At 43.6% G+C, this 140,415-nt stretch overlaps 1 protein-coding gene across 3 annotated transcripts; it reads left to right on the plus strand.

The window, feature by feature from the left end:
- Positions 1 to 37,475: 37,475 nt before the first annotated feature.
- On the plus strand, positions 37,476 to 102,399 carry LOC126106776 (uncharacterized). 3 transcript variants are annotated; one of them, XM_049913154.1, is made up of 2 exons: positions 37,476 to 37,578; positions 100,343 to 102,399. In XM_049913154.1, the coding sequence occupies exon 2, from the start codon at positions 100,350 to 100,352 to the stop codon at positions 100,878 to 100,880; it is 531 nt and encodes a 176-aa protein (XP_049769111.1). In that variant the 5' UTR covers positions 37,476 to 37,578; positions 100,343 to 100,349; the 3' UTR covers positions 100,881 to 102,399. The 3 variants fall into 3 exon arrangements, with proteins under 3 accessions (XP_049769111.1, XP_049769110.1, XP_049769109.1); XM_049913153.1 differs by lacking the exon at positions 37,476 to 37,578 and adding an exon at positions 61,470 to 61,603; XM_049913152.1 differs by lacking the exon at positions 37,476 to 37,578 and adding an exon at positions 69,515 to 69,648.
- The last annotated feature ends 38,016 nt before the right edge of the window (positions 102,400 to 140,415 follow it).

Consider the following 140,415-nt stretch of genomic DNA (forward strand, 5'->3'; position numbering starts at 1 on the left):
AAGTTCTAGGGGACTGATGACCACAGATGTTGAGTCCCATAGTTCTCAGAGCCATTTTTGAACAATATAAAAATTTTATTAAAGAACAAAAAAAAAAAAAATGTGGAGACTGTACACTTTCCGTGAGCGAAGCCGAAAGCGCTATGCTAATTGCATTACAAAACACAAAACTGTATCACCACATTTCTTATTGACAACATTGCTTTCGGTCCAACATCATACACTATTCGGGTATCAAGGACAGGTCAGTTATGCATTCTCCCGGTCGCAGTACCAATAGAGTGTCAAACATATAGACTGAGACAGTCTCTAGGTTACAGTTGGTATTGCAACTGAAAGAATGCATAGCTGAGTTGCTTCTGAGGCACGAAGATGGTCTGATGCTGGATCCAATTTGATGTTTTCAGTAAAAAATTGTGGTATAGCTGCGTTTTTTATAATTCAGTTTATAACCTCCATAAAAGCTGTTCAACACCGCCTACAGAAAATATTTCTGTCTGTATGGTGTTAGCCATATGGGATATTTAAACTGCTGTCAGGTAGCAAAAAACTTGCGTGTGTTTTTGATAGTATGGGCGATTATTTACCCATACATGCTATAAAAATGTGTGTGCGTGTGTGTGGGTTTTTCGTATGTCCTCCTCAACCTATGGACCGATTTCAATCAAACTAATACATATACCTCACTGCCAGACGTCAATTGTCGTGTGGGTAAGAACCACATACTTATCAAAGGGATGGGGGCGGGTGTGAAAAACAAGCGTAGTCCGCGACTCATGTGTTCCCAGAATTCATTCATCTTGTATTTGAGAATGACAGCGACTAGCAACAAACTTTACACATAATTTCAAAAATTTCAAATCTTTACGAAATCCTTTTCTCTCTGAGAACTCTTGCTAAGTAATGAAACGAAAATGTTTATGGCTTTGTACTTTTTCGCTGCTCACGCAGTAAATGTACTGCATGAGGCATGAGGTATTACTTCTTTACTACTAATTGCATTCTCGAGACATTTTACAGACAGTATGCACATATATCACTGAACAAAAGTGCAAAATTACATCATTATGCGACAGATAATTCAGTAGACGTGGACTCATAAGCAGTGAGACGCTTGAAAAACTGCCGCATCATGCATGATGGGTGAATTTATTACCTCTTTGCGACTAACTCCGTTCGCTATAAATTTCTCAGACAGTATCCACATGTGCCGCTGAAAGTACCTACACAACATTACACAGTTCCGGAGATGTGAGGTCATAAACAGTGCGATGCGTGAAAAACCGCCACATCGCACTTGGCTTTTAATTTATTACTTCGTTAATACTACCTCCATTGGGAACACATTTTGCAGACAGTATCCACACATGCCGCAGAATGTAGCTACATAATTATATCATTCTACTAGACACAGTTCAGGAGATATGACGTCACAAACACAAAGCACAAGGCGAGACGCTTCGTGGCACGGGCGTGGACGCACAGCTATGAACAATTACCTGGGTAACGCCGTGCTTCTTCGCTAATTTTCCATAAAATAGATCAGAGAATATGTAGTAAATTTTACTATAAGTACTCAATAAAGTACAGCAAACTTTTAGAGCCGTTAAATACTCCTTTTGAAGAATATGTTACAGGTAGAACTAGGGATTACGAGTGGTATACGCGTTTCAAAGCAGGGCCTGAGGACGTGGAAGATGGCGAGCGACCTGCACCCCCCGGCACATCACCAGCCGATGAAATCTTGCAAAATGTGAAGGAAACCGTAATGCACGGCCGTTTGAAAACGGTGAGAGAAGTCCCTTAAACGGCTTTAGTTTTACACTCCTGGAAATGGAAAAAAGAACACATTGACACCGGTGTGTCAGACCCACCATACTTGCTCCGGACACTGCGAGAGGGCTGTACAAGCAATGATCACACGCACGGCACAGCGGACACACCAGGAACCGCGGTGTTGGCCGTCGAATGGCGCTAGCTGCGCAGCATTTGTGCACCGCCGCCGTCAGTGTCAGCCAGTTTGCCGTGGCATACGGAGCTCCATCGCAGTCTTTAACACTGGTAGCATGCCGCGACAGCGTGGACGTGAACCGTATGTGCAGTTGACGGACTTTCAGCGAGGGCGTATAGTGGGCACGCGGGAGGCCGGGTGGACGTACCGCCGAATTGCTCAACAAGTGGGGCGTGAGGTCTCCACAGTACATCGATGTTGTCGCCAGTGGTCGGCGGAAGGTGCACGTGCCCGTCGACCTGGGACCGGACCGCAGCGACGCACGGATGCACGCCAAGACCGTAGGATCCTACGCAGTGCCGTAGGGGACCGCACCGCCACTTCCCAGCAAATTAGGGACACTGTTGCTCCTGGGGTATCGGCGAGGACCATTCGCAACCGCCTCCATGAAGCTGGGCTACGGTCCCGCACACCGTTAGGCCGTCTTCCGCTCACGCCCCAACATCGTGCAGCCCGCCTCCAGTGGTGTCGCGACAGGCGTGAATGGAGGGACGAATGGAGACGTGTCGTCTTCAGCGATGAGAGTCGCTTCTGCCTTGGTGCCAATGATGGTCGTATGCGTGTTTGGCGCCGTGCAGGTGAGCGCCACAATCAGGACTGCATACGACCGAGGCACACAGGGCCAACACCCGGCATCATGGTGTGGGGAGCGATCTCCTACACTGGCCGTACACCACTGGTGATCGTCGAGGGGACACTGAATAGTGCACGGTACATCCAAACCGTCATCGAACCCATCGTTCTACCATTCCTAGACCGGCAAGGGAACTTGCTGTTCCAACAGGACAATGCACGTCCGCATGTATCCCGTGCCACCCAACGTGCTCTAGAAGGTGTAAGTCAACTACCCTGGCCAGCAAGATCTCCGGATCTGTCCCCCATTGAGCATGTTTGGGACTGGATGAAGCGTCGTCTCACGCGGTCTGCACGTCCAGCACGAACGCTGGTCCAACTGAGGCGCCAGGTGGAAATGGCATTGCAAGCCGTTCCACAGGACTACATCCAGCATCTCTACGATCGTCTCCATGGGAGAATAGCAGCCTGCATTGCTGTGAAAGGTGGATATACACTGTACTAGTGCCGACATTGTGCATGCTCTGTTGCCTGTGTCTATGTGCCTGTGGTTCTGTCAGTGTGATCATGTGATGTATCTGACCCCAGGAATGTGTCAATAAAGTTTCCCCTTCCTGGGACAATGAATTCACGGTGTTCTTATTTCAATTTCCAGGAGTGTATAAACATAGATGTGATTAAAATCGCATCGTTGGAGACGGTCAAAAATCAAGTTCGAAAAGTTTTCGGGGATTCGAAAAGGGGTTGGCATATGTGTGAAATATCTATTGAAGACTATTTTGAAAGGGATAAGATTCATGCAGAGATAAAAAACTTCCTCTCTACAAAGCAAAAACTTTCGATTTTCCTTAACATATGCCGTACGCTATACAATACTGTAATTGCATTTAGGTACTATGTTGAGCTGATACTGTTACACTATGTGATCAAAAGTATCCGAACACCCCCAAAAACACACGTTTTTCATATTAGGTGCATTGTGCTAGGTACTCCATATCAGCGACCTCAGTAATCATAAGAAAATGGTCCAAATGGCTCTGAGCACTATCGGACTTAACATCTGAGGTCATCAGTCCTAGAATTTAGAACTACTTAAACCTAACTAACCTAAGAACATCACACACATCCATGCCCGAGGCAGGATTCGAACCTGCGACCGTAGCGGTCGCGCGGTTCCAGACTGAAGCGCCTAGAACCGCTCGGCTACACCGGCCGGCAGTCATTAGACATCGGGAGAGAGCAGAATGGGGCGCTCCGCGGAACTCACGGACTTCGAACGTGGTCAGGTGATTGGGTGTCACTTGTGTCATACGTCTGTACGCGAGATTTCAACACTCCTAAACTTCAGTAGGTCCACTGTTTCCTATGTGATAGTGACGTGGAAACGTAAAGGGACTCGTACAGCACAAAAGCGTGCAGGCCGACCTCGTCTGTTGACTGAGAGAGACTGTCGACAGTTGAAGAAGGTCGTAATGTGTAATAGGCAGACATCTATCCAGACCATCACACAGGAGTTCCAAACTGCCTCAGGATCCACTGCAAGTACTATGACAGTCAGGCGGGAGGTGAGAATACTTGGATTTCATGGTCGAGCGGCTGCTCATAAGCCACACATCACGCCGGTAAATGCCAAACGATGCCTTGTTTGGTGTAAGGAGCGTAAAAATTGGACGATTGAACAGTGTAAAAACGTTGTAGGGAGTGACGAATCAAGATACACAATTTGGCGAGCGGATGGCAGGATGTGGGTATGGCGAATTCCCTGTGAACGTCATCTGCCAGCATGTGTAGTGGCAACAGTAAAATTCGGAGAAGGTAGTGTTGTCTTGTGGCCGTGTTTTTCATGGAGGGGTCTTGCACCCCTTGTTGTTTTGCGTGGCACTATCACTGCACAGGCCTACATTGATGTTTTAAGCACCTTCTTGCTTCCCACTGTTGAAGAGCAGCTTGGGAATGGCGGTTGCATCTTTCAACACCTGTTCATAAAGCACGGCCTGTGGCGTAGTGGTTGCACGACAATAACATCACTGTAATGAACTGGCCTGCACAGAGTCCTGACCTGAATCCAATAGAACACCTTTTGGATGTTTTGAAACGCCGACTTTGTGCCAGGGCTCACCGACCAACATCGATACCTCTCCTCAGTGCAGCACTCCGTGAAGAATGGGCTGCCATTCCCCAAGAAAGCTTCCAGCACCTGATTGAACGTATGCCTGCGAGAGGGGAAGCTGTCATTAAGGGTAAGGGTGGACCAACACCGTATTGAATTTCAGCATTACCGATGGCGGGTGCCACGAACTTGTAAGTCATTTTCAGCCAGGTGTCCGGATGCTTTTGATCACATAGTGTATGAATGCTATGAGGCAGGCGTGGCTCGTAGTCAAAGGTGCTCAGATGGGGCAGCAACGAAAGTTATGTGAAAGCATATTTTTTCAACATTATAGGTGTACACTGCCTGAGAAAGAAAGTGAAGTACTTGGAAGTCACGATGGGATGTCTGTGTAACTTCGTATACCTTGTGCAACTTCGCATACGTAAACACCGTCGGCGCGTATGTACGAGTTCTGTCCAAAAAATTCCGGAACTTTGTCCGCAAAATTTTTCTACGCTTACCTTTTACTTATTGTACATGGTCTTCGAAATATACTCCTCCACAACTGATAGAGCGCTCGCAATTCCTTTTCCACTTCCTGGAGAAGTCTTAGTACGCCTCTCACTCGATTCACTCTCACGCTGTCAATTCAACTCTGGGTGTTAAAATTATGAACAGCTTCAGTTGGAAAGACCACATAGATAATACTGTGGGGAAGGCGGGCCAAAGGTTGCGTTTCATTGGCAGGACACTTAGAAGATGCAACAAGTCCACTAAAGAGACAGCTTACACTACACTCGTTCGTCCTCTGTTAGAATATTGCTGCGCTGTGTGGGGTCCTTACCAGGTGGGATTGACGGAGGACATCGAAAGGGCGCAAAAAAGGGCAGCTCGTTTTGTATTATCACGTAATAGGGGAGAGAGTGTGGGAGATATGGTACGCGAATTGCGATGGAAGTCATTACAGCAAAGACGTTTTTCGTCGCGGCGAGATCTATTTACGAAAGTTCCGTCACCAACTTTCTCTTCCGAATGCGAAAATATTTTGTTGAGCCCAACCTACATAGGTAGGAATGATCATCAAAATAAAATAAGAGAAATCAGAGCTCGAACAGAAAGGTTTAGGTGTTCGTTTTTCCCGCGCGCTGTTCGGGAGTGGAATGGTAGAGAGAGAGTATGATTGTGGTTCGATGAACCCTCTGCCAAGCACTTAAATGTGAATTGCAGAGATGTAGATGTAGATGTAGATGACGCGTACCACCATCTGCGAATTTTCTTTTATCTCGTCTATTCCTGCAAATCTTCGTCCTTTCAACGAGGTTTTCAACTTTGGAAATGAAAAAAGTCCACAGATGCCAGGTGTTGAGAGTACAGAGGATGAGGCAGCCCAGTGACTTTGTTCTTTGTGCAATAGCGACGCACCAGCTGGGATGAATGTGCGGGTGCGCTATCGTGATGCAAGAGCCATAAATTGTCTCGCCACATTTCATGCCGTTCCCTTCTCACATTCTCTCGCAGATGCCGCAACATGTCTCGACACTACGATCGATTAACAGTTTGTAGCTGTGGCACGAATTCGTGAGAAACTATTCCTTCAAAATCAAAGAACACTTGGGCAGAACACTACACACCTCACCTGACGAGCCTTTTTTTTTAATCTTGGAGAACGTTTCCTGACCCATTGTGAAGACTGAATCTTGGTGTCAACATCATAAGCGTTGACCCACGTCTCAGCACCAATTAAGGAACTTTTCTTTCTCATCTGCGCGATTCAATTGCTCTTCACGCATTGCGAGGACAAGGTCTTTCTGGTCCTGACTCATGAAACGTGGGATGAACTCGGCGGCAACGTGATTCATTCCAAGATGCTGTGTCAGGATTTCGTGACACGATCCAGTTGAAATGTTACATTTTCTACCATCCCTCCGACAGCCAGTCTTCGATTGGCACGCACAATTCCTCACATGGGCGTCGTCGGTAGACGTCCAAGGGCGTCCTAATAGAGGGTCGTCTTTAACTTCCGTCCGGCCACTTGTGTCATACGGCTTGAACGCTCATCACCGTAGGCTTCTTGCATCATATGGTGTCTCTGTAAGGGTTTTCTTGGGTTTGGCTCTGAGCACTATGGGACTCAACTTCTCAGGTCATCAGTCCCCTAGAACTTAGAACTACTTAAACCTAACTAACCAAAGGACATCAAACACCTACATGCCTGAGGCAGGATTCGAACCTGCGACCGTAGCGGTCGCACGGTTCCGGACTATAGCGCCTAGAACCGCTGGGCCATCCCCGCCGGCCTTTCTTGGGTTTCACGCAAAATTTAATGCAGATGCACGCCGGCCCCTTTGACGACCGAGCGGTTCTAGGTGCTTCAGTCCGGAACCGCGCTGCTGCTACGGTCGCAGGTTCGAATCCTGCTTTAGACATGGATTTGTGTGATGTCCTTAGGTTAGTTAGGTTTAAGTAGTTCAAGTCTAGGGGACTGATGAAAAAATGGTTCAAATGGCTCTGAGCACTATTGGACTCAACTTCTCAGGTCATCAGTCCCCTAGAACTTAGAACTACTTAAACCTAACTAACCAAAGGACATCAAACACCTACATGCCCGAGGCAGGATTCGAACCTGTGACCGTAGCAGTCATGCGGTTCCGGACCGCGCGCCTAGAACCGCGAGACACCGCGGCCGGCGGGACTGATGACCTCAGATGTTAAGTCCCATAGTGCTTAGAGCCATTTGAGCAGACGCATTGCTCCTCGAACTCTGCCATCTCGAAATTTGCAGACTGCGCGACACAATGTTCTACTCAATACAGCGCTGAACAATAACTAACAGACATACAACAATGAAAGTTCTAGCAGTTTCACATTAAACACGGGCGTGTGCAGGGATCTGACCACATTTCGCTGCGAAATTACGATTGTTCCGGACTTTTTTTGAACAGACCTCGTATAAGGGGACGCAGACAGCGCCAGATATTTACTGATGACTTTGAAGGACAAGGAGATGTCGCAGACTGATGTGAGGCTTCGTTGTCAGGAGCGTCGTCAGAGTCTAGCAGCAGCCGGTATGGGAAATTACCGTCCCATGCCTATACTGACTCTAACAACACAAACGGCTGGTTTTGGAGCGTCTGATGACCTCACCCCACAGGAAAAATAATTATCAAAATCTGAACTGTGAAGTTACCCGAAATTCTAGTTGGAAAACCAAACTATTTGTTGTACTTCTCAATTGGTCACAATCCCACTTCTTTTATGAACTGAAAAACCTAATGTTTACGAGAAACTGCTCTGAAAATAACCCGAGTCAACAAAATTGTGTATATAGGCCTACTCTCTGAAACTTCAAAAACATCACAGACAATATCTGACAGAATTTAGAGAAGGCGACAAAATTACGTGAATCACATACAGTACTGTTAATAATTGCATGAACACTGGGGGGATTCACCATACATCTACCCACTTCTGTGTATAACCAGCATCTCTCAATACTACGACTCGTGGCAATACAAAATCAAAGCGTTTAATACTGTGTAAACATTCCCCACGTGTATTTACAACTGACATATATGATTCGCGCTCATGACATGAAATGCACCAATGGTAAAATAGTAGCTTTTATGTCATTGGTAGGATTTCAGGCAATTATGACGGTCGCCGTAATTTACGCGCGCATCCGTATTTCGCGACAAAATACTCTTATTAGTCACTATCACATTGCTGTACTCATAACGATACACAAAATCAACTAAAATAACGCGGCTGCAGTAATTTTGACATGCAAGGAGAAAGAGTTGTAATGAAAGGAAGAAGTTAACATTCACTGGTGTTTCAACATTGACTACCGTGCAACTATTAGTTCAGTAATGGTACTTTTATTTTCGATGGCAGAAAGCAAACAAACAAGCAGAGAATTGATTTGAATAGAGTCCATAATTCTAATACTTTTAATATAGAAAGAAAGTTTTTAGATCAGGGGATAACGTTCGGTGAAACATCTTAACTTTTCGTTGCACACGAAGCGTTGCGCTGGGCAGCACGACGTCGGCGGGTTACTTACAAGGGAACCTCCCCATCGCACCCCCCTCAGATTTAGTTGTAAGTTGGCACAGTGGATAGGCTTTGAAAAACTGAACACAGATCAATCGAGAAAACAGGAAGAAGTTGTGTGGAACTATGAAAAAAATAAGAAAAATATACAAACTGAGTAGTCCATCCGCAAAATAAGCAACATCAAGGACAATGTGAGTTAAAGAGCGCCGTGGTCTCGTGGTTAGCGTGAGCAGCTGCGGAACGAGAGGTCCTTGATTCAAGTCTTCCCTCGAGCGAAAAGTTTAATTTTTTATTTTCAGACAATTATCAAAGTTCAGGCACTCACACATAATCATCTTCGCTCTCCAAAATTCCAGGCCATGTTCAGATTTGCTTGGGCATATGCAGGATTTGACTGTCTACACACGGAAAAATTTGAAAACGTTAAAAACATATGTTTTGACAGAGCACAGGGAAAACTGTGCGACTGGGAAACTGTTGCATTCATTTGTTGCAGTTTATGTGACAAAATCTTATGTTTTCATCACTTTTTTGGGAGTGATTATCACATCCACAAGAAAACCTAAATCGGGCAAGGTAGAAGAATCTTTTTACCCATTCGCCAAGTGTACAAGTTAGGTGGGTCGACAACATATTCCTGTCATGTGACGCACATGCCGTCACCAGTGCCGTATAGAATATATCAGACGTGTTTTCCTGTGGAGGAATCGGTTCCCATTGGAGAGGCACGTCCTTTCGTCTACTAATCGCACGGTTTTGCGGTGCGGTCGAAAATCACAGACACTAAACTTATGACAGTGAACAGTGACGTCAATGAACGAACGGACAGATCATAACTTTGCGAGAATAAAAAAAGTAAAATTTTTACTCGAGGGAAGACTTGAACCAAGGGCCTCTCGTTTCTCAACTGCTCACGCTAACCACGAAACCACGGCGCTCATGAGCCCGAATTACCCTTGATGTTGCCTATCTTGCGCATGGACTACTCAGTTTGTATATTTTGCTTATTTTTTCATAGTTCCACGCAACTTCTACCTGTTTTCTCGATTGATCTGTGTTCGATTTTTCAAGGCCTATCTACTGTGCCAACTTATTACTAAATCTGAGGGGGGTGCGATGGGGAGGTTCCCTTGTAAGTTGTGTGCAGGACACAGGCAGTTCCGCTTGTTAATCTTCTCCGGCGAAACGCGAACAAAGTTTCTGCACAGCTGTATCAGTAATCCAGTGTCGAACAACACACCACGAGATGCTGGTATGCGACCGTTGTCGACATGTCCCCTCTTGCAAAGCACATTACGTAGACAGCGTTCGTTTACATACTTCGTGCACTGTCCGTGACGCTTTCGTCCATAACTACACAGTTCGTCACATTCATAGAGGCGTAGCCACCAACACACAGTTCATAGAATTCTTTTTTTACGTGATTCATACTGTAAACAATATCCACTTTGTTCTCGCAGTTCAAACTTCTGTAACGTCATTGCAAGTCAGATATACTACGCAGTTCATTAAAGTCTCCACTTTCGCAGCTTGATAGAACACGAATGACAACAGTTCCACCACCCGAATATCAGTGCCAGCAAACCACTATTCGTGTCGGTCACAGCAAAGTCTCGTTTCCTGCACTTCCACAGTCTAGTTTATTTGCCCCTAAAGTCAGCTGGCGATGGCATTACGTACCGCAGTGGTAAAACGAATTGACATTCTCATAGTTCGGTGTCACTGTCCATACAATTCCGCGTGCTTTCCATAAAAACATAGTTTTGTGTTAGCAGAAGAGCCAACACCGTGTTACAAGTGGAGGCCGAAATGCACGCGTTTTAGCTCACGCAGGCTGGCGTGAGGACGGAGGAACTATACTGACGTGAGGTCTGGAACATGACAAGGAATAAACATTCAGAAAGCGTACGTAATTTGTTTGATAATTTTAATCCATTAATGATGAACTTCGCTCTTGACGGTACACGATTCACAATATTATCTGTTCGGAATACATTCTTGAAGATAGTAATTATAGTAACTGAATATGGTGCCTTGCTAGGTCGTAGCAAATGACGTAGCTGAAGGCTATGCTCAACTGTCGTCTCGGCACATGAGATCGTATGTAGACAGTGAACCATCGCTAGCAAAGTCGGCTGTACAACTGTGGCGAGTGCTAGGGAGTCTAGACTAGACTAGACCTGTCGTGTGGCGGCGCTCGGTCTGCAATCATTGACAGTGGCGACACGGGGGTCCGACGTATTCTAAGGGCCGATTTAAAGACTACCACCTAGCAAGTGTGGTGTCTGGCGGTGACACCACACATAGTATCATTGTCCTACCTTCGATTCACTTTTTTTCTCTAGGGTCGATAATAATTTGCGAGGCGGGACCGAAAGATCACTGAAAAATCTTCGGCGGTGCACATGCGGTGTAGCTCAGGTAGTTTTTGTAGGCCAGTTTTGGGGTAGTTTCCCGACCTCACACACCACAACTATCCACTACCAAATTGTTCATCTCGACTTCCTCTACATCACTGTGGCCGTTCTAAACAGTTTGCATCTTATATAGCCGGCCGCTGTGGCCGAGCGGTTCTAGGCGCTTCAGTCCGGAACCGCGCTGCTGCTACGGTCGCATGTTCGAATCCCGCTTCGGGCATGGATGTGTGTGATGTCTTCAGGTTAGTTAGGTTTAAGTAGTTCTAAGTCTAGGGGACTGATGACCTCAGATGTTAAGTTCCATAGTGCTCAGAGCCATTTGAATCATTTTTGAAACTCATCATCCGGTAAAGTGACACGTCGGAAGAAAAAAATGTCGGGTACGGCATTTCTGCCATACACCCCCAGAATGGCAGACAGAATTGGCCTATAGTGAGAAAACACAGCCTAAAGCCTATATACAAACCGATCAAGAAAGAAACAGGCAGAACATGTGAGGGACAATGTTTATCAAGATATTATTGTCGTGCCAGAGAGGTCACTTTCTGGGCGTTGTTGATATATTCCTCGCGCACTGCGGCTGCATACTTACTTCTTTAATGGTGGGAAGCCACGAAAGTATAAGCCTGTGGCCGCCATATCTATTGAAGCTACTTTCGTTCTTCCCTTCTACAAATGTTTGTCTCCTTGCCCAGCATACGTACGTTATTGAAATCAGTGTCTCGGCCGCAGTTCTCGCCGTGTTCCACTGTAGCAGATCACACACTCTGTTCTAATATCGTGTGGGGTCACTGCTCTTTAATAGGTTATCTTACTGTCTTCCCGTTTTACCTACATACTCTCTACCACAATCGCACGCCACTTTACACAGGGTATACAATTTCTGTCACACACTTGTAGCGGTTGTAGAGGGAACTCAGGACATCAGGTTTCACGTAGGAAGCCGTGTCCAGTATCGTCATCCAACGTGGCTGTCGAGTCTCAAAGTTACAGGCACCGGCGCGTGTAAATTCCGTGCTAATGTTACAAACTTTCCAGGATGATGGAAAAGAATAAATGTATCAGTTTCAGGTAAGGGTCCCCGTACCGGAAATGGACGAGTCGAAAGTTATAACTGAAAATCGTTCTGATACCTCTGTCAGTGCAATAAATGGACTGGTACTGTTGTTGAACTTGCAGAAGTGGTAGTATGAACCAAAATTTTAAAAAAATGTCTAGTAAATATAGGCTCTAAAATGCATGCCTAAAGAGTTGTGAGCACTTGTTCAAATGGCTCTGAGCACTATGGGACTTAACATCTGAGGTCATCAGTCTCCTAGAACTTAGAACTACTTAAATCTAACTAACCTAAGGACATCACACACATCCATGCCTGAGGTAGGATTCGAACCTACGACCGTAGCGGTCGCGCTGTTTCCGGCCTGGAGCGTCTAGAACCGCTCGGCCACACCGGTCGGCATAAGCGTAGCAACTACTCGCAATCACACTTGAACAAAACTAACCGCGGTTTTGAAAGTGCGTTGTTTACAGACGCAGAAACAAAAGAATACTGACCGTTGCATTCCGAGGATAGTCAACACACTCGGGAGTAAAAAACAAAAATCCCTAACGTACAATGTAGGGAATATAAAGATCTAAAATATATGCAGAAAAGTGGGTGACATAAAAGTGGGCGTGGCACATAAACATGCGTGGTAGGAAAATGCTCTTTAAATGCTCGAAAAAAACTTTTTCAGCAAAATCCTTTTGAGAATACTTAAATATAACCTTAATCTATCGAAATATGATGGAAACCGAAAATCGATTTTTTCGACCTGAACCATGGTGTGGTCGTCCCCTTAAGACTGTTGTGCTCTGCAGCTTGGTCTTTCCTTATTATATTGTTCTGAGGTTCCCACTTTTTCGAGGAGGGAGGTCTCTTTTCTAGTGACATCCCAAAACTGCTGGCAGTTGTAGTCAGAGTTACTTTTTATTTTCATCACACTTTCCACTGTCTCTGCTGAAAGCCTACTTTTTCAGACGACCAATAGGTTGAGATAGCACTGAACACTCTTTCACAATCTGCATTTGCTCCTGGAATAGCGAAAATGAACTCCACGAGCCTTTCAAATTCTTCATTTAAACCACAACCAGCCTTTACACAGCATTTTTCTGAAGAACAATTATTTGTTCTCCAGGATTCCAAATATTCTTCAGTTACTCACTTTATGGTGCGGTACATATAAAAAATAATGTTTTCGTCACCATGGTATTGAGTTATTCTTTCGTACAGTTCAAAGCATGTCCGCCTCGATAGCTGAGTGGTATGTATGAAGGCTGGTTGTCGTCTGACGACACGGTAGTTCAGCGTGTTCGGTCAGAGGGCTAGCTACCGTCTGTAGTAAAAAACTGAGTGAACGGATCAACGAAGAACCTGAACGGGTGTCATCGGACGTCCGCCCCGAACTAATTCAACGAACAATATTAACAAAATGAGATCACAAAAAATGTGGTCAGAACGGCCGAATGCTGTGGGGCCCGGTTTCGATTCCCGGCTGGGCCGGAGATTTTCTCCGCTCAGGGACTGGGTGTTGTGTTGTCTTCATAATCATCTCATCTCATCTCCATCGACACACAAGTCGTCTAAGTGGCGTCAACTCAAGACTTGCACCAGGCGACCGGTCTACGCGACGGGGGGCCAGAACCACACGACATTTCATTTCATTTCAAAGCATGATTTAAATTCTTCGTACGTTATAACGTAATTTAACAGCAGCTTCCTTAGTTCAAGCTCATCTGTAATAAATCGTCTAGACCAATTTTTTTACTATAGGATACATGCGTAGTAAAATGCCCTGACAGTTTCCTGAATCTTTGTTTAGAACACCATTCTCTGGTAATATGATCTGCAGTGTCATTACTGTAAGTCGAATAAATGCATACACTTCCCTGTCTTCTAACTTCTGAAGTAGATTGTTATATTCTGCTGCTACTTCAGTTGCAGTAATATCTTCCCTCTGTTCTTGTAAGAAAATTACTGAACAAATTAAGTTGTGCGTGAACAAACAGAAACCACAGTTCACTAATTTGCTGTTCAAGGAACTTTTCTAAAGTTATTGGGGAGTCCGTACTACTTAAAGAATAGTTCTTTAATGATTCAAACAATTTGAGGATACGCTCCACTACTGGAAAGAGAGAGACCCAACGAGTCTTCGCACGCTGCAGCACTTGCTGTTACTGGATTCCAATGAAGTCACAAAATTCTTTCAGCCTATTGACACGTACCGTGTAAACATCAAAGTGATGGCATATCTTGTAACAGTTATTGTTTGTCAACAGGTAACATCTTTGCGATTGCAGATTCCACTGCATTATGAATAATATCTGCAGCTCACCGCCAACTGTCAGTATCTCCTTCTTAAATGTGTTTTACAGTATAGAGTGTACATTGTTACATTGACCTGTATTTGCCAGAGAGCCAAAATTGACAGGTGCATTATCTGCAACATAACCAATAATTCTTTTTTTCCAGCATGTAACACCTTAACACAGATTGAACATGTTCTGCAACAGTCTCAGTAGTCTCGTTTGGAAGAATGCAAACTCGCAGAAGCCTTGTATGTACGAGGTGCATTCAAGTTCTAAGGCCTCCGATTTTTTTTTCTAATTAACTACTCACCCGAAATCGATGAAACTGGCGTTACTTCTCGACGTAATCGCCCTGCAGACGTACACATTTTTCACAACGCTGACGCCATTATTCCATGGCAGCGGCAAAGGATTCTTTAGGAGTCTGTTTTGACCACTGGAAAATCGCGGAGGCAATATTAGCACGTCTGGTGAATGTGCGGCCACGGAGAGTGTCTTTCATTGTTGGATAAAGCCAAAAGTCACTAGGAGCCAGGTCAGGTGAGTGATGATGTCCTCCTCGCCGTGTCCGGCGACAGCGACTCCGTCAGTCTTCTCTGTCCTTGTTGTGGTAGGCTCGGATGTGGCTCGCGAATCCGAATTGCGCTTTGAATATCCTGTTGCATGAAGCACAGTGAAGTTGACCAGCAGAGTTGTAAGTATACGTGTAGACAGGCTTGAGCTGAGATTTTCGGAGCTCTCTTTTAGCATCCAGGTTCATTAGACGCTTTTGCTCGAATTGTTCGATGCTCTTATGTACAGTTGATCGCCACTCCGATCGGCGCAATGCTAGCTCCTCCCAACGGTTGCTTGGAATGCCACAGGCTGCAAGGTGGCGTTTAATGGTGTCTTTATATCGCAGGTGTTGACCACCTTTCCTCCTCTTCCCGCACGAGAGCTGCGAGTAGAACACCGCTTTAGGTAGCCTACTGTCATCCGTGCGTACTATGTGACCACACCATCTCAGTTGATGTTTCATTATTAAAGCTTCAATACCAGCCAGTTTCACGCGGCGCAAAATCTCCGTGTTTGGGACACGGTCTTCGCATTTGATGCTCAGAATTGCTCTCAGACATCGAAGATGAAATTTATCTAGCTTCTTACTGTCAGCTTTGTAACAGCACCAGGTTTCCGAGAGATGTTGAAGACACTTTAGTCTTTGCTTGTGTCGAGACTAATTTGATTACTACAGGCTTTGGTCGCGTCTCTCATAACAACTGCGAAGTAAAGTGAGAAGAGTGTGGGAGCCAGAACACAGCCTTGTTTTACATCACATGCCACGCGAAACTGTTCTGAGAGCTTGTCCTCATGGCGGATTTTTGTCATCATGTTTTCATGAAACTGCCGAATCAAACTGACAATTTTGTCAGGGCACCCAGTTTTCTTTAGTATGATCCAGAGAGCTTCCCGTGGGACACGATCAAAAGCTTTTTCCAGGTCTACAAAGCACATGAACAAAGGCCGATGTTGCTCTAAGCTTTTCTCTTGCATTTATTTGACAACAAATATGGCATCCACTATGCCTCTGTTTGGGCGAAAGCCACACTGGGTCTCTGGTAGCAGTTTTTCTGCGAAGTGTGTTAACCGGGTGTTAATTATGTGGGCAAGGACTTTTCCCGCTGCTGAGAGAAGAGAAATTCCCCTGTGGGAGCTGCAGTCTGATATGTCACCCTTGCCTTTATAGATCTTGGAAATACAAGCATCTTTCCAGTTTTGTGGAATCATTTCATACTCCCAAATCCTTAAGATCAGAGCAAACAATGGTTTCTTGATGTTTGGCCCCCATATTTATATAGCTCTGATGGCAAGTTATCTAATCCTGCTGTTTTGTCATTTTTCAGCTTAGTCAGTGCTGAAATGAATTCATCGTAGGAAGGGGCATCCGCAAGTTGTTCCTCAACTGGCAGGTCTTCAAGTGCTTCTATGTATGGAATATCGGTTGTCTGATAGTCGGGATTAAGAACGTCATTAAAATGTTCCGCCCACCGAGACAGGATGTCACTCTGTTGCGTCAGCCGACAACTTTTATCTTTGTTATAGACTGGTGCTATCTTCCCAACTCTTGGACCAAAGATAGTTTTCAGGGACTCAAAGAGTCTCCCCGTTTGGTGTGTGTCGGCATATAAATGTATTTCATTTGCTTTATTTGCCCACCAACTGTCTTTGAGAGCTTCTGATTTAGTTCTTGCAACAGAAATTCCCTAATCACATGACTTTTTGAGAATAGTACTTGTACAGTCCATACTTCTAAACGATTGACTATGTGCAACATTATGATATGACCACACGAGTTCCATGTGACGGAGTTTCAGCTCCTCTGAACACAGCTGCTTTGGTCTAAAGAACATTTCTAACCTAGTTTTGGAAGCCGAACTTAGTTTTACTTTTAAGTTGTGCAGTAGCGTATTTAAATGCTGTTCAAAAACGTGCTTACCTTTGTTTTGAATTGACAAAATTGTATTGCAGGTGACACATTTTTCCTTATAGTAGTCGTCTTTAATCCGCTTTATGCCAGTGTAGTCACTCACAAAACGATTCTGAAATTTACATTTCTGGCGTGCCATTTCAGTTTTTCCGTTGTTATTGTTGAGCAGCTGTTCACTAGTTGATCATACATCGTCCACAATGAGGTAACAAATGCAAACTAATCGAACAAAGACCCACATTGACTTGTGTGCATGTACAACTCTGCAGGTAAGTGCGCTGACGGCTAGACACTGGTGGGAGCTGCGTTGCACGTTGACGTCTGCTGAATAAACACATCTCCATTCTAACACAGACAGCTTCTCCCTGCAATTAACGGAATGGTCTCATTCTGGGTACACGAAGAGAACTGGAGTACAACACATTTGCCACACTGTACCGCGATACGCCATAAACCGTCATTAGTGCTGCCAACTTTGAACCCAAAGCATTTTCGACTATGCGAAATGAGTAGAGTACAGCTTATATAAATATAGGGAAAGTGTAGAGTACATAGAGAAGAAGATGTCAAAGAGTACTTGTACTCTATTTAGAGTACGTCTGGTCATTCTGCAAGGACATGATTCATACAAAATATGAGTGCATCGTCCTATTCAAGGAATTGAGCGGGCCGTTTCAAAATACGACAAAAGAAAAAAAATGAATACTGTAAGTAATCCAGTCACTTAAAAATGTTTCATCGCACCGTTTTCTAAAATGAGTTTATTCTGAATGGTGTAGTAAGTCTTTCCAGAAATCATGTTTCCTGAAACTGCCAGCTGAAGTTAAAAAGTAATCCGTAGTTAAGTTGTTGACATTATTTGCTGAAATTCCGTCACACTTGAAGCCAATCTATCGCTAAAACGTTTTTAGATGCAAAGGAATTACAGACTCTGACTGCGACTGGGCACTGGTTTAAATCAGTGGGGAAAGTTCGATTGGTGGCAGCCCGAGATTCGAACCCGGGTCCCCTGCTCACTACTCAGATGCATTGCCCTCTGAGCCATCCGGACACAGTGGTCATCGCAGCTGAAGGACTACACTAGCACGCCTCCCGCTATATCCAAATTCTCAGCTTGTACCACACGCTACTAATGTAGCACATTATCTTCATTACTCGCGGCTTTTCGCCGAGTTCGAGCCTGGTGTGCATCCACACTGAAGAGGTCGCTCGCCGTCTCGCCTTAATTTTATATATATGTGGTATGTGTTCTTTCGGCCATTTTCTTTGTGGTACGTTCCTATGGCACCAAACTGCTGAGGTCATCGGTCCGTAGGCTTACACTCCTAAACTTACGCTAAGGACAACAAACAAACCCATGCCCGAGGGAGGACTCGAACCTCCGACGGAGAGAGTCGCGCGAACAGTGGCAAGCCGCCTTAGACGGCGCAGCTTCCCCACGCGGCCTTTCAGTCATGTTCGAATCCCGATACGGCACAAATTTGCAACTTTGCCCATTGATTTAAATCAATGCTCACTCGTAGCCAATGTCTGAAATACACTAAAGCGCCAAAGAAACTGGTATGGGTTGTTGTTGTTGTGGTCTTCAGTCCTGAGACTGGTTTGATGCAGCTATCCATGCTACTCTATCCTGTGCAAGCTTCTTCATCTCCCAGTACCTACTGCAACCTACATCCTTCTGAATCTGCTTAGTGTATTCATCTCTTGGTCTCCCCCTACGATTTTTACCCTCCACGCTGCCCTCCAATACTAAATTGGTGATCCCTTGATGCCTCAGAACATGTCCTACCAGCCGATCCCTTCTTCTGGTCAAGTTGTGCCACAAACTTCTCTTCTCCCCAATTCTATTCAATACTTCCTCATTAGTTATGTGATCTACCCATCTAATCTTCAGCATTCTTCTGTAGCACCACATTTCGAAAGCTTCTATTCTCTTCTTATCCAAACTATTTACCGTCCATGTTTCACTTCCACACATGCCTACACTCCATACAAATACTTTCAGAAATGACTTCCTGACAATTAAATCCAGACTCGATATTAACAAATTTCTCTTCTTCACAAACGCTTTCCTTGCCATTGCCAGTCTACATTTTATATCCTCTCTATTTCGACCATCATCAGTTATTTTGCTCCCCAAATAGCAAAACTCCTTTACTTCTTTAAGTGTCTCATTTCCTAATCTAATACCCTCAACATCACCCGACTTAATTCGACTACATTCCATTATCCTCGTTTTGCTTTTGTTGATGTTCATCTTATATCCTCCCTTCAAGACACTGTCTATTCCGTTCAACTGCTCTTCCAAGTCCTTTGCTGTCTCTGACAGAATTACAGTGTCATCGGCGAACCTCAAAGTTTTTATTTCTTCTCCATGGAATTAAAATACCTACTCCGAATTTTTCTTTTGTTTCCTTTACTGTTTGCTCGATATACAGACTGAATAACGTCTGGGAAAGGCTACAACCCTGTCTTACTCCCTTCCCAACCACTGCTTCCCTTTCATGTCCCTCGACTCTTATAACTGCCATCTGGTTTCTGTACAAATTGTAAATAGCCTTTCGCTCCCTGTATTTTACTCCTGCCACCTTTAGAATTTGAAAGAGAGTATTCCAGTCAACATTGTCAAAAGCTTTCTCTGAGTCTACAAATGCTAGAAATGTAGGTTTGCCTTTCCTTAATCTTTCTTCTAAGATAAGTCGTAAGGTCAGTATTGCCTCACGTGTTCCAGTATTTCTACGGAATCCAAACTGATCTTCCCCGAGGTCGGCTTCTACTAGTTTTTCCATTCGTCTGTAAAGAATTCGTGTTAGTATTCTGCAGCTGTGGCTTATTAAACTGATAGTTCGGTAATTTTCACATCTGTCAACACCTGCTTTCTTTGGGAATGCGTATTCAAATACAATGATGTGTAAACAGGCAGAATAAGGCGCTGCAGTCAACAACGGATGTATAGAACAACAAGTGTCTGGTGGAGTTGTTACATTGGTTACTGCTGCTACAATGGCAGGTTGTCGAGATTTAAATGAGTTCGAACGTGGTGTTATAGTCGGCGGACAAGCGATGGGACACAGCATTTCCGAGGTAGCGATGAAGTGGGGATTGTTCCGTACGACCATTTCACGAGTGTACCGTGAACATCAGGAATCCGATAAAACATCAAACCTCCGACATCGCTGCGGACGGAAAAAGGTCTTGCGAGAACGGGACTACAGACAACTGAAGAGAATCGTTCAACTTGACAGAAACGCAAACCTTCAACAAATCAACAAGTGTCAGCATGCAAACCATTCAACGAAACATCATCGATATGGGCTTTCGGAGCCGAAGGCCCACTCGTGTACCCTTGTTGACTGCACGACACAAAGCTTTATACCTCACCTGGGTCCATCAACACGGCATTGGTCTGTTGATGGCTGGAAACATGTTGCCTGGTCGGACGAGCCTCGTTTCAAATTGTATCGAGCGAATGGACGTGTATGGGTACGGTGACGACTTTATGAACCACGGACTGCATGTCAGCAGGGAACTGATCAAGCTGGTGGAGTCTCTGTAACGGTGTGGGCGGTGTGCAGTTGGAGTGATAGACCCCTGATATGCCTAGATACGACTCTGACACGTGACACGTACGTAAGCACCCTTTACGATCACATGTATCCATTCATGTCCATTGTGCATTCCGACGAACTTGGACAATTCCAGCAGGACAATGCGACAGGCTAAACGGCCAAATTGCTACAGAGTGGCCCCAGGATCACTCTTCTGAGTTTAAACACTTCCGCTGGCCACCAAACTCCCCAGACATGACCATTATTGAGCATATTTGGAATGCCTTGCAGCGTGTTATTCACAAGAGATCTCCACCCCCTCTACTTTCACGGTTGTTTGCTAAGCCCTGAAGGATTCAAGTCCTTCCAGCACTACTTCAGGCATTAGCCGAGTCCATGCCACGTCGTGTTGCGGCACTTGTGCACTTGTGCGCGTCACCGCCAGACACCACACTTGCTAGGTGGTAGCCTTTAAATCGGCCGCGGTCCGTTAGTATATGTCGGACCCGCGTATCGCACTTTCAGTGATTGCAGACCGAGCGCCGCCACACGGCAGGTCTAGTCCAGAGAGACTCTCTAGCACTCGCCCCAGTTGTACAGCCGACTTTGCTAGCGATGGTTCACTGTCTGCATACGCTCTTAATTGCAGAGACTTCAGTTTAGCATAGCCTTCAGCTACGTCATTTGCTACGACCTAGCAAGGCGCCATATTGAGTTACTATATGTCTTCGGAACAGATAATATTGTGAATCATGTACCGTCAAGAGCGACGGTCATCATTAATGGATTAAAGTTAAATATCAAAGTAATTAGTCCGCTTTCTAATTCCTTGCCATGTTCTTCACGTCAGTATAGTTCCTCCCTCCTCACGCCAGCCTGCGTGAGCTAAAACGCGGGCATTTCGGCCTCCACTAGTAACACGGTGTTGGCTCTTCAGCCAACACAACAGTAAGTAAGTATTATACTGAACAAGAGATGTTCAACTGTGGTATCGACTGCGTAGTAGCGTCGCTGCTCAACAGCGACCGATGGTTCAAGGTGTTAAGGGTAATGTGTTAGAGTAGCTTTAGATAGGGAGATGTATGGAGGGTTCAAAATGGTTGCAATGGCTCTGAGCCTTATGGGACTTAACTGCTGAGGTCATCAGTCCCCTATAGCTTAGAACTACTTAAACCTAAGGACATCACACGCATTCATGACCGAGGCAGGATTCGAACCTGCGACCGTAGCGCCTAGAACCATTCGGCCACTTCGGCCGGCTGGTGTATGGACGGCTCTCAAGTGTACAGCCGTGTATCGGATGTGTGCTGGGTATATACCTATTCGCTACGGGCAGTAATAAATTTTTATTGCAAGATACTATGATGTTTGTTAATTGTAAAAGGAATCTCAACAGAATTTGGAAATAATTGCGGTTAGGATAGTTGTTTTGTTACTAATGCATTGCGGGTATTCATATGTGATAATTGAGATAATGTATATCACTCACATCCAATGACTTTGTTAAACTAATTGCTAATGTATAACAGTTTATTGAGTGTGTTATTTGTGAGCATTATTAATTGTCAAAGAGTTAAAATACAAGTCTTAGAGTTTGTGGCGTATTGTTAATTACCGCAAGTCTATACTAGTTCCCAGATCCATGTCATTTTTGAGTAACTATTTTTCTCAAGAAGTTATTCGATTTAATTAAAATGTATGCTAAGCAACAGCCATCCACAATAGCTGTTTGCTAACTTCACAATTTAAAGTACTAACAGAGAGCAGTGCGAAGAGCATTACAATTGCGCAGATAAAGGTAAGAAATTTTGTTAGTTCAGGGATAGCACTGATTAGTCACAGGGTTCATTATTTTCAAATTGATCAAGTTTTGTTTTATTGCCAGGGCCAACTTCAAATCAACAGTGTTCCATCAAGTTCAGTTTTTGTGTTACGTAAATTCATGCAGTTTTGATTTGGTTTAATGTTATTGACAACGTAAATTCATGCAGTTTTGGTTTGGTTTAAAGTTATTGACAACGTAAATTCATGCAGTTTTGGTTTGGTTTAAAGTTAGTGGCAGTTTACATTCCCGCAGCAAAATTAGGTTTACATTCTCGCAGTCAGTAAAGGGCAAAGCGCATGAGCGACGAGATAAAATACACGTTCACGTGCCATTCCCATTCTAACAGTTGTGTTTCAGACCACTCTCAGTTACGCAATTTCAATCATATTTCAAACGTACATGTTTCAGAATATTTTTGCTTTTACAATATCTACAGAAAAATCAGGAATTCAAAATGTTTTTAAAATTCTCCATTTGTTGTTCATTATTCTGAAGGCACATTCTGCATACGCTCGCACTCTGTAAAGACGGTAATTGGAAATTCTCTTTGCAGCTATTGAAATATCCCCTCCATAAGGTCGAAGACAGTGTCTTTGCAGTCCAAAAGCCTCATCCCTCCACAAAAGAAGGTATCTTGGGGCTTCCTTCTGCGGCACATGTAGTTCGTGGAATGTTGATATACTCATTCGAAAGTACTGGAAGAATTTCTAGGGAGCTGTACAGAGTTCTTGAAATGAAACGTGAAACGCCCGCATTCGTTCCTTTTTAAATTAATTGGATGAATCAACTACATTCTGTTTTTTCTTCTTCGTCTTCTTTTTAAACGACGATAAACTAAAGTCCACGCTAGCACCTGTTCACATTACGGCTCGCTGGGATTGCGCTGGAAGAGTGGGAAGGAAGAAAATGACGGAAGTGCCGTGACACGTCGTGCACAATAGCGGCCGGATAAACGTGGAGCAGCCGTGACGGCGTGCCGTGTGCACGGTGCCGCTTAGACGGCTGCCGGACAAACGTGAAACCAGCAACCTAACACAGTGAGAAGTTGGTTCTTCGTCGTTCTAATTAGCACATCTAAAAATGGCTCTGAGCGCTATGGGACTTAACTTCTGAGGTCAACAGTCCCCTAGAACTTAGAGGACTACTTAAACCTAACTAAGGACATCACACACATCCATGCCCGAGGCAGGATCTGAACATGCGACCGTAGCGGTCGCGCGGTTCCAGACTGTAGCGCCTAGAACAGCTCGGCCACTGTTGTGACTTGGCAAGACAGCCAAGCCACTAGGAGAGGAAGTCGAAAGGCACGCGTTTAAGCTCACGCAGGCTGGCGTGAGGTCTGGAAGAGTTAAGGGAAGTTAGACTTTAGCAGAAAAGGTCGTAGCTGTTGGAATACTTAACTTTAATTCATAATTGGTGAACATCGGTCTGACGGTACATGCATCACAAGATAAATAGCAAAAAATAATGGCGCCTTGCTAGGTCGTAGCAAATGACGTAGCTGAAGGCTATGCTAACTATCGTCTCGGCAAATGAGAGCGTATGTAGTCAGTGAACCATCGCTAGCAAAGTCGGCTGTACAACTGGGGCGAGTGCTAGGGAGTCTCTCTAGACTAGACCTGCCATGTGGCGCCGCTCGGTCTGCAATCACTGATCGTGGCGACACGCGGGTCCGACGTATACTAACGGACCGCGGCCGATTTAAAGGCTACCACCTAGCAAGTGTGGTGTCTGGCGGTGACACCACAGCCACTCCGGCGGCAATTAACACAACTGTTAATATTTATTTGAAAGATCAATCGTCTATGGACAAACCATCATAGCCGTTGGCTTTCATTGTTTTGTTTAAGAAATCCAACGCCGATTCCTAGGCGTTATAGTGATTGATGCGGAAGGCACATGAAGATGGAGTGTCGAGCGCTGCTTTCTTCTGGGCTGCATGGTGATGCGAAGTGGAATCACAATACCTATTAGTAGGCTTTCGACGCAGTTTGTGTCCTAAGAAGTTCTGGGATCTATGAAGCTACTCATTACTGTGTAACCATGTAATGAATGTGTCATCCACATAGCAGAGCCGACGAGAAGCCCTTAGTGGCGCATTTCTGGCTGTGTGTTGTTCAAAATATTCCATAAAAATGTCAGCTGCTACTTGTGATGAAGGTGAACCTATAGTAGTACCGTCACATTGTTCAAAAAATTCTCATTCATTTTTAAAATATTTTGATCGCAGAAATAATTCGATCTTGCCATACTCATCTGTAGCAACTTTTTCCCCAACACCTTCCAACAATACCACCACTTGCAAAGTAGATTAGAAATCAGATTAATAATGTTGCTCACGCAGCATGTGTTCGCTTTATCGGGCAACAACAAAACTATTGACTGTGGATGGTATCGTCAGAATCGAAATAATGAGGTCACTGTAAACAAGTCATTAATTTGACACTTATTTTGAATGGGTTCCCACGTAGATTTTGTCGAAGTCGTTATGGCTCATCTGGTTGATTCTAGGGTGATTCCACTTTGGCTGCTAGAAGGTCCGGATCTGTATTTTAGTAATATTTGAAGACCTAACAAATGCTTTTTTCAGGAAATTCTTAATGATCAAACAATCCCAGATCGGAACGATGGCATGATAGAAATAATTTTTGACTTGGTTTTCACGATCCACATTTTCAATAAACTTCTTGTAAATTCACATATACTTTTCTTAATTGTCACATCATCAAGAAAACAGTTTTGTATCATATTCACATATTTAATTTCCACTTTAACCGAACACAAGACTTGACTGTTCTTTTACAAAGCGAAATAACAACATAACTTCTGCAAGGTGAAACAAAGACTGTTCTGTGCGCATTCACGCCAAAACGATTACAAGTAAGTCAAAGATTATGACAGTCTCACAGAAATGAATACACACAAGAACCATATCGATACATCGGAGTACCTATACATTAATAAAACCGAATGTGAATATTGTCACAAAAGTATGTCTTACTTCGCAGAAAAGTAGTTGGATATTACCAATATCGAGAACTGGGGTTGGAGTGCCGTAATGGTAACGTAAATAAAGAACCATTACAACCTCCATTGTGCCTTCCACTGGTATAGTAAAAAATGAATTCATGTCCACGGCTACAAGTACGTCACTAGCATGATATCTACACCTGCATTAAAGGCAATATTATTTTGATAAAAAGATACGCTGTCTTGTTCTGCCTACTTCGCTTATTGTCCAATGAGAAGAGCACAGCATTAGTAGCCGGAAGAACTGTACCCAGTAACCTGATTTCTTCAGAACAAGTGTGGGAAAATTCCCTTTTATTAGTGAAAGCGATACGGGACTTTCGCAGTGTGCAGTTAACTGTGAACGCCAGTAGATCCTGAAAACGATCCCAGCAGAGGGGTCGAAGCATCGATAATGTAGAAGAAATTCGAGAGGAACATAATGCGGCCGAGCGAGCTAGAAGATTATACCTTCAATGTTGAACTTGTACAGAAACCAGACTGCAGCTGTAATAGTCGAAGAATATCAAAAAATGCATTGGTTGAGAAGGTGTAAATACGGGATTTTAACTTGTTACCGACGTTATTCAGTCTCACCATTGAAGCTGTGAAGGAAACGAAGGAAAAGTTTGGGAGAATTGAAGTTCAGGGAAAAAAATAAAAACTTTGAGGTTTGCTGGTGACATTGTAATTCCATCAGAGGCGGCAAAGGAGTCGAAGGATCAGTTGAATGGGATGGATAATGTCTTGAGAAGATACTGTAAGATGAACACAAACAAAAGTAATGCAACGCTAATGGAATGTACTCGCACGCCTGTGAAGAGTGGCTTGAAAAGTTCTCGGAATTAAATGGTTCAACTGGCTCTGAGCACTATGGGACTTAACTTCTGAGGTCATCAGTCCCCTAGAACTTAGAACTACTTTAAAAAATGGCTCTGAGCACTATGGGACTCAACTGCTGAGGTCATTAGTCCCCTAGAACTTAGAACTAGTTAAACCTAACTAACCTAAGGACATCACAAACATCCATGCCCGAGGCAGGATTCGAACCTGCGACCGTAGCGGTCTTGCTGTTCCAGACTGCAGCGCCTTTAACCGCACGGCCACTTCGGCCGGCCTACTTAAACCTAAGGACATCACACACATCCATGCCCGAGGCAGGATTCGAACCTGCGACCGTTGCGGTCGCGCGGTTCCAGACTGTTGCGCCTAGAACCGCTCGGCCATTCTGGCTGGCTCTCGGAATTACCACGTAGCGCTAGCGCCACGAGTTGTTCACGTGATATTCATTGGAGTGTTGCCTGTAAACACGTGCCACGTCAGTGCTCTTGGAAGAGAGCTGTGGCGGTGACGTGGCTCTGTTGTTCCCTCGTAGTGACTTGCGAAGATGGAAAAAAAAATCAAGATTCGAGCAACGAGTAAGTGCTTCGTAAAGAAAGATATGAAAGCAAAGGACATTCATACCGATTTCCTGAATACACTGGGGACGCTGCTCCTTTATATTCAACTATTGCAAAATGGACAAATGATTTTATATTTGGTCGGGAGAGCTTAGATAGGACACATCCTGGGTCATCAAGGAATCGTCAGTTGGGTAATGAAGGGAGTTGTGGAGTGTGAAAATTGTAAATCGAAGCATCAAAGTAGTCTTCGGATTTGATTCTCTTGACGAAGATGAGTGAGTCACAGGCATATATTTAGATATTTAGAAGGCTTTAGGTACTGTATACCACAATATTCTACTAAATAAGCAGGAATCGTTAGGAATAACAGACGTAGACGGCCACTGTGACCGAGCGGTTCTAGGTGCTTCAGTCCGCAACCGCGCTGCTGCTACGGTCGCAGCTTCGAATCCTGTCTCGGGTATGGATGTGTGTGATGTCCCTAGGTTAGTTAGGTTTAAGTAGTTCTAAGTCTAGGAGACTGATGACCTCAGATGTTAAGTCCCATAGTGCTCAGAGCCAGCCGGCCGCGGTGGTCTAGCGGTTCTGGCGCTGCAGTCCGGAACCGCGGGACTGCTACGGTCGCAGGTTCGAATCCTGCCTCGGGCATGGGTGTGTGTGATGTCCTTAGGTTTGTTAGGTTTAAGTAGTTCTAAGTTCTAGGGGACTGATGACCTAAGATGTTGAGTCCCATAGTGCTCAGAGCCATTTTACTGCTTAGAGCCATAACAGATGTAGCAAACGAATAGTACTGATCGTACCTAGCAGATAGGGTGCAAAGGGTAAAGATATTATACCTCAAATAAGACTAAACTTTAAGTGAACACTTACCAGAATGAAAATACATTAATACCTCCCGGTTAGGACGCATACTGTTTCTCATGCATATCAATGACTTTCCTAACACTGTTGCTCTTGGGAAAAGAGTTCTCTTTCTTGATGACGGGGTGTAGTGTGTGCAGCGACTGGGAGTTAGAACTGAATGAACATTGTATCGCTAGCCTTTAAATAACTTCTTTACGAACAGTATTGTTCAGTAGGGATAAACCAAATGCGGCAGTACCGTTTTAAACAAACTGGCCTGGTATTCGAGAGGATGTAGGCTCTAATCTTCAATGGATCATTTTGATTTATGTTTTCTGTAGTTTCCCTAAATCGGTTCAGGCAAATGATGGTACGGTTGCTACTACAAGGCCACGGCCAGCAACACGTCCCAAACTTATCAACCCAGATCCTAAGTATTGAAACATTCCAGTCCGAGTCGCTTCACAATCATCATGCATGCGATACACCTTGTGTTCTGGGCTGCAATTTTGGTAGCTTGCAGCTATGACCTTCTGAATGTACAACTTTTAAACAGTCGCTCTGTCTCAGTGCAGAAAAGAAAGCTGACTATTCACGCTGAGTGTAGACAGTTGTTTCAAAACGTTGCTAGCCCAGCCATTCCTCTCCCTAGCGACACTTGCTTAACCCAGTCCGTACACACCCGTTCAGCAACAATCAAGTTAAAATGTGTGCACCATACTTATTTCTGGTATTTTGTGGGAACTGCCTGGAACTCGGAAACAGCATTTTCATGATATATTTAAATATATGTGTCGTATATGTCTCAATCATAAATGTATGTTAGAAAGTAAGTTTGTAACTGGTGAATTATGTAAGGAAGGTGCTATGCATACATTACTTTCACAAGCTGTAATCTCCACCACATTGTATCAGGTTATAATTCTGGTAATGGAAAAAAATGTAATTGTTACTAATTTATTTAATCAATATTACAGTCTTAGAAATAATGATAATAATAATGTATTTAAAAAATTCGTTTCGTGTCAGAAACACAATGGAACCCATTTATTTTAACCGTCAGAAAATTTCCTTTTACCTCTCAAGTTGTTTTTGCAGTGTAGTAGTAGCACTAATAGTAGTCCTATTCATCTGTGGATCACATTTACAACTGTATTGGACATGTCGTGGTATTACAGTTTACGAATAACAAAAATAACGTAATTGATATGCACAGAAGACATTAACATACTAAACAATACTCGGATAACACAAAGGATAATGAAAAAACTAAGCTTGCATGTCATGGAAGATCATAAACTGGCTATGGCATCGATCTATAATTATATTATGTGTCTCTCTCTCACTTTTATATTAATTTCTATGTGGTGTGCATATTCCTCACATGTAAGCAAACACATGTAGGAGGATCAAAAAGGATCAGGATATAGCAAATCAATTACCGAAACACAGTGTTTCTATTTTAGAGGGAACGGTGACGGTTTATTTATAGGACAAAGTCAAACACGTGGGGCCATCGAAAACATAACTTTACAGCACTTTTATCGATCGGATAGAAATGCAAATTGCAAGTATGAACACATTATTACAAGGAGTTATTGCTTGGAGGTCCCATAGAATATTATTATAATGGAGCTACAAGAGTACAGAGAACGTGGACTGCATCAGAGTACTAAGATTCCAAACAGAGTCACCACAAGAATCATATAATTTATACACATTCGCACCATAACGAAAGTGGGAAATGATTTCTTTTACCCCTACATACTCTTAAAACAAGCAGAGAACGAAAGAAGAGGTCAGGAGCCACCGTTGTTGAAATTACATGCAGTTCAGTCATTTTGTCCAAAAGTGAAAAAAGAATTTAACAGGAGTAATTCTGTACGGATGTTGCGATTCGTTGGATACAGAATTTCAAGGGCTACAAAAACCGTGTGAGCACTATACAAAAGCTATGAGATTATGGACACGTGGTACATGGTAGGTAAAGGCTAGTAGGCTAAACACAAAGGATGATCATTTGGAAACGGCATAAAGTCCACGAGAAATTTCCCACACAACACCGACATTGTTAAGCAAAGAAATTTAACAATAACTTGAGTTTACAATAATTTTTAAGGCACTTAACTCTGAAGACATGATATGATGAGCCGAGTTTACACGAAGAAGGGACTATCAAACTGTTCTCCCACACAAAACTAATTAAAATGCCTTCCTGTCCAAACTGGTATCTAATCAGAACAGATTGCACTCTTTTACAAACTTAAAGTAACATATTCCAAATTTCTCTGCCTCGTGATGACTGGGTGTTGTGTGGTGTCCTTAGGTTAGTTAGGTTTAAGTAGTTCTAAGTTCTAGGGGACTGATGACCATAGATGTTAAGTCCCATAGTGCTCAGAGCCATTTGAACCATTTTTGAACATATTCCAATACGTGAGTCCACACTGGAACAAGGCAGCTAGGAGCCTAGCCGAAACGGTCCCACTTTCAAATTGCGGTGGTGGGGAGAAAGGACCGTTGTCTCTGACTCATCCATATCACGGCAATAATCTGAACCCAGCGTTTATCTATGGGTAAACTACCTCACCGTGTTGTTGACAATAGCTTTAGACAACACATCCTAACTGTGATCGTCCGCAAAAACGTGTCAATTGCAGAACCACTAATGTTTACTCTCTCATGATTAAATATGGAATTGGATAACGGGCAGAAAAGGATGCTTATTGTTCCCAGAATGAGATTTTCACTCTGCAGCGGAGTGTGCGCTGATATGAAACTTCCTGGCAGATTGCAGTTCTGCAAGGTTAGCAGGAGAGCTTCTGTAAAGTTTGGAAGGTAGGAGACGAGGTACTGGCAGAAGTAAAGCTGTGAGGACAGGGCGTGAGTCGTGCTTGGGTAGCTCAGTTGGAGCCGGCATGGCATCTTCAGCGTGTTCGGTCAGAGGGTTAGTCCGCACCGAGCAGATACAACGAACGAAAACGAACAAAAAAAAAAAAAAAAAAAAAAAAAAAAAAAAAAAAAAAAAAAAGAAGTTGGTAGAGCACTTGCCCGCGAATGGAAAAGGTCCCGAGTTCGAATCTCGGTCTGGCACACAGTTTTAATCTGCCAGGAAGTTTCATATCAGCGCACTCTCCGCTGCAGAGTGAAAATCTCATTTTGGAAACATACCGCAGGCTGTGGCTAAGCCATGTCTCCGCAATATCCTTTCTTTCCGGAGTGCTAGTTCTGCAAGGTTAGCAGGAGAGCTTCTGTAAAGTTTGGAAGGTAGAAGACGAGATACTGGCAGAAGTAAAGCTGTGAGGACGGGGCGTGAGTCGTGCTTCGGTAGCTCAGTTGGTAGGTCACTTGCCCGCGAAAGGCAAAGGTCCCGAGTTCAAGTCTCGGTCCGGCACACAGTTTTAATCTGACAGGAAGTTTCATGCTTATTGTTGTTGTGCTGAAGCTGTGAGATCGTGAACACGTGGTGGAATGGTAAGCAAAGGTCACTATGCTAAACACAAAGATGATAATGAAAGTAAATCAACCGATTGGTCCATCCCTTCTCCAGAAGCCAGTGGTAACTCGCGTACAGCAATTTAAAAAGAGAAGCGTTCGAGTCGAGGATAACCGTTTTCATTCCAAAGGCAGTAATGTTGACGAAGGTGGTGATGGGGGGGGGGGGGTACTATAGTCTGATTAAAATTACTTGAAAGTTGACACTTCACTTGTTGGAGCTGATCTTCTCCAATCAGAGCGCCCAACGTCACGCCCAAATCGTTCCCCTTTGCCAAACTGCCACAACAATTGGTCAGTTCACTTCCTATTTCTTGTCCGGCATTCTTTCTTGATTTGTTTGAATTCCCAATCATGAGTCTGGCTCTTTTATTTCGTACTTCATCACACATGATAACCACACCAAAAACAACACACACACACACACACATACACACACACACACACACACACACACACACACACACACACAAAGATGCTAATGAAATATAGACGTTTCATACACAGCAACAACCAACTACCACTGGATACATCCTCATAAGACGCAGTTCAGCGTCACATAGCCTATACAGTTATCATAAACACAGGACAGGCTGCATTAGATGAGCTTCGCACGAAATTGCGTGAAAACATAGTGAACAAAGTAACAACTTCATTCACGTCGCAGCCTAGTGCATGAAGCTGACGTGCAAAATGTCGTAGACTGAAATTTCAGCAAACGTAGCAGCAGTCTTTTTTATTTCTAAATCTAATCAAAAGTGTCTGATTATTGCTTTTGTTCAATTAATTGGTTTAAATGTAAATTTTTATTTCTAATTCAGTACCAAGTCATTTTCATCGTCGTATTGACTTTTTTATTTGCTCTTCTTTTTTCTTCCTATCATTCTTACTTCGTCTGGAAGCTGCCTATAATCTGCATCGAAGTGGCAACGAGGGCTGCTGTTAGGTTGTGCAACGCCGGCAGCTTATCTAGCCGGTGTGAGGATAGTTTCAGGTAACCAGCGATAGCAAGAAATTACAGTCTGCTTTTAGCGCTGGAACTAATTTTTTTCTGTCCAGCGTTTGCTTGTAGACGTTAGCTTTAATAACCGTGAACAAGGTGATCACTATTTTCGTTCCGCCGGAGATTGTTGACCGCCGTTTCCTCGGATACACTGCACATCGCGAGGTTGCAGTTAGGTTAGCAGATGAGGACTACGAAGCGAGAAGTCTGACACAGTTCATTTACTGGCCACTTAAAATAAGCTGTCCACACAGCATCTCGCATTTCCCTCATACACTATGTGATCAAAAGTATCCGGACACACCAAAAGACATACTTTTTCATATTAGGCGCATTGTGATGCCACCTACTACCAGGTACTCCATATCAGCGACCTCAATAGTCATTAGACATCGTGAGAGAGCAGAATGGGGCGCTCGGCGGAACTCACGGACTTCGAACGTGGTCAGGTGATTGGGTGTCACTTGTGTCATACGTCTGTACGCGAGATTTCCACACTCCTAAACATCACTAGGTCCACTGTTTCCGTAGTGAAGCGGAAACGTGAAGGGACATGTACAGCGCAAAAGCGTACGGGCCCACTTCGTCTGTTGACTGACAGTGAAGGCCGTCAGTTGAAGAGGGTCGTAATGTGTAGTAGGCAGACATCTATCCAGACCATCACACAGGAATTACAAACTGCCTCAGGATCCACTGCAAGTACTACGACAATTAGGCGGGAGGTGAGAAAACTTGGATGTCATGGTCGAGCCGCTGTTCATAAGCCACACACTACGCCGGTAAATGCCAAACGACGCTTCGCTTGGTGTAAGGAGCGTAAAAATTGGACGATTCAGCAATAGAAAAACGTAGTGTGAAGTGGTGAATCACGGTGCACAATGTGGCTATCCGATGGTAGGGTGTGGGTATGGCGAATGCCCGGTAAACGTCATCTGCCAGCGTGTGTAGTGCCAACAGTAAAATTCGTATGCGGTGGTGTCATGGTGTTGTCATGTTTTTCATGTAGGGGGCTTGCAGCCCTTGATGGTTTGCATGGCACTATCACAGCACAGACCTACATTAATGTTCTAAGCACCTTCATGCTTCCCACTGTTGAAGAGCAATTCGGGGATGGCGACTGTATCTATCAACACAATCGAGCACCTGTTCATAATGCACGGTCTGTGGTGGAGAGGTCACACGACAATAACATCCCTGTAATGGACTGGCCTGCACAGAGTCCTGGCCTGAATACTACAGAACACCTTTGGGTTATTTTGGATCACCGACTTCGTGCCGCGTCTCACTGACCGACATCGATACCTCTCCTCAGTCAGTGGAGCACTCCGTGAAGAATGGGCTGCCCTTCCCCAAGAAACCTTCCATCACCTCATTGACGTATGCTTGCGAGAGTGGAAGCTGTCATCAAGACTAAGGGTAGGCCAACACCATACTTAATTCCGGGATTACCGATGGAGGGCGCCACGAACTTATAAGTCATTTTCAGCCAGGTGTCCGGATGCTTTTGATCACATAGTGTACATAGCAGCGGCCACTTCAAACATTAAATGTATTCGCAGTTGGGAACAAGGACAACCATCTGCTGTAGAATGGAATGGCGACAATGAAAATTTGTGCCGGCCCGGGACTCCAGCCAGGATTTCCTGCTTATCGCGGGCGGTCGCCTTACCATTCTTTTTTTTTTTTTTTTTTTTGTAAATGTTATTTTGTCCGTTATTGTTCGTTGCATTTGTTCGGAGCCATTCAATATTGATTCATTTACTCCGTTATTTTCTTGCAGAGGACGATTAACCCTCTGACCCAACACGCTGAGCTACCGTGTCAGCAGCCATCATGCTAAACTGTGTAGGAATCACGCCCAGACCCAAGCTTCCATATGTCATGAAACATGCGTCTACGACCTGTACTCGTACATCCATTACGTATATTCCTGTACAGGTCAGAAATTGTACTGGAAAGTCGATTACCTGGTATCGGCACAGAAATAGGATATTGCAGTACCTGTGTTATTCTGATAATAACACAGGCACTGCAGTATCGTACTTCAAACATTTCTCCACTTTACGCATTAACAGCATTTGTGAAGCAACTCGACATGTCTGTCTCCTACAACCGACAGTATCAGGCAGCCGATGTGGCAACTCTGTAGCGACAAGCGACAGGCGTCAACTAACAAGTAATTTTAAACAGTCTATAGCTAATACCCGATTACACAAAGGGGTAATGCTTCTGGAAAGGTTAACAACCACTAGACTATAACAACAGTATGGCAGAGTTTTGTTCCACAATCTAGAATCAAGAATTTTATTCACCATAGATCATTTGACAATGATACTGGCTTCGTCATACAGGATGTACTAGTACATACAGAATAATAAAATAAACAAGTGTCAGTACATAACAGAATACATTTCAAGCATGACAGTGTACCAAATTACACCAGGATATCTTCTGGTTCAAATGGCTCTGAGCACTATGGGACTCAACATCTTAGGTCATAAGTCCCCTAGAACTTAGAACTACTTAAAACTAACTAACCTAAGGACATCACACACACCCATGCCCGAGGCAGGATTCGAACCTGCGACCGTAGCAGTCCCGCGGTTCCGGACTGCAGCGCCAGAACCGCTAGACCACCGCGGCCGCCGGATATCTTCTAACAGTTAATACAATAAGCTATAGTATAATCTAATATAATATACTATTGTACTGTTTATTGTATACACTATGTAATTACACACGATTAACCACAGTACACAATAATATATTTAACTACGGACAAGTTTTAAATGCTAATATCTTCCTCAGGCATCTCACAGAATTCTTTAATGCCATAGAATGGATGATCTGACAGCCAGCTGTACCACTTAATTTAAAAAAAATTATATCCATAGACTGAACATGAATTGGCAGTTTATTGAATATTTTGAGTGGGTTAACTTTGTGGGAATTTCCTGTTCTTGCTAGTCTGTGGTGCAGTATGTCTAAATTACCCTTAGCCCTGGTGTTGTGTTCATGTATTTCCCCTTTGGAAATAAATTCTGAAATTTTATTTTTAATATGGAGTGCAGACACATATATGCATAAATTTATAATTGTGAGTATTCTGAGTTTGGAAAAAAGGTGGGCGACAGTGCTCCCTATGACCGCTTATACATATTATGCATAAGACTTTTTTTTGCAATTTCAAGATGTTCTTGGTGCGAAAGGATTTGCTCCCATATAATCAGACCATATGAAATACACTCCTGGAAATGGAAAAAAGAACACATTGACACCGGTGTGTCAGACCCACCATACTTGCTCCGGACACTGCGAGAGGGCTGTACAAGCAATGATCACACGCACGGCACAGCGGACACACCAGGAACCGCGGTGTTGGCCGTCGAATGGCGCTAGCTGCGCAGCATTTGTGCACCGCCGCCGTCAGTGTCAGCCAGTTTGCCGTGGCATACGGAGCTCCATCGCAGTCTTTAACACTGGTAGCATGCCGCGACAGCGTGGACGTGAATCGTATGTGCAGTTGACGGACTTTGAGCGAGGGCGTATAGTGGGCATGCGGGAGGCCGGGTGGACGTACCGCCGAATTGCTCAACACGTGGGGCGTGAGGTCTCCACAGTACATCGATGTTGTCGCCAGTGGTCGGCGGAAGGTGCACGTGCCCGTCGACCTGGGACCGGACCGCAGCGACGCACGGATGCACGCCAAGACAGTAGGATCCTACGCAGTGCCGTAGGGGACCGCACCGCCACTTCCCAGCAAATTAGGGACACTGTTGCTCCTGGGGTATCGGCGAGGACCATTCGCAACCGTCTCCATGAAGCTGGGCTACGGTCCCGCACACCGTTAGGCCGTCTTCCGCTCACGCCCCAACATCGTGCAGCCCGCCTCCAGTGGTGTCGCGACAGGCGTGAATGGAGGGACGAATGGAGACGTGTCGTCTTCAGCGATGAGAGTCGCTTCTGCCTTGGTGCCAATGATGGTCGTATGCGTGTTTGGCGCAGTGCAGGTGAGCGTCACAATCAGGACTGCATACGACCGAGGCACACAGGGCCAACACCCGGCATCATGGTGTGGGGAGCGATCTCCTACACTGGCCGTACACCACTGGTGATCGTCGAGGGGACACTGAATAGTGCACGGTACATCCAAACCGTCATCGAACCCATCGTTCTACCATTCCTAGACCGGCAAGGGAACTTGCTGTTCCAACAGGACAATGCACGTTCGCATGTATCCCGTGCCACCCAACGTGCTCTAGAAGGTGTAAGTCAACTACCCTGGCCAGCAAGATCTCCGGATCTGTCCCCCATTGAGCATGTTTGGGACTGGATGAAGCGTCGTCTCACGCGGTCTGCACGTCCAGCACGAACGCTGGTCCAACTGAGGCGCCAGGTGGAAATGGCATGGCAAGCCGTTCCACAGGACTACATCCAGCATCTCTACGATCGTCTCCATGGGAGAATAGCAGCCTGCATTGCTGCGAAAGGTGGATATACACTGTACTAGTGCCGACATTGTGCATGCTCTGTTGCCTGTGTCTATGTGCCTGTGGTTCTGTCAGTGTGATCATGTGATGTATCTGACCCCAGGAATGTGTCAATAAAGTTTCCCCTTCCTGGGACAATGAATTCACGGTGTTCTTATTTCAATTTCCAGGAGTGTATGTGTCTGGAATAGCCCAAAGTATGTCACCCTAAGGTACTGTAAGCTCACTACCTCCCTTAGTTTCAAAATAAGGTATGCCACCCGAGATATTTTTTCACATACGTGATTGACATGTTCCTCCCAATAGAGTTTACAGTCAGTTTTACTGACTTATTGCCTACTTAATTTGATGTTCCCATTAAAAGTTGTTGGGTTTTACCAGGATTGCACAGGAGCTTATTGGCTGCAAACCAGTCCAGGGCCTTATCAAGTGTTTCTTTTGTTAGTTTATTCAGATCTGAAATTTTCTGGTGTGTTGTAAGTAGTATTGTATGGCCAGCATAACACACAACAGGGTGCACTATGTTTTTAGGTAAATCATTAACAGCTACAATGAAGAAGAAGGGTCCAAGGATAGACCCTTGTGGTACACCAGTTCTGATTTTCCATTACGCAAGAATTTACATTTCTGACTGAAACAGATTGTTTTCGACTATTTAAATAAGAATTTATCACAGCTAAAGTGCTCCCTCTCACCCCATGAAACTCTAGTTTCCCCAGTAGTACGTCAACATGATGCCGGTGTCGGGGCATCTTCTCAGATTGTACTGGCTGCACAGGTCGGTCCCTGTTGACAATGGCGTACCGCTGCCCAGCAGATACGACGCAACGGCAGCTGATCGCGCCCATCTTATGTGGACACTGAGTAGTCGTCCTATCTTGAGCTGCTGTTAGTGCGTCGCAGCTGCTGTTACTCGACAGGCTGTTTACTGTGTAAGACTGTGCCGTCCACGACTTCCCTCGCAGTCACAGAAATTTTACAGCGAAAACCACCAACGTGTACAGGTAAGAAATTTAGTTTTACTGTGTAGTTTCTGTGTAAACAGTGCAGATGCTTTTTTCCCATCCCACTGGCTCAGTTATTTGTCGGGTCTAGTCCAATCTCGGACTTGCCCTTCAGTTTTTACCCTCTGCAGCTCCGACTAGTGCTGTGAAGATTACTCTGTAATGTCTTAACACATGTCCTATAATCCCAAACCTCATTCTGTCAGTGTTTCGCCACATGGACGTCTCCTCGCCGATGCGAGATCTTCCTCGTTCCTTACCTTGTCGGTTGATCCCGCGTCTCCATGCAAATGCATGTGTGCATGTTTTCGCCAGTTCGGGAGTAAATGTATATTTCGGAGGTTCCATCGATATAAAATGGTTCAAATGGCTCTGAGCAATATGGGACTTAACATCTGAGGTCATCAGTCCCCTAGAACTTAGAACTACTTCAACCTAACTAACCTAAGGAAATCACACACATCCATGCTCGAGACAGGATTCGAACCTGCGACCGTAGTGGTCACGCGGTTCCAGCCTGAAGCGCCTAGAACCGCTCGGCCACACCCGCCGACTCCATCGATATAACTACACCAATTTGGACATTTACAATGTACATTGCTTTTTTTGTGACCTCAGTCATGTATTGCTATAACTTCATGTTAGCATCTTTTATCAACGTTTTTTCATGTGAATTACGCCAAAACTGCGGAACGCGAGGATTTTCGCGAATTTTGTTGCAGTCTATAAACTTCATAGTGAGCTCAAACGCCTTCGGTCGGTACGGTAGATGTCCGTGGAAGTCAGTATCCCGCCTGTTTCAAAATGAATACCGGGATTTTAAGGCATTGCAGCATTTATTATATTCAGCTTACAATTTTAATTAATACACAAAATGAAAGGACAACTGAAAGAGTTATGCTTGTATACCATCCTTGCAAAGGGTAGTGTACGGGGCGACTAAGAGAGACTGAAGGACGTGCTGAGCGAGTGAGACGTTCTTTCACGCGTAGCCCAAGAAACCAGTTCTGAAGGTTACTCGTGAATTAGCAATTCCAGTGACGTCTTTGTGGAGACATAAGGAGACGCTTACAACTGCGCCATCATCGTAGAATGGCATAACGTTATTACACTACTGACCATTAAAATTGCTACACCAGGAAGATGACGTGCTACAGACGCGAAATTTAACCGGCAGGAAGAAGATGCTGTGATATGCAAATGATTAGCGTTTCAGAGCATTCACACAAGGTTGGCGCCGCTGGCGACACCTACAACGCGCTGACATCAGGAAAGTTCCCAACCGATTTCTCATACACAAACAGCAGTTGACCGGCGTTGCCTTGTGAAACGTTGTGATGCCTCGAGTAAGGAGGAGAAATGCGTACCATCACGTTGCCGACTTTGATAAAGGTCGGAATGTAGCCTATCGTGATTGCGGTTTATCGTATCGCGACATTGCTGCTCGCGTTGGTTGAGATCCAATGACTGTTAGCAGAATATGGAATCGGTCGATTCAGGAGGGTAATACGGAACGCCGTACTGGATCCCAACGGCCTCGAATCACTAGCAGTCGAGATGACAGACACCTTATCTGCATGGCTGTAACGGATCGTGCAGCCACGTCTCGATCCCTGAGTCAACAGATGGGGACGTTTGCAAGGCAACAACCACCTTCACGAACAGTTAGACGACGTTTGCAGCAGCATGGACTATCAGCTCGGACACCATGGCTGCGGTTACCCTTGGAGTTGCATCACACACGGGAGCGCCTGCGATGGTGTACTCAACGACGAACCTGGGTGCACGAATGGCAAAATGTCATTCCAGGTTCTGTTTACAGCATCATGATGGTCGCATCCGTGTTTGGCGACATCGCGGTCAACACACATTGGAAGCGTGTATTCGTCATCGCCATACTGGCGTATCACCCGGTGTGATGGTATGGGGTGCCATTGGTTACACGTCTCGGTCACCTCTTGTTCACATTGACGGCACTTTGAACACTGGACGTTACATTTCAGATGTGTTACGACCCGTGGCTCTACCCTTCATTCGATGCCTGCAAAACCCTACTTTGTAGAAGGATAATGCACGACTGCATGTTGCAGGTCCTGTACGGGCCTTTCTGGATACAGAAAGGCCTTTGCCTGCCCTTGCCAGCACACTCTACAGATTTCTCACCAATTGAAAACGTCTGGTTAATGGTGGTCGAACAACTGGCTCGTCACAATACGCCAGTCACTACTCTTGATGAACTGTGGTATCGTGGTGAAGCTGCATGGGCAGCTGTACCTGTACACGCCATCCAAGGTCTGTTTGGCTCAAATGGCTCTGAGCACTATGGGACTTAACATCTGAGGTCATCAGTCCCCTAGAACTTAGAACTACTTAAACGTAACTAAACTAAGGACATCACACACATCCATGCCCGAGGCAGAATTCGAACCTGCGACCGTAGCAGTCGCGCGGCTCTGGACTGAGCGCCTAGAACCGCTAGACCACCGCGGCCGGCAAGGTCTGTTTGACTCAATGCCTAGGCGTATCAAGGCCATTATTACGACCAGAGGTGGTTGTTCTGCGTACTGATTTCTGAGGATCTATGCACCCAAATTGCGTGAAAATGTAATCACATGTCAGTTCTAGTATATGTATTTGTCCAATGAATACCCGTTTATCATCTGCATTTCTTCTGGGTTTAGCAATTTTAATGGCCAGTAGTATATTTACTTTTTACCTAAAATAACGTTGTTGAGAACTACCTTTTAGCGAACTTTATTACTTACAACTTAATTATCAATTTAATGACAAAATCTATAAACCTACTACTTACTAAGCGTATGAAGCAAGTATGGCGACAAAACTACATTATATTTTAAGCATATTTGTTTTTCAAGCAAGGGCCTTTTTGGCGCTGGAACCTTGGGATATTTTCAGACACTATCTGAAGTATTTCTGTACATAACTCGTTACTTTTTTTCTCAAATTCGTTTATTACTGCGTTCCACGAAGTCGACACCTTGATATATGCATACGAAGTTTTTGAAGAATTCTGAATCCAGCTGTGGAGGTTTGGCTTCTGAAGCGACGCAGGATCAGGCTTCGACATACGCAGTGGTACGGAAGATACAAACAGAGCAAATTGCAGTCTGTTCTTGTGGTTGCAATTCAGCTTCGTCTAGGAACATAAACTTTTTTCAACACATAAATAGTTTTCCCCATACAACTTGCATTATGAATCCCTTTGGAGCACGGAAAAACATTATTTGAGACGATTCTTCGGGAACAGAACTGGCAGATAATTAAAAAACTACCAATACAATCGTCTCACATACCTTATGCCTGCAAGGTAAACACAAGAGATATTTTTCCAAAACGTTTTCAATCAAAACACGCGCCTCTCTAAAAGGTATTGTATTTTGTTGTGATGAGGACTAATGATTGAGCAGAAAAGCCATTCGGCGTGAGTTACACGTACAATTTCTTCCGCCCCTTTTCCGTAAAAATTAAACGGCCGAATTATGCGTATAATTAGTAGCTTCAAACTAGTAGTGGATTTTTCTTTTCTTTTATTTCCAAATAAGTTCGTGTGTATCATTCATTTAAGTACATTGATACGTATTTTTTTTATTTATTGATTTTCATATGCTTTCACTCTCGTCTGTTAACCGTCTGTGTTCACCCAGAAGTTCTTTTTCTCAATTAAGTAATGACCAATTCCATGCATGTATCTTGGGGTGCTTTTCAAGGGCTAATTTATCAAAAACGAGTTTCCTTTTTCATTTCTAAAGATCTTCAAAGCAATGACGTGTGCTAATTCGCCAAGGTTTTGAAAAATAAATCTTTCTTTTCTTTTTAATTGAGCACTATGTGATTAAAAGTATCCCGACACCTCCAAAAACATACGTTATTCGTATTACGTGCATTGTGCTGCCACCTGCTGCCAGTTACTCCACATCAGTGACCTCAGTAGTAATTAGACATCGTGAGAAAGCAGAATAGGCCGGCCTCAGTGACCGTGCGGTTCTAGGCGCTACAGTCTGGAGCCGAGCAACCGCTCCGGTCGCAGGTTCGAATCCTGCCTCGGGCATGGATGTGTGTAATGTCCTTAGGTTAGTTAGTTTTAATTAGTTCTAAGTTCTAGGCGACTGATGGAAGTTTAGTCGCATAGTGCTCAGAGCCATTTGAACCAAATTTGAAGAGCAGATTAGGGGGCTCCGCGGAACTCACGGACTTCTAACGTAGTCAGGTGATTGCGTGTCACTTGTGTCATACGTCTACACGCGAGATTTCCACACTCCTGAACTAGGTCCACTGTTTCCGATGTGGTAGTGAAGTGGAAACGTGAAGAGACACGTACACACAAAAGCGTACAGGCCGATCTCGTCTGTTGAAGAGGCTCGTAATGAGTAATAGGCAGACATCTATCCAGCCCATCGCGCAGGAATTCCAAACTGCATCAGGATCCACTTCAAGTACCATGGCAGTTAGGAGGGAGGTGAGAAAACTTGGATTTCATGGCCGAGCGGCTGCTCATAAGCCACCACAACACGCCGGTAAATGCCAAACGACGCCTCTCTTGGTGTAAGGAGCGTAAACACTGGATGATTGAACATTGGAAAAACGTTGTGTGAGTGACGAATCACGGTACAATATGGCGATCCGATGGCAGGGTGTGGGTATGGCGAATGCCCGATGAACGTCATCTGCCAGCGTGTGTAGTGCTTCCAGTGAAATTCGGAGGCGGAGGTGTTATGGTGTGGTCGTGTTTTTCATGGAGGGGGCTTCCACCGCTTGTTGTTTTGCGTGGCACAATCACAGCATCGGCCTACACTGATGTTTTAAGCACCTCCTTGCTTTCCACTGTTGTACACCAATTCGGGGATGGCGATTGCATCTATCAACACGATCGAGCACCTGTTGATAATGCACGGCCTGTATCGGAGTGGTTACACGACTGTAATATCCCTGTAATGGACTGGCTTGCACAGAGACCTGACCTCAATCCTACAGAACACATTTAGTATGTTTTGGAATGCCGACATCATGCGAGGCCTCACCGACCGACATCGATACCTCCCCTCAGTGCAGCACTCCGTGAAGAATGAGCTGCCATTCCCCAAGAAACCTTCCAGCACCTGATTTAACGTCTGTCAGAGTGGAAGCTGTCATCAAGGCTAAGGGTGGGCCAACACTATATTCAGTTCCATCATTACCGATGGAGGGCGGCACGAACTTGTAACTCATTTTCAGCCAGGTGTCCCCAAACATTTGATCACATAGTGTTTTTCGTACAAACGAATTGAAAACCAAGACATTGTACTTGATACGACTACATACTTCACTCGAAAGTGGATGACGATTGAGCTTGTCCGTGCTGGATCGACAAGTATTCTGGAACCCGTACCTCCGGTCAGCTTGTTCTGGGCTCTCTCTGTTTGGCTTGCGGTCGGTGGCCGTTACGTCACACGACTATGTGATGCGTTCTAAGAACACATTCAGCCAAGGAAATCGAAGTAAACAATCTGTCTATTACAAGTAATCAGTGACTTTATCATGCTAATATTTATGCGTACTTGAAATTTTTATCGGAAATTTCTCTAAAATCCATATAGCAGGAAGTGAGATAGAAAAGGATCGGTGAACGAGTAAAAGTGAACGGATCCCAAAACGGAACGTTCATAACTGAACTAGTTCCCAAAGATGAACGTATTTGCGGATCTCTTCTCCATTCTAGATCTATTACCTCCGAAAAATCAGTGGAGGTAATGGGAACCGAAGCCACGTCCTTTCGCACCGATGGCAGCGACGCTAGCCGTTTTTTTTCCTGTCAAAACATTTTTAAGAAAATTAATAGTACTGAAACACATCACAATAACATCACAGTACATAATCATTAAAAAAAATGGCTTTGAGCACTATGGGACTCAACTGCTGAGGTCATTAGTCCCCCTAGAACATAGAACTAGTTAAACCTAACTAACCTAAGGACATCACAAACATCCATGCCCGCGGCAGGATTCTAACCTGCGACCGTAGCTGTCTTGCGGTTCCGGACTGCAGCGCCTTTAACCGCACGGCCACTTCGGCCGGCTCATAATCATTTTATGAATTATTGTGCACGTTGTAAAATATTCACACTTCAGTCTTAAGTAAGGAAAGCTGTGGGAATACGTTTTCTACTTGATTTTCACCCGGTTCTCTGGTTGTAAACCGTAATCATATTTGAATGTATATCCATTGACGAAAAACCATCAAAATATAAAACGAAAACGAATAATTCTTCCTCGTTTTTGTGGGTGTCTGTTGAAACTTATCCTATTTAACTTTCATTTGGTGTTCTTCCTTCCAGTAGTTTTGAGTTAGTCTTTTTTACCTAACCACAAGTTTTAACAAATCTGCGAACTCTTTCTTACATTATTTATTTCCATTACGTAGAGATACTGTGTAGTGACAAACAGCTAAAAATCTTCCTTGCTTGTCAGTGCGTTGTCTGTCCTTTATCCAGGTCACAGTTACACATTTTCTGATTGAGTATGGAACGACATCTGGGTTTAGAACATTCTGCTAATGTGATATCTTTGGGAGCCGTTCTTTCCATATACACTAGCTTATGCCTGACAACTTGCATTTAGAACGATGTTTTCGATCTGAAATTGCAGTACAAATGCATTATTCCACGTATGAATGATGATATGGAATTCATTTTTAGATTGTATGACAAAACATAATGGGCATATGCGTACTGCTTATGAATAAGCACTGGAAAATAGCTTAAGAGATAACTATACAGCCTCCTATGGAAAATATTTTCTTTCGCAAAATTCTTGGAGGCTGTAAATCTACATATCAAGAAAATATTGAACTAATGGTTCAAATGGCTCTGAGCACTATGGGACTTAACTTCTGAGGTCATCAGTCCCATAGAACTTAGAACTACTTAAGCCTAACTAACCTAAGGACATCACACACATCTATGCCCGAGGCAGGATTCAAACCTGCGACCGTAGCGGTCGCACGGTTCCAGACTGTAGAGCGGAGAACCGCTCGGCCACACAAGCTATTGAACTAATGTTTACTCAGTAAACAAAACGCAAGCGAATTCCATCGGCCGTCCGATGGAGATATTGGTTTCAACACATGGACATCATGTAAGGTCTATTTCATTTATGGTCTAACGAACGAGTTAACAAACACAGTAAGGTGAACCTGAGAATGTGTGTGTAAATATGCTCCGCTAAGACCAGTGTTACATTGTAAAACAACTTGCTGAAATATTTTTGTAACAGACGGCTTATCGACTTTTTGACGTGCTAGGGTTTTTACATCTATTATAAAATTTAGAGTGTGGTCGTAGCTTTTATGAAAGACGAGTAAATCCCAGATTCTTTAAAGGAAAGAACTGCAGTGCATACGACAGCTTCAAAAGTCTGATTACTTTTCAAACGAGTTAAGGTGTTAAATATTTGACGTTAAGCTTGTAAGTGAGACAAAGTTTAGAAAAGGTTTGAAATTACGTTTATAGTTTGCTCGAAGTCGCGAAGTGCTCTTATTTTCAAATACTGAATAAATATATTCTGGGTAACTTTCGCTGCGTTTTAAGCTAGTTTTTCACACATCTCCGTGTTTTTTATGTCGTATCTTCTGAACTATTAGTCGTAAAATGATACGAATTTTAATGCGTATTGAGTGGTATTTGTAGAAAATGTTTGCGTGAGGTGTTGCGAACAGAGTTAGTTGTAAAGAAGTAATAAAGTAAAATGTCATACCTGATGTTATAGTTTTATTGCATGAATGGCGCAAATTTAGGAAGGAATAAACTTCTTTCCTTTTAGCATTTTGTGGGGGATTTCAGCGAAAACGTTTCGAGAATTACGTTCTCAGTTTGTCGGGAGTCGCTATACGCTCTCATTTTGAAATATTGGCTGAATGTACTCTGGGTAATTTTCGCGTCGCCAGCTACGATGCCGCAAGATAGACACGCGGTTTCTAACTGCAGTACTTGTCTGGCTGTGTTGAACTTTTAACGTAACATTATACCTCTTAATGAGTAGGTTACGACAACATTTTAAATTTTAAATTGGTCAAGAATTCTATAAAATACTGAAAATCAAGGATCTGTGTCCCTGGAAGGCGTTGGATATGCAATCTGCAACTGGGACTCACCATCATAAATCATCAACTGTGTTTGCCGTTCGAGCATTATGTTAGCAGATTTATTTGACAAAAAGAAATAGATCAAATATTCATTATATTTCTTTGACAAAGATCTCTGAGATGGCGCAAAAAGGCGTATTACAAAATGGTTCAAATGGCTCTGAGCACTATGGGACTTAACTTCTGAGGTCATCAGTCCCCTAGAACTTAGAACTACTTAAACCTAACTAACCTAAGGACATCACACACATCCATGCCCGAGGCAGGATTCGAACCTGCGACCGTAGCTGTCACGCGGTTCCAGACTGTGAAACGTCCCCTTAGAACAAATTATGCATATGAAATGTCCACTTAGAACAATTGTACAAGACTGTGCTTAACCTGACACACAATGTTTTTAGCGCAACGCAATCTGACTATCAAAAATCCCTGCAAAAGAATGGCCCAGACAAACATTAAACTATACCTTTCACAAATCACTTACCTCACAAAAATCTTCGTTACTCGAACTACTGCAATACGGCGAGCGCCACTACTGCCAGCTAAATAAAAGATACAAACTACGGAAGGCACTAACTACTGATAGTCTTAGCAAATGAAAGATTCTAATAGAGAACAAACAATGTATTTACCTCAAGATTCATAATATATACAGCAGTTCATGACATTTTTCAAAACTCCGCCATCTCTCTCCCCACATCCACCACTGCTGGCGGCTCACCTCCAACTGCCCAGCGCTACGCGCTGTTCGCATCCAGCTATAGCAGTTCATGACAACAATGGCAGACAACAATGCAAACTAGCCACATACTGCACACAGCACAGCCAGTGATTTTCATACAGAGTGCTACGTAATGTTGCCAATAAAAAAACATAAACAGCAAACTTACATAAAGAAAACATAAACAGCCTACTTACATAGAAAGAAAACATAAACAGCCTACTTACATAGCCCCCATGCTCCCCACAAAAAATTTTACAAATGGTGTTGGGCAATGGCCAATACAGATTTGAAAAAATTTTTCATAATTACAATCACAAAGATATCAAATGCACACACTGATTAATACAATGTTGGTCAAAAGCTAAAATTTTCTCACAGTCAATAAAGACAGTCCTGATCATTCACCACAGTAAAACTGCCGTTTCTTTTATCAAAGTCTGAGCAATAAAGACAATGCACACGGAAGTAGTGGATGTCCATGCAGTCTTGAAGAAGTAGTGTTGTCCTTCCAACAGAAAGACAGTGCTGACTCTTGACATGCTGACAGGTAATGCGCCACAATGGAGCAAACCCACAGCAGAGTCAGTCGACGTGTTGAAGAATATTGGTAGGTAGGTCATCACAGAGCAGACCCACTGCAGTCCTGGTAGAGAGTATTGGTGGGCCACCAGAGGTGCAGACCCACTGTAGTCCTTGTAGAAATTGTGGTACTGGTGAGTCAGCAAAGGTGTAGACCCACTGTAGTCCTGGTAGAGATGGCCAGCAGCCATCTGCTGCGACTGTGCAGGTGCACAATCACCATCGAAGAGTCTTGCAGAGAAGATAGCAATAAACCACCACTTGTGCACGCACAAAGTTTTTGGGAATTGTCCTTAGAACCAGCAATGCTGTTATCCAGTCCCTTGCTGAATTAGTAACACACGTGCAAACACTATCAGTCCCTACTTCTCACATATTGTCCATATACTATGACCAACAGAAATGTGTGCAGTGAAATGAATGCTTACAAGTTAATAACATGATGAACTGGTGTCAATTACAATTATATAACATAAGAATACAATAACAAAGGTACAAAAAACATCATTAAAAACATAACAATACAGATAATATTTGTGGTAATATTGGCTTTACAAAAGAATTGAACTAACATATACATCAGTGTTACAGGAATTAAGACATGAGTACATACATAAAAGATCAGAATAACTTGCGAAACATCAACTTCACACATGAACATTAAAACAGAATAAATAATGTCTAACATCTTTACAAAGAAAATAACAGAGTATTAGAAAAATTCTACAGCATAGCTCTCATCAGCTAAACACATAAAGACAGGAAAAACACAAATACACAAGGGTACACAAACACATAGCGGAATAACACCAAAAAGAAAGGACAACACACAATTACATATTGGGAAAAAGCAGCAAAGAGGAAAGGACAGGGTTTGTTTTACTGCAGTATTTTGCTTGGAGATCTCCCTTCATTCCATAGATCGTTCGTCTTATTTCAACCTTTGCTTCCACCAAAAAATCCTATCTAAGCATGCTTTCTGTATTTAAATGTTCACACATTGCTTACCTCATCATTTATTTCCAAGAAAATCCTACCTATACCTCGTTCCTGTATTCTATTCATATTTCTTTCAAAATAATTATTTCTGATTGTACAATACTCATTGGGGCCCAAATCTTTCTTCGCAATGCATTCTTTACCTATTCTCCATAGTCAGTTTCTTATATAGTCTACCCCCTCTTAAGCTAACTTAAATCTACTGAGCTCAGATATATATACCAAGGGACGAGGCAATGCAGCATGACAACAAATCAACACAAACAGAAATGACAAAAAATGCAAATTGGCAAAGCTAGCAGCATAAATTAGCAAAGCAAGTGCAATATTACAACTAATATAAGGCAATGCAGGAAACAAGAAAAACTAGCGTAGAAGAGTAACACAAAGTCAAATTCAGTAACACTATGCCTGACAAACAGCAGCAACTTATACCTAAACATGACATAGCTCAAGCAGAAAAAATATTACAGGAAACAACAATGCAGACAAGGGAAATGCATATTCACATCTTAATGTCTATGTAATTAAAGTGGTGCACCATAACAACTGATTGTAAAAAAAATATTACCATGTACTTGAAAAGAAAACTATGTGTCCAGTTACTAGTTCCTTCTTATTGTTCTTTCCTTTCCAGGTGCTCCTTTTTTTAAAGAATGTGGATCATAAAATAATTATTTAATAGATCTGTTGACAGAAAGAGTTCACATTAGCAAATGCATTTTATTTTATCAAAGCAATGCTGTAACACAGCTGGAAACCAGATATCAAATGAAATAAGCAACTACGAAAAGCAAAGCATAAAAATATCATTCAATAGTCATGTGGCATTTCGTTTCATAAGTTAATTGCTCTCAACTCTCGTAAAAAGACACTTGTCATAATCAGGTGTGCAGATGTACGAATATTTCCCATCAATTCATAAGCATTTCAGTAATTAGCACAAAGTGCGAGTAATCATATGTTTTTAAGTAACGAGGGTGTCGCATTAGCGATGAAAGGCACTCCCTAATGGCTTGTTCTCCAGGTGTTTGACACAGCTGTGTGCCCACAACGCATTACAAAAATCATATGTTTTCAAGTAACGAGCGTGTCGCATTAGCGATGCCCTCTACAAAGAATTGTCAACAGCGAGTTTAATGGCCTCCTTTTGTCCTTCTCTTCCACCTGTGCCTCTGGCACACCCTAATGGCTTTCTTTTCTACCTGAGCGTCTGAAAAGGCTTGTTCTCCAGGTGTCTGACACACCTGGGTGCCCACGTCGCATTATGTGTAGGTGGTCACTTAACTTTCTTACGGAAATATTTACGACAGCAGTTTCCGCTACAGTGACAGTCTCATATAAAAACATTTCACAGGTCAAGAATTTTATTGACATAAACATACCTCAACAGCATAATACACATCGTCGTCGTAAAAATAACATCATAACACCTCAGTCAAATGTCAAAAACGTCGTAGCTTCCTCCAATGATTTCAAAACCTAAAGAAAATTCTCTGCTCATTTCCGTAGTGTCATCTACCTCAAACGTACTTTAAAAATTATACTCCCTTACCAAATACATCATTCAAAGTTCTCATAGTATCACAATGGTTCCAAAAAAATATGAACAGTGCACAAAGTACAGACAAAGTACAATTTCTTAAGTGTGAAGTAATCCAACTCTGTAATGGCGTAAACATGTGTCACTGACGTAGTAAAAAAGATTTGTCTCTCTCAGTTAAATGATCAGATAGCTGTGTAATTTATGTGTTAGAGAAATATGGTACCGATGTGTAAAGTTGTATAAGCAAATACCATATTAGCTAGGGCTCCTTGTGCTTGCCAAACACATGATACACAAAGTAGGCGTGTACCCTCCTGAGGTTTATTGTAATTATACCCTCAGGTGTTACAGATTACAGCAATGGAATGAAATGTATCACGAAAAACTTTCTTTGTAATTCAAAAATCTTTAAAAATAAATGTTTTAAGTACAAAATTAATCACTCAAATACGTGTCCAGTAGCGCTAAATGTGCGTCTTGCTGTAAGATAATCTCTGGGAAGTGTCGTAGTTATTGTCCTCCGAAAGCTAAGTTCTGCAGAAGTCAATGTACTTACCTCATGATACACAAAAGTGAAATGCTTTGCGTATAGATATCATACTTATTACGCTTATTGCCGTGATGAAGAAAGTACTGTGCTGTAACGTATTGTTGTGCTACAGAAAAGGCTGTCTCCTTGTAGCAATAGCACAAAAGTTACTACTAAAACATGTTTTACTTTATAGAAGAATTCAAAAAAAACTGTGCAGATATAAAACAGATACACCGCAAAAGCAACATTGTAAATTGTCACTCATTAGTAACGTCGTGATGAAATCGTGTAGCTGTCACATAAACTAACCACTGTGTCATCTGGCATTTCACAGAAAGCACCTCAAATCCAGAATCCACTCTCAAGCAAACCAAAATGTTGCATGAAAATTTCATTAGCAGTGCTGGTATATGTTCTAAATATGTAAGCCGTATATTCGTTACGTAATCGTGCAACTAACAAGGAGGAATGTATAAATAACAACACTGTGTCGTCTGCTCGCAATAACAATGCATTCGCAGTTACTTGTCTAAGTTACCTATGTTCTTGACTGGATGGTTAGTTAGCTTTAAAACATAGTTGCATGTTAACAGTTTCTCAGTGTGACAAATTGTACAAGTAGCGTGAAGTGAAAATTGCAAAGACTAAGTTAAAAAGCAGATTATCTGTCAATAAATGGTTTTACATGAGAAATGTGGTGTAAACCTTTACTCTTCGCTCTTCTCAGTACGCAGAGTTTCAACTTGAATGCAAGTATCATGCGGTATTCGTCCGTAAAGAATACGGGAATTTTGCTCAAGGTTAGCGTCAATGTTATTTTTCTCGGAGCCAGCCGGCGCACGCGGCTGCCTGCGGTGTGAGTCATTGCCTGTTTCTTTGTTGGCGCGCGCCGTTACTGGGATTAGGAGGCCGAACTTCCACAAATTCGCCTTGCCGAGAGGGCCCAGCTCTGTTAGAAACCCGCCAGTTCTGATGCAATTCAGGTCTGTCGTTACGATCATATCGTCTGTCGTCATGTCGGTAGTTTCCATAGTTTCTTTCTTGTCGGTCACATGGTGGAGAATTTCTCCTTGAATCGTAACTACGCGCTGGACCGTTGCGTCTAAAGTTATTCTGTCTCCCTTGATAATAGTTATTTTGGTTCCCATATTGTCTGTTTCTCTGATTGTCTCTGTGATAGTCATTACCGCGGAAAGGTGATCTTTCCCTGTAACTATTACTCTGCCAGTGGTTATCATATGGGTGGTGTCTGTTTTGGTCACGATTTACGTTGTAAGAATAGGTTTGCCGTGGCCATTTATTGTTTCTGTCGTCACGGAATTGTGACAGATGTGACCTGTAATGATTGTTTTCCTGTTTTCGCATCCCGCGACTATCTGTGTCAATTTCCAGTTCTTGTAACAGTCCCTGAAAAGCTTCAATGTCGTCTTTGCAACGTCCTGCTAAAATAATATGCCGTAAGTGTTCAGGTAATTTGATTAAGCAAATGCGGATGAGTTCTGAGGGGCTGTATGGGTTTGACAGGTATTGATTCTTGTGCAACATGTCTTCAAAATATTTCACAAGACTGGAAAATTCAGATTGCTCGAAGTGTTTCATCATTATGATGCTATGTTTTACGCGGTCTTGTGTGGCTTGAGACCAATATGCTGAGAGGAAGGCATGGTAAAATTCTCCTTCACTGTGGCAATCGTGAATGACCGATCGCATTCTTACAGCTGGTTCATTCTCCAAGTAGCCACACATAAATTCTAATCTGTGTTCTAATGACCAGTTGGGAGGAAAACAATGAGAGAATTGATGGAGCCACGCTTGTGGATGAATGTCGTTGGCAGAATTCTTGAATGTTTTGAATTTACGTGTAGTAATGAACAGCTTATAGTCAAAGTCATCATGTCGGCGAGTCACATATCGCTCATTGTTACGTCGTGTCGGCGGTTCCATCTCAAAATTCGGTGCACCTTGCCAATTCCTTTCATAATTACCGAAATGCCCTGTGTTATTATTTTGTGGCTTTTCCGTGTTTATACGCCCCTCTTCCCTTATTGGGGCGCGAGTGTCCTCTGAAATACGTAATTCTTGTATTACCTGTGTCAGCTGATCTTGTACTTCCCGCATTTCTCTCTTGTATTGCGTATTAATTTGATTCTGATTTTGTTTGAATTTTCTTATTTGTTCATACTCTTCTGTGTCAGTGAAGGCTACGGGTCTTGTGTCATTCAGATCTTCATCTACCTTTGTAGATAAGTTAGTGACCTGATCCGAAAGTTCAGCTACTTTCTCCGATAGTGAACACATTTCCTCAGTGTGTTTTTCTGAACCAAGTTTCAGAGTGTCCATTTGTGTTGAAATCGAATCTACTGTGTTCTTTAAGTTTTCCTGAGTTTTTGCCAGTTGCGTAACCGAATCGGTAGATGCAACTGAGTCAATTTTAGCCCACAAGGTCTCATGATTTTCATGAACAATGGTTTGCAGCTCTTTTATGGCTGCTTCGTGATTCTGTAATGCATTTTCATGCCGCGAAAAAATAGGCTGAAAATGCTCACAAATTTGTGTTTTTACGTCATTACAGACTTTTTGACATTTCGATTCAATGTTATGTAATTCAGTAGTTAAATCTTCACGTGTTTGTTCAAGTGTGGTGTCTAACTTTTGAAGCTTTTGCTGTGTTTGTCTCTGATTTTGTTCCATTGTGTGTAACTGTTGCTGTGTTTGTTTCTGGTGTTGTTCCATTGTGTCTAACTTTTGAAGATTTTGTCCCATTTGTTGCATTAATTGTAATAACAATGCATTAGTGTCTGGAATCTGTTCCTCTACGCTTTTCGGCAGTGCATTTGCACCAGCAACATTCACATTTTGACAAGCAGAAAATGTGTCTTGACTCATTTGAGAAGACGGTGAGGACGCAAAACCTGAATCTACAGTATTTGCAAAATTGTGTCCTATCATTTCGGATTGCTGAGGCGAGCTGTTGCCGACCGATCGATCGATAATGCTTCCCTGTTCACTACCTGTTTGACTGTCTACGCCATTGTTTGACGCCCGCTCCATTTCCCTATGCACAGTTACCAAATTACTACTTTGAACATTAGTTAACTCATTACACAGTGGCGCTAACACATTGCTTTCGTCTTCACTGTCGTTTCTCATTTTACTTTGGAGCCGAGTGTTACGTTTTTCACACGCCATTATTGTGACAATATTTCACACGATAACACAGAAAAGCACAATTTGAATAGCAAAAATAAGAGAACACATTAACATAGCACTGAAAATAATATGTAGTTAATTACAAGCGCAGCTGCGAAATACTTGTTGCAAATCTACATGCATGCCACAACTGTTTTACATTACAACAATGAAAGACTGCAACTACAAAGGAGATTCTCTCTACAATTACGCGCTAGCAATAAACAAAAGCTACACTAAATACACAAACTACAAGAAAAAATCAGAAGATTCCAGTGAGGTATCCTAGGCTAAGGGTCGACATATGAAACGTCCCCTTAGAACAAATTATGCATATGAAATGTCCACTTAGAACAATTGTACAAGACTGTGCTTAACCTGACACACAATGTTTTTAGCGCAACGCAATCTGACTATCAAAAATCCCTGCAAAAGAATGGCCCAGACAAACATTAAACTATACCTTTCACAAATCACTTACCTCACAAAAATCTTCGTTACTCGAACTACTGCAATACGGCGAGCGCCACTACTGCCAGCTAAATAAAAGATACAAACTACGGAAGGCACTAACTACTGATAGTCTTAGCAAATGAAAGATTCTAATAGAGAACAAACAATGTATTTACCTCAAGATTCATAATATATACAGCAGTTCATGACATTTTTCAAAACTCCGCCATCTCTCTCCCCACATCCACCACTGCTGGCGGCTCACCTCCAACTGCCCAGCGCTACGCGCTGTTCGCATCCAGCTATAGCAGTTCATGACAACAATGGCAGACAACAATGCAAACTAGCCACATACTGCACACAGCACAGCCAGTGATTTTCATACAGAGTGCTACGTAATGTTGCCAATAAAAAAACATAAACAACAAACTTACATAAAGAAATCATAAACAGCCTACTTACATAGAAAGAAAACATAAACAGCCTACTTACAACTGTAGCGCCTAGAACCGCTCGGCCACCCCGGCCGGCCGGCGTATTACATTATCGTCAAATATTTCGCCACAGTGGTGCAAAAAGGCATATCTATAACAGACATTTTCAACGATTCCTTAATCACAAGAGTCTTCCCTGAGGCCCAGAAACTGGGACGAATTAAGCCACTGCCTAAAAAGGACATTGCCACAGCACCCTCTGACTACCGCCCCATCTACATTCTCCCTGCACTACCAAAAGCCTTAGAATATATAGTCCGTGACCAGCTCACCAACTACCTAAGTACTAACAACCTACTAGACGAATACTAATCATGTTTCCGTAAACATCGAACAACATTCGCATTGATAAAGGTGAAAGATGACCTGAAACTTGCCGTGGATAGACAAGAAGCGACTATCGTTTGCTTCTTAGATTTCAGCAAAGCATTTGATACTATCGACTTCGACGTCTTACTTGCCAAACTTAGCGGTCTAAATTTCTCACCGAGTGCAGTGCAATGGTTTCGCTCATACATGACGTCTCGTCAGCAACGCGTCCTGTCCGGGAATATAAAATCACAATGGCGGCAGGCAGTGTCAGGCGTTCCCCAAGGCTCTTTATTACGTCCTGTACTCTTCTCTCTATATGTCAATGATGTGTCATGGGTTCTGACCTATTGGAAATATCACATGTGCGCTGATGACCTTCAGTTGTATCTAAGTGCAAAACCAATCAATCTTCAGAAAGCTATTGAAAATTTCAATACTGACCTCGATGCACAATCAAAATGAGCACTGAACATAGGACTCAAATTCATCCCATGTAAAACCCAAGCGGTACTTGTTGGTCACTCTGAGTTCATTGGCCCAAAACACCAGAAATCCGTACCATCTCTAATCCTAAATGGAACAAATATCAACTTCTCTCCCTCAGCAAAGAGTTTGGGAGTAATAATAGATGAAAATCTAAATTGGACAGAGCACGTAACTGCAGTGTACAAAAAAGCATCAGCATCAAAAAATGGTTCAAATGGCTCTGAGCAGTATGGGACTCAACATCTTAGGTCATAAGTCCCCTAGAACTTAGAACTACTTAAACCTAACTACCTAAGGACATCACACACACCCATGCCCGAGGCAGGATTCGAACCTGAAACCGTAGCAGTCCCGCGGTTCCGGAATGCAGCGCCAGAACCGCACGGCCACCGCGGCCGGTGCATGAGCATCCCTTCATGCCCTACAAAAATATAAAAAACCCTTTTGATCTGAAAAAGAAATTAGTACAAACGCTTATACTTCCAATCTTTGACTACAGCGATATTATCCTACAAGGTCTCTCTCAGGAAAATTCGCGACGTCTGGAATTGGTCATGAATGTGTTCGTCCGATATATCCGTGACGTTCCACTTTTTGATCACATTTCACCACCATATGCTCAACTGTCCTGGCTGGGTGCAGACAAACGGAGAGATTTCCATACACTCTGTCTCATCTACTGCCTTATAAATGTACACTGTCCCTCATATCTCTCCTCGTCCTTAACGCTCATGTCTGAACAACGTGACAGGAAGACACGTTCCCATCCTAATAAAGTCCTCTCTGTTCCACTACATCGCTCAGTCACCTAAGTCCTCTACAATAGCAGGAACTCGACTCCGTCGTTATATTAGAGAACTTAAAAACATGTCTGGCTTCAAAAAACAATGACGTATCTACTTAAGTAACAGTAATGCCTTTCGCTGTACATGAATGCACTTCAAGCCACTACTAGATCTTCCTCAGTTCCCAGTTTTTTTCTTAACTGATGCGACGTCCTTAAATCTCCCTTCCCCAAAACTCGCTATACCAGCAAACAGCTACTTTATACATCAATATACTAATGTACATCTGCACAAATCTTCATTGCTATTGCCAATTTTTTTCATGTTTACCATTACTATTTCATTTTTTTCTTTTACTGTTATTATTATTGCTTTTATCATAATTTTTATGTATAGTAGCTGTTGTAAAAATACTGCCAATATTTACTTTATTAGGTCTTAGTCATTACTCTTTATTCACATTGTCACTAGATCGTTTTTCTTATTCAAACTACTGTCATGATGTAACTATAATGTGTAAAACACTGCATGTGTGGAACACTGGTCCGATGTAAGAGAGGGCCTGATGGCCCTAATCTGATCAGGTTAAATAAATAAATAAATACTTTATCGTCAAATATTTCGTCACAGTTGCTTTCGAATGGGCGACTAAACCTTGTTACTGTGCTCTGCAGTTGCGTGTACTACGATTGCATTATGTTTACATTTGGAAGAGAGGAAGAAAAGAAGGAAACGTAATTGGGTGAGGCCGGCCGCGGTGGTCTAGCGGTTCTAGGCGCTCAGTCCGGAACCGCACGACTGCTACGGTCGCAGGTTCGAGTACTGCCTCGGGCATGGATGTGTGTGATGTCCTTAGGTTAGTTAGGTTTAAGTAGTTCTAAGTTCTAGGTGAATGATGACCACAGATGCTAAGTCCCATAGCGCTCAGAGCAATTGAACCATAGTTGGGTGAAGCTGTGGGTTTCATAGCTGCCGCACGGAGTGACCGCGCGGTTAGAGGTGCGACGTCACGGATTGCGCGGCCTCTCCGGCCGGAGGTTCGTGTCCTCCCTTGGGCATGAGTGTGTGTCGCGTTCTTAGCGTAAGTAAGTAGTATGTAAGTTTTGGGACCGATTACCTCATCAGTTTAGTCCCTTAGGGATTCACACACATTTGAACATTTTTTTCATGGCTAAACAATAAAACCATTCAACAAAATTTGTTACGGAAGTTGTAAGTCGAGAACGTATATTTATATGAAAATTACGTCCGTATCAACGAAGGTACGTTTTTGCATGTGCTCAGGAAAGTAGTTCCTCATATTACGAAACGGAATACTCACCTAAGAGATACTGAACCTGCAAAAGATAGGAATTTAGACTTCCTCTTGCAGTAAACAAAATGCGACTGTCTTCTTTGATCAAATGTAAAGCGCGGCGCTAAGTTTGATCACATAAATTTGTCGAAAGACAATATCTGATAAAAGTTCCCTATTACATCACGTCAAAAATTTTTGACAAACCAACTTTGCCAAAAAAACTTGATAGCGTAATACAGGCCTTCGTAACGCAGCAACTTATTGGCCGACCGACCCGCCAACTAGTTTCGCGTCAGTCCACACACGTCCCGACCGACTGTACTCAGTGATTAGAGCGTCGCTCTGTTGCTGTGACTTTTTTTTATCCTAACAAATAAGTTCATTGAGTTCATTTTCTACGAGATCCCGTTTGGTTTCACATAGAAACAAAAACGGGGGACTGCCTTGGCTGTTTTAGAGGTAACAAGGTCAAAAATCCGTGAGAAAGCTATGGGCAAGGAAGTGGGTAAAGTAAGGAAATAATTCACCCTAGTTCAGTTACTTACGCAGCTGGGCAGCGATAACTTTCGTAATTATCTAAGAATAGTTGAATCATGCTTCCGGAGCTGCTGAACATCGTTAAACCATTCTTAACGAAAAACTATACGTTCCTTAGAGAGGCTGTTTGCTACATTAAGATTTCCGTACAACGGCAGAAGTTAAGAGAACCTCAAACTGGGTGCTGTTGTATCGCCACAGTTATTAACTAAAATGGCTCCTGAACTGCGACATGATTTATAGTTAACTGAGGAAATACATCAAGAGAAAGCAAAAATAAATAGAACAAAAGTAATTCGTGTTAACATATTAATTTATCTATTTATGTTGCATAAAATCTATAAATTTTAAAACTCATTTCAAATTCGAAGGAGAAAGATTATACATGGTGGTGGCGCATATCATCTACTAAATATACAGATGCATAAGAAATGAAGTATTTAGCAATTGTTAGAACGGTGAAATTATCCCACAGTTTGCTCTTCTTAGCTGTGGGCTCGGATATGGGCTGGAATTTTTGTAACACATATAACAATGAAGCAAGTAAATTTTTTGAATTAACGGCCATTGAATGTCGATATTTCGGTTTTTAGATTTCATTTCCTGTAAGTTGTTGTTGTTTTGGTCTTCAGTCCAGAGACTGGTTTGATGCAGCTTTCATGCTACTCTATCCTGTGGAAGCTTCTTCAGCTCCCAGTGACTACTGCAACCTACATCCTTCTGAATCTGTCTAGTGTATTCATCTCTTGATCTCCCTCTGAGATTTTTACCCTCCACGCTGCCCATCAATACTAAATTTGTGATCCCTTGATGCCCTAGAACACGTCCTACTAACCGGTCCCTTCTTCTCGTCACGTTGTGCCACAAACTCCTCTTCTCCCCAATTACACTCCTGGAAATTGAAATAAGAACACCGTGAATTCATTGTCCCAGGAAGGGGAAACTTTATTGACACATTCCTGGGGTCAGATACATCACATGATCACACTGACAGAACCACAGGCACATAGACACAGGCAACAGAGCATGCACAATGTCGGCACTAGTACAGTGTATATCCACCTTTCGCAGCAATGCAGGCTGCTATTCTCCCATGGAGACGATCGTAGAGATGCTGGATGTAAGTCCTGTGGAACGGCTTGCCATGCCATTTCCACCTGGCGCCTCAGTTGGACCAGCGTTCGTGCTGGACGTGCAGACCGCGTGAGACGACGCTTCATCCAGTCGCAAACACGCTCAATGGGGGACAGATCCGGAGATCTTGCTGGCCAGGGTAGTTGACTTACACCTTCTAGAGCACGTTGGGTGGCACGGGATACATGCGGACGTGCATTGTCCTGTTGGAACAGCAAGTTCCCTTGCCGGTCTAGGAATGGTAGAACGATGGGTTCGATGACGGTTTGGATGTACCGTGCACTATTCAGTGTCCCCTTGACGATCACCAGTGGTGTACGGCCAGTGTAGGAGATCGCTCCCCACACCATGATGCCGGGTGTTGGCCCTGTGTGCCTCGGTCGTATGCAGTCCTGATTGTGGCGCTCACCTGCACGGCGCCAAACACGCATACGACCATCATTGGCACCAAGGCAGAAGCGACTCTCATCGCTGAAGACGACACGTCTCCATTCGTCCCTCCATTCACGCCTGTCGCGACACCAGTGGAGGCGGGCTGCACGATGTTGGGGCGTGAGCGGAAGACGGCCTAACGGTGTGCAGGACCGTAGCCCAGCTTCATGGAGACGGTTGCGAATGGTCCTCGCCGATACCCCAGGAGCAACAGTGTCCCTAATTTGCTGGGAAGTGGCAGTGCGGTCCCCTACGGCACTGCGTAGGATCCTACGGTCTTGGCGTGCATCCGTGCGTCGCTGCGGTCCGGTCCCAGGTCGACGGGCACGTGCACCTTCCGCCGACCACTGGCGACAACATCGATGTGCTGTGGAGACCTCACGCCCCACGTGTTGAGCAATTCGTCGGTACGTCCACCCGGCCTCCCGCATGCCCACTATACGCCCTCGCTCAAAGTCCGTCAACTGCACATACGGTTCACGTCCACGCTGTCGCGGCATGCTACCAGTGTTAAAGACTGCGATGGAGCTCCGTATGCCACGGCAAACTGGCTGACACTAACGGCGGCGGTGCACAAATGCTGCGCAGCTAGCGCCATTCGACGGCCAACACCGCGGTTCCTGGTGTGTCCGCTGTGCCGTGCGTGTGATCATTGCTTGTACAGCCCTCTCGCAGTGTCCGGAGCAAGTATGGTGGGTCTGACACACCAGTGTCAATGTGTTCTTTTTTCCATTTCCAGGAGTGTATATTTAATACCTCCTCATTAGTTATGTGATCTACCCATCTAATCTTCAGCATTCTTCTGTAGCACCACATTTCGAAAGCTTCTATTCTCTTCTTGTCTAGCCGGCCGCGGTGGCCTAGCGGTTCTAGGCGCTCAGTCCGGAACCGCGCGACTGCTGCGGTCGCAGGTTCGAATCCTGCCTCGGGCATGGATGTGTGTGATGTCCTTAGGTTAGTTAGGTTTAAGTAGTTGTAAGTTCTAGGGGACTGATGACCACAGCGGTTAAGTCCCATAATGCTCAGAGCCATTTGAACCATTTTTTTTCTTCTTGTCTAAACTATTTATCGGCATGTTTCACTTCCATAGGTGAACTTAGAACTACTTAAACCTAACCAACCTAAGGACATCACACACATCCATGCCCGAGGCAGGATTCGAACCTGCGACCGTAGCGGTCGCGCGGTTCCAGACTGAAGCGCCTAGAACCGATCGGCCAACAACGCCCGGCACGTGGCTACACTCCATACAAATACTTTCAGAAACGCCTTCCTGACACTTAAATCTATACTCGATGTTAACAAATTTCTCTTCTTCAGCTACGCTACCCTTGCCATTGCCAGTCTACATTTTATATCCTCTCTACTTGGACCATCATCAGTTATTGTGCTCCCCAAATAGCAAAACTCCTTTACTACTTTAAGTGTCTCATTTCCTAATCTAATTCCCTCCCGCTCTAATTCGAGTACATTCCTTGTCATCCTCGTTTTGCTTTTGTCGATGTTCATAACATATCCTTCTTTCAAGACATTGTCCATTCCGTTCAACTGCTCTTCCAGGTCTTCGGCCAATGCGGCCGAGCGGTTCTAGGCGCTTCAGTCTGGAACCGCGCGACTGCTACTGTCGCAGGTTCGAATCCTGCCTCGGGTATGGATGTGTGTGATGTCCTTAGGTTAGTTAGGTTTAAGTAGTTCTAAGTTCTAGGGGACTGATGACCTTAGATGTTAAGTCCCATAGTGCTCAGAGCCATTCGAACCATTTTCTTCCAGGTCCTTTGCTCTGACAGAATTACAATGTCATCGGAGAACCCACTCTGAATTCTCTGAATTTTTCTTTTGTTCCTTCACGGTAAGTATCGGAAATAAAACCCAAAAATAGAGGTAAAGAAGGTCGACGGAGTTTTATTCTTTCCATGTGTCACACGAAACCGTGTCCTACAAACATCTGCAGTCTTTAAGTTTTTCCGGAAACAGTGGCAAAAGACGAACTTCTGTCGGGCTGTTGCACGACAGCGCTACACACGGCACAGTTGGACGGGTGGTGGGGGGCGAGTGTAGGCCGTCGGGTGGTCCCACCCAACCGACATCCCGACAAGGAAAGTTCGTCAATCGGTCGATCCTATTTGTCGGTCGGTGTAGGAGCGTTAATGTAGACTGGTCCAAAACATTTGACAGTGTAATACGGGATTTTCGCAGGGCAGGGCTGCGGCGTGTGGAGTGAACCGATGAATGTTTGACTGGCGACGTTGTCAGACACTTTGCTTGTCCGTGTCACGACACAGCCGAGGAGAACCGTAGCGGTGGAATAATTATCCAGGGCTGGTGCGAACAGTCGCTGCGCCGGTAGACTGACTACGTAGCTGGTACAGCGGGGGCCAGCCTATTCCACGGTAAGTGCTGCGACTCATCCGAATCACTGCAACCGCCCGTCGAGAACAACTCTCGTTCAAATTCCTGTCGCATCTGGACAGACAACGGAGGACTCCGGATCACCCGGTTTGCGAATTATCCGTGTGTAGTTGGGTCATTTTCGAAAAAGCAACAAAAAATAAACAGAGCTTTAAATATCGTTAGAACTCGAATATTTTCGTTTCGATCATACATTTCTGATTGTGAAGACGTAGATGACAAAAACCTTCACGAATTATTAGAGTTGCCTATGAATCGGGATTTGAGCAGCTAAGCGATACGGATACGGTGAACAAATTGTGTTAGAGGACGATAGTATCCAGGTAGCGCAGGATCTGAAATGCATTGATCTCTTATTAAAGTGTGCAGAAACAGAACTGTCGCCAGGAAAAACATGAAAAACGGAAAAAAGGGACGATAGTTTTCAGAACTGAAAGCAAGTTTTTTTTTTTAAATAAAAGTTTTCGAGGAGAGACTCGTTAAGTATTACAGGGAACTTCACTGAACTGTAAACCGAGTAAATATCAGTATCCTGTAAGAACGTGTTTTTTGGATTATACGTGGCTCACATTTATTCAGACTTGTATTAACCCAAATTTAGGGAGCGTCCTGTATTTGTTAGCATGTGATCAGAACCCTTCTATTTATTGTTGGTACCTGTAGAACTTCCCTCTTGTCACAAGCCGTCTGATCCACACAATGTTACCGATTGATTTGCCAACACCTCTTCCCCCCGCCCCCCCCCCCCTCCTCCTCCATCATTTTCCAAAAATGTTGGTTGTGGCGAATGTTATGTGTAGTGTCGCCCGAGATCAGCTTGAGTTCGGTTAGAACATGACAAATTTAGTTGTCGAAGCAACCGAATGTGAATACAAAATGGTGTGGGTGATGCATCTGCTGCATAGCATGATGACTACGTTCGCTCCATATGTAACGCAATTCTCGTTGTAAAAACTAATACTGCAAGGTAAAATTTGACAAACGGTACTAAATTACACAAAACAGGGACGAGGGATGTTCTAACTCATACTTTGTGCATGTAGCGTACAAAAAATATAAATGTCTGAGATAGAGGGGGGGGGGGGGAGGGGGAAGAGTTGAGGTCAGCTAACTGCTTAAGTCTTATTGGAGTGAACCACGCTTAATACGAAAGTGAGGGGACCAAAAATTTTTCCGCGAGTTAAAATACACATATGCATGCGAAAAATAAACGGTACTCTAATGTCGAATTCCCGTCAAATTTTATTCCAGTTAATTAATTACATTTCTCGCTAAAATTAACTGTACTTAAATACCCTACGTTGAGGGTAAACAGAACTTACCGATACGGGATGGCTGCTCTCACATAAAGTAAGTGTCACAGCAGACAGAGGGATCAGTGTTCGAAATATCGTCTTCCTCAATATGTACATATGGACTCACACTGATGCTACGTGAGAGTTACATACGAAAGTCCTGTGTGACCGCCCCCCTACACTTTTCGTAACTGAATTATAGTCAGTTTGCTTACTCTGCATCTTGTAGACTTTGCCTCAACTGATCCTTCTCAGTCAGCCGCTAAACAGTGCATAAATATGTGATACGGGGGTTTAAATGCTTGAGCATAATGAGAATCGTAAAATGTCGGTATGTCAACTAATTTTCTCTCTCCGATTGCAAAATTAAAAAGGTTTCTAGAGCCAAACTATCGTTAATATTAACAAGAACCTCGGTCATTAATAAGTTTCCGAGCGCCATAAACGCAAAGTGCTTCACAAGATCTTACAATCCCCATGGTATCGCAGAAATGTTCTTCGGGGCACATTTAACAATTAATTCCGTCTTTATGCGGAGTTGCACTTATGTATACCAGTGGTTTCCAGCATTTCTTAGACCATTCGACTTGAGTGTAATTAGGCTTTAGTTAGTAATCCCCTCCCCCCCCACCCCCACCCCCGTTTCTGGCCGCTCCTCCCTCACATTAACATCTGTTTTAGCACATAACTAAAATTTAAATGGTACTTTTCTTGGAACATTTTTATTTTTTAAAATGCTGGAAGGATGACGACTTAGTGTGACGCATGAGAAAGGAAATCGCGGTCCATCGTAAACGCTACTGGCAAGACAGTAAACACTTTTACCAAAATACTTCCCCTGCAGTACTCCTTTCCATCAATAAGCAATGACAATAAGTAAAATCTGTAGTTAGCATTTCCTTATGAACTGAGGATACTGAAATTATTAGTAACAAGTTCTCAGTGCAGGTAACATCAGCACGGTTGGAGCTGTGTGTTGGCATTTAAACGGTAAATAAACTAATAAACGATTCTCTCTCTCTCTCTCTCTCTCTCTCTCTCTCTCTCTCTCTCTCTCTCTCTCTCTGCTCCTGTATCTGGCCCGTCGTTTGACGGGTCTCTCCCGTAACAAAATATTGCTATACTGTGCATTAAAACAGAGGAACAAAATTGTAGTTTATGTGTGTGACGTAATACGTGTGCATACAGAACAGTGTCAATAATTTCTGTATTAGTTTTAAGAAGATAGTTGTGACGTGTAGATACTGCAGCCTAGGATAGGTTTAAAAGTGACTGAAAGTCAGTTGGTGAAGCGATATCGAACGTTTCAGTTCATACACAATGTACTATCTGTAGTTCTTTTCGTAAGGACTTCTGTTTATCCAAAGTGAAAATCCATATGCTAAACATAGCAGCCGCCAACCATGCCTTCTTGTTTGCCTTATGCTGGACTGTGGATGCTGTTACATGTCTTAACAATCGCGATTTTAAAATTTCCCCATGAGAAATAAGGCTAAGATCTATCCAATATAGTAATTCATTCCTCTTGACATTTTCACCTCAGAACATGACTATACCTTAAACGATAGTGCTTCCGGTTCGAAGCGATAAAATAAGCCAGTTTCGTCGGCGATGAAGAAAACTGTCGAGTTAGTTGTTAAAGTACTGAAAGAAATATAGGCTGCAAGCAGTCTGTGGTAATAATCCGTAAAAGTTGGTTACCTTCACAGCTAACATGTTAACACTGTATAATTCCTAGCTTCTGGAATGTTCCAACCTGGATTGTCATAAAGCTCAGTACCCACTTGTTTTTCAAATTTATAATCTTTCCAGCAATAAAGAGCCTGATGTAGGGGCATTGTGGGATCTAGCTTGTTTCAACTAAACAACATAATCTCTGTATCTTCGTTTTTAGGCGTCTCGTACGTACTGTTTGACAGTCAAACATTGCTATGATTCGATCCGTTTTTCTCATCGTCGTCAATTTCGTTAGTAATACTAGTTACAGATTCCCATTTTTAATCAACTACCTTACGCAGCTCCCTCTTCATATTAAACGAAATGTCGCTATGTTCGGCCGAAAAAAAGGAACGGTAGCCTATCCACATTTAAAAACACAGGATAAGATTTAGATAGGAAATTCACTGACTGAAACACACAATTAATTTTGAGAAATCTGAAACTGAATTCGAAAATAAATTTCTGAAACAACGGCAGTATACAAAGACAGCGGTAAACTTACAGCAGTATTATGCGGACAGTGTGAAAAGCCAAACACACGTACCAACCGACCGACAGATCGGCCGGCCAGTTTCGTGTGCACGTCCCGACCGATTGCACTCGGAGATTCCAGTGCCGCCCTGTTCCTATCGGTGGCTGCGAATTGTTCATAGTAAACACACTGAGGTTATGTTCGACGAGATGTCACTTGGTTTTGCACAGCATAAAGAATAGGTTTTGTCTTGGCTGTTTCAGACGTGGCAAGACCAAAAGCAGCTGAAAGTAAGTTCACGCACATTGTCACGTACGGAGCTGGCCGCCGACGATTTTCGAAATTATCTAAGAATGCGTGAAACTTGCATTTCGGAGCTGCTGAACACCATCAAGCCATTCGTAACGAAACAGAACGGCCATGAGAGAAGCTGTGAGGAAAGGCTGTTATCTACATTGCAGTTTCTAGCCACTGGTAGAAGTTAAAAGGACCTCAAATTCAGTCCAGTACATCCTCAATTTTTTTTTTATTCAATGTGATTCTTGAAACCGGCAACGTGATTTATAGTTGCCTGAGGAAATATCACGGTAAAGCGAAATAAATAAAAGATGTTCGTGTAAATTTATTATTTTATATCCATAAAAAATATTTGATATTTGGCATGTAAATGAGAAAGTTCAGTAAAAATTTGAAATTAGGATTAAAATTCATAAGGTGTCGCTAAGTATTCTCACTATCAGACTGTATGTTTAATTTGCTCTCCATTTTAACCAGATACTAGTGTCTTCGCGCATCTCATTGTTCATGACATATTTCCTGAACGACTAAAGTCTAGATCATGCGTTGTATATCTACCGCTCATAGATTGGCAACGCGTCAGTGCTCCGTCTACGAAAAACTGGCATATGGCCCAATGGTCCCACGCCACACGTTTACGCTCAATGGACGCTGAAGTTCCACCTGGCGAAGTCAACGTCGACTGTCAACTGAATAATAGTGCATGTTTCGGCTGTTTACTGGCCATAATCAGTAAATGTGGCTTCATCAGTAAAAGAGTTGTACGATACATCTGGAGTATCCTGTCGTAATGCCCACGTACAGAAGTTAACGATTGTCATAATCTTTTCCGTGCACCTCCTGATGGAGGGAGATGCGATAGGGACCGAACCTATTTCGATGGAGAATGCGTAGGACACTCGTGACTCATGCCACTTCCTCGTACGACTGCACGGAACCCAATGTGAGGATCAACTGCAACAGCAGCAAGAATATTGATTTTTTTCCCCCCCTCTTCTTTCGTCACCTGTTTCCTTCTGTTGTGTGAGGCGTTACACTACCACTTTAACGTAACTGGTTGAAGAGGTCGATGAATAATTGCCGAGATGGTTGACGTCTATTGGGATATCTTGCCGCATACGCCGTACAGCAACGAAATGCATTCTTCCTACTGTCTCCATACACCTTCAGCATACCGGCATTCTTTTTTTGCATTGGTAAAAAGTGGAAATGAGCGTATGGCGTCAGTGGCCGGGAGTTCCCAAACGGGAAGTTCGGCCGCCAAGTGAGTCTTACTGAGTGCGACGCCACATTGGGCGACCTGCGTGTCGACAGTGGGATGAAATGATGACAGCACAACAGCCAGTCCCTGAGGAGAGAGAACCTCCCTCCCCAGCCGGGAATCGAACCCGGGCCCACGCATTCGAACGCGCTGACCTTTCAGCTATTGGGGCAGACTGCATTGGTAAATCCCATCGTCCACTCACAACCAACTGCTTGAAATGTCACAAACTGACTGTGAAATTGGAATGCAATCGAGGAACACACAAGAACACTGTAAGTAAACGTATCATACCTAGCAACTACGCAGACTGAATGGCACAAACAAGTGACTGTACGGAAACAATTCAAAATAGTGATCTTGTAAAAGACTCTAAAATCTTGCAACAAACAACATTGACTTTCTAATTTACCCTACTTTTGTCAGTAGGCACTGTTCCATTTAAAAAATTGTGTGTTTCACCAATTTTTATTACAGTTTGTTTATTGGATAACAATGCGAAACCCTGACTACCATTCTATTCTGTGAAAACGGCACATAAATAGAACTTTCCTGTCCGCAGTATTTGGTATGGTGATTCACCCTGTACAAACTGTCCATTCTCACTGCCGTACAGTCGTTAAGTGATAGATAAAATAAATCTGACTAAAACTGACTTCAAAATTAGTCCATTCTGTACGTGCAGTTACAGATGTGATCATTGCTGTGTGCTGTCTCCGTATCACAAACATATCACCACTCCATCGGCGCTCTCTCTCTCTCTCTCTCTCTCTCTCTCTCTCTCTCTCTCTCTCTCTCACCTATCAATCACTAAAGTACAAAACGTGCAGACATGCTTATTACGTCACACTGAGCCTTTAACTTGAGATTGAAAACACAAAGTTTATAATCTGCATTAGATGCATCGTGGATAATGAACTAAAATTGTGATTTAATTTGGCGAATTATTTAGATACTACAGGCAATCAGTCACTTTATGAATTTGATAAGATTTATTTTATTGTACCACTAGCTGAGTACCCTGCTTTGAATCTGTGTATTTGTTTTCCAACCTTCTACCAGTCGATCTGCTTCTCCCCCCCCCCCTCCCTCTTCCTTCCACCTCGGTGTCTGTCCGCCTCCCTTCTCTCTTCAATGTTTCCACTCTCACCGCAATAGGAGGCTGGTGGTTCTTACCCCCTACAGTATTTCGTACCAGATTGCAACTATTCTGTGACTGAAATCGTTCTAGGGGGCTAGGATCAGCTTTTTACACGTGGAGTTACTCGCATACGCACATGCCAAATATATTTCACACACGTTTAACATTTCATACGTATTTGTACACATCTTCAACCTGTGTCTAGTGAATTTCGTCTCGTCTGCGAAATGTGTTATGAATACTTAGAAGTAAAGTAGTAAGTTAAAACGTCATGCCTCATGTGGCAATTTTAATGCTTGAAGAACGACAATGTACTAAGTGATAAACTTTTTTCTTTTCTTCATTTTGTGCAGGTCGTCGGGGAAAAAAGTGTTGTAGAGGTTTGAAATTAAGTTTTTTGCAAGTCTGTAAGTGCTCTCATTCTAAAATACTGGATGACTGATATGAGTATTCCCGCATCATGGGCTACACTGCATTTTTACCCCCAGCCACTTCGATAGGCGGGTGGTTCTTACCCTCACAGTGACTTCTTCCAGACTGCAAATGATGTGTGTGCCAAGTTTGCTTGCAATGGGTCTAGTGATTTAGGAGGAGATGTGGAACATACATGATATTGTTGTTGTCTTCAGTGCAGTGACTGGTTTGATGCAGCTCTCCATGCTACTCTATCCCGTGCTGCAACCTACGTCCTTCTGAATCCGCTTAGTGTATTCGTCTCTTGGTCTCCCTCTGCTATTTTTACCCTCCACGCTGCCCTCCAATACTAAACCGGTGATCCCCTGATGCCCCAGAACATGTCCTACCAATCGGTCCCTTCTTCTAGTCACGTTGTGCCATAAACTCCTCTTCTCACCAATTCTATTCAATACCTTCTCATTAGTTATGTGATCTACCCGTCTAATCTTCAGCATTTTTCTGTAACACCACATTCCGAAAGCTTCTACTCTCTTCTTGTCTAAAGTATTTATCGTCCAAATTTCACTTCCATATGCTCCATACAAATACTTTCAGAAACGACTTCCTGACACTTAAATCTATTCTAAATGTTAATAAATGTTTCTTCTTAAGAAACGATTTCCTTGCCATTGGCAGTCTACATTTTACATCCTCTCTACTTCGACCATCATCAGTTATTGTTCTCCCCAAATAGTAAAACTCATCTATTACTTTAAGTGTCTCATTTCCTAATCTAGTTCCCTCCCGCCTTAATTCGACTACATTTCATCATCCTCGTTTTGCTTTTGTTGTTCGTCTTATATCCTCCTTTCAAGACACTGTCCATTCCGTTCAGCTGCTCTTCCAAGTCATGTGCTGTCTCTGACAGAATTACAATGACAGCGGCGAACCTCAAAGTTTATATTTCTTCTCCATGGATTTTAATTCCTACTCCGAATTTTTCGCTTGTTTCCTTTACTGCTTGCTCAATATACAGATTGAACATACAACATTTTTATAATTTGTATTGGTATCTAGTTTTCGAGTTACTGCAGTTGTCACCAGGCGGAGATGTACAGGAACACTACATCTTCGCGCATGTGCAGTTAGACGATAGTAGGGTCGAGGTGATTGCATTTTGCTGTGCATCCAAGTGATTCCAAAAAGCTGCCCCTCCGCGTAGAGGAAATAAACTGTCTCCTCCCACGCGCCTACTGCGCTAAGTGAACGCGCTGGCCGCTCACCTCGCTGCTGACCGCCTTACCACTGCGACGCCGCATGATCTGCTCCCGGCCTTGAGTAACACACGCTGTGAGACTTACCTAACGCAGCTCGCAGCTGGACACAGGCGAGCATCAGTAGCCTTGCCGGAGTCTGGACCGTGAAGAAATGCCGTTCTCGCTGTCGTGAGTACCTCCTTAAGTTTGTCGTCTTATTGTTCACTGTTCGAAATCATGTTGTGGGTATAGTGTGCTAGTATCAAAGACAGTTGGGATATATTCTCTGTGATAAATGGAAGTTGCCGTTCGCGAGAGCGTACAATACAACGGTAGCGAAGGAAAGATCGAAACAATATGATTGTTGAAACTTCCTGGCAGATTAAAACTGTGTGCCCGACCGAGACTCGAACTCGAACACAGTTTTAATCTGCCAGGAAGTTTCATATCAGCGCACACTCCGCTGCAGAGTGAGACTCTCATTCTGGAATATGGTTGTTGTTGTTGTTGTTGTTTTGGGGAAGGAGACCAGACAGCGAGGTCATCGATTTCATCGGATTAGGGAAGGACGGGGAAGGAAGTCGGCCGTGCCCTTTCAAGGGAACCATCCCGGCATTTTCCTGGAGCGATTTAGGGAAATCACGGAAAACCTAAATCAGGATGGCCGGACGCGGGATTGAACCGACGTCCTCCCGAATGCGAGTCCAGTGTCTAACCACTGCGCCACCTCGCTCGGTCTCGAAACAATAGATGGCGAATGTTTACTGTACCAGTGAGAGAGAACCAGCATGTCATATACCAGTAATTAGGAAAGTACGTCTTCTCACGGTAATTTGGAGACTTTTTTAATAAAGAAAAAGCTATTGTTGAAATAGGAAAAATCATAACCAAAAACTGGCTTTTCACTTGATTCGTTTCTTTGTATTACGGCGTAATACGTCAAAAGAAAAGTATTTTTTTTTGTTGCAAAACCTATTTTTCCGGATTGGAAGAGCCCTGGTAAGAGTAAAATATCGTTGTCTTTGCGAAAACCAAATATGTCACAAGTTAAATTACAAATTAACTCATTTTATGCTCTTCCAAACAAAATACAATTCTGTGGATCTGGCTCCACCTGACCCCAGGAGCCGGAAATGAACACTGAAATTACCAACACCAGAAGAAAGCTGTTATCCGACGCAGAAGTCTACTTCTCAGCATTCCGCTGTTGTCGACGAGAGCTCAACTGAGGGACTGCAAGCAGACGGCGAGTGAGGCCGCCAGCTCTCGTCGACGGCAACTGTCCGCGGCTGCTGCTTCTCTCTTTATGTCCTCTTCCTTAAGAGGGAGTGTTGGTGGAGGTTATTGTCGCATTTGGAGATTTCCTCCTCTTTTTTTTTTTTTGGGTGATGTGATATATGTGCTGATCTCTAGTGCAGGAGTAGCGACTTGGGTCTTTTGTATTTCTCCCCTTGTTGCTCGTATTGCCCAAGGGTGTTGATGAGTTCATTTTGCGGAGTTTCGCGCCGTGACGTAGAAAGCTTCATGGCCGCGGTCCATCGGTTTCCTTAAATAGCTGTTCCCCAGGAAGAGGCGTGCTGCCTCGTAGAAACTCGTGACCGGATGTAGGCGCGGTCTTCAGACGCGGCCAGCGACCTAGTGCTGTTGCCTGGCGAGATAGTTTGCTGGTCGGCAGCTTTCGGTGCACTTCCTGGCAGACTGGAGGCGTCCTTGAAAAAGCCGCATGGCTGCTTCGGACCGGGTGAGTTTTGCTTTCCGTGACGCGCGCGCTGTAGCTGTCACGTGTGTTGCGGCTGGGGCCCCCGCACACCATAGCAGTCATTCTAAATACACTACTGGCCATTACAATTGCTGCACCACGAAGATGACGTGCTACAGACGCGAAATTTAACCGACAGGAAGAAGATGCTGTGAGATGTAAATGATTAGCTTTCCAGAGCATTCACACATGGTTGAAGCCGGTGGCGACACCTACAACGTTCTGACATGAGGAAAGTTTCCAACCGATTTCTCATACACAAATATCAGTTGACCGGCGTTGCCTAGTGAAACGTTGTTGTGATGCCTCGTGTAAGGAGGAGGAATGCGTTTCCGACTTTGATAAAGGTCGGATTGTAGCCTATCGCCATTGCGGTTTATCGTATCGCGACATTGCTGCTCGCGTTGGTCGAGATCCAATGACTGTTAGCAGAATATGGTATCGGTGGGTTCAGAAGGGTAATGCGAACGCCGTGCTGGATTCCAACGGCCTCGTATCACTAGCAGTCGAGATGACAGGCATCTTATCCGCATGGATCGTGCAGCCATGTCTCGATCCCTGAGTCAACAGATAGGGACGTTTGCAAGACAACAACCATCTGCACGAACAATTCGACAACGTTTGCAGCAGCATGGACTATAAGCCCGGGGACCGTGGCTGCGGTTACCCTTGATGCTGCATCACAGACAGGAGCGCCTGCGATGGTGTACTCAACGACGAACCTGGGTGCACGAATGGCAAAACGTCATTTTTTTCAGGTGACTCCAGGTTCTGTTTACAGCATCGTGATGGTCGCATCCGTATTTGGCGACATCACGGTGAACTCACATTTGAAGCGTGTATTCGTCATTGCCATACTGGCGTATCACCCGGCGTGATGGTATGGGGTGCCATTGGTTACACGTCTCGGTCACCTCTTGTTCTCATTGACGGCACTTTGAACAGCGGACATTACATTTCAGATGTGTTACGACCCGTGGCTCTACCCTTCATTCAGTCCCTGTGAAACCCTACATTTCAGCAGGATAATTCACGACCGAATGTTGCAGGTCCTGTATGGGCCTTTCTGGATACAGAAAATGTTCGACTGCTGCCCTGGCCAACACATTCTCCAGATCTCTCACCAATTCAAAACGTCTGGTCAATGGTGGCCGAGCAACTAGCTCGTCACAATACGCCAGTCACTACTCTTGATGAACTGTGGTATCGTGTTGAAGCTGCTTGGGCAGCTGTACCTGTGCACGCCATCCAAGCTCTGTTTGACTCAATGTCCAGGCGTATCAAGGCCGTTATTACGGCCAGAGATGGTTGTTCTGGGTACTGATTTATGAGGATCTGTGCACCCAAATTGCGTGAAAATGTAATCACGTATAATAAATTTGTCCAATGAATACCAGTTTATCATCTGTATTTCTTCTTGGTGTAGCAATTTTAATGGCCAGTAGTGTAGCTAGCGGAAGTACTGGGATATTTCTGTTTTAAAGGTCGCGACTGGTACTAGTCCTCAGTTTACTTAGAGGCTGCATAACGGAGGGTATTGAAACAGACTTGTTTCATATGCGCTTGGAGGTTTTCAGAATAGTTTCCAAAATACGACAGCAAGAGATAAAACATAAGATTCATGTTGCTTTGAGCAAAAGATGTTATTTCGCTGTTTCAAAGCTAAAGGCACTGAAGGCAGAACTCGCCTGCCAGAGGCGACATAGGATTGTTCTCTTAAGTCCGAAATTGATTTGGTTAATCTCCTAAAATTTTTATCGTCCCTCCACTCCTTTCATTATCCAACTCACGACTACTTAAGGAGAGGTTTACTATCTCTTGGCCCGAAAAAAAGCACGTTGAGAATTTTTTTTTCTCGTGATGTGTTGTAGATATCAATGTCAAATTTTTCAAAATTTTTATTGCTATTTCCTCTACAAACTGGAATTTTTTCGATCGGAAATGTTGAAGAGCAAAGGCGGATGTGCCGTCGGAACGAAGCAAATACTCGCTGTAAACCTCCGCTAGCAGTATGTCACAGGTCAGCCGGCTCGTCTGAAATCAAAATTGAGTTGACGTTAGCGAAGTATATAAGATTTATTGGGAGTTGTACCTCACTTAAGTTATTTGAATCATAGGAAACTAAATGGCAGCCATTTGAAAAAAATAGGGTTTTTTCATCGATTTTTTCGACTTCGTCGACCAAGTAAAAATATTTATAGTTGATGGATCGGAATAAAAGTGGTACAACTCCTGGACTATTTAGTTAGCTTCATCATGCCAATCGGTTCAGTAGATTTGAAGTTGCCACACCGCGCGATAAAAAAGTCATTTCGAGAAAAACGCGTTTGAAGTTTTGACTACATATAAATGCAATATTATGCAACGTACGTTCAATCTGCTATTCCGGGTCCATAAACTAGTCCTTCCTCTTCCTCATAGAGGACGTTCTGCTCGATCTCTGCCATCCTGCGCTGCTCCAGAGCCGCCGGTACGGCCGGCGACGAGCGGTTTTCTGCCGCTTGAATCCGGTGGTCGTCCGAATGCTTGGCGAGCTGCGTCGAGTAGAGTCCCAGGGTGACGTCCATCCTTGTCATGGTCTTCCGAATTGCTGAATACCCTTCGTTGAAGCTGCTCACTACCAGCAAAGTCACAGTCTCCACAGTCTTGACACCAGAATGCAAATGCTTGGGGGCTTACTTCCAAACACACGAGTGCAAACTTTTATTTGAATTTTGTGTGTTTCCTCCCAAGCACCGGTACAATAGCTCGTCCTTCGAAAGAAAGACAGGTGCGTGAAAAAGACCGATTTCAGGCAAGTGCATTTTTTGTTCAACCGCGAATAACAAACATTTCCGTTCCGTATTCGGAAAAACTGTTTCAGGGGTGGATTCTAAACACTTTTATGGATCCAAAAATGTAATTTTAAAAAAAATAGATTTTTTAACCAAAAGATAGTAAACCTCCCCTTAATGCATCAGGACGTATACTATCAACCGATACCTTCTTTCAGTCGAATTGTGGGATAAGGCTCTTTTTTTTAGATTCAGTTGCTCTTAAATGGTTATCCGAGCCACCCATATAATTAGCATTCTTCTGTATCACCACATTTCAAACGCTTCTATTCTCATCTGGACTGTTTATCGTCCGTTTCACTTCCGTACAAGGCTACACTGCACACACCTATGTCCAGAAACGATTTAAAAACATTTGAATTTATATTCAATGTCAGCAAATATGCTTCGCACGTGCGCGCTTTCTCTGTGCAGAATCGTATAGGTATCTCGTAAATGCAGCCGTCGTTAAACGGTACGAGGCAGCTAATACTGACGTTGGTGCTGACGGGAAATCCAACGTCACGAGCTACAGCGCCATCGCCACACGGGACGTGCTCGTGCACGTGATTTCACGCTATCAGCTCTGCCGACCCAGCTGTTGACTTCATTTGGTTCACAAGCCATACAGCCTGTTTACGAAAATGGAAGCGCGTAGAATTCATACGTTAGCTCTATTAAAAAGCGCATTTCCTGCCTTGTCCATCTGCTAGTCACGTTTCTCTGTCCGGGATACATAAATAAAAACATCAGTATACATTCCCTTGTAATAGGAGCAAAAAGAAACATCAGCTTGTAAAAGCTCACAAATCGAAAACTCATTCCTGGCAGAGAGCGCGGTTCTAACTTCAAATATTACGCAATTATTCCTATCACCCTATTAAGAAAGTCCCACAACCTTTTAGAAGAAACGGAGATGGACAAAATTTGGATGCAGCAGCACGCGAATCTGCTATCCACCGTCTTTAACGTGGGGCCTCTAGCAACAAAGATACGCTGAAGCGTTCAAAAAGTCTCTCCGCAGTGCCGTATGATTGTTAGACTGCCTGGGTTACTTCCCTTAAAGTGGACTCTCCCAACATTACACTGTTTCGTTTCTCAGCCAGCGTCAGTAGTACCTTCGGTGTGCGTGTCGTTACGTGTTGATTTAAACGTTTGTTTAGTTCCTTTGTTCATTTGTTTCGTTTTTGTCTCTGTTAAAATGCTAACCATTGAAGAACGTGTGTTTTTAGTTGAACAAGTGTTCAAAGCTGGCGGTAAATACACAGTTTCAGTTCATCAAACATTTAATTCAGTTTTCCTGGAGAAAACACTCCCACATCGCGATGCTGTGCGAGATTTGATTAACAAATTTCCAAGTACGGGTTCAGTGACAGATGCACCGAGAAGTGGTCGTCCTAGCGTTTTGTCTGAGGATAAAGTACTCGATATTTCTGGTAAAATGTCAAAGCGTCCGAATAAGTCAGTAAGAAATGTGTTAAGTGAAATACTGAACGGTTATTTTCAACAAGAAGGTGCAACAGCGCATACAGCTCGCGTTTCTATGTCACTGCTTGCTGATGTTGGTGATCGCATAATTTCACAGGGACTTTGGACTCCACGATCGCCTGACCTAACACCACTTGACGTTTTCTTTTAGGGTGCAGCAAAAGTAACTGTCTATAAAAACAGTCCAAAATCCATCGAAGAATTGAAAACTGCAATATCCACTTTCACTGCTTCTTTTACAGAAGAAATGTTACAGCTTGTGTTTGGAAACATGATTAGACGAATTGAATTGTGTATTCAACAACAGGGGGGACGCTTTCAACATTTAATGTGAAAATTTGTAAGTAAAAATGAATATTCAATAAATTAATAACTTGTATTTCACGGAGTTTCATTTCATCATATTCACTGCGGCATACGGCACGCGCGGCTATCATACTGCACTGCGGAGAGACTTTTTGAACACCGCGTACAATAACCGACCTCACATTTTATGTTCCGGTCTACTGAAGACTTTAATTGCTGATATGTCATTGACATATCATTTTAACAAATCCTACTAAGAACGAAATATTTTTGATGAATCTCCGACGTTTCGTTGCCTTATAACTGCGTACTTTCGTAACACGCGAGTTATAACCGGAAAATAACTAAACACAAAAGTACCTTAACCACCAATATGGCGTTTCCCGTCACTATAGTGCAATAAGTCGTACTAATAACGACGCACTCCCAAGAGATTCAAAGTATTGCTGCTTAGAAACACCATATAATCACGTGGGGTAAATTGTAACACAAAAACTACCAATTATAGGCTTCAATTGAGCACGACAAATACAATATGGCGTCTCGCAAATTCAGCTCGTGACGTAGAACGGTGCTTGTTTCTCATTGGTTCTACTTCAAGCGGAACGTTGCCGAAATATCGCGGAATTTGTGTGTTTCACGAGAGGAATAGCTTTTCAATGTGAAATATCAGGAAATGCCATCACAAAACTTGAAAAGAGCCACGACAGCTGTCGCCCTCATGTAACGACGGTTTTGTTTTAAGAAGATTTAGAGTGCAACTTCAATAAATTTAAGGTTCCCTTCATTCTACGAGTATGATTCCACATCCGCAGATGTACTACTGCTTTTGTTGCTAAACAGTGTACTTCACGTTTCACATCAGAACAACACAATGATTAGAGCTGGTCGCAAAATCTCTCGTGTGGCGGAAACGGAGAGAGCGACCGATCGCACGCAATAGCGCTGTCGCTGACGAGACTGGCAGCGACATTTCGCATGTGCGGCCACCATTCAGAAAACATACGGTATAATGACAGCAATGGTCCATTAGATCTACATTTTACGTAAACGGCAAAGCTTGCTATGTAGCGCAAGCTGAGTGCCAACCAGGCAGTTTTAAAGACATTTAACTCAAAACATCTCTGCATATTCACGCTTTTTTACTTGTTAGTATTTATATATGTCATGTAATATAATGCATCGTGTCGAGTATAGTAACGTGTTACATGATGTAATGTCGAATAACATGACACCAGCCATCATCTCATCCAACATGACATTTCTCATGTTGGGAAATATCAAACAACGCGTCATTAAAGTTTAACCCCACACTCTAGAAGCACAAATGTGTCTCTGTACATAGATCCCTTACCATACATGTAATAGAGCGTGGGTTTGAGGAAGAAATAGTCCTCTCGGGAAAATAAATCATCCCTCCCACATCCAAAAATCAAAAAATTGTTGTAGCGTTCCCCCTGGAATAATCGCATCCCCAGAAAAAACTTTTTAAGTTATTTCATGTATATTCAGCCATATTGTATTATACACTGAAGAGCCGAAGAAAATGGCACACCTGCTTAATATCGCATAGGGCCTCCCGAGCCCGCAGAACGGTGCGACCGAGCGAGGTGGCGCAGTGGTTAGACACTGGACTCGCATTCGGGAGGACGACGGTTCAATCCCGCGTCCGGCCATCCTGATTTAGGTTTTCCGGGATTTCCCTAAATCACTCCAGGCAAATGCCGGGATGGTTCCTCTGAAAGGGCACGGCCGACTTCCTTCCCCATCCTTCCCTAATCCGATGAGACCGATGACCACGCTGTCTGGTCTCCTTCCCCAAAACCAACCAACGAGAACGGTGCGACATGGACTCAACTAATGTCCGAAGTAGTGCTGGAGGGAACTGACACCATGAATCCTGCAGGGCTGTCCATAAAACCGTAAGAGCGCGAGGGGGTGGAGATCTCTTCTGAACAGCACGTTGCAAGGCATCCCAGATATGCTCAATGTTCATGTCTGGGGAGTTTGGTGGCCAGCGGCAGTGTTTAAACTCAGATGAGTGTTCCTGGAGCCACTCTGTAGCTACTGTGGACATGTGGAGTGTCGCACTGTCCTGCTGGAAGTACTAAAGTCCTTCGGAATGGACAATGGGCATGAACGGATGCAGGTGATGAGACAAGATGCTTACGTACGTGTCACCTGTCTCAGCCGTATCTAGACGTCACAGAGGTCCCATATCACACCAACTGCAAACGCCCCCACTATTAAAGGGCCTCCAACAGCTTGAACAGTCCCTGCCAACATGCAGGGTCCATGGATTCATGAGGTTGTCTCCATACCCATACATGTCCATCCGCTCGATACAATGAGAAACGAGACTCGTCCGACCAGGCAACATGTTTCCAGTCATCAACAGTCCATTGTTGGTGTTGATGGGCCCAGGCGAGGCGTAAAGCTTTGTGTCGTACAGTCATTAAGGGTACACGAGTCAACCATCGTCTCCAAAAGCCCGTATCGATTATGTTTTGTTGAATGTATATTTTAAATACGACAGTATGCCATCTTAGGCACTATATATCATTATAACACTTGATAATGGCAACTTAAAGCCGAAATCATGATCGTGTAAATGTAACACTGGAAATAAAAGTCTGATGGCGGTACTGACTTTAAAGTTTTGTTGAATGGTTCGCACGCTGACACTTGTTGATGGCCCAGCATTGAAATCTGCAGCAAATTGCGGAAGGGTTGCACTTCTGTCACGTTGAACGATTCTCTTCAGTCGTCGTTAGTCTCGTTCTTGGAGGATCTTTTTCCGGCCGCAGCGATGTCGGTGATTTGATGTTTTACCGGATTCCTGATATTCACGTTATACTCGTGACATGGTCGTAGGAGGAAAGCCGCATTATTCGCTGCCACGGAGATGCTGTCCCGCTCGTGCGCCAACTTCAACAACACTTCCAAACTCAATCAAATCTTGATAATATGCCCTTGTAGCAACTAACAACTGCACCAGACGCTTGTTGTCTTATATAGGAGTTGCCGACCGCAGCACGGTATTCAGCTTGTTTACATATCTCTGTATCTGAATACGCATGCCTATCCGAGTTTCTTTAACGCTTCAGTTTATATTGCTTACTGTGGTTGGCGAATCTTCTGGTTTCTGGCATAGGATCAGAGATTTCAGCCTATAAATAACAAAGTGTAAGTGTGCCGACACTTTGCAGTTAAGAGATCTTTCTGCACGTGGGAGGTAGGATTAATTCGTACAGAAGAGCGAATGTCTAGATGTTTTGATTTAAATGTCGTTGAAGCTGCCAGATAAGTCGAAAAGATAGTTTGCTTCTTTTGCATCCCTAATTCTGCCAAGGACGTATTCGCGTTTTTTGTGCTATGATAGCATTTTTAACTCTTTTACTCAACCATAATTTTGACATAGCCATCGACGTAAATTTTTTGCTGTCTCGGGAGACGACTGGTTCAGTATAGGCTTTTTATTGTCTTTCGAACCATGTTGCTTATATCGTGGCAACAGATAATGCTTTAACAAAACAACACGCCGATCATTAATTACATATATTTGACTACCTTCGTACAAAATTTCAACAGATTCGAACAAGTTTGAAACACAGGTGGAGCGCGTAAAAAACCAAAAACGCTTTTTGCACGTATAATCCGTATAAGGGAATTTTTGATAGCGAGTTTTCAATTTTATCGTAAGAATGCATTTTTGTCTATTTGTTAAACTGCTCTCTGAAAGCCTTTTGTCGTCTGACGGAATTAAAATGTCAATGGGAAACCTCAAAATTCTTATTTCTCCTCCTCGAACTTTAATTCCCTTTCCATATTTATGCATGGTTTCGTTATTGCTGGCTTCGTTGCTGCATTTCTGCGGGTCCCAAACTGATCTTCCCCGAGGTCGGCGTCTACCAATTTTTCAATTCTTCTGTAGGTAAGTTATGTCAGTATTGCACTCTATGTGATCAAAAGTATCCGGATATCTGGCTGAAAATGACTTAAAAGTTCGTGGTGCACTCCATCAGTAATGCTGGAATTCAGTATGATGTTGGCCCACCCTTAGCCTGGATGACAGCTTTCACTCTCGCAGGCATACTTTGTCAGGTGCTAGAACGTTTCTTGGGGAATGGCAGCCCATTTTCACGGAGTGCTGCACTGATGAAAGGTGTCGACGTCTGTCGGTGAGGTCTGGCACGAAGTTGGCGTTCCAAAACATACCAAACGTGTTCTATAGGTTTCAAGTCAGGACTCTGTGCAGGCCAGTCCATTACAGGGATGTTATTGTCACGTAACCACTCCGCCACAGGCCGCATTATGAACAGGTACTCGATCATGTTGATAGGTGCAATCGCCATCCCCGGATTGCTCTTCAACAGTGGAAAGCAAGAAGATGCTTAAAACATCGATATAGGCTAGCGCTGTGATAGTGCCACGCAGAATAACAAGGGGTGTAAGCCCCCCTCCATGGCCGGCCGAAGTGGCCGTGCGATTACAGGCGCTGCAGTCTGGAACCGCAAGACCGCTACGGTCGCAGGTTCGAATCCTGCCTCGGGCATGGATGTTTGTGATGTCCTTAGGTTAGTTAGGTTTAACTAGTTCTAAGTTCTAGGGGACTAATGACCTCAGCAGTTGAGTCCCATAGTGCTCAGAGCCATTTAAACCCCCCTTCATGAAAACACGACCACACCATAACACAGCCGCCTCCAAATTTTACTGTTGGCACTACACACGCTGGCAGATGACGTTCACAGGGCATTCGCCTTACCCACAACCTGCCATCGGACCACCACATTGTGTACCGTGATTCGTCACTCCATACAATGTTTTTAAACTGTTCAATCTTCCAATATTTACGCTCCTTACACCAGGCGAGGTGCCGTTTGGAATTTACCGGCGTGATGTGTGGCTTCTGAGGAGCTTCTCGATCATGAAATCCAAGTTTTCTCACCTCCCGCCCAACTGTCATAGTACTTGGATTCTGATGCGGTTTGGAATTCCTGTGTGATGGTCTGGATAGGTGTCTGCCTATTACACATCACGGCCCCCCTTCATCTGTCGGCGGTATCTGTCAGTCAACAGGCGAGGTCGGCCTGTACGCTTTTGTGCTGTACGTGTCCCTTCTCGTTTCCCCTTCACTATGACATCGGAAACAGTGGATGTTCAGGAATGTGGAAATCTCGCGTACAGAAGTATGACACAAGTGACGCCATAACACCTGACAAAGTTAGAAGTCCGTGAGTTCCGTGGAGCGCCGCATTCCGCTGTCTCACGATGTCTAATGACTACTGAGGTCGCTGATATGTAGTACCTGGCAGTAGGTGGCAGCACCTAATATGAAAAAAGTACGGATACTTTCGAACACGTAGTGTACATACAGGACTTTGGAAAACGATAACTGGATAACATTCGGACCTGTCAGCACATGTCTTCTTTGGAATCTTGGCTGGTTCTATGGATCTCAGTTTTGAGGGAAGGTCAGTTCCAGGGTAGTTTCCACGCAGGTCTTAACAATGGCCTGTGAAATTTATCGTTGGAAACGACAGGTATGGCTCAGTCGAAATAAAGTTTCCTCTGCCTTCAATCTCTGCGTGCTTTGGGCGGGAGATGTGTTATGGGACAGTCTTTGCAAAACTGCTCCGTATACTGAGTAAAAATCTCTCGGTGTACATGTCGCGTCAATTCAGGATAAAACTCCAAGCTTTCGACCACTACCCCCATGGTCGTCGTCAGGGCTAAAACTTACTGTCGTGAACTAGCGAGGTTCCCACTTTTATGTGCAAAGGACGGCTCCTGATTGGCTGGAATACGTCATAGCAACAGCGATATGGCGCGTGGTGAAGTGGTGCCCTCTACTTCCATAGATTTAGTTTCTATCCTGCGTTGCTTGCAGCGCCATCCCTTGAATCAGGAGGTAAAGTGCGGGAAGTTTTTTTTTTTTCTTTAACCAGTGCACTCTTCCAAGTGTTGCTAAGTACATAGCCGTTGTCTCTGTTAAAGTTATTGTCATTAAGTCTAATTTCGACTGCTTGCCGGATCACAGAGTCCGTATCCTGGTTAATAACCGACTATTGAAATTGGACCGCCAGGATGTCAATGACTGTCAATGTAATTAGTAGTACTTCATTTCTATGTGGGGTGAAAGAAACGTGACAATTTTTAATAAATCCTAACTTATTTAAGGGGGAAAATGTTGCACTTTAATTTCCCTAAACTTGATGAAAAATATGAAAGGAGAATGGTTGTTGTTACTATTTAAATCGTTGCTTTGAAAGTTCAAGTTTCATACGAAGTTCCAGTAAGTTGGATTATGCAACAATGTTACGAGAGTGACGTCCATTTCACGTAACAGTATATGTAGTTAAAGTCGAAAGTCTCACAACAATTACAATTTGCTTATAGATAGGGCTAGATTCATAAAAGCGTGACGACGACTACTATTCTCTTAAACAGCAGATCAAAAAGAAGAGCGTCAGTTATCTTATTTTCAGGGTAAATGTGAATTATGAAATTACCGCTGCTGATGACCTAAAAAATATTTACAAGTAGCTGAAAATAGTAAAAGAGAATAAGCTGCGTCGTTCTTTAACCTACGCGGCTGGCTGCGTCTTAGTGTATCTGAAATAATTTAAAATTGTGACCATATGTGCCCCTATTGTTTGCACATTTTGCTTCCCTTGATTAACGAACCCAGTTTCTAGTGAATATGTGGGTGCCAGGCGCCAGCCCCATGTTTAGATGAATTTAGAGAATGTTGCAGCAATGACTGCTAACAATTAACGTAAATCTGCTAGACTGAAAATGGCAATAATTCAGACAAAATATAGTTTGCACGCATATGAACATTAAATAAAATCATTTATGTTAACTAACAATGATTATATTCTGAGATAACAAACAGAAATTATATCACAGACCTTTCCATCCACGTAATAACATGTTAGTTTACAAGTTTGCGTCTTATTGTTCCAAGGACTCGAACGAAAGCATTAATAGTATCACAGTTTAAACACAAGTAGTGTTAACAACGAATATTGTATTTTCCACGATTTCGTTGCATCGCAGATACGGCTGTTTTCTTAGTTTATTGGATTTCGTGCTTTTGTCACTTCGTGTCTTTTCACTCAAGAAAATATTTGTTTAGCACTTCTCCATTTCCATGCGACAACACAACTTTTCTGTGAGCTGAGTCCACTGGCTGCTTCCAAGAACGTGAGGGCCACAGGGGTAGAATAGTAAGAGAGTCGTGAAACTGTTCTTCCGCCAAAGGTCTGAATCGCTGACAAGTGTGTCCTGGGAGACTGGGGCTCTTCGTGACAGTCACGGCGTCCCGGCGTCGACCATGGCAGGAGGCCGTAGGTTGAACTCGGCGAGATGGAAACTGACATTATCGGCCGCAGTGGAAAGTACACTTCCTGAAAAAATAGGGATCTGTGCAGGAGGATGGGAAAACAAAGTGAGAGGCACCTGCTAGACTCAAAGGTGGTCAGCAGTAATTTATATGTAATTTTTGTAAGGGAGCACACGATTCTCTCACCAAAATTAGCTTCGTAATGGGAATGAAACCTCGCGAGTGCGTACGTGCAGCCACTATCGTTAGGGGAAACACGAAACCAAATTTAGTGGGAGGGAATATCTGCTTTCTACACCATCGTTGAGTGAAATGTGTATTATTGGCTAATCACAGCAGATTTTCTATGAAGAAGGAGACTGCTATGAGTTTTACCAATTTTGCGTTGGACGGAACTCGGAAAATCCACAACGAGTGACTAAAGAGTACTCGGTGCTGGCAGTACCAGGAGCGTGTTTAGTAGCAGAGGACAGGAGCACTTAGCGTAGGGGTTCAGAAACGGAACACTCGGTCTGCATCTGCACAGCCAGCAGATATTTTGGCTGATGGTCGTTCTGAGGCTGTCTCAGAGCCGATCAGATGCTGTGGCCAAACTTTTAGCTTTCAGCTATCACTGCAGCCATTCTGAGTTTGAGAACGATGGTGAGCAGGCAGGGAGCACACAGCAAGTGATCTTAGATGGAGAGTCATTGTCAGATGTAGAGGTAATTTCGGTTACGCCCAGGGAAGTGTGTTGTGACCCTGCTGTCCATACCGTTTATTAATGACCTTGCAGATAATATTAATAGCCGGCCGTGGTGACCGAGCGGTTCTAGGTGCTTCAGTCCGGAATCGCGCGACTGCTACGGTCTCAGGTTCGAATCCTGCCTCGGGCATGGCTGTCTGTGATGTCCTTAGGTTAGTTAAGTTTACGTAATTCTAAGTTACAGGGGACTGATGACCTCAGATGTTGCTCAGAGCCATTTGAACCATTTGATAATATTAATAGTAAAATAAGGTTTTTTGCGGATGGTACAGTTATCTACGAGGTGCATTCAAGTTCTAAGGCCTCCGATTTTTTTTCTAATTACCCACTCACTCGAATTGATGAAACTGGCGTTACTTCTCGACGTAATCGCCCTGCAGACGTGCACATTTTTCACAACGCTGACGCCATGATTCCATGGCAGCGGCTAAGGCTTCTTTAGGAGTCTGTTTTGACCACTGGAAAATCGCTGAGGCAATAGCAGCACGGCTGGTGAATGTGCGGCCACGGAGAGTGTCTTTCGTTGTTGGAAAAAGCCAAAAGTCACTAGGAGCCAGGTCAGGTGAGTAGGGAGCATGAGGAATCACTTCAAAGTTATCACGAAGAAACTGTTGTGTAACGTTAGCTCGATGTGCGGGTGCGTTGTCTTGGTGAAACAGCACAGGCGCAGCCCTTCCCGGACGTTTTTGTTGCAGTGCAGGAAGGAATTTGCTCTTCAAAACATTTTCATAGGACGCACCTGTTACCGTAGTGCCCTTTGGAACGCAATGGGTAAGGATTACGCCCTCGCTGTCCCAGAACATGGATACCATCATTTTTCCAGCACTGGCGGTTACCCGAAATTTTTTTGGTGGCGGTGAATCTGTGTGCTTCCATTGAGCTGACTGGCACTTTGTTTCTAGATTGAAAAATGGCATCCACGTCTCATCCATTGTCACAACCGACGAAAAGAAAGTCCCATTCATGCTGTCGTTGCGCGTCAACATTGCTTGGCAACATGCCACACGGGCAGCCGTGTGGTCGTCCGTCAGCATTCGTGGCACCCACCTGGATGACACTTTTCGCATTTTCAGGTCGTCATGCAGGATTGTGTGCACAGAACCCACAGAAATGCCAACTCTGGAGGCGATCTGTTCAACAGTCATTCGGCGATCCCTCAAAACAATTCTCTCCACTTTCTCGATCATGTCGTCAGACCGGCTTGTGCGAGCCCGAGGTTGTTTCGGTTTGTTGTCACACGATGTTCTGCCTTCATTAAACTGTCGCACCCACGAACGCACTTTCAACACATCCATAACTCCATCACCACATGTCTCCTTAAACTGTCGATGAATTTCAATTGGTTTCATACCAAGCAAATTCAGAAAACGAATGATTGCACGCTGTTCAAGTAAGGAAAACGTCGCAATTTTAAGTATTTAAAACAGTTCTCATTCTCGCCGCTGGTGGTAAAATTCCATCTGCCGTACGGTGCTGCCATCTCTGGGACGTATTGACAATGAACGCGGCCTCATTTTAAAACAATGTGCATGTTTCTATCTCTTTCCAGTCCGGAGAAAAAAAATCGTAGGCCTTAGAACTTGAATGCACCTCGTATAATGAAGTCTTATCTGAAAGAAGCTGCATGAATATTCAGTCACATATTAACTTTGCAGAGGCTGGCAACATGCTCTAAATGTTCAGAAACGTAAAATGTTGCACTTCACAACACGAAAAAACGTATTCCTAGACTATAATGTATGGATATGGATATAAAATGGAATGATCATAAAGGCTCAGTCGTGGGTAAAGCAGGTGGTAGACTTTATTGGTAGAATACTGGGAAGTGCGATCGATCCACAAAAGGAGATAGCTTACAAATACCTCGTGTGACCTTTTCTAGACTACTGCTCAAGTGTTTGGGACCTGTACCATATAGAACTAACAGGGGATGGTCAGCATATACAGAGACGGGCAGCACGAATGGTCACAGGTTTCTTTAAATCGTGGGAGTGTGTCACAGAGGTTAGCACACTGGACTCGCATTCGGGAGGACGACGGTTCAAACCCGCGCCCGGCCATCCTGATTTACGTTTCCTATGATTTCCCTAAATCGCTTTCTGTCAGGATGGTTCCTGTCGACGTCCTTCCTGATCTTTCCTTAATCCGATGGGACCTATCGGATTTTGCGCATGAACTGATCTCCTGATTAGGTCCCATAAATGTTCGATTGGATCCATGATGGGTGATCTGCGAGGCCAAATCATTCGCTCGAACTGTCCAGAATGTTCCTCAAACCAATCGCGAGGAATTGTGACCCACTGACAGGGTGCATTGACATCCATAAAAATTCCGTCATTTGTAGTTGGGAACATGAAGTTTATGAATGGCTGCAAGTGGTCCCCAAGCAGCCGAACAGAACCGTTTCCAGTCATTGACCAAATAGACCAGAGGACCCAGTCCATTCCATGTCAGCACAGCCCACACCATTATGGAGCTACCGTCAGCTTGCGCAGCGCCTTGTTGACAATTTGGTTCTGTGGCTTCGTGGCGTCTGTGCCACAATCGAATCCTATCATCTGTTACCAGCTGGAATCTGGGCTCATATGACCATGCCACGGTTTCCTAGGGTCCAACTGATACGGTCACGAGCCCAGGAGAGCCGCTGAAAGCGATGTCGTGCTGTTAGCAAAGGCACTCGCGTCGGCCCTCTGCTGCCACAGCCCATTAGCGCCAAATTTCGCCGCAATGTCCTAACGGATACGTTTGTTGTATGTCCCTCATGGTTTTCTGCGATTACTTCGTAGAGAGCTACTTCTCCGTCACCGCTGACAACTATACACAAACGCCGCTGCTCTCGGTCGTTAATTGAAGGCCGCCGGCCAATGCACTGTCCTTATTGAGAGGTAAAGCCTGAAATTTGGTATTGTCGGCACACTTCTGACGCTATGGATATCGGAATATTGAATTCCCTAACGATAATGAATAGGAAAATAGGAATGCGGGTAAGCTACTACAAACAGCATTGTGAACGCATTATTGTGGCCAAGATAGACACGAAGCCCACGCTTACAACAGTAGTACAAGTTTATACGCCAACTAGCTCTGCAGATGATGAACAAATTGAAGAAATGTATGACGAAATAAAAGAAATTATTCAGGTAGTGAAGGGAGACGAAAATTTAATAGTCATGGGTGACTGTAATTCGAGAGTAGGAAAAGGGAGAGAAGGAAACATAGGTCAATATGGATTGGGGCTAAGAAATGAAAGAGGAAGCCGCCTGGTAGAGTTTTGCACAGAGCATAACTTAATCATAGCTAACACTTGGTTCAAGAATCATGAAAGAAGGTTGTATACATGGAAGAATCCTGGAGATACTAGAAGGTATCAGATTATATAATGGTAAGACAGAGATTTAGGAACCAGGTTTTAAATTGTAAGACATTTCCAGGGGCAGATGTGGACTCTGGCCACAATCTGTTGGGTATGATCTGTAGATTAAAACTGAAGAAACTGCAAAAAGGTGGGAATTTAAGATGGGACCTGGATAAACTGAAAGAACCAGAGGTTGTACAGAGTTTCAGGGAGAGCATAAGGGAACAATTGACAGGAGTGGGGGAAAGAAATACAGTAGAAGAAGAATGGGTAGCTTTGAGGGATGAAGTAGTGAAGGCAGCAGAGGATCAAGTAGGTAAAAAGACGAGGGCTAGTAGAAATCCTTGGGTAACAGAAGACATACTGAATTTAATTGATGAGAGGAGAAAATATAAAAGTGTACTAAATGAATCAGGCAAAAATGAATACAAACGTCTCAGAAATGAGATCGACAGGAAGTGCAAAATGGCTAAGCAGGGGTGGCTAGAGGATAAATGTAAGGATGTAGAGGCTTATCTCACTAGGGGTAAGATAGATAAAGCCTACAGGAAAATTAGAGACCTTTGGAGAAAAGAGAGCCACTTGTATGAATATCAAGAGCTCAGATGGAAACCCAGTTCTAAGCAAATAAGGGAAAGCAGAAAGGTGGAAGGAGTATATAGAGGGTCTATACAATGGCGATGTACTTGAGGACAATATTATGGAAATGGAAGAGGATGTAGATAAAGATGAAATGGGAGGTACGATACTGCGTGAAGAGTTTGACAGAGCACTGAAAGACCTGAGTCGAAACAAGGCCCCGGGAGTAGACAACATTCCATTAGATCTACTGACGGCCTTGGGAGAGCCAGTCCTGACAAAACTCTACCGTATGGTGTGCAAGATGTATGAGACAGGCGAAATACCCTCAGACTTCAAGAAGATTATAATAATTCCAATCCCAAAGAAAGTAGCAGGTCTTGGCAGATGTGAAAATTACCGAACAATCAGTTTAATAAGTCACAACTGCAAAATACTAACGCGAATTCTGTACAGACGAATGGAAAAACTGGTAGAAGCTGATCTCAGGAAAGATCAGTTTGGATTCCGTAGAAATATTGGAACACGTGAGGCAATACTGACCTTACGACTTATCTTAGAAGAAAGATTAAGGAAAGGCAAACCTACGTTTCTAGCATTTGTGGACTTAGAGAAAGCTTTTGACAATGTTGACTGGAATACTCTTTCAAATTCTAAAGGTGGCAGGGGTAAAATACAGGGAGCGAAAGGCTATTTACACTTTGTACAGAAACCAGATGGCAGTTATAAGAGTTGAGGGGCATGAAAGGGAAGCAGTGGTTGGGAAGGGAGTGAGACAGGGTTATAGCCTCTCCCCGATGTTATTCAATCTGTATATTGAGTAAGCAGTAAAGGAGACAAAAGGAAAAATTCGGAGTAGGAATGAAAATCCATGGAGAAGAAATAAAAACTTTGAGGTTCGCCGATGACATTGTAATTCTGTCAGAGACAGCAAAAGACTTGGAAGAGCAGTTGAATGGAATGGACAGTGTCTTGAAAGGAAGATATAAGATGAACATCAACAAAAGGAAAACAAGGATAATGGAATGTAATCGAATTAAGTCAGGTGATGCTGAGGGAATTAAATTAGGAAATGAGACACTTAAAGTAGTAAAGGAGTTTTGCCATTTAGGGAGTAAAATAACCGATGATGGTCGAAGTAGAGAGGATATAAAATGTAGACTGGCAATGGCAAGGAAAGCGTTTCTGAAAAAGAGGAATTTGTTGACATCGAGTTCAGATTTAAGTGTCAGGAAGTCGTTTCTGAAAGTATTTGTATGGAGCGTAGCCATGTATGGAAGTGAAAGATGGACGATAAATATTTTGGACAAGAAGAGAATAGAAGCTTTCGAAATGTGGTGCTACAGAAGAATGCTGAAGATTAGATGGGTAAATCACATAACTAATAATGAAGTATTGAATAGAATTGGGGAGAAGAGGAGTATGTGGCACAACTTGACAAAAAGAAGGGCCGGTTAGTAGGACATGTTCTGAGGCATCAAGGGATCAGAAATTTAGCATTGGAGGGCAGCGTGGAGGGTAAAAATCATAGAGGGAGACCAAGAGATGAATACACTAAGCAGATTCAGAAGGATGTGGGTTGCAGTAGGTACTGGGAGATGAAGGAGCTTGCACAGGATAGAGTAGCATGGAGAGCTGCATCAAACCTGTTGTATAGCTAGAGAAGGCCGAAATGCACGCGTTAAACTCAAGCAGGCGGGCGTGAGGTCTGAAACAGGATACGTAATGAACGCTATAAAGAAAAGTACGTAGCTTCTGGAATACTTAACTTTAATCCACATTTGTAGAACATTGCTCTTGATGATACAGAAGTATTATAGCAATTGAATACGGCGCCTTGCTAGGTCGTAGCAACTGTAGCTGAAGGCTATGTTAACTATCGTCTCTGCAAATGAGAGCGTAATTCTCAGTGAACCATGGCTAGCAACGTCGGCTGTACAACTGGGGCGAGTGCTAGGAAGTGTCTCTAGACCTGTCGTGTGGCGGCGCTCGGTCTGCAATCACTGACATTGGCGACACGCGGGTCCGTCGTATACTAGCGGGCCTCGGCCGATTTAAAGGCTACCACCTAGCAAGTGTGGTGTCTGGCGGTGACACCACAAAACCAGTCTCAGGACTGAAGAAGAAGAAGAAGAAGAAGAAGAAGAAGAAGAAGAAGACGACGATTTCCGAAACTGAGTGTCGTATGCGTCTACCTCCAGCTGTTAATTCGCGCCGTGTGGCCATAACACTTTGGAAACTCACATGAATCTCGTGAATGCAAACGCAGCTCTGCCAAAGTACTTCCCTTTTATACCTTGGGTAGGTGATACTACCACCATCTGTATATCTAGCTATTCCATAACTTTTCACACATCATTGTAAGGATTTTCATAAGCGTAGACGTTACGATGATCACTGAAAGACCCGTAAGATGAAATGCCAGTCTTATCGGTGACGAGGTACCAGGTAGTCGTAATTAAAGTAAAAGTACCTAACAGAGGTCCAGTGTGGTCTGTAATTATAGTATGGAAGGGGAACGTGGTAGATACGCTAATGCGTTAATGCAGCACCGATTTACGCTAGGGAAAAAATATTTCCAATTTTGATCAACTGGTGCAAATCTGGCGATGTAAATACGGTAAAGGTTATAGAAATATTTCCATATATAGTGAATTAGGAATGGGATATGGGCTGAAAAGGACAAACAAGTGAGAAAGGCATAATGCTGATTTTATTACCTACCACTTACACAACGTGTTCATTATGAGCACTAGACATCGACGAAATGTTCCGTCCATAAAACGACCCAATCGACAGTTGCTCGCAGCATTCCAGTGGAATCTGAGAAAAGTGTTTGTTGTATACCGGTCTTCAGATCGGATAAAGACCGAATGTGTCCCTGATAAATGAATTCTTCTGGATATCCCCAGAGCCAAATCTCTCATGGATCAGCTCAGGCGATCTTGCAGGACGGTGCATCTGGAAAAATCTGGAGATAACATGAAGGTGGAAGGTTGCATCAAGCAGATCTTTCAATGGGGGAGCGACAGGGGGTGTCGCCTCCCATCTTGCATGAAAATAGTGCTTTCCACATAGATGCGCTGTGCCGATGCAGGAATCAAATGCTGGGCAAGGTCTCGATAATACGTAGATGTCATGATACTCTGGGAGTATTCGCTTCAAGAAAAAACGGATCGAAAATAACGGTGATTGTGAATCGACACCAATCAGTCACATACGACGGTGTATAACACGCAGTTGAACAGCATCCATATTCGGCAGTTGTGTGTATTCAATGCAACCTGTAGTTTAAATGTGCCCCTTCACTCAATAGCCACATGTCATCAACTTCATTCCGTGCCAGAAATAGACGAGCAAATTCAGAATGTTGCTGCTGATCATGAGGTTCCAGTTGCAATTGTACAGGTACCAGTGTGAAACAGGCGGCAAAACGTTCCTTGCTGTTGACGGTGGGATGGATATTTCTAGTGACATTGCACTACCCAGGGCACATGCTGCATGGTCAGTTACAGCAACAGAAACCTCGCCAATGACTTCCTTTAGGATAGGACGCGCCACGCTGAGCTCACCTTGTTTTCGAATTTCATTATCACCATCTCCAAACCATTTAATGACATCGGTCCTCTGCTCAAGACGTTTCAATCGGCGATTCTCTCTCAATTCAGCACTGTAACTGCTGCCGTCCGTATAAAACAGTTTCCCTAACAGCGCACGGTCTCCCTTCTCGATGGTTGTACAGTTCACTCACGTTATGGCTTGTGAAATGACAGCGAGGATGTCGTACCATCACACACAGTTGTAACGTCGCAATTTCTCGTTGAAACTCTCAACGAACATCTTTCAGGAATTGATAAGCAAGATCCCTTGATCAAGAAGTCGTAGAGGCCACTCACTGCTCTTTAATTTCAAATCGATTAGCACTGCCAGTGGATGTTTTTTCTGCACTTGGCGGTGGCTCTGAAGACTTTATCTGGTGACTTCAGTTTTATATTTTGTGGAAAGAGCAGTTTTTATTATTTTTTATTAGTTGTGACAATGACTTTATCAGATGGTCTGCCTCATGTGCCATGTCCATATGGTTTTATAAATGTTAATCCACGTTTCAGATCTGATGATGGCACCTTCACAGTGCTGAAACCGGTCATCTAATAAACGATTGAGGCGATCGTGGCTTTTCAATTATTTTAAAAACAGAGTGATCGCCCCACGACACACCATGTGTACACTGCAAAAAAGTTTCAGATAAGCTCCACGATGTGTAGCGTCTTTGATTCATAATCAAAACGTTTTCGGTCTCGGGTTCGATCCCCGCCATTGCCTAAATTTTGATAAATAATCAGCATTGGCGGCCGAAGACTTCCGGCATAAGATGTCAGTCTCATTCTGGCAACGGCCTTGTCAAAGAGGGCGGAGGAGCGGAGAGAGGTTCAGGGCACTCTCTTGTTCTAGGGGTGGGAAATTGCCCCTAAAGGCGGGAGAATCAGCAATGATCAACGACATGCGGATGCAGAAGGCAATGGAAACCACTGCATTAAAGACACGTAACGTGTATCCACAGGACATGTGGCCTGTAATTGAAGGCGTGTCATGATGATCTCTCCATTGGAAAAATATTCCGGAATAGTCCCCCATTCAGATCTCCGGGAGGGGACTGCCAAGGGGGAGGTTACCACGAGAAAAAGATTGAATAATCAACGAAAGGATAACGTTCTACGAGTCGGGGCGTGGAATGTCAGAAGGTTGAACGTGGTAGGGAAACTAGAAAATCTGAAAAGGGAAATGCAAATGCTCAATCTAGATATAGTAGGGGTCAGTGAAGTGAAATGGAAGGAAGGCAAGGATTTCTGATCAGATGAGTATCGGGTAATATCAACAGCAGCAGAAAATGGTATAACAGGTGTAGGATTCGTTATGAATAGGAAGGTAGGGCAGAGGGTGTGTTACTGTGAACAGTTCAGTGACTGGGTTGTTCTAATCAGAATCGACATCAGACCAACTCCGACAACGATAGTTCAGGTATACATACCGACGTCGCAAGCTGAAGATGAACAGATGATAGAAAGTGTATGAGGATATTGAAAGGGTAATGCAGTATGTAAAGGGGGACGAAAATCTAATAGTCATGGGCGACTGGAATGCAGTTGCAGGGGAAGGAGTAGAAGAAAAGGTTACAGGAGAATATGGGCTTGGGACAAGGAATGAAAGAGGAGAAAGACTAATTGAGTTCTGTAACAAGTTTCAGCTAGTAATAGCGGATACTCTGTTCAAGAATCACAAGAAGAGGAGGTATACTTGGAAAAGGCCGGGAGATATGGGAAGATTTCAATTAGATTACATCATGGTCAGACAGAGATTCCGAAATCAGGTACTGGATTGTAAGGCGTACCCAGGAGCAGATATAGACTCAGATCACAATATAGTAGTGATGAAGAGTAGGCTGAAGTTCAAGACATTAGTCAGGAAGAATCAATACGCAAAGAAGTGGGTACGGAAGTAGTAAGGAATGACGAGATACGTTTGAAGTTCTCTAACGCTATAGATACAGCAATAAGGAATAGCGCAGTAGGCAGTACAGTTGAAGAGGAATGGACATCTCTAAAAAGGGCCATCACAGAACTTGGGAAGGAAAACATAGGTACAAAGAAGGTAGCTGTGAAGAAACCATGGCTAACAGAAGAAATACTGCAGTTGATTGATGAAAGGAGGAAGTACAAATATGTTCCGGGAAAATCAGGAATACAGAAATACAAGTCGCTGAGGAATAAAATAAATAGGAAGTGCAGGGAAGCTAAGACGAAATGGCTGCAGGAAAAATGTGAAGACATCGAAAAAGATATGATTGTCGGAAGGGCACACTCAGCATACAGGAAAGTCAAATCAACCTTTGGTGACATTAAAAGCAACGGTGGTAACATTAAGAGTGCAACGGGAATTCCACTGTTAAATGCAGAGGAGAGAGCAGATAGGTGGAAAGAATACATTGAAAGCCTCTATGTGGGTGAAGATTTGTCTGATGTGATAGAAGAAGAAACAGGAGTCGATTTAGAAGAGATAGGGGATCCAGTATTACAATCGGAATTTGGACTTACGGTCAAATAAGGCAGAAGGGATAGATAACATTCCATCAGAATTTCTAAAATCACTGGGGGAAGTGGCAACAAAACGACTATTCACGTTGGTGTGCAGAATATGAGTCTGGCGATATACCATCTGACTTTCGCACAGCTTTACAGCTCATGCATCGAAGCTGCTTACAAGAATAATATACAGAAGAATGGAAAAGAAAATTGACAATGCTCTAGGTGACGATCAGTTTGGCTTTAGGAAAAGTAAAGGGACGAGAGAGGCAATTCTGACGTTACGGCTAATAATGGAAGCAAGGCTAAAGAAAAATCAAGACACTTTCATAGGATTTGTCGACCTGGAAAAATCGTTCGACAATATAAAATGGTGCAAGCTGAGATTCTGAAAAAAGTAGGGGTAAGCTATAGGGAGAGACGAGTCATATACAATATGTACAACAACCAAGAGGGAATAATAAGAGTGGACGATCAAGAACGAAGTGTTCGTATTAAGAAGGGTGTAAGACAAGACTGTAGCTTTTCGCCTCTTCAATCTGTACATCGAGGAAGCAATGATGGAAATAAAAGAAAGGTTCAGGAGTGGAATTAAAATACAAGTGAATGGATATCATTGATACGATTCGCTGACATTGCTATCCTGAGTGAAAGTGAAGAAGAATTAAATGATCTGCTGAACGGAATGAACAGTCTAATGAGTACACAGTATGGTTTGAGAGTAAATCTGAGAAAGACGAAGGTAATGAGAGGTAGTAGAAATGAGAACAGCGAGAAACTTAACATCAGGATTGATGGTCACGAAGTCAATGAAGTTAAGGAATTCTGCTACCTAGGCAGTAAAATAACCAATGACGGACGGAGCAAGGAGGACATCAAAAGCAGACTCGCTATGGCAAAAAAGGCATTTCTGGCCAAGAGGAGTCTACTAATATCAAATACCGGCCTTAATTTGAGGAAGGAATTTCTGAGGATGTACGTCTGGAGTACAGCATTGTGTGGTAGTGAAACATGGACTGTGGGAAAACCGGAACAGAAGAGAATCGGAGCATTTGAGATGTGGTGCTATAGACGAATGTTGAAAATTAGGTGGACTGATAAGGTAAGGAATGAGGAGGTTCTACGCAGAATCGGAGAGGAAAGGAATATGTGGAAAACACTGATAAGGAGAAGGGACAGGATGATAGGACATCTGCTAAGACATGAGGGAATGACTTCCATGGTACTAGAGGGAGCTGTAGAGGGCAAAAACTGCAGAGGAAGACAGAGATTGGAATACGTCAAGTAAATAATTGAGGACGTAAGTTGCAAGTGCTACTCTGAGATGAAGAGGTTAGCACAGGAAAGGAATTCGTGGCGGGCCGCATCAAACCAGTCAGTAGACTGATGACCAAAGAAAAGAATTGTTTTGCATGAAGTTACGCGCCATGACATTCGATGTTCTCATCACCCCATTACGCCCATATGATTCTATATGCACTCCTTAGATGTGGATACCTACCTGAACGGCCTGCTCAGTTCGTAACTTCCAAGAAATTAGCCTTCGATCTTGATGGTGCGAATCTTTGTGATCACTATGGCGCGCCGTTTTTCATTCGGTATTCATCGTGCAAGTTAATGGTTTGTTTCGAACATTTCTTGAGTGTCGACAACATATCTTTTGTGAAGTGTAGTGCATACAACCCAATCTCTGGACCTCCCGGACACTTATTTTGTGTCGCCCTCCTGACACACATCAGCAGTCAGCAGATAATATTTTTCCTGTCACAGATGTTAACACTTTCAAATGAGCTTTACCAAAGACTGAATCTGCGACCGGGCACTCAGAGTGTTCCATGTTAGTCACGCATCCAGCTCGTTGCGATTTTGGCAGTCTATCTTTCCGTGTACGTTCTACATCTAATTAAAAATTTATGCAGTCACTGGCAGTGTGTGCGTTTCGTCCTCCGTAGTCACCTGTGTCAAGGTTACCCTTGTCAGATTGTTAATGGCTCCTTCTAAGACACCAGTTGGTAGCTTCCACGTTCAAAGCCAATAAATCTATTTGCTATAGGGTCCATTTAGTTCCATCCATAGCTGAAAGGTCCATCATATTGTCTATGCGAGTAGTGCAGTAGTAATTTTTATTATGCTTAACTGGACCACCACTATTAATATTAATTTAAATAAGACGTATTCCGTTGCACGACGGTATCCTTGTTTTGAATCAATTTGCATGATTTGTTGGGGTAGTTCCTCATTCTGCTGGACTCCAGACTGTGTGTTAGTGCATCCTAGGGTACGCGCTGACCACAACGAGCATACTTTACATCAGCAACAATAATTATTGCTGTACCTACAGGAATTAAGGTATTTGACACACCACACCACAGTGTACAGCACCAGGTGGCCGCAACTGGAACTAATGTTCTCTAACGTAAGTGGGTTCCGCATTAACGCATTAGCATGCGTATCTTGTTTCGCTTCGCTGCCGTACGATAATTACAGCCCACACTGTGCCTCTGTGTGTAACTGCACTGTAATTATAACGACGCGGTACGTGCAAGAACTGCAGGAACGCAGCACATTCCCTAACACGTGTTGTCTGAATGTTATTCTTGGCTGAAAGTCTGCCTCATTTAACACCTACACCCGTTTAATATGATACGCATACAGGTTGTCATACAGAATGTTTCAATCATGCTGTGGTTGGCGCCTTCCCTCCTCGCAGTTCTCCTCGTACTGGTCCTAAAAATTCGGGCGTTGATCCATCTCGTGGGCCTCACACCATCTGCAACTCTTCTCAAATGAGCGCCTCTGGCGCAAACGTTCTTGCACAAGTAGCTGTCTGTCGAGATTACGTTCAGATCAACATAACATTGACGTGCTGCGTCCACATTCTCGCATCAGGCCGTACATGTAGTGCATGTCCGTCATTTGAGACATTGACATCATAACTGTGACGTGATGAAAGTTACCCTGTAACAGTACAAACACAATCAGGCAAAACGAAACATGACCAACTGTAAACTAAAAGGTCAGTTCATATAGGCACTTTTGAGGTAAATTACACAACCAGAACTCACTAAAAGGAATTCCTTTCAAACGTCCCTGACGAAGGATTTTTGGACTCGAGCTCATATGAATTTTTTGTAATGTTTTGATGTCAAGAATGCTCTCCCTAGAGTTTGATTTGTGTTTTTTACATACCCTGAAAATCTGCAGATATCCCCCCGATCTGTGCAGAACTTCAGGTGTAGGTACTTCTCACGTTGTTGGACTCAAAATACTATACGGCAATGAATAGAGAGAATTGACACCCACCTTAAGTCACCAGACACCAAAGCCGATCAGCAAATAATGGAATGACAAGTTAATGCTTTGTGCTTTATTGCAAGGTTACTGTTTAATTTCGATGACTGGTTGCACATATTTTCTGTTTATATCCATCTTCTGTGTCAAAAGGAAATTAGACATCTCAGTCGGCCCAAGGTAATTGGCTTGTGGCTTAGTGTCTACACATAGTTCTTCTACCTCTGACCTGACCAGTAAATTACTAAAACTTTTGAAAAAGTGGACTCGCTTTCAAGAGAGGCGCATATCAAACTCCGGGAACTCTAGGCAATGAGACTTCGTGGGGAACGTCACCAGATATCGAAACTTAGTTCATGACGACGCTACAGGTTGAGGTGGTGAGTGATGCCTGTGCAGGTTCCTAGGGAAGTTAATATTTTCATATGAAATGAATTTTGGAGCAATGCATGTGGAATCAATACTGTGCTGCTCTGTCCACAGTAAACTTGCGATAAGTACAACTCAAAACCTGAAGAATGTCATATTTGGTGGAAAAGACAGGAGTTTCAATATTTCCTATCTTTCATTTTAACAACCATTTCGGAGCTACCACGACAAAGAACATCAAGATTGGCAACATTAATCCACTGAATAATTTCAGGTAATACCAAAGCAGGGTTTGCGTCAACTGAGCAGGTAACACCTATGAAATTTATTGCTTCTCACAAAGTGTGCTAGTTTTGTTTAGACCTGTTTCAGATTTTGCCAGAAACTATAGTGTTTTGTCTGAATCTGCTATCCAGCTTTGATTTCGCATTAGCTTTGTTAATGACACACGGTTAGTCTTTCTCAGCTCTTGCTATCTTCCATGAATAGTTTACTAGCAGGTGACACACAATATTCGAAAATTTGTGCCACAGAAACTGCAAGTTGTCCAGAAAGTTAAATGTTCACGGCAGGCCGCGCGGGTACTTGATCAACATTTTCTTTTTGAACTTGTAAGCAGAAACGCTTTCGCACATGTCATACGTAGCCTTCTGTTGGGGACCAGTAATCAACACAGCTACAATAATCCTCTGGTTGCCTGTTCCCACACCTGTTTCCACTGAATCGAAATGTTCGGGCATTCCTGTTGAAGCAGATCTAATGCGTTTATTTCCCGTACTTTTTATAACCATTTACCTTCGATCATTTTGCCAATACTAGCTTGTAGTTCGTCTGTAACGAAGTCAGCGCCTCCTAGAAGTGAAACACTAATACTCATCTCATTGCTGTATTGTTCCTTCCGTCTCACCTTCATTTATAACTTCCTGTTTTCGTTTTCTTCTTTCCGTCATTTACATTTCTCTTCATACCTTCCTTCTAGTTTGTCGTTTTTGTCATTTCTTTTATACTGTCATTACAGAGTTTTCGTTTTCTTCGATTTTTCTTCGTCTTCTTTATTTATTTATTATTTATTTACTTATTTCCTTTCCTCTCCTTTTATTTTATTTCCTTTCTTTCCTCTCTTTATTTTCTTTATTTACTTTATTTTCTTTACTTTTTCTTTGTAGACTCTGTAGACGACTCTGTAGACGACTCTGTAGACGACTCTGTAGACGACTCTGTAGACGACTCTGTAGACGACTCTGTAGACGACTCTGTAGACGACTCTGTAGACGACTCTGTAGACGACTCTGTAGACGACTCTGTAGACGACTCTGTAGACGACTCTGTAGACGACTCTGTAGACGACTCTGTAGACGACTCTGTAGACGACTCTGTAGACGACTCTGTAGACGACTCTGTAGACGACTCTGTAGACGACTCTGTAGACGACTCTGTAGACGACTCTGTAGACGACTCTGTAGACGACTCTGTAGACGACTCTGTAGACGACTCTGTAGACGACTCTGTAGACGACTCTGTAGACGACTCTGTAGACGACTCTGTAGACGACTCTGTAGACGACTCTGTAGACGACTCTGTAGACGACTCTGTAGACGACTCTGTAGACGACTCTGTAGACGACTCTGTAGACGACTCTGTAGACGACTCTGTAGACGACTCTGTAGACGACTCTGTAGACGACTCTGTAGACGACTCTGTAGACGACTCTGTAGACGACTCTGTAGACGACTCTGTAGACGACTCTGTAGACGACTCTGTAGACGACTCTGTAGACGACTCTGTAGACGACTCTGTAGACGACTCTGTAGACGACTCTGTAGACGACTCTGTAGACGACTCTGTAGACGACTCTGTAGACGACTCTGTAGACGACTCTGTAGACGACTCTGTAGACGACTCTGTAGACGACTCTGTAGACGACTCTGTAGACGACTCTGTAGACGACTCTGTAGACGACTCTGTAGACGACTCTGTAGACGACTCTGTAGACGACTCTGTAGACGACTCTGTAGACGACTCTGTAGACGACTCTGTAGACGACTCTGTAGACGACTCTGTAGACGACTCTGTAGACGACTCTGTAGACGACTCTGTAGACGACTCTGTAGACGACTCTGTAGACGACTCTGTAGACGACTCTGTAGACGACTCTGTAGACGACTCTGTAGACGACTCTGTAGACGACTCTGTAGACGACTCTGTAGACGACTCTGTAGACGACTCTGTAGACGACTCTGTAGACGACTCTGTAGACGACTCTGTAGACGACTCTGTAGACGACTCTGTAGACGACTCTGTAGACGACTCTGTAGACGACTCTGTAGACGACTCTGTAGACGACTCTGTAGACGACTCTGTAGACGACTCTGTAGACTCACTTTCCTTTTCCCCTTTTTTCTTCTCCCTTTTCTTTCCTTTTTCTCAATTCTTTTGTCACCCTTTCACCTTACCTCCATCCAAATTACCACCTCAAGTTACCTCCTATTGATTGGTCTTGGTATGTGGTCTATACTATTCTTTACGGTGCTGGAAGGGTAGTAGTAGTAGAGACTTATTTATTGGAAGTAGTATGTACAACGTAAGCATTGTTTTCTTTTAGACAGTGCCAGCTCACGGAAAGAGTGTCATAAGCCAGCCCTTTTCTGGGAAACCTGGTCCCCATATGGTCTTTCGTGAATTTTCCCATTTCTGGCAATAGACACAAACATACAATTAGATCCAAATGGCATCGCCATTTCGGGTTCCAGGTGCGCCATGATCAAGCTGGTGCTGGTGGTGAACGTGGCCGGGAAGGTGCGGCTGAGCAAGTTCTACGACCCGCGGCCGGCCGAGCCCCAGTCGCAGCAGCGGCTCACTCGGGGCCTCCACTCGCGCCTCGCCGCGCGCCAGAAGCACAACTGCAGCTTCTTCGACGTCAGCGACCTGGTGGGCCCCGACTCCACGGCCGTCTACCGCCGCTACGCAGACCTGTTCGTCGTCTTCGTGGCCGACGGCGCCGAGTCGCCGCTCGCCACGGTGGACCTCATCCAGGAGTTCGTGGACGCCGTCGACCGCTGCTTCGGTCTGGCGTGTGAGCTGGACTTCGTGTACCACGCGGACCAGGTGCACCACATCCTCAACGAGGTGCTGCAGGGCGGCCTGGTGTTGACCGTAAACTCGGCAGAGATCGCCGGGCACGCGCTGGAGCAGCAGGCCGCCGAGGACCGCCAGACCAGGCCGCTGAGGGCGGCGGCCGCCCAGGCGCTCAGCTCCATACAGGAGTTCCACGTCTTCCACAGTACGTGACCCCCAGAAACCGACCGCTCCATCCAGTGGTTTGTCTTCCAGAGTCTGATCCCAAAACCCTGCAGCAGGCCATCAAGGACTGCATAATCGGGCCTCTGAGGGTGGCCCCTGTCCAGGGGCTCAGTTCCATACAGGAATTCCATGTCTTCCATGGTGTGTGACCCCCAGAAACCAACAGCTTCATCCAGCGGTTCGTCTTCCAGTGTCTGATCTCAAAACTCTACGTAAGGCTTACAAGGACTGCCGGGTCAGGTTGCTGATGGCAGCCACTGTAGAGGAGTTCAGTCTTCCCCAGTGCGTGACCTCGGAATCCATCAGTTCAGTCCAGGGGTTCAAAGTCTTTCACTGTCTCTGGACCCAAAAACCCAACAACAGGCTATCAATAGCCGTCAGACAGTTCCCAAAGACTGGCAGCTGCCAGGTGCTAAACTCCACACTGGAGTTCCACATTTACGACAGCATCTGACCTCAAAAGTAAACAGCTCCAGCCAGCTGTCCAACGTTCTGCAGTACCTGATCTCAAAACTCAACAGCAGGCTGACGACGACGACCAGCACCACCACCTGATTTTATTACAAAGTGGGTCTAACAGAAATTTCATAAGTAGAAACTGGGGAGGGCATTGCTTCCTGCTGCCTCTACACAAAATGCATCATCTCAATTTTTAGAAACTGAATCATTACTTGAGTAAAGCTGAATAAAACCGAATTCTTCATGCATCATGAAATGCAGCCTGCAGCAGAAAACATCCCAGTAAACTGAAACCATGCACGCTATGCCCTATTGTCGTTATATAGAAAAATTATTTCTAACATGGTAAATACTGTATGAACACGTCCAACATTTTATAATGTTAGACTGAACGAAAAATACTTCGAGACGACTGCACAAGCTCATTGCTTTTTCTGGTGTTATCCTTCTACTCTCTCGTAACGCACATAATATACGTAATTTCATTTCCGTTGTAATGAAATTAGAGAACATCTGAGGACCTGTGCCAAGAAAGAAAAATACAAATTAACTCAGCGCACCCAGTACTAAAACGAACATACAGAAGATACAGTTTAGCATTTCAATTGTGTAGAGCGTAATCCAGTGCAGGACACTGATACAGGATGCACACCAATGTGGAAATTTTTGTCTTATACTAAACTGAAATTGTTTTGAGTGTGTTTATCCATTACTTCAAGTATCATATGAATATGCAACAATGTTTTTAAAGATTACCTAACTTTGCTCTTACAGGTATCTTTAGTAAACTCTAGTGTTGTCGTGTGAAGCAATACCCACATTTAGTAGACAAAAGTTATTACTACTACATGACAGAGAGCCAGAAATAGCCTTCTTGTGTTCCTAACTAGAACTTTTTGTTAAACAAATGTTGGCAGTGTCTTGGACAGTTTTATATTTCATTATTTTCAAGACATTTTTCCACAGTACATGTTGTGAAACTCGAAAACTTGAAATCATACCCTGTCATGAAATATTTTTAGTGCTGCTATGTAATATATATTTTTATCAGTATCAGATAAATGTAACTTTTATTTATATTCTCTCTCTCTCTCTCTCTCTCTCTCTCTCTCTCTCTCTCTCTCTCTCTGTCCTTTTGTCTTCGTTTGTTTTGGGGGGGGGGGGGGGGCGAACAAGTCGCTATTTCTGTAGGCCATCATCCACGTTACTTTTACAAAATTCGATGCGACCACGAAACACCATACCAGTTGATAAGTAACCTTCATAAAATCGAATAGATGTATAATCAGCTTCTCCTTCTGAAATTAAGAAAGCTATAGATTCTTTAGAAAATAAGATTTCATGGTTTCGATGATGTTTCTAATACAATACTTTAGTTTTACACCCATATAATAAGCCCAGTTTTATCCGAAATATGCAGTGTATCACTAACTCAATGCAGTTTTCCAGAGATACTGAAATATGCCGTTGTTAAACCCTTCTTTAAGAAACGTGATAAGAGACCTGTTTCACTGCAGATATTCTTGACTTAAGATACATTAAATAATGGAAAACAGTTAACAAAGGTATTGGGTCGGCAATCGAGGCAATAACAGTGTCACAAAAATAAGTTTCTATGGATGGACGGAGCGAATTTCGCCATTTTCGTGCAGTGCCGCTTTGGTAAATACTTTCTGTATGGTAGTCTGTTGAAACTGTGCATTTTCGAAGGAGGTGGTGTGCATTGCGATGCCAATGAACTGGAAACTGTTTCGAAATTGTGTAACCAATAATTCTAACTAAATAAAGCAAAAGTACACGCTGGATTTGATGTTGGCTATTGTGCTGTTTGATAGATATCACAGGCAATCACCTGACAAAAAGCAGTTGCAATATGTTTTCAGGTGTCTGGAGATTTTCAAAGCTTGTGAAATCACTGATAAACAGCGAATTTCCAGATGGCACTACTGAATTAACTCGCACACTTACTACTTACATGCGAGGTGCAATTGAACACTGCTCCAACACAGAAATCACTTACCCCTGACATGGCTGCACTCTGGAACTATTTAATATCATAAAACAGACAAACATAAATGGAAGGTACAGTACAAAATTCCTTGATACAGAGGTGAAAGGGCTATCGATTTTGAAGTACCATAGTGAAACTACACTGGACAATGGATACGAAATGCTCCTACTGGAGATGGAATCTTGAAAATATCAAGATTGCATGGTTTGACACTTATGTAGAATATGGACCTATAACACTGTGATCAAGCGTAATGCCTCTAAGCTAGTGAATGGCTGTCAGTTAATTAAAACCATGCAGACTCTACAGGTCCTGAAGGAAAAATAATGGATGTGTATGGAATGAAAACTGAAATTTCAAAGCAATGGGAAAGCCCACTGGACTGTGCAGGGAATATCACAGATCCTGAGCTGGATACTAACATCTGTAGTGGACTATCACTATAAATAACGCAATCACTGCTTTAACTCGCTATAGGTGGATGCATATGGATGCATTTAAGGTAAGATACGTACAGTGGACCAAAGTTAGAATGCGACAACATGCCTTGTGATAGCGATCTGAACAACTGAGAGAGTCGATTCATTCAGTTGCAATATCACCTATTGGTTGAATATTCGCTCTTTTGAACCGAATGAAAACAGTTGACATAGTCCGGCGCATTCACTTTTGAGCAGAAACATTCGATCGTTTCTCTATTGTTAAATTATTGTTGTTGATTGCTATGTTATCGCCTAACATCACTGTTATTGCCGGTATATGTGCCAACCGTAGGGACATGTTCCTATGCGTACGGACTTTGGCTCTTTTCCAAAATGTAGGGACGGATTTCCGATCACTCTGTAAAATGAAGGCAATTTTTGCCCAAGAAGGAACAATTGCAAAATTAAAAATTTCCCAAACAGTGTAGCTGTTAAACATTGTATACGTCTGTCTCCATTGTATCGAAAATTAACCGAAAGGGCCTACCTCAGGGACGAAACCAGATGCATAAGGAAAGTACATTAATGTTCAGAAGAAAAACAACATACCTTGAGCGATTGGAGACATGACACTCATATTTACAGGACATGTACATTAGTATGTTCTGCTGAAACGACATAGCATTTGAACTATGTTGGCCCGCGGTTTCAATGCCAACATTGATAACGCGGCACAACGCCACCTACCAGTAACATGTGCCTGCGGTTATCGTTGGCGCTATAAACCGGAGGTAACGGATAAGTGTGACGTGAACGCTGCCTCGCAGAAGTACAGGGTTATTACAAATGATTGAAGCGATTTCACAGCTCTACAATAACTTTATTATTTGAGATATTTTCACAATGCTTAGCACACACATACAAAAACTCAGTTTTTTTTAGGCCTTCACAAATGCTCGATATGTGCCCCTTTAGTGATTCGGCAGACATCAAGCCGATAATCAAGTTCCTCCCACACTCGGCGCAGCATGTCCCCATCAATGAGTTCGAAAGCATCGTTGATGAGGGCCCGCAGTTCTGGCACGTTTCTTGGTAGAGGAGGTTTAAACACTGAATCTTTCACATAACCCCACAGAAAGAAATAGCATGGGGTTAAGTCGGGAGAGCGTGGAGGCCATGACATGAATTGCTGATCATGATCTCCACCACGACCGATCCATTGGTTTTCCAATCTGCTGTTTAAGAAATGCCGAACTGGCATTCTGCTTTAGCCTTTTCCGTAAGATTTTCCAAACCGTCAGCTGTGGTACGTTTAGCTCCCTGCTTGCTTTATTCGTCGACTTCCGCAGGCTAGGCGTGAAACTTGCGTTCAACCGTTTCTTCGCTCACTGCAGGCCGACCCGTTGATTTCCCCTTACAGAGGCATCCAGAAGCTTTAAACTGCGCATATCATCGCCGGATGGCGTTATCAGTTGGTGGATCTTTGTTGAACTTCGTCCTGAAGTGTCGTTGCACTGTTATGACTGACTGATGTTAGTGCATTTCAAGCACGACATACGCTTTCTAGGCTCCTGTCGCCATTTTGTCTCACTGCGCTCTCGAGCGCTCTGGCAGCAGAAACCTGAAGTGCGGCTTCAGCCGAACAAAATTTTATGAGTTTTTCTACGTATCTGTAGTGTGTCGTGACCATATGTCAATGAATAGAGCTACAGTGAATTTATGAAATCGCTTCAATCATTTGTAATAGCCCTGTATCTGCAAATCATATGGTCAAATCAGTGAGTTTGAAAGAGTGTGCATTATTGGCATGAGAGAATTTCCTAGGAAATTGCTGCTCGTGTGGGACTGTTTCTCCAGTGCAACGATGTGTGTGGAATGGGTCACAGAATGCCGTAGAAGACGAGAAGCGTCACGTCGCACCATACAGGTCACCGCCCTCCCCCCCCCCCCCCCGCCTCCCCCCTGGGAAGATAGACATCTTAGCCGAATGGCTTTGCAGGACAGATCTGCGTTCTCCTCGGCTCTGGAGCAACAGTGGAAATAGTATCACACACCGTATACATTAACAGGGATGACAGTTGCCATTTATTTCAGTATGGGTTACATGCGTGTCGCCCACTTCTCCACGCACCTATGACGAATCTGCAGAATGGTGTATGGTGTATGGAACGACATAACTGGGGGCAGGAATCCAGGTTCTGTTAGATTGAAAATGATGGCCGCATTGTGCTTCACCGCAGACAGGAGCAGCAGCATCACAGTGACCGCATTCACACAAGATGTATCGCGCCAACTTATGGCCTTATTGTGTGGGGTGCTACTGGGTACAATCACAAATCGCAGTTGGTGCATTGCCCAGGGCACTGTGACCAGTGTGATCTACGTGAATGACGCTCTGCGATAAGTAGCCATACCCTCTCTGCACAACACCCCATACGCCACTTTTCAGCAAGACAATGCACGACACCGTGTTGCTGCACGAACACATGCCTTCTTTCAGTGACAGGATATCAGCCTTTTGCCCTGGTTCACCAGAACACCAGACTTGTTGTCAATCGAAAATCTACATCTACATTATCTACATTTATACTCCGCAAGCCACCCAACGGTGTGTGGCGGAGGGCATTTTACGTGCCACTGTCATTACATCCCTTTCCTGTTCCAGTCGCGTATGGTTCGCGGGAAGAACGACTGTCTGATAGCCTCCGTGCGCGCTCGAACCTCTCAAATTTTAGATTCGTGATCTCCTCGGGAGGTATAAGTAGGGGGGAAGCAATATATTCGATACCTCATCCAGAAACGCACCCTCTCGAAACCTGGCGAGCAAGCTACACCGCGATGCAGAGCGCCTCTCTTGCAGAGTCTGCCACTTGAGTTTGTTAAACATCTCCGTAACGCTATCACGGTTACCAAATAACCCTTTGACGAAACGCGCCGCTCTCCTTTGGATCTTCTATCTCCTCCGTCAACCCGATCTGGTACGGATCCCACACTGATGAGCAATACTCAAGTATAGGTCGAACGAGTGTTTTGTACGCCACCTCCTTTGTTGATGGACTACATTTTCTAAGGACTCTCCCAATGAATCTCAACCTGGCACCCGCCTTACCAACAATTAATTTTATATGATCATTCCACTTCAAATCGTTCCGTACGCATACTCCCAGATATTTTACAGAAGTAACTGCTACCAGTGTTTGTTCCGCTATCATATAATCATACAATAAAGGATCCTTCTTTCTATGTATTCGCAATACATTACATTTGTCTATGTTAAGGGTCAGTTGCCACTCCCTGCACCAAGTACCTATCCGCTGCAGATCTTCCTGCATTTCGCTACAATTTTCTAATGCTGCAACTTCTCTGTATACTACAGCATCATCCGCGAAAAGCCGCATAGAACACCGTGAATTCATTGTCCCAGGAAGGGGAAACTTTATTGACACATTCCTGGGGTCAGATACATCACATGATCACACCGACAGAACCACAGGCACATAGACACAGGCAACAGAGCATGCACAATGTCGGCACTAGTACAGTGTATATCCACCTTTCGCAGCAATGCAGGCTGCTATTCTCCCATGGAGACGATCGTAGAGATGCTGGATGTAGTCCTGTGGAACGGCTTGCCATGCCATTTCCACCTGGCGCCTCAGTTGGACCAGCGTTCGTGCTGGACGTGCAGACCGCGTGAGACGACGCTTCATCCAGTCCCAAACGTGCTCAATGGGGGACAGATCCGGAGATCTTGCTGGCCATGGTAGTTGACTTACACCTTCTAGAGCACGTTGGGTGGCACGGGATACATGCGGACGTGCATTGTCCTGTTGGAACAGCAAGTTCCCTTGCCGGTCTAGGAATGGTAGAACGATGGGTTCGATGACGGTTTGGATGTACCGTGCACTATTCAGTGTCCCCTCGACGATCACCAGTGGTGTACGGCCAGTGTAGGAGATCGCTCCCCACATCATGATGCTGGGTGTTGGCCCTGTGTGCCTCGGTCGTATGCAGTCCTGATTGTGGCGCTCACCTGCACGGCGCCAAACACGCATACGACCATCATTGGCACCAAGGCAGAAGCGACTCTCATCGCTGAAGACGACACGTCTCCATTCGTCCCTCCATTCACGCCTGTCGCGACACCACTGGAGGCGGGCTGCACGATGTTGGGGCGTGAGCGGAAGACGGCCTAACGGTGTGCGGGACCGTAGCCCAGCTTCATGGAGACGGTTGCGAATGGTCCTCGCCGATACCCCAGGAGCAACAGTGTCCCTAATTTGCTGGGAAGTGGCGGTGCGGTCCCCTACGGCACTGCGTAGGATCCTACGGTCTTGGCGTGCATCCGTGCGTCGCTGCGGTCCGGTCCCAGGTCGACGGGCACATGCACCTTCCGTCGACCACTGGCGACAACACTGATGTACTGTGGAGACCTCACGCCCCACGTGTTGAGCAATTCGGCGGTACGTCCACCCGGCCTCCCGCATGCCCACTATACGCCCTCGCTCAAAGTCCGTCAACTGCACATACGGTTCACGTCCACGCTGTCGCGGCATGCTACCATTGGTAAAGACTGCGATGGAGCTCCGTATGCCACGGCAAACTGGCTGACACTGACGGCGGCGGTGCACAAATGCTGCGCAGCTAGCGCCATTCGACGGCCAACACCGCGGTTCCTGGTGTGTCCGCTGTGCCGTGCGTGTGATCATTGCTTGTACAGCCCTCTCGCAGTGTCCGGAGCAAGTATGGTGGGTCTGACACACCGGTGTCAATGTGTTCTTTTTTCCATTTCCAGGAGTGTATATATTGTGAAAAGCAATGGTCCCATAACACTCCGCTGTGGCACGCCAGAGGTTACTTTAACGTCTGTGGACGTCTCTCCGTTGATAACAACATGCTGATATGTGTGGGATATGGTGACATGGCAGGTGGTGAGACGAACTTTGCAACCAGGTGAACGCAGCATGGATGGCTATACCACGGGATGCAGTTCGCGCCTTACATGCGTCGGTGCCGCCACACGTGGAACAAGTTATCATGGCCCATGGCGGACACTGTGCCTACTAGGCAACAGGACACATGCTGAACCGAGGTGACTGAAATCAGGGTGTTCTGTTTCTTCTGAACGTGTGTGCATTTTAGTCACTGTCTGTAGAGAGGGTACGTGACGAGGGAAATACTGAAGTGATTGTTGCTTAGCGCTCCTCGCGTCGAAGAACTGCTGCCTCCTAATGTAACACAGTGCAAATTGTCGAGCAGAGTAATAGATGCAGGACAGACCTCTTGCATAATGAGGCAACGTCTGCACGCAAGAACGTGCATGCATACATGCATTGTTTCTAATAATTTTTGTCCATGCCGTTTTGTTCCCGTGCATCGGCGATCGCGCACGGGGAAAGATGCATTCACGTTGTCAAGTGCTTACCAGTTCACCACGAGCTTTACGTTGATGGAAAGCGTAAGATCCGCAATGGTACCCGAAACCGGTGGCGTGGAAACAGAAAATATCTACAAAAAGCAGCTGTTGCGTTCTTACTTACCTCGCGTTTTTAGACTAACAGGCGACCGCAGATTTGCATGAACGTCTGTGACGCGCTTTTATGAAACATTGATACTTCTCTCCTACGATTTCAATCGCAGCAAGTGTTCGGTAAAAATAAGGGGAGCGTAAGTTGCCGAAAATATGTTGACAATTTTGGCAGTGATACTGGTAAGCGCTTATCTTGCATCACTTTTATTTTATCATTATACAAAAACAAGGTCAGCATTCAAATGCAAATTTTTATTTCTTCAGATAAGCATTTCGGTGTTTCACAGTATCATAATCTGAAGATTGGAACGTCGTGAAGCCACAAAACTAGTCATTTGAAGAAATAAAAATTTCCGTCTGGATCTTACCTTTTTTTGTGTAATGCGTAACATGTATTCCTCGCCGCACCCGGAATAGCTTCAGTGCGCTTCCCAAGTACCCGTATAAAAATTTAAAGTAAAAACAAAAAATGAATGTTTTATTTTTGGATACCTCCACTGGAGAACTGGATATAGTGCGTCACTTCCAAAAGAAAGACTCATTTCTCTGCGCCTCTTGGCGCCTATAGTAGGAAGTCGAAAATTATGTACTGCCGCCCATGGCGTAAAGACCAGCAGCAGCACGCTTCCCAAATAACACTGCGAATATTTTGTTGTTTGAAAACAGTGACCGTTCAGTGTAAAACATTGTTAATAAAGGGGGAACGTTACTACCCAATACGTGATTTTTTTCTTTTTTTGTTTTCTTCGTCAGTCTGGAATATTTTGCGTACGTAGATACTTTCTAGATCCAAATTATAGCCAATAAGATAATGACAACATTTGCAAAATTTGGTTCAATTACCTCTCAAACAGAAAAGGTTACATTAGCCCCCTTTCCCTAAACGACTATGCGACGATTAATTACTTGTGCTAAACTTCTGAAGACCGAAAAACCACGGAATTTTTTACTTTTTTTTTCAGGTTTTCGCTAATAACTCAAAAGCGATACATTCTACATCGAATTTTCAAAGGCATAAATTTTCCCACAGAATGACCTATTTAAAATCGGATCAGCCGTTTACCCGCGAGTGATCGTCAAAGATGGGTAATCTTTACCAGCTTGTTGGCGGGAAAGCGAATTCTGCTAAAGTTCTGATGGTGTTACCGAAAAACGGCTCCTCCAAATAAGTGTTATGCACGAAAGTTGCAGGGCATCAAATTCTACTCAGAAAGGGCTTCTAAATTTTAAAATTCAGTCATTCCTTTGCAAAGATGCAAATCAAAACGTGTAATACTATACATATGTATGATGTCTGTTCTGCCGGGCATGTCCAACTGAAACAGCACACTGTTGATACAGCGGCCGTAAGTACCAGATGTCGAAGGAAAGTCCAACGCCAGCCACAATCGAGCATCGAAATAATTCGATGGGGAAAGCTGAAAGAGTGTGACGGGCCAGGACCTGAACCCGGATCTCACATTTAACGCGAGCAGTTGGCTTAACTGCATCGGCCATCTGGACACGTTTTTCTTCCGACCAAAATTCTCAACGCATCGCGCACTATAGTTAAATTGCTTAATTGTTGACACTTCGCGTGTTGTAGCTGTTTTTATCCAACCGGAACGCTCAAGGTCACACACGAACCATTCACTGTTGCCAAACTACCATAACATATGGTCAGCTCACATCCAATTTCTTCTCAGACATTGATGTATTTGGATCCCAGATCCTGTGACTGCCTGTTATATTTCCTATTTCATCACGCATGATCTCTCTCTCTCTCTCTCTCTCTCTCTCTCTCTCTCTCTCTCTCTCTCTCTCTCGCACGCACGCGCGCACGATCCTAATGAAATGCACACGTTTCATACACAGCAATAAGCAAACACTACCGGATCCCTCCGCACAGGTAGCGATTAAGTGTAACATACACAGTTACTCTAACCAGATAGCAGCTTACATCAGATAAGCTTCGCATGACATTCCTTGAACCCAAACTTTTGAAGGCTGTAATGGCCACCAGACTCATAAATACAACTTTTTGCACTGCAGCAGCACAGCGTAGTGGATAGCAAATAAACTGTACATGTGGAAGGGTGTAGGTTCGAACTTTGTCAAATGTAGTGATTTCTTTATTTTTCCAAACCTAGTCAACAGCGTTTATCATTTGCATTCAATTACACTCCTGGAAATGAAAAAAGAACACATTGACACCGGTGTGTCAGACCCACCATACTTGCTCCGGACACTGCGAGAGGGCTGTACAAGCAATGATCACACGCACGGCACAGCGGACACACCAGGAACCGCGGTGTTGGCCGTCGAATGGCGCTAGCTGCGCAGCATTTGTGCACCGCCGCCGTCAGTGTCAGCCAGTTTGCCGTGGCATACGGAGCTCCATCGCAGTCTTTAACACTGGTAGCATGCCGCGAAAGCGTGGACGTGAACCGTATGTGCCGTTGACGGACTTTGAGCGAGGGCGTATAGTGGGCATGCGGGAGGCCGGGTGGACGTACTGCCGAATTGCTCAACACGTGGGGCGTGAGGTCTCCACAGTACATCGATGTTGTCGCCAGTGGTCGGCGGAAGGTGCACGTGCCCGTCGACCTGGGACCGGACCGCAGCGACGCACGGATGCACGCCAAGACCGTAGGATCCTACGCAGTGCCGTAGGGGACCGCACCGCCACTTCCCAGCAAATTAGGGACACTGTTGCTCCTGGGGTATCGGCGAGGACCATTCGCAACCGTCTCCATGAAGCTGGGCTACGGTCCCGCACACCGTTAGGCTGTCTTCCGCTCACGCCCCAACATCGTGCAGCCCGCCTCCAGTGGTGTCGCGACAGGCGTGAATGGAGGGACGAATGGAGACGTGTCGTCTTCAGCGATGAGAGTCGCTTCTGCCTTGGTGCCAATGATGGTCGTATGCGTGTTTGGCGCCGTGCAGGTGAGCGCCACAATCAGGACTGCATACGACCGAGGCACACAGGGCCAACACCCGGCATCATGGTGTGGGGAGCGATCTTCTACACTGGCCGTACACCACTGGTGATCGTCGAGGGGACACTGAATAGTGCACGGTACATCCAAACCGTCATCGAACCCATCGTTCTACCATTCCTAGACCGGCAAGGGAAAGTGCTGTTCCAACAGGACAATGCACGTCCGCATGTATCCCGTGCCACCCAACGTGCTCTAAAAGGTGTAAGTCAACTACCCTGGCCAGCAAGATCTCCGGATCTGTCCCCCATTGAGCATGTTTGGGACTGGATGAAGCGTCGTCTCACGCGGTCTGCACGTCCAGCACGAACGCTGGTCCAACTGAGGCGCCAGGTGGAAATGGCATGGCAAGCCGTTCCACAGGACTACATCCAGCATCTCTACGATCGTCTCCATGGGAGAATAGCAGCCTGCATTGCTGCGAAAGGTGGATATACACTGTACTAGTGCCGACATTGTGCATGCTCTGTTGCCTGTGTCTATGTGCCTGTGGTTCTGTCAGTGTGATCATGTGATGTATCTGACCCCAGGAATGTGTCAATAAAGTTTCCCCTTCCTGGGACAATGAATTCACGGTGTTCTTATTTCAATTTCCAGGAGTGTAGTTGCTTTAAATGTAATTTTTCTTTATTCCAAATTATTTGTCATAACATTTTTATCATCGTATGGACTTTTATTTTCTCTTATTTTTCTTCCTATAATATTTTTTCTGTTTGGAATCTTCTTGAGTAGCCTGTAATCTGCAATGAAGTGCTAACCAGAACTGCTTATCAATTGATGATGTGGCAATGTGTGTAGGCAGTGTGAGGATAGCTCAAGGTAAGCAATGAAAGCTAGAAATTACTGTTAGCTTATAATGCTAAAACTAAAATTTCCCTGCTAAAGATGACTATGCAAAGAAACGTATTATGAACGTTTTCTGTCTTGACTATGCTCGTAGAGCCTTGAAGGCCGAGAACAAAGCAATTGTGATTTTACTTCTGCTGCAGGTTGTTAATCACTGTTTTCTTGGATGTGTTGCACATCACGAGGTTGTGGTTAGGTTAGCACATGAGTTTCAGTTCTAGGCTACAAAACGCATCGTCTGCCACAGTTCAGTCATCAGTCACTTAAAATCAGTTGTCAACAAAACATCTATTTCCATCACACCTCGTGGTGGCCGCTTCCAAAATTGCTCTTCTTTACACATTAACAGCATTTGTGAAGTGACCTGCCATGTTTTTATGTAGCCCTTTACCAATCAGTAGCCAGCAATGGATGTGGCAACACTGTAGCGGCAAACAACAGATGTCAACTATCAAGTAATTTTAATCGAACCATAGGTGCGCTCACTGTCCATTTACCTACTTGCTCGTAGCTAGTCCTATATTCCCACAAGAAGCTGGGAATCTATTGTGCATCCACACTTGATAACTTAATTGATGATTCACAACAGTGTCTGAGTCTCTTGTCGGAAAACAGGACTCGCCAGCAAGTAGATGAACAGATAGTGGACACAACTACTGTTGGCGTCATGTAAGAGGGCGGCCCAATTTTCAGCCATTCTGTGCATCCCTCTCCACTCGCCACTGGCGCTCGATAATATTCATTCTCTTTCGAGCGGAGAGCAGCTACGAAGGTGGGTGAGGGTCACATGCCCAGAAGCATGCGGAAGTGTACCACGTGACTCACAGCCAATCACAAGCCAGTGACGTTCTTTGTCTTCGTTCTGTGTGCACTGTGCTGGGTTCGGAAGGTCTAACTGTTAATTTCAGTCATTGTGTTTCGTGCTGAGTGTTCACTACATTCATAGTGTTCATTATGAGTGATGGTAAGCAATCATGCCAAGTGGTACACAAAAGAATTTGCTCCCCCCCTTCTAACAGCCGTGTACTGCAAGTCTCTAGAGGAACGGAAGGTTCCAAATGATTGGAAAAGAGCACAGGTAGTTCCAGTTTTCAAGAAGGGTCGTCGAGCAGGTGCGCAAAACTATAGGCCCATATCTCTGAAATCGATCTGTTGTAGAATTTAAAAACATGTTTTTTGCTCGCATATCATTTCATTTCTGGAAACAGAATCTATTCTGTAGGAATCAACATCGATTCCGGAAACAGCGATCGTGAGAGACCCAACTCGCTTTATTTGTCCATGAGACACAGAAAATATTAGATACGGGTTCCCAGGTAGATGCCATTTTCCTTGACTTCCGGAAGGCGTTCGATACAGTTCCACACTGTCACCTGATGAACAAAGTAAGAGCCTACAGAATGTCAGACCAGCTGTGTGGCTGGATTGAAGAGTTCTTAGCAAACAGAACACAGCATGTTGTTATCAATGGAGAGACGTCTACAGACCTCTGGCGTGCAACAGAGGAGTGTTATTGGACCATTGCTTTTCACAATATATATAAATGACCTAGTAGATGGTGTCGGAAGTTCCATGCGGCTTTTCGCAGATGATGCTGTAGTAAACAGACAAGTTGCAGCATTAGAAAATTGCAGTGAAATGAAGGAAGATCTGCAGCGGATAGGCACTTGTTGCAGGGAGTGGCAACTGACCCTTAATATAGACAAATATAGTGTATTACGAATACATAGAAAAGATCCTTTATTGTATGATTATCTGATAGCGGAAAAAACACTGGTAGCAGTTACTTCGGTAAAATATATGGAAGTATGCGTACGGAATGGTTTGAAGTGGAAGAATCATATAAAATTGTTGGTAAGGCGGGTGTCAGGTTGAGATTCATTGCGAGAGTCCTTAGAAAATGTAGTCGATCAACAAAGGAGGTGGCTTACGAAACACACGTTCGACCTATACTTGAGTACTGCTCATCAGTGTGCGATCCGTACCAGGTCGGGTTGACAGAGGAGATAGAGAAGATCCGAAGAAGAGCGGCGCGTTTCGTCACAGGGTTATTTGGCAAGCGTGATAGCGTTACGGAGATGTTTAGCAAACTCAAGTGGCAGACTCTGCAAGAGAGGCGCTCTGCATCGCGGTGTAGCTTGCTGCCCAGCTTTCGAGAGTGTGCGTTTCTGGATGAGGTATCGAATATATTGCTTCCCCCCTACTTATACCTCCCGAGGAGATCACGAATGTAAAATTAGAGAGATTCGAGCGCGCACGGAGGCTTTCCGGCAGTCGTTCTTCCTGCGAACCATACTCGACTGGAACAGGAAAGGGAGGTAATGACAGTGGCACGTCAAGTGCCGTCCGCCACACACCGTTGGGTGGCTTATGGAGCATGAATGTAGATGTAGATGAACAGGCAAGAGGACTAGTGTTCCAATACTTTAAGAGACAATCTTCCGCTGAATCCACGCCAGCACAAGGCGCGGGTCGTTCTGTTGCCAAATGCCAGGAGTAGACAGCTGAAGCCTGTGGAGTTGGTTTGAGGACCGTTCTGAGAATATCCAGCGAAGCTAAGACGGCTATACAAGCCTGCGGCTGAGCTGTTTTCAAATCACCAGGGAAGCAACACAACCGCAAAAAGAAGTGGGTGAGCTAGACGATGTTACGAAAAACGTTTTGCGGCGCATAGTGTTCAGTATGTATGCAGAAGGCGAGTATCAAACAGCAGAAAAACTATTTTCGCGTATGAAAGGAGCTGAAAATTTTAACGAAAGCAAATGGACCATGTTGAGGACACTGAAGGACATGGAATTCAGGTATCAGAAAACGAACGATGGTAGGAAATTATTAATGGAACGAAGCGATATTGTAACTGCAAGGACTGTGGTTTTGACAACAATGCAGGAGATCAGTGAAGCTGGCACATCTCGAATTTATTACTTAGATGAGACTTTCGTTAATCAGAACCATGCAAGGGCTATTTTCTGGAAAATGAGCGATGGGTGTGGTGGATTAAAAGTTCCTGTTGGTAATGGTAACAGAATTATAATGCTTCATGTCGGATCAGCGGATACTGCCTTTATTCCCCAGCGTAAACTCATTTTTAAGGCTTCTAAAGCTAAGATTCTGAAGATAACTGCTCTGAAGTAACGTACAGCGTCTTCAAAAGGTACTTAACACAGCCATTATTGCCACATATTCCTGCGTCTTTGGTTTGTCATGGACAATGCGAGCATCCAGTCAGTGCAAGTGAACAAATCTCCAAATACGAACTCCAAAAAGGCAGACATTATTGCATAGTCGTCATCCAGCGGAATACCTCGTAACTCGTCGCATACCAGAGTAGAATCGCTGGTTCTTGCCAATCAACACAAGCCTGCTTACAGATTTTATGAGATAGACGAAACTGCAAAGCAGTATGGACACCATATCGTTAGGTTACCCCCATAACATTGCCATTAAAATCCAATCGAGCTGGTATATGCTCAGATGAAAGCATTTATTGCAGAAAAGAACAATACATTCAAAACTGCAGATGTTGATGAACTTGCACATGGGGCAATAGACAGTATCTCTACATCTGCATGGGCAGCTTGCGTAAGACGCGCAGAAAAACTGCAAGTAGTGAGTCCTACATTTCCACAAGAAGCTGGGAATCTATTGTGCATTCACACTTCAGATTACAACAGGGAAATTAAAAGGGAACACTGTTTTGGAACTATTACTCATAAATCTTTCTGAGTCTGATTCATCTTCGTCTGCCAGCCAAGACAATGGAGTGAATTTCTTGCTGTGAAGTACATAAGTACCAATTACTTCGATTTATGGCTTCGTGTGATTGTGCCTGCAGCAGTATAAAAAATTATTAGTACCTCAAATTTCATCTTTTATCTCGTAACGATGCCGTTTTCTTCATAAAAACTATTGCGTTCAATTAAATACACATACTATAACGCCGTAGCAGGTTGCACAATGAAAGAAAATTAACTTTTAGTAACACATTAAACGATCTCTTTGATATCCTTATGGTCACAAATTAGTAAAACTTGAAAATGCTTTAAATGTATTAGATCACTGTTGGTGCCTTATGTAAGCAATGCAAAAATTCGTTTGATTAACGAAACAAATCCTTATCGTTCAAAAGACGAAACATGAAACATTGACAGTATTTAAAGAAAGAATGAAGCTACATCATGATTACTGACAAAATAATATATCGCCTTGAGATTGAAGCTCTTCCGTCTTTGTTCGCTTTACAAATAAACTGTGCTTTTGGAAAGGATCCGCCTTGAGCAAAACATAATTGTTTATTTTCGTGTTATCACTCAGATGTTTCGTTGAGGTTTCATCATCATCGCTGGGCTTTCATTTCCTTAGTTATACAATAGGAAAAAGATTCGTTAGTGGCATCTCCTCTACACTTTTACTTAAAGTAAACTTCATTCTTTTGCGACTTCATAAACTGTATAATTCCTTGAACATGCTCAAACAGATCAAAGGAGACTTGAAAGCAGCGATGTTAATGTCAGTTGTTATTTGTAGGGCCTCGTCTCTTAGATCTACATCAGTACTTGTGCGCTGCCTCTCACGAGCAGCTCGGTATGGTTCGTGTCTCAAGAAAAACTGTTCCAAAGAACTGCTGTTCATGTTATTTATATAAGTTTAGGAGTTTATGGAGGATAATGGGACTTTTTATTTATCCTGTACAGAAAATCTTTGATGCAGTTTTTCTTTCGTAGTTTGGCGAGTTTCATTTTGTCGCAATTTATTACATGGTTTAAGTCGTTCTTCCATTTATGCAATTCACGGTCAGATTTTACAAGGTAAAACTGCGTTTGCGCTCTGCTTAACATTAAGCATTAAACGCAATGAATATTAATTCAGTTTTTTCTCCATTGTTAATACTTACACTACTGTAAAAGCAAATGGTTATTATTTTAGATATTAAATCAGTTGCAGATTTGAGTGTACAGTAACAGTAGACAACTGTTCAAGACAAACCAGTTCATGACGTAACTCTGAACCGGTCATGTGACATACAATTAGTGGAAACCTCTGGACCAATGGGAGCACATTAAAATGGCAGAAACACCTTCCCAATCTCTCTCTCCCAACAGGAGCACTGTGAAATGGAGGGAAACCTCTATGGAACAATTAGATCCGATCTCCCCTTCTACCCCCTTATCGCCCTTTATAATTAGCTCAACTGTGTAGACCTCTCCATTCCAAGTCCAGGCATCATGGGGACAGGATCAGGGGTGTAAATGATAACTATAGGTAATTGTTGTGTACATAGTTCCGCGTAGTCAGCACGTACACAACTTTCCCACTAGAGCGCGCCCCGCTAAGCACAACAGCGCAGGCGCAGCGCTTGTCCGTCTCCGTACTACGAGATGGCGCTGCCTTAGAGATGGACCAAATTCTGCTTCCGCCGATCTGCGTATTAATATGTAACGCAGCCAATGAGATTGCTGCTAATGTAGAACCTTTTCTCCTCGCAGATCACACTCGCGCAGTGATACCTGAACGCTCGAGGTATTATAACGAGTGTACAGACCTCCGATTAGTCAGTCTGCATTAGTCTGTAGTCAAGTTTCAGTCTGCGCCTAATAAGATTACCATATTCTTGTACATAGCCATGAAGAGAAATGTATAGACACTTTGTCAAGTATCAGAGATATGTGAGAATACGATTAACGTACCAATACCGAAGGAACTTCAGATTGTCAATTGCAAATAGCATCCAGAATCAAGTTAAGTAATTTTATGTTTTTATTATTTTAATAAATGTGTGTGATAATTAATCAAGTTCTGTTTAAAGTTGGTCACCGTCAATCTGCTACTCTAAGCGTGCAAGTGGCATTTCTATCATCCGACCTAACGGCAGAAGATAAACACGCCACTATAAGACCACGAGACACATTTCTGACACTCGCCTACTTCGTTAGAGCGACAAGTCAAATAATCTGATGGTGTGTGTACCGAAGGTCTTACTGTACGCACACCACAGTAATGAATCCAGGTGGAAACAAAGATTGAAAGCCGGGTCTCTTGCTCACTAGGCAGATGCACTGGCCACTGGCAACTGCTCCACCCTGGCAGTGCAGTTAACACAACTGCATGGATTTCCGTAGTACATCTCCCTTCCTGATACGATCTCCAGTTCACGCCTCAGGCCATCTCGATGTTAACTTTCACAACTCGTGTCAGTACTGCCGAGGCTCTCCTATATTGGAACAGCACTTTAGCATTGAATGAAAAGGGGATAATCCTGCCTGTACCACAGTTGCAGGTGTTTCATTAATAATACGAAATTATATGTTACAGAGAAATATTAAGTCTCAACTTTACCTATGATAATGAACACTGGCTGAAGCAGTGAATTAAAGTTTGTGCTAAGGCCAAGGTCATATAATTTAATATGATTAATATATCACCTACATCTGAGGTACGGGCAGAATTATCTCCATTTCGTTTAATGTTAAGGTGCTATTCCAATGTTGTAGATCCTTTGCTATGCTGATAAAAGTTAAGAAAAGGAACATGAAGATGCCCTGAAATGTGAACGGGAGTTTGTATTACAGAGGGGTGATTACAGGATAATCCATGCAGGTGTGTTAGCTGCACTGCCAGGGTGGCACAGTGATTAGCGCATCTACTAGTGGGCAGCAGACCTGTGTTAAGAGTCCCAGCCTTCATACAAATTTTAAATCATTGCTTCAGCCTGTGTTTATCATAGGTAGATTGAGACTTAATATGATTAATAATTGTAGAGTGGCAAGGTTTGGAAATAATAATAGTACAATTAATAAACTAATTGTTTATTACAAACAATTTCTCTTTTGCAATGTTTGAGGGTCGTCCAATAAGTAATGCACAACAGTTTTTCCTCAGAACATATTTATTGTTCGTGTCTCAAGAAAAACTGTTCCAAAGAACTGCTGTTCATGTTATTTATATAAGTTTAGGAGTTTATGGAGGATAATGGAACTTTTTATTTATCCTGTACAGAAAATCTTTGATGCAGTTTTTCTTTCGTAGTTTGGCGAGTTTCATTTTGTCGCAATCTATTACATGGTTTAAGTCGTTCTTCCATTTATGCAATTCACGGTCAGATTTTACAAGGTAAAACTGCGTTTGCGCTCTGCTTATCATTAAGCATTAAACGCAATGAATATTAATTCAGTTTTTTCTTCATTGTTAATACTTACACTACTGTAAAAGCAAATGGTTATTATTTTAGATATTAAATGAGTTGCAGATTTGAGTGTACAGTAACAGCAGACAATTGTTCGAGAGAAACCAGTTCATGACGTAACTCTCAACCGGTCGTGTGACGTACAATTAGTGGAAACCTCTGGACCAATGGGAGCACATTAAAATGGCGGAAACACCTTCCCAATCTCACTCTCCCAGCAGGATCACTGTGAAATGGAGGGAAACCTCCATGGAACTCCTTATCGCCCTTTATAATTAGCTCAACTGTGTAGACATCTCCATTCCAAGTCCAGGCATCATGGGGACAGGATCAGGGGTGTAACTGATAATAACTATAGGTAATTGTTGTGTACATAGTTCCACGTAGTCAGCACGTACACAACTTTCCCACTAGAGCGCGCCCCGCTAAGCACAACAGCGCAGGCGCAGCGCTCGTCCGTCTCCGTACTAAGAGATGGCGCTGCCATAGAGACGGACCAAATTCTGCCTCCGCCGATCTGCGTATTAATATGTAACGCAGAAGTCAGAATTTGGTGACAATATACATCAACATGTCTTGTCCAGATCCTATTTTTCTTTGTAGTCTCCATCACGCTCCATGGCTGTACGCCAACGTTGTGGAAGAGCATGTATTCCCTGCTGGTAAAACCCCCTGTTGGTGTAGCCACCTTTCCACTGCATGACTGACACTCTCGTCATCTTCAAAGTGTGTTCCCTGAGGCCTCTCTATCGGTCTCAAAACGCTCCAACAATTCAGATGAAATGGGCTTTCTTTGAATCTTGTGAAACCCATCGTAAGCACCTCTTTGAATATCCGAGAGTCGTGATCACTGCAGATGCACCTTCAATGCTGACTGGCAACTGTAACGCCAATTGTCGTGATGCGAATAATGGCATCCAAACGATTCAGCATGCCTGGAGCAGTGGCTGTGACAGAACGTCCCGAGTGCGCTTTATCATGAAGCCCTGTTTCCGCATTTCCTGAGGCAGTAACTTTCTTTTCCCATCGCCCAAGTGTACTCCTATCACCTGCAGCATCGTCATACACTGCACACAAAAGTTTATGGATTTTCACCACGGTTTCTTTTTATGCACACAAGAATTCAATAACAACACGCTGTTTGTTACGTGATTCGTATGTGGACGCCATTTTGACGCTGTACTACGGCTCTGCCATCTGCCAGAACTGTTCGAAACTTCACCTGCGCACAGAACAAACATCAAATGTGAAGCACCAACAAGGATGTTTGTCAATGTATATTAACGGCTTTTTAAAAAGATGTGTGGCATTACACATTGAGCGACCCTCATATTATTTTCAGTTGATTTTCTTTTTACAAAGCTATTAGTTATAAACAATGCTTATTACTTATTTACTCATTTCTTATTAACACAGATTTTTTACCAAGCTATTTTCGTATATACAATAAATTTTAGTGTGTGTACACACACACACACACACACACACACACACACACACACACACACACACACACACACACACACACACACACACACACACACACACAATAAACTATGACAAGTGGTTAAAACAACTACTCCACATACATCTTCTGGGATGTAAGGTCGTGGTCCATGAAACTCTTCAGCTCCTAACGTTTCGTCCAGAGCTGCGCTGGACATCTTCAGAAGGGTGTTCCTCCTCCGGTGAGTCTTGCCGACTGACGGGTCGGACGCCCGAGAGTGACTTATATATCGTAGAAAGTGGGCGTCACCAGAGTTACACGTGATATGCAGAGATAATCTTTGTCAGAGATAATCTTTGTCAGAGATAATCTTTGTCAGAGATAATCTTTGTCAGAGATAATCTTTGTCAGAGATAATCTTTGTCAGAGATAATCTTTGTCAGAGATAATCTTTGTCAGAGATAATCTTTGTCAGAGATAATCTTTGTCAGAGATAATCTTTGTCAGAGATAATCTTTGTCAGAGATAATCTTTGTCAGAGATAATCTTTGTCAGAGATAATCTTTGTCAGAGATAATCTTTGTCAGAGATAATCTTTGTCAGAGATAATCTTTGTCAGAGATAATCTTTGTCAGAGATAATCTTTGTCAGAGATAATCTTTGTCAGAGATAAAACTTAACTATCGATAGTAATCTCATCACGGATAAAACTGTCTAGCGATTCTGTAGTGCTACTGTCCAAATATCACTAAGTTTCATGGTCTCTTCTTTCCGATTAAAATTATCCCTATGTTTATATAATTCAATTGCTTCTCTACAAAGCCGTGGGTAATAGTTCGTCGTCGTAGATAAAATTTTTGTTTCGGAAAACTTCACTTTATTATTATTATTATTATTATTATTATTATTATTATTACCCCACAGCTTTGTAGAGAAGCAAACACGGCCACACATTCAGTCTCTCCAGTGAGTAATGTAAATATATCCCCACAGATGAGCAGTTTGTCATCAGATGCAACAACTTTCCTTTCAGACACAATGCAGTATTTACCTCATGAACACGTGATCAAAAGTTTACCTGGTGCACCATACGTGGATCTGCGCAAACACACATGAGGAGGCACCCCGTGTAATCTCCAAACATGAGAGCCCTTGGTGTCACATGATGCACACCTTAGCCTGCCTCTGCGTGGCACCTGCTTCTATACGGTATGTGTAAATCTTTGGTCTGAACCCCACGAAACCCACAGTTTGCGACCAATTTTCCTTGTCTTTCGTCTGACCAATAACCTTGTTTTGAGGTGTTATTGCAAAAGGATCATGAGCTGCATTCCAGACGTGTCGAATGTTTTGGTATTGTACGTAACTGCTTCATATGGATTGCAGCCTTCCATCCAGCACACAAAACTGTCTGTATCTATATAGAGTAATTTGAGGTCAGTCAAGTTTGGCTTCGCAAACTCGTAGTGAAGTACAGATGGAGTTTGGAGAGGTCCAGAACACACATACCGATAGAGACAATCTTCGTGAACTGCCCTGAAACCTTGGTAGTCTCCACAGTGAATAGTCTTTTATTGAAGATGGTGGCTCGTTTGAAATTTGCCCTAGCGATGTAATCTCTTTTACCACAATGCCCATCATAGTGGTAAATTAATAAACTTAGTGACTTTATTCAACATTTTCCGTCATTTTTACTAAAACTGAATGGTTCATTAACTTTCAACAGTATTTTTAGAAGTCACATGTTGCGAGAGCCCTCTGTTTGGTGTTTATATCGATGTGCTTCATGAACCAACAACATGTGTGCTACCAAGAAGTTCCATTTCCAACGTGAGACATTGCTGGAGGTTCCTATAGTGGAGGATATAACGCTGCTTATTCGCCAGCGTTGTCAAGAACTTCAGGATGGAACCATTTCGCGGGGCAGGACTAGGTGCGCCGGATGTAGTGGTGTGTCACTGTGCTTGCCCTGCAAATGGGTGGGATAAGCCACTTATACCTCCATAAAATATTCCTCATTAGCATCCTTAGCATCACCATTCATCTTTTCCTTCAGTCTGACATTTCCTTCTCAGGCAGCCGTCAGAAACCTCCAAATGTTGCCTGGTGTATCCATAGAGGCTGTGAACATCGAGGCAAAAGGTAAATTTATCATCAGATGGCCTGCACTCCCCCTTACTCATTCGCTGGTTATTCGGCTTGCTGTATCTGTGCATGCACAACCCGAGCCCACCGAAAATTCTGCATTTGAAGATGGGCAGCATGACAACATTAGTCAACAGTTGGATGCTGACACAAGTTTTTCTTAACGTTGTGCCCCATGAAAGCTCTAGCATAGTGAAGTAGCAGACAGGGTCCAGAGGGTATATGCTCAGGTATACTCTCCAGAAATTCTGATATATAAATGCAGTTATGGCAGTGCCTGTTAGTACACTGCAGAATGCAGTTACGTCTGGTAATGTTACTTCGTGGAGTCTTGCATCAATCCACGTATTCGGGTGGAAAGGTCACTTCTTCATCACAACCTGACACTTTGCATCATTGGATATGCAGCTCTGGTGATATGCATGCCCTCATAGTCCGTCGTCTCAACTAATTTTTGAGGAGATGCGTGTCTCAATCGAAGCGAATCCAGGAAACAGCCAATGAATCTTGGATTGATTCTCCTGAAAAATGAAAGGTACTTCTCAACTGTATCAGGGATGACACAGACCTTGCCACACTTCAGTCAGAAGTCATCCACATGTTGAATGAGAAAGTGGCCATCATACATGCTAAAATTGAGGAAAAAAGACGGCTATGCGCTGTGGCAGTTGGTGCTTCAAGTTGTATTCACTGTGAGCTGTCCTGTGACTTCCAAATTAGATGAAAATGGTCACTATATGGAGTTTCAGCGTCTCCATCGAACGGCAGCCCACAAATATGACAATCAACTGCTTGCTCATTCAGGACATCATTCTCTATAGATTTGGTCGTGGGGACATTGTCGCAATAGGTGCGATCAACTTCCCACAGACGTTTTCCAAGTTCAGGGAGCTTCCATCTTGTGGGATTATTCACAATGTGACTCGAATTTATTGGGGTTGGAGTCATACAAGCAGACAAGTTGATACACTGCTACATACGTACATGACGTTATGTGAAGATAGTGTGCAAGGCAGTGGAGTCATCTTCACGGCACACCACAGAAGACACGAGGCACTTGAAGTCAGCTTAAACTACGATGGGACATCACTCCTGGTGGTTGACGTTCTTAAACTTTCAAGAACATTTTATCCTAATAAGGTATCTAAACACATGCCGGTTCCTGGCTAGCGCAATAAATGAGGTGCCTTTCAGGCCAGTCACTCGTGATAAGTGAATTGAGACATCTATAACAAAAATGTCATTTATCTTCGCCTTCACTCATTTGGGCAGAAACTAGGTGTGACGTCTTTTTGATCTGCACTTTGTGTTTTTCTCGCCCCCTGAGAACAGCAACAAATTTACATGAGTGGCACGCTGACTGACTAACGTTGAAAAATAGAAGGGTCAGTGGTAAGGCAAAGTTCGTTCTAAGACAGTTTATTTGTGCAGTTTCCCTACACCAGAGGCAAGTATGCACTTAGGGCAAACCTATTGTTTTCCTTTGATTGACAGGGAATGACCCCATGGAGATAATCTATTCTTTTGATTGACAGGTCCTTAACCTGTTGTTTTCACTCCCCCTCCCACTTCCCTTCCCATTCCTCCTCCTCCCCAACCCTTCAGGAACCCTTCAACCTAGCCCCTCCCCCTCGCTGATACAGGTACACTTTCAGGTCTGCATTATTCGAATAACCCCTTCTCACTCTTATCAGTTTGATTATAGTAATCAATTAATTAACCCCTCCCCTCTGGTAATACACCCCCTCTTCCCCCTCCCCTTCTCCCCCCTCTCCCACCCCGTCTGCCCCCTCTCTATTTGAAGACTTGAAGATGTGACCACACCTCACTGGCCTGAAGAAACACACATTAGTAAAAAATGGCAGCAATATAACCAATCTGTGTGGTGTTTTCAGTTAACAGACAAGAGGCAGTACATAAATGGATTCAGGCAATTTATAAACAAAAATGTGATTCCTCTTGATCTGAAACCAATAATGCAAGTTGCGCACAGTGTTCCAGTGTTGACCTCTAAGTGTGATGTAACAAACTCCTTTCATTGGTCCAAACTATTATTATCCTTGTAACTGAAAATGTTATTAATAGCATACCTTCAATTTGTAATTTTTTTCCCTTGTGCTACCAGCCAATCACAAATAATGTGACAATAGGAAGAATTCACATATGTTAATATTACCCATCTGACAGCAAAATAATGTGTGTAAATCCCATACAATCGTTGAGGTGAGCATGTGTCAACTATCGATAACTGTAGCCACAGAGGAGACTCTTTGGTCAGTGGTGAGTGTGCCTGTAGTGAGACTATGTTTGGTTGAGCACTTTGTTCTGAACAGTAGTTGTGTGTGGACAGGTTTTTCTTCATATTGTGATGCCAGTAATAAAGTGCTTATTATCTGAACTAGCTGCCTTTTTGTTCTGTAATTAGTATTCCTTCTCAGATGCACCACACTGGTGACCCTGCAGCAAATGTCAGCAGCTGCTGTTATTAGTCGGTGTACTTTACCCCGTCAGTCACATTCTGACGTTGGAGCTGTCACCCGACTACAGTCCTAATGAACTATAGGCACAAGACAGAGATTTTCACTATGCTTTGTTAAGGGTTTCAAGCCAGCAGAAACTGTTGTGGCGTATCAAGACAGCCACACCACTCGGAAGTAGCCGAAATGCACGCGTTAAATTCAAGCAAGCTTGCTGAGGTCTGAAACAGGATACGTAATGAATGCTATAAAGAAAAGTACGTAGCTGCTGTAATACTTAACTTTAATCCATCATTGTGGTACATTGCTCTTGACGATACAAATGAGACTCTTTAAATAGAAGCACTGTAAGGCTAATGGTGCCTTGCTAGGTCGTAGCCATGGACTTAGCAGAAGGCTATTCTAACTGTCTCTCGGCAAATGAGAGAAAGGCTTCGTCAGTGTAGTCGCTAGCAAAGTCGTCGTACAACTGGGGCGAGTGCTAGTACGTCTCTCTAGACCTGCCGTGTGGTGGCGCTCGGTCTGCAATTACTGACAGTGGCGACACGCGGGTCCGACATGTACTAATGGACCGCGGCCGATTTAAAGCTACCACCTAGCAAGTGTAGTGTCTGGCGGTGACACCACAGAAACAGTCACCATTTACATGTTAAATATGAAAGTGACGTTTCTATGTGTCATGGCATGAATAACAATGATAACTTATGGTCAGGTGCACATGGAATGTTCCTGACACAGCTGCCCAAAGAAATGCAATGGGCATGTCACTGCACTGCACTGCTTGTTGGGACTAGCCAGCTGGGCCACGTCAGAAGATATCATGATATCTGATGACACCCCTCGACGGACAGTGATGAACCTCACGAGTAAAGAACTGGACTCAGCTCGCCCTATTTGCCCAAGAAATTCACAGTGCCGTAGACACTGGCGAGCAGATTGATGCCGTATTCCTGGACTTCAGGAAGGCATTTGATACGGTTCCGCACTTACGTTTAATGAAAAAAATACGAGCTTACGGAATATCGGACCAGGTTTGTGATTGGATTCAGGATTTCCTAGAAGAAAGAACTCAACATGTCATTCTTAACGGTTCAAAATCTGCAGATGTAGAGGTAATTTCGGGAGTACCGCAAGGAAGCGTGATAGGACCTTTATTGTTTACAATATACATAAATGACTTAGTTGACAACATCGGTAGCTCCGTGAGGCTATTTGCAGATGACACGGTTGTCTACAAGAAAGTAGCAGCATCAGAAGACTCGTACGTACTCCAGGAAGACCTGCAGAGGATTAATGCATGGTGCGACAGCTGGCAGCTTTCCCTAAACGTAGATAAATGTAATATAATGCGCATACATAGGGGCAGAAATCCATTCCAGTACGATTATGCCATAGGTGGTAAATCATTGGAAGCGGCAACGACCGTAAAATACTTAGGAGTTACTATCCGGAGCGATCTGAAGTGGAATGATCACATAAAACAAATAGTGGGAAAAGCAGGCGCCAGGTTGAGATTCATAGGAAGAATTCTAAGAAAATGTGACTCATCGACGAAAGAAGTAGCTTACAAAACGCTTGTTCGTCCGATTCTTGAGTATTGCTCATCAGTATGGGACCCTTACCAGGTTGGATTAATAGAAGAGATAGACATGATCCAGCGAAAAGCAGCGCGATTCGTCATGGGGACATTTAGTCAGCGCGAGAGCGTTACGGAGATGCTGAACAAGCTCCAGTGGCGGACACTTCAAGAAAGGCGTTACGCAATACGGAGAGGTTTATTATCGAAATTACGAGAGAGCACATTCCGGGAAGAGATGGGCAACATATTACTACCGCCCACATATATCTCGCGTAATGATCACAACGAAAAGATCCGAGAAATTAGAGCAAATACGGAGACTTACAAGCAGTCGTTCTTCCCACGCACAATTCGTGAATGGAACAGGGAAGGGGGGATCAGATAGTGGTACAATAAGTACCCTCCGCCACACACCGTAAGGTGGCTCGCGGAGTATAGATGTAGATGTAGATGTAGACGACGCCACGCTGTCAGTGTTGGAGAAAGGCCTGAGTTTTGCCCCTACACCGAGGAATGTGCCTATCATCGAATTCATCTGCGCCGTCGAACAAGCAGTGTCCATCTTTTCTGAGGACCAAGCTGAAGAGATTAGGCAAGAGGTCTCACATACATTGCGGTGGGCGCCGCCTCCACGGAGTAACATCTCCTCTCTCGAAAGGGCAGCAGTCCGGTCTATTAGAGAAGACGAAGATCTGATAATTCTACCAACGGACAAAGGCAACGCAACGGTTCTTCTGTCACGTGATGACTATCTGGGAAAGATGGATCCCTTACTTGAGGACTCAGCATCCCGAAGATTGCAGGACGACCCAACTGAAAGGATAAAACAGAAAACGCTTTTACCTGACGATGTTTTCAAAAACTTCGTCCTGGTGCTGCTGTTCCTCCGAGATTATACGGTCTACCCAAGATTCATAAGCAAGGGGTTCCGCTTCGTCCGATCGTGAGTAACTTGGATGCTCCTACCTACAATCTAGCCAAGTATTTAGCATCTGTTCTTGGCCGTCACGTCGGTAAATGCGAACATCACATTCCCAATTCTATGGCGTTTATTCAGAGATTGAAGTCCTTGTCTCTTAGTCCCTGCGATTTGCTTGTGAGCTTTGATGTCGTGTCGCTTTTTACCCGGGTTCCTCTGGAAGAATCCTTGCAATTAATTGGTGAGAAACTGGATGAGGAAACAACCAGGGTTTGTCGCCACATGCTGACGTCGACGTACTTTTTATTCAATGACAAATATTTTGAACAGACTGACGGAGTGGCTATGGGGAGCCCATTGTCCCCAATAGTCGCCAACCTTTTTATGGAAGATTTGGAGGACATGGCGCTGAAGATGGCGTCCTAAAAACCAACCTGTTTCTGGAGGTACGTTGACGATACGTTTATGGTGTGGCCTCACGGGAGAGAAGCTCTTGACAACCTCCTAGATCATGTTAATTCCCTGCATCCTAGCATCAAGTTTACCATGGAGGTGGAAAGTGATGGAAAGCTTCCGTTTCTGGATGTTCTGATGTACAGAATGAATGATGGGACACTGGGACACAGTGTTTATCGAAAGCCTACGCACACGGAGCGTTACCTGCATCCTTCTAGCTGTCGTCCATCGTTCCAACGTATGGGGGTCTTGTGGACATTGGTGAGAAGAGCTTATGCCATTTCAGATGGAGAAAGCTTGACACAGGAATTGGACCATCTGAAGTTTGTGTTCAAGCAGAATGGCTATACAGATAAATAGATCCGTTGTGCTTTCCAGTTTGGACCTTCGCCTGAACCACCAGAAGATACCTGCAAATCAGTGGCTTTTCTACCTCTTGCTGGGAACATTTCCTCGAAAATAGGAAGAATTCTAAAAAGATATCATATCATAAGCATTTTTCGTCTGCCAGCCAAGATTAGAACGCTTCTTGGTTCAGTTAAGGATGACTTGGGTTTGAGGAAGTCCGGTGTGTACAAGATCCCTTGCTACTGTGGTCACACAATCCGGACCATTCAGGACCGATGTGTTGAGCACCAGTGCCACACACAGTTGCGTCAGCCTTAGAAATCTGCAGTGGTGGAACACTGTCTTACTGACGGACATATAATGCTGAATGACGAAACACAAATGGTTGCTCCTGCATCTTGCTATTGGGACTGTGTTTTTAAAAGAATCCATAGAGATTCGACTATCTGGTAATCATACACTCCTGGAAATTTAAATAAGAACACCGTGAATTCATTGTCCCAGGAAGGGGAAACTTTATTGACACATTCCTGGGGTCAGATACATCACATGATCACACTGACAGAACCACAGGCACATAGACACAGGCAACAGAGCATGCACAATGTCGGCACTAGTACAGTGTATATCCACCTTTCGCAGCAATGCAGGCTGCTATTCTCCCATGGAGACGATCGTAGAGATGCTGGATGTAGTCCTGTGGAACGGCTTGCCATGCCATTTCCACCTGGCGCCTCAGTTGGACCAGCGTTCGTGCTGGACGTGCAGACCGCGTGAGACGACGCTTCATCCAGTCCCAAACATGCTCAATGGGGGACATATCCGGAGATCTTGCTGGCCAGGGTAGTTGACTTACACCTTCTAGAGCACGTTGGGTGGCACGGGATACATGCGGACGTGCATTGTCCTGTTGGAACAGCAAGTTCCCTTGCCGGTCTAGGAATGGTAGAACGATGGGTTTGATGACGGTTTGGATGTACCGTGCACTATTCAGTGTCCCCTCGACGATCACCAGTGGTGTACGGCCAGTGTAGGAGATCGCTCCCCACACCATGATGCCGGGTGTGGCCCTGTGTGCCTCGGTCGTATGCAGTCCTGATTGTGGCGCTCACCTGCACGGCGCCAAACACGCATACGACCATCATTGGCACCAAGGCAGAAGCGACTCTCATCGCTGAAGACGACACGTCTCCATTCGTCCCTCCATTCACGCCTGTCGCGACACCACTGGAGACGGGCTGCACGATGTTGGGGCGTGAGCGGAAGACGGCCTAACGGTGTGCGGGACCGTAGCCCAGCTTCATGGAGACGGTTGCGAATGGTCCTCGCCGATACCCCAGGAGCAACAGTGTCCCTAATTTGCTGGGAAGTGGCGGTGCGGTCCCCTACGGCACTGCGTAGGATCCTACGGTCTTGGCGTGCATCCGTGCGTCGCTGCGGTCCGGTCCCAGGTCGACGGGCACGTGCACCTTCCGCCGACCACTGGCGACAACATCGATGTACTGTGGAGACCTCACGCCCCACGTGTTGAGCAATTCGGCGGTACGTCCACCCGGCCTCCCGCATGCCCACTATGCGCCCTCGCTCAACTGCACATACGGTTCACGTCCACGCTGTCGCGGCATGCTACCAGTGTTAAAGACTGCGATGGAGCTCCGTATGCCACGGCAAACTGGCTGACACTGACGGCGGCGGTGCACAAATGCTGCGCAGCTAGCGCCATTCGACGGCGGTTCCTGGTGTGTCCGCTGTGCCGTGCATGTGATCATTGCTTGTACAGCCCTCTCGCAGTGTCCGGAGCAAGTATGGTGGGTCTCACACACCGGTGTCAGTGTGTTCTTTTTTCCATTTCCAGGAGTGTATTAATAGAGACAAGGGTTACCTTTTAAGTAAGACTTGGAGCCCGGTGTTATCAGACATTAAAAACAACGGTCTTTTTTTCGATCATTGGAATAATTTTTAATTTTTGATAGCTGTATCTCGATTTCGCGCGTTTCCACCACTGGGGCGCTGTATGTTTACTTGCGCTAGAGGGCAGTTACGGCACCTTCTCGTGCACGCATTGTGATCCTTCTGCGGCCTATATAGGGGCTGTCGCTTGTGCTGAGAAGTCCCCCCTCCCCAGGGCCACCTTTTTCCTCTCCCCTCCTTCTCCCTGAAGCAAATTTTCCTCCTCCCCTCCCCCCCCCCCCGAGCCCCTGGACCCATCCTTGCCTCTTTGCCTCTCACGTCCCTCCCTAGCTGGCCCTCTTCAGCGCACCCCGCGCTCGTCTCCCCCATCTCTTCCCCTCCCTCCCTTCTTCCAGTCTCCCTCATCTCCTTGCGCCTGGCAGATCCTCTGTTTTGATCATCGTCAGTGTGCCACGCCAGTGTTGTGTTTAGTGCTGTTTCTCCTGTGCGTCGAGAGCTGTGATTTTAATTGTGTGCTGGCCGTGTACTTAGTGTTACTGTCAGTGTTTGTTATGTGCTATGCCATCCATTGATACTTTTATGCTCCGGTCATTCTGTGCCTTGTTTCTATTAATTGTCCCAGTGTGTGGTTTTTTTCGTGTGTGCTACTTTTTTATGGTTTTTATCTCAATTTTACAGTCGCCCCCTTTTTTGTCTATTGTCTTCCATGATGTTCCTCCTTTTTTGTATCTATGTTCACCATGTTTTCTCCTTTATTATTTTTTAAATTTCTTCTATTGTTTGTTCTCTGCCTTTTGGATGAAGAGCAGTGCATATGCTGCTGCCAGCCCGCCCCGATGAGGAATTGAAATGCAATAAAGGAAAGAAAAAAAACGCTGCGAACTCAGTTCCTGCGAGATCGTGTACCAGCACTCTCACCTGAAGATGGTGGCCAGGTGGACTGCTGAAATATTGTGTGAAGATGACGTTATGATCCGGCTGCACACCCGAGAAGAATATTATCATGTAACTCTTTAGAACTGGTTGTGAATAAATAGTTCTATTATTTAAGTTCCAAGCCTCCTCTATTCATCATGTCGGGGCACCACGTGTAGCAGTTTACCTACTTTTGTTTTTGTTCGTTTGTGGTCCTCGGTGCCGACATACTGCGTTGCTACACTGGCGGAAAAATGGGGTTTGTAATTTGTACACCGACTATGGTAAATAAGGTAGCAGACAGGTGCACAGTTGTGTTTCAGAGATATTTTACTTTCACTTTTCACAACCCCCCCCCCCCCCCCAATTATACACATTTAATATGGCCAATGCACTATTGTTTAACTTTCCATAAGACTCATTAATAGTTTTCAGGCGAACATCCACATACTGCTATAGTAGTTTACTGTTGCACATCTACGAACAGTAAAAACCTAACCACACAGTTACAGTCTTTCAAATAAATAGAACAGTCAGTGTCATTGCTTTAACACATGGTCTATTGGAGTAACACTTATTTCACTGTTAAGTTGATGCATTGTTGTCATTGTAACTGACACAGGTTTCTTGTCCGTGGACTGACTGTTTTGAGACCAAAAACTGGGCACTTATATATACTCACCATAATAGATACTTAAACTTCACATTATTTGAAGTTAAATTTACAAAAATTACAATTAAAACTTAACTCGTTAAATTAACTGAATACATCAAAAAATTGGTTCTTTTTAACAGTTTCTTCTGCTACAAGGGTTAAGCCGAATTATTTGTTTAAATCATGAAATTAATATATATATATATGCAATACTTTTGACAAAACTGTTAATTACTTTGGAATTAATTAAGGTCTCGCTTTGCTAACATGTTTTTGAATAGGGCCAAATAAATACTTTAAGAATACTATTAGTTTTTCCTCCAAATGTTTATAACTAGTACAGAATTTATGTTTGTTTATATGTCAACAACAGAATTTAAGGTAAGAAACAATGACTGAATTCACCCTATAGCGAAAGATACTTACTAGAAATAGCTGAAATAAATTTGAAAATCATTTTCCAACATAAAACTAAAGACAAAATTAGATCTGGTGTTATATTCATTGAAAATGATGGTCAACCTTTCTCATTTATGAAAATACAGATAATATTTGCGTATTCCAATGCTAATTTGTTGGAAGTGAAAAACGAATTTTTGGAAGCAGATGGCAAAACAAGAGGGGAATTAAAAATATCCCAGCTTGCTCCATCACAAAATGAAGGCCATTCTCACGCCCTTCAAGAGCACACCTGTGCAGTTTACATGAACAAAAACAACACTTTTGTAGTGAGACACGACATGCAGCAATTTCAGCCAAAAGAGGGAACAATGAAAGTTGTTGATGACTTCATTGTCATCAAAGGGCAGCACAGGGAATGGCAGGTAGACTACAGGTTCCTCTCCAGACAATTCACTTGCAGCTACAGACTCCACCACAATATCATACCAACCACTGTGACATGACAGTTATCAGCTGGAAGAGACACTACCATCAGCTGCAGCATCTGTTTTCACACACACAAATAGAGGTTGAGGCAACAGCAACTGTGACCCTGCAACCTAGACCCTCTCCTCTCCCACCTAACTCCAACCCAGGCCAAAAGTTATGCTATGTCTGCCCCACCAACTCCCTCTATATCTTATACAATAACACCTGTGTTGAAAGAGAGGTGAGGATAACAACACATATTTTCTTTCATTCTCTCACTGAGTAACAGTACAGCCATGCCTCGCATAGTAGCCTGCCACCCATGGCACGGCTACTCACATGCAGCTGTGCAAAGATTACATCATCCACAGCAATTTCAGCAAACCTGCCCTCCCTAAACCCTCCCCCCAGTGCCCTGCAATCCTGGAGGAGAGGAAGGAGCACTATGGTGACACCACCATCATTAACCATAGCAAGGGGGAATGAGATACTTTGGCTTCAAATGGCTCTGAGCACTACGGGACTTAACTAAGGACATCACACACACCCATGGCCGAGGCAGGAATCAAACCTGTGACCATAGCGGTCGCGCGGTTGCAGACTGTATCGCCTAGAACCGCTCGGCCACCCCAGCCGGCGTGAGATTGTTTGGTCAGCTGTGAGTGCACCTGGAGTAATATTATCTCTAGTAGAATCAGTTCTATCTGAACAATAGTTGTGTGTGCATGGCCTCTTCTCTGTGTCATGGTGTTGGTAATAAAGTGCGTATTACCTACACTATCTTCCGTAGATGTTCAGTTAGGAGTATTCCTACTCGGATCTACTAGTTAATAGGTACCTATTATAAAGTGGTAGCAATGGATAGCATATTCTGATATCCTCCAAATTCTTGTTATGCTTAGTATTGACCAGCAACAAAGAGTTTCATTCTGTGGCTTCAACATCATTGATACTTCAAAGGCTGGTATATTTTTGTTAAAATGTAAAATCTGAATATATGTTCATGTTCCAAACAAATATTTTCAAAATAAAAGATGTTTAAATGCCATTGTTTTGCACTAGTCTCATTCTGAAACAATGAAGGTCCCATTCAGTAACTTGAAGAAATAATTTAAATATTAAAGTAACAGCTGAGAATAAAACTGGTTAATTGGGATTGGACTACTGGCTATACCTATATAAGAAAAAAAAGGTCAGAATCTGACTTGGTGTACTTTTATGGCATTTTTATACTATAGTACCACAGATGAATTTTACACCATGTCCATGCTCCATTCCATCTCATTTTACTTATTTACACAATACTAAATAACATTTTTATAATTTCATTTTACTAAAATTATGGTTAGGCCTATACCATTTTATGATCACATAAAGAGTTTCCTTTTCAGTATAAACTAAATTTTGGAGTGTGAAAAATCATATGTAAAATGTTACCAATTTGCATGTGTCGCATTCCATCACACAGAATGGCCTATGCACTACTTTGAAAACTGTTGTTCTAAGAAATTAACTGTTGGAAACAGATTAAATGCAGCTAAAATCTAGATTACAAATGAAATCAGGATCTCACAGAAAGCTATAATAAGAACATTTTACATCAATGGGAAAAGATGGTGACAGGGATAATTACATTACAAAATGTATTGTAAAATTCTAAGCAGGGTCATCAGAGCACAAAATTCATGTACTTTCAAGATAAAAATAGCTTCTCCCAGCACCAAGGTTAAAAACTATTTGAAACATAGTAAACTTTAGACAGGAAAAAGAAATCATGAAAATGAGGGAATTTCTTTAGAAGTAGATAGTGAACTGATCAAAGGTAGCCCTAAAATTGCTTAACATCTAATAAAAGATTTCCAAAATAAGCGTGACAAAATGACAGGAAACAGTATGTGTCAATTTCATGTCAATTGCGTAACAACAGGCACACAGAATTTGAAGCAGTGAACTGAGACATCTATAACACTCATTTGGGCAGAAACTAGGTGTGACGTCTTTTTGTTCTGCACTTTGTGTTGCTTCTCGCCCCCTGAGAATAGCAACAAATTTACATGAGTGGCATGCTGACTGGCTAACGTTGAAAAATAGAAGGGTCAGTGGTAAGGCAAAGTTCGTTCTAAGACAGTTTATTTGTGCAGTTTCCCTACACCAGAGGCAAGTATGCACAGAATTTGAAGCAGTTACTAATAGTGCATAGAAGATTTGAGTTTTAGTTTTATATGTTTTTGGTATACATTAATAATCTTCCACTTGCAGTTTCAAAGGTACATATTTTATACTTTTTGCAGATGATAAAAGAATAGGAAAAAAATAGTACCAGTTGCCTTACGGAAAAGGCATCTAATGAAATATTCGAAAACTTCAAGAGATGGTTCATGGCAAATGGATTTTCATGGAATTTTTACAAGATGCAGTAGTACAGTCCTGTACATCTCATAGAACTTGAGAAGCTATAGAAATATTTTTGAAATTGTGAAATACAAGACAACATGTTAAGACTTTTGGACTAGAGATAGTTCATATCCTCAACTGTAAAATCAACTGCCTAGAATTAATGAAGTGCCTAGAGCTGACTATGTTTGCATCAAACATGGTTATTACTATAGGCAATTAAAAAATGAAGAAATTAGTTTGTTCTGTGTATTTCCTCTCACTACTGATTTATGGAGTCATCTGGGAAAACATGATGTAAAGAAGCAAAATTTACAGAATACAGTAGGATGTTGTAAGAATTATGTCTGGTGTTAATTCTAAAACATCCTGCAGAGACTACTTCACAATACATATATTTGTCAATATCCATTGTGATTAACAATATTTCTCTTTTCACAAAAAAATAGTGAAAAGCCTGAATATAGCGCTAGGGCCAAAAAAACACCTCTACAGAAATATGTTAAGGGATTAGTTCCTCATGTGAGGAACAGCTTACCAGAGCACATTAAATGTTGTGTAGTGATGTGGTCTAGTTTATGACCAAACTAAAGAACTTTCAGTTGGGTAGCTCCTTCTACTCCACTGGAAGTTATGTGCACAGAAACTCTTAAATTTAATGTTTCAAGTTAGTTTAGTATCAAAGTAGCACTACAGCACAGTAATGTAATGTCATTTCAATGTATTTCACTTAAATTAAATACACTTCCCTGACTTCTTTCCACACCCCAGAGACCACTCACTGTGGGATCCATGAAATAGTACTAATGTGATGAAATGTGAAAAAAGTAACAACTCAGATCAGTCAACTCATATGAATACCAGAGTGTAACAGTTTGTGGTGATATCAAATGGAAGGATCACTGAGGCTCATTCATGGGTAAAGCTGGTGGCAGACTCCAAGTTGCTGTGAAATTTTAATCTGTCTGCCAAGAAGACTACTCAAAACACTATTCACCCATCTTAGAATATTGCCTAAGTATTTGGGACCCATTTCAAATACTATTGATGGGATATTTAATGTACACAAATATGGGTAGCACAAAGGGTCACAGATATGTTTCAGTCATGTGAGACCATAATGGCACTAAAGACACATGAAGTGGGAGATATTTGAAGATAAAAGCCTACCTACAAAGTTTCGAAAACCAGTGTTAATGAGGAATCTAAAAACTTGCTAAAACTTTCCATGTGTTGACCCCATGGGGACCACAATGACAAGAGTAGACTAATTACAATGTGCACAGAAGCATTTAAGTCATTTTTCTAACATTCAATACATGAGTGGATTAGGGAGGAGTGTTAATATGTGATACAATAGAAAATACCATTTGTCATACACTTCACAGTAATAGGCAGAGTGTGCATGTTGATGTCAATGTAGAAGTTCTTGGGTTATTTAAGTTTGCTTCAGTCCATTTAAAATTTTAATATTTGTCCTGTCATACATTCTTCATATTACAAAATACTGTAAAAGACCCTCATTGAGAGAGACTTGAAAAATAATTTGGTTCTTTTACCTTCAACATGCAATGATTTTTGTCATGTTTATATCCAATCTCAAAAATTGCTGTAATACGCATACAAAAATATTCATATGTGTCTTCCTGACAATAAAATGATATAGGCAAATCTCACACAAAAAGCACTCTGTGTTAAGCAAATTGTAACTAGTTGTTGTTGTTGTTGTGGTCTTCAGTCCTGAGACTGGTTTGATGCAGCTCTCCATGCTACTCTATCCTGTGCAAGCTTCTTCATCTCCCAGTATCTACTGCAACCTACATCCTTCTGAATCTGCTTAGTGTATTCATCTCTTGGTCTCCCTCTACGATTTTTACCCTCCACACTGCCCTCCAATGCTAAATTTGTAATCCCTTGATGCCTCAAAACATGTCCTACCAACCGATCCCTTCTTCTAGTTAAGTTGTGCCACAAACTTCTCTTCTCCCCAATCCTATTCAATACCTCCTCATTAGTTACATGATCTACCCATCTAATCTTCAGCATTCTTCTGTAGCACCACATTTCGAAAGCTTCTATTCTCTTCTTGTCCAAACTAGTTATTGTCCATGTTTCACTTCCATACATGGCTACACTCCATACAAATACTTTCAGAAATGACTTCCTGACACTTAAATCTATACTCGATGTTAACAAATTCCTCTTCTTGAGAAACACTTTCCTTGCCATTGCCAGTCTACATTTTATATCCTCTCTACTTCGACCATCATCGGTTATTTTACTCCCTAAATAGCAAAACTCCTTTACTACTTTAAGTGTCTCATTTCCTAATCTAATTCCCTCAGCATCACCCGACTTAATTTGACTACCTTCCATTATCCTCGTTTTGCTTTTGTTGATGTTCATCTTATATCCTCCTTTCAAGACACTGTCCATTCCGTTCAACTGCTCTTCCAAGTCCTTTGCTGTCTCTGACAGAATTACAATGTCTTCGGCGAACCTCAAAGTTTTTACTTCTTCTCCATGAATTTTAATACCTACTCTGAACTTTTCTTTTGTTTCCTTTACTGCTTGATCAATATACAGATTGAACAGCATCGGAGAGAGGCTACAACCCTGTCTCACTCCCTTCCCAACCACTGCTTCCCTTTCATGCCCCTCGACTCTTATAACTGCCATCTGGTTTCTGTACAAATTGTAAATAGCCTTTACTCTCTGTATTTTACCCCTGCCACCTTCAGAATTTGAAAGAGAGTATTCCAGTTAACATTGTCAAAAGCTTTCTCTAAGTCTACAAATGCTAGAAATGTAGGTTTGCCTTTTCTTAATCTTTCTTCTAAGATAAGTCGTAAGGTCAGTATTGCCTCACGTGTTCCAACATTTCTACGGAATCCAAACTGATCTTCCCCGAGGTCGGCTTCTACCAGTTTTTCCATTCTTCTGCAAAGAATTCGCGTTAGTATTTTGCAGCTGTGACTTATTAAACTGATAGTTCGGTAATTTTCACATCTGTCAACACCTGCTTTCTTTGGGATTGGAATTATTATATTCTTCTTGAAGTCTGAGGGTATTTCGCCTGTTTCATACATCGTGCTCACCAGGTGGAAGAGTTTTGTCAGGACTGGCTCTCCCGAGGCCATCAGCAGTTCAAATGGAATGTTGTCTACTCCCGGGGCCTTTTTTTGACTCAGGTCTTTCAGTGCTCTGTCAAACTCTTCACGCAGTATCTTATCTCCCATTTCGTCTTCATCTACATCCTCTTCCATTTCCATAATATTGTCCTCAAGTACATCGCCCTTGTATAAACCCTCTATATACTCCTTCCACCTTTCTGCCTTCCCTTCTTTGCTTAGAACTGGGTTGCCATCTGAGCTCTTGATATTCATACAAGTGGTTCTCTTCTCTCCAAATGTCTCTTTAATTTTCCTGTAGGCAGTATCTATCTTACCCCTAGTGAGACAAGCCTCTACATCCTTACATTTGTCCTCTAGCCATCCCTGTTTAGCCATTTTGCACTTCCTGTCGATATCATTTTTGAGACGTTTGTATTCCTTTTTGCCTGCTTCATTTACTGCATTTTTATATTTTCTCCTTTCATCAATTAAATTCAATATTTCTTCTGTTACCCAAGGATTTCTATTAGCTCTCGTCTTTTTACCTACTTGATCCTCTGCTGCCTTCACTACTTCATCCCTCAGAGCTACCCATTCTTTTTCTACTGTATTTCTTTCCCCCATTCCTGTCAATTGTTCCCTTATGCTCTCCCTGAAACACTCTACAACCTCTGGTTCTTTCAGTTTATCCAGGTCCCATCTCAAATTCCCACCTTTTTGCAGTTTCTTTAGTTTCAATCTGCAGTTCATAACCAATAGATTGTGGTCAGAAGCCACATCTGCCCCAGGAAATGTCTTACAATTTAAAACCTGGTTCCTGAATCTCTGTCTTACCATTATATAATCTATCTGATACCTTTTAGTA

Source organism: Schistocerca cancellata, chromosome 10 (assembly GCF_023864275.1).
Source record: "Schistocerca cancellata isolate TAMUIC-IGC-003103 chromosome 10, iqSchCanc2.1, whole genome shotgun sequence".
NCBI lineage: Eukaryota > Metazoa > Arthropoda > Insecta > Orthoptera > Acrididae > Schistocerca > Schistocerca cancellata.